Consider the following 139820-nt stretch of genomic DNA (forward strand, 5'->3'; position numbering starts at 1 on the left):
GTACCTACTGCATCACAGGGCATCACACGGGCTGAACTTGGCTACCTCCCCTACCAATTGTGAGCCTAGGGAGGGCAGAGTCCCAGCCTTTGCACATTTGTAACCCCAGTGCCTTTGCACAGGCTTGGTCAGAGTCAGTGCTTAATAACTGTTTATTGAATTAATGGATGTTTGGACAGTAGGGCGTGATTTGAGCAGCAATGAAAACTCCGGCTTCCTTCTAGCTCAGCAGCAGGCAAGAGCTCTGGGACTACCTTTCCAAATGCATTTCTTTCATTCAAGCCCTTCCATAGCTTTGCAGTGTTGCTGGGGGCAGTGGGGCCCCTCCCAAGAAAACCAAGTCTGTGGTTGTTTACCCAGGACATTATCACGCGTGCAAATTACAGATACCTCTATCACTTGGCCAACAATTTGGTGTTGTGGTGTGAGGTTATTTCTATGTCTGAAGAAAACAGCTCAGCTCTGACTAAAGAAATAAATGATATCATTTTTCGTTCAGGCAACCAGATTCCTTGGTACAAAAGGCTCCCTGGGGAGAAGCGCCGGGACAGCGTGGCTCCTCTGAGGCTATTTACATCTGTCAGCTTCTCTAATCTCTGGCCTGCCTTCCTTTGCCCGTTTCCTTCCCTTCACACAGAGGTCGGTGTCGAGCCCTGTCCTTGCAAAGAGGGTACTGGAGCCACCGTTCTCACGTATGCTCTGGGGGTGGGTGCGGGTGAGGTTTTAGCCTAGTGGCATTTGGGTTCCCCCCCCTTCTCTTTTTTCTTAGAAACCAGCCTCAATTTAAGATAATGACTCTCTTTGCTGGCTGGTGATCGCTATTTGTAGGGACTTATTTTTCCCTGGTCAATTTGGCTAAGAGAAGTTGGATCTAAAAGGGAGCATTTTCTAAAAATGTTGCTGGACAGTTCGTAGGGCACCAAGGGCGTCTTCCGGATCACCTTTACCATGAGAGCCTGGGTGCCCTTGTCTTAAAAGGAGAGTTGAAGATGGAAACAGACTCCCGAGCCTTTTATGACCAACCGGGTCAGGATGGCTCTTTAAAATGTCACTGAAACCTGGGGTAACAAAGGTCCTGAGAAGTCATTTGGTCTGGACTTAGCGGAAGTATTCCAATTACTGCACAGCCAGTCCCCACCTCCTCTCCAGCCCTGTCTGCTGTCGGTGTCCCTCACCCCTAACCGATCCTGGCTCCCCCCTCCACCCACGCTGCTCTCTGAGTTCCTCGAAAGCACCGGTTTGTAGCTTATGGCAATGCTGTTCCCTCCGCCTGGAATGCTCTTCCTGAATTCTCTGCCCTCCAATCTCAGCTCAAATATCACCTCCTCCAAGGCCTTCCCTGACCTCCCCATCTGAAACAGGGCTCTACCATTCTCTTTCCCAACGCTTGTCACAATTTGTCATTTTGCATTAGTGTCACGTCGTGTCTGCTTCTGCTGCCCAATCGTAAGTTCTATTAGGCAGGGGCTGAGCTGGCCTCCTCTCCACCCTGTGCCCTGTGCTGAGACCCAGGAGCGTGGCACACAGCAGGGCTCAGGAAATGTCTGTAAATGAATGAACTGGGAAGGAGCAAAGGGGCCACCAGCCCACGCCCTCTACTATTGATCTTAATAGGACCATTGCAGGTGTCATTTAAATACTGGATCACAAACACAGCAGAGCTGTGGTCAGCTCACACAGCCCTCCTCCTGGAGACGGGATAAGAGACTCCAGACCTGGAAAAATGTTTTGAGCTTTTCTATTTCTCATCCTTTGTTTCTTTAGCACAAGAAGCCTTCCTTTCCTTAATCACTGTTTTGCCCTGTCACGCCCCACCCTGCCCCTCCCCAGTACTCACACCTTCATCAGAGGCTTCATTTTGCTAACAATACCGTTTGTAGAATCCATTTCATGTTCTCCTGGTCCTGTCGCGCTGTCTGGGGAGACCCAGGCGCACCTCTGAAGTCACAGTGGGGCTCATCCACTCCGCAGCTTCTGCTTGGCTGACCAGCTGCGTGCCCCCAGCCCCTCGGGGGCTGCAGCCAGACACCTGGGATTCCCGATGTCTCCCGCGTCCCCTCATTCCCTACATTCAACCCACTGATCACCATGTATGTGATTTCTACCTTCTTCTATCTGCCTAATGTCCCTTGAATCCATTCATTTCTCTCCAGTGCCACCCGCTGGTTCAGCCACCCTCTCCCCTGTCCCTGCCTCCAAGGTTCTCCAGGCCTCTGGACTTACCTCCTCCAAGCCAGTCTTCCCAAAGGAGTGGAACCGGATCCTGCCCCTCCTCTGCTTAGCACTGTGGCCTCAGGATGGTGAACCCTCACCTCGACCGGGCCCTGGGCCAGACCTGATCAGACCTCCCAGTTCCAGCTCCTTCTCTTCCCAGTGCCTGGCAAACTCCCAGGTGCCTCGCTGGGCATCTCTCACTTCCCCCAAGACCCACGCTCTCTCACACCTCCAGCCTTTAGGCAGCTGATCCCTCACTTAAAAGCCTTTCCTACATCACCTGCTACTCTTGTCTCAGCTCACATCACTTCTCCCACTGAGCTTCCCGGCCTGGGCTAGGACCCTCCCCTGTATTCTCATGGCAGGTCATACCTTCCCTTCTTTTGCTCTTGGCATGGTGCCATTTCATCACCAATTTACAGTCTATTTTCTCTGTTAGACTGGAAGCTTCATGAGGACAGGGGCTGGCTGCCCTGCTCAGGGCTGCAGAGAAGACCCTGGTTTGAAAATTCTGTAACGTGGATGTGCAAGAGCAGCCAAACTTGAAGGAGATAAATTGACCCAACTTTGCCTCAGCAAAGGAACCCAGCCAGGAGGATTTGATCTCCCAGGATAGGAGTTTGGAGACCCGTGGGAAAGGAGGAGCCCCAGGCATGCTGTGGTCTGATCTTGTCTTCAAGCAGGCATAACTGCATTCCAGCAGTTATAAGACTTCTAGACGGAAGTCTGGACACACCTCCCCCTCCTCCTGGCAGGTGGCCTGAAAGAGGGCACAGCTCTCCTAACATTTGAGTGTAAGAGTGCCTGTTCCTCTCCAGCCCTGGCGCTTAAGAGGTCTACCAGATGCACCGTGTGTGTGGCGGGGGTGGAGGTGGGGTGGGGGGAGGCTTATGGAGTTTTTTTCCTCTTAAAAAGGGACTCATGATAAAAAACTGTATTGATCAGGATCCAGGCAGGGAAGCAGCGTATATGGGAATAAGGGATTTATTATAGACCTTAGACTTTACCCCACAGTGGGAGGAGCTGGGGAAGTGACGTCCTGAAAGGGGATTTGTACCATCAGAGAAAGTATCACTCACCAGTCTTGCCACGGGTGACAAGTTCCAGCTTGCAAGGAAATTTGAGAAACCAAGCATGTCCAGCTGCCCAAGGGGGGCCGTGAAGGGAGCTTGTGGAAACATCTGTAAGAGCCGTTGCTCCGCGAGCCCAGCAGGCAGGACAGGGAGCAGAGGATGCGAGGACAAGCTGGGGCAGGCAGGACACCGCTGCCCCTGTCCCTCATGGTACCTGACAGTCACGGTGCTGAGAGTCAGCGCGGCTTCACTTTACTTCTCCGAATCTCGCGGAAGTTCCTCTTTTGACCAACTCTACCCCAGACCCATGTGAAGAAAGGGATTCTGGGAAGTGTCATTCCCAGACTAACCAAGTTGGCGTAATACAAAACCAGCACGAGGACCTGCCCCTCACCTCCCCAACCTCCCTCTCCTCCACCTTCTCCTTCCCCATTATGCCCCGCCCACGCTCTGCCCTTTATCTGCAATGCCCTTGCTCCCTTCTTTAGCCGGTCAACTCTACTTCGACTTCAGGATCTGAAGTTCCCTGAGAAGTCTTTCCTCTCTGAGAGCCCTGCTCCCCTTGGGGCTCCCAGAGGACTTGGTACAAACCTACTTTGCAGCTGCCGTCGCCTGCCATGTCTTCCTCACCCCCAGGTCACGGAATATCTAAGGAACAAGGAGCCTACAGTGCCAGCCAGTGCCCAGCACGGGGTGGGGGGCTCCCCAGCACGGAAGCCACTCAACCACTGGTTTGGTTTGCTGTGCTTCAGAGTGACCTGGGGAGCTTGTTCAAAATTCAGGTTCCCCGTATTCACCTCCTTGAGTTCTGGCTGGGTAGCTCTGGAGCTGGGCCCAGGACCCTGCATTTTGTAGCAAACACGTTGAGTGATTCTGATGCAGGCAGACCCACCATGGGAGGTTGACTCTGACTGGGCTGAGCTTTTTTTTTTTTTTTTAAACAGTTTATGTCTGATTCTTTTATAGAGGAAAGTTCTGCCTCTTTTAACAGAAAAACAAATGACTTTTACATAGTTTATTAACAATACTTACTGTCAAAATATTTCTAAGTCCCTATAGGTCATATTCTGCTTTCATTGAAATCCCTGAAGCCCAGGCTATGGGATTTAAAAGTTCCCACAGGGCTTCCCTGGTGGCGCAGTGGTTAAGAATCCACCTGTCAATGCAGGGGACACAGGTTCGAGCCCTGGTCTGGGAAGATCCCACATGCCGCAGAGCAACTAAGCCCGCGCGCCACAACTACTGAGTCTGCACTATAGAGCCCGACAGCCGCAACTACTGAAGCCCACATGCCACAACTACTGAAGCCCACGCGCCTAGAGCCCATGCTCCGCAACAAGAGAAGCCACTACAATGAGAAGCCCACGCACTGCAACGAAGAGTAGCCCCCTCTCGTCACAACTAGAGAAAGCCCACGCACAGCAATGAAGACCCAACGCAGCCAAAAATAAATAAATAAAATTAATTAATTAAATAAATAAAAATAAAACTTCCCACATTTCCTAAAGGGTTGTGGGGGGCGCCAAGGAGAAGGCAATGGGGAAAAGTGTAGAGTATAGGTGTGGAGCCCTGCCAGGAGCCCGCCCTGGGCACAGAGGCCCAGCAATGCCTTGGCCCCAAGAAAATCTCCTTGATTTCTTGGGAACCCATGCTGAGACACCCGGAGAAGGCAGCCTTTAAGGATTGGCCGTTGTCCTCTGACTCACCCATTATCCACTATGTCCTATCTTGTTCAAGCCCCAAATCCTGGCCCTCTCAATCCAGTCCCTTACTCCCTGACCTCTTCCTGAATTCGTCTCCCAGTTGGTATGTCACACTCACCCCTCAGAACTGACAACTCAGAGAATGCCATCTCAAAGACTGGAAAAACCTGATTTCCCATCAATTTTTGAGGCTGCTAGTATATTATAAAGTACAGCTATGCCAAAAGGAGGTTATAAAGATTGCCAGCTATTTTAATGTTTACACTGAACAGATTAATACTCTTATCAGACAATAATATGGTGAAACATTGTCATGAAACTCACCAGAAAAGTATAAATTCATAAGGCATCACAGGTGGTACTGACTGTCCAGGGGTGGGAGACAAGATCAAGGCCAAGTGACAAATGTCCTCTTTTGGTCTTGTCACAGTTGCTCTCTGGGACTAAGCATGCAACTTCATTTGAAAATAACAGTCGAAGTCTAAGTTTGAGATCCACTGAGAGTATTAGACCCGCAACAATGGCTCTCCAGTCGGCCTCCAAGCTCACACCCAGTTAAAAAAAAAAACCCAAGGTAATTCAAAATGCTTCTCTAGAACTGGCCTTCATCCTACCTCCTCAGGCTGAGTATAGCACCCATCCTCAGATCTGATGCCTTTCTGCTTGGAGTACCTCCTCCACCAGGCCCAGCCCCCGGGTCATGCCTTTGGCTGTGCAAGCAGGCATTTGAAACAACTAATGATTTATAATCTTTTTATTATTGTAGATATGATGGATGGGGTTCTCTGGCCTTGTCAGCCTCTTTCCCCTCTCTGTCCTCATCCCTACTGGAGAGGGAGTCTTTTAAAATGATAAATCATTAGAGTGATACCTTGAGAATCCACCGTAACCAGAGAGGCGGATTATGTTGAGGGTCCTCCACTCAGAGGACAGAGGGGATGCAAGGCAGGTGGTTGTGTCCACCTTGGACATCGAACATCTTTGCCCAGATGGATTTTTCTCTATTTAGGATTATTTATTTTTCCAGAAAAGGGACATTCCTGTGGCTCCTGACATATATTGCCTGATTGCTTTCCAGTCAATAGGTACCAGTTTACAATCTCATGACCCAAACAGGCGGAGAAAAGGTCCCCTTTCTGGCGCATATTACTATGCAATAAATAAATGTTTAATAGCAAGTGGAACGGAAAATCCCGCAGGTGGTGGGGCAGTGGTGCTGTTGCTGGAGAGAGAACATCCAGACCTGTAACCCCTGGGGCCGCTTCAAATACATTTGCACAGGATTTAAGGGTCATTAGTAGATGTTGCTAAACTAAATCGATAAATGGATATAGCTCACTCTCTGCGGGTCTTGGAGCAGGGGCAGATGGGGTGTAATTCTCAGAAATCCCACAAGGCCTTGACACTGCAGTGAGATCCTCGTGGCAGGGATTCATTCAGGGCCCTGGCATCAGAAGTCTTCTGTGAGAGTCCACTGATGACTCCCTCCAGATTCAAATTCCTGGGGGACAAGTCTGATTGCTCTAGCTGGGGCAGCAGTGCCCCTGAAGTCACATCAGGATTGCATGGAACGGGAGCGAGGTAACTGCTCAAATTAAAAGAGGATGAAAGCAAATGCAATAGCTTGCCACTAGCCAAGCTACTAAAACATTGGAGGTTGCCATGTGCTAGGATGGGTTCGCAAAGTATGGTCACAGGCCAGATCTGAGCCTTTGCCTGTTTTTGTTTTTTTTTTTTTTAACAGCCTGCGAGCTAAGAATGGTTTTTCCAGATGAACATTTGGAATCGATTTGATGAATTCCAATTCAGTGAGACGTTATCCAAAAAAATCCATTCTTCTCATCAGTAAACCTGTATTACAAAAAATTTCCCTGAATATTATGATTATATTTAAAATTTTGTCAGTAAAAATTGGTGGAAATCTGTTTACTCTCTTGTTACAAAAGTGCATACCTAGCATTCTTGATTTTGCTTCTTGGCCCACAAAGCCCAAAGTATTTACTCTGACTCAATCAATGATCACTCTGACTCTTTACAGGAAAAATTTACTGCTCCTTGCTCTAGGGCAGTTCTTCTCAAATTCTGGTGATCATAGAATCACCTGGAGGGTTGGTGAAATAGGTTCCTGGACCCCAGCCCCAGAGATTCTGATTCAGTGGGTCAGGATTGGCGCCGAGGTTTTCTAACAAACTCCCAGGTAAGGCTGAGGCTGCCAGTCCAGAAATGACACTTTAAGCAATGAGGCTCCAACAGGCACACCTTGGGAAGGAGGCAAGAATGCAATCCTAAAAGTGAAGTTCTAGAAAGTACCACCACAGTTCTAGACCTTCACTTCAGATGTGTTCTTGTGACTCATTTTGAACTAAGGATAGCATTTTCTTTTGTGCATTTGAAAGAAGTACTTAAAAGTATTTTTTGAAAGCATCTATAAACCCATGCGAGTATGGCCACTTGATTTTTTAATGTTTTAATTGTAGTAAAATACCTATAACATAAACTTTACCATCTTAACCATTTTTAAGTGTACAGTTCTATGGCATTAAGTACATTCACATTGTTGTGCAACCGTAATCACCATCCATCTCCAGAACACTTTTCATCTGCAAACCTGAAACTCTACCCACTAAACAATAACTTCCCATTTCCCGCCTCCCCTGAGCCCCTAGTATCCATCTTTCTACTTTCTGTCGCTATGAATTTGACTACTCTAGGTACCTCATATAAGTGGAATCGTACAGTATTTGTTCTTCTGTGACTAGTTTATCTCACTTAACGTAATATCCTTAAGGTTCATTCATGTTGTAGCATGTGTGAGAACTTCCTTCCTTCTTAAGGCTGAATAATGTTCCATTGTATTCTGCATTTTGTCTATCCATTCACCGTTGTTCATTTTGTTCATCCATTTTTTTTTTTGCCCATTCTGTCTTGTCTTTTTACTCTGATTGTGTCCTTTGATTCACGTAAGTTTTAAATTTTGATGTAGTCCAGTTTATCTATTTTTCTTTGTTGTCTGTACTTTTGACGTCATATCCAAAAATATATATATATATCATTGCCAAATCCAATGTAATGAAGCTTTTCCCCTGTGTTTTCTTCTAAGAGTTTTATAGTTGTAATTCTTACGTTTAAGTCTTTGATCTGAGTTAATTTTTGTATATTGTGTAATGTAAGGGTCCAACTTCATTCTTTTGCATATGGATATCCAACTTTCCCAATACCATTTGTTGAAAAGATTGTTCTTCGCCACTGAATGGTCCTGGCTCCCTTGTTAAAACTCATTTGACCATATATACATAAGAATTTATTTCTGGGCTCTCTATTCTATTCCATCGGTCTAGATGTCTAGGCTATATGTCTTTATGCCACTGTTGGATTACTGTAGCAACTTTTGAAATCCGGAAGTGTGAGACCTCCAACTTTGTTCTTCTTTTTCAAAATTATTTTGGCTAATCAGGGTCCACTGAGATTCCATATGAATTTTAGGATGGATATTTCCATTTCTGAAAAAAAGAGCCGTAGGGATTTTGATAGAGATTGCATTCCATCTGTAGATTGCTTTCAGTAGTATTGACATCTTAATAATTCTAAGCTTTTCCATCTATGAACATGAGATTTTTTTTTAATTTATTGGTGTCTTCCTTAATTTCTTTCAGCAACGTTTTGTAGCTTTCAGTGTACAAGTCTCTCACCTCCTTGGTTAAGTTTATTCCTAAGTATTTTATTCTTTTCAATGCTATTGCATTAACTGATTGAGAAGAGTGTCAAGACCATTTCATGGGGGAAAATAGTCTTTTCAACAAACCGTGCTGGGACAACTAGATAGCCACATGCAAAAGAATAAATTTGGACCTGCACCCCATACCATATACAACAATTAACCTAAAAAATGGATCAAAGACCTAAATGTGAGAGCTCAAAGTATAAAATTCTTAGAAGAAAACATGGGTGTATATCTCTGTGACCTTGGATTAAATAATAGTTTCTTAGATATGACACCAAAAGCACAAGCAACAAAATTTAAAAAGATAAATTGTACTTCACCAAAATTAAAAGCTTCTGTGCATCAAAGAATACAATCAAGAAAGTGAAGAGACAAACCACAAAAAATATTTGCAAGTCATATATTTGATAAGGGTTAGTGTCAAGAATATATAAGAAACTCTTAAAATTCTACAATAAAAAGACAAATAACCCAATTTAAAAATGAGCAAAGGGTTTGAACAGACGTTTTTTCCAAAGATACACAAATGGTCGATAAGCACATGAAACGATGATCAACATCATTAGACATTAAGGGAATATAAATCAAAACCACAACGATATGCCATTTCACACATAGTAGGACGACTATAATCCAAAAAAGTGGCCAATAATAAATGTTGTCAAGGATGTGGAGAAATTAAAACTCTCATACGTTGCTGGTTGGAACGTAAAAGGATGTGTGCAGCCACTGTGGAAAGCAGTTTGGTAGCTCCTCAAACAGTTAAACATAGCGCTACCATAGGACCCATCAATTTCACCCCTAAGTATACACCCGAGAGAATTAAAAACATATGTTCATACAAACACTTGTGCACAGATATTCATGACCTCATTATACTTAATAGCCAAAAAGTAGAAACAACCCAGTGTCTATTCATCGATAAATGGATGTACAAATATGGTATATCCCCACAATGGAAAATTACTCGGCCATGAAATGAAGGACCGATGCATCCCACAATGTGGATGAAGCTTGAAAACATGATACTATGTGAAAGAAGCCAGACTCCAAAGGCCACGTATTGTATGATTCCGTTTATGTGAAAGGTCCCGAAGAGACAAATCCATAGAGACAAAAGGCAGGTTAGTTATTGACACTAATTAGTTGGGACAGGAGGATGGGGAGGGCTGTTGATGAGTACGGGGTGTCATTTTGGTGTGACGAAAATATTCTGGAATTAGATCATGGTGATGGTTGCACAAACTTGTGAGTATCCTAAAAAACACTGAATTGGGGCTTCCGTGGTGGCGCAGTGGTTGAGAGTCCGCCTGCCGGTGCAGGGGACACGGGTTCGTGCCCCGGTCCGGGAAGATCCCACATGCCGCGGAGCGGCTGGGCCCGTGAGCCATGGCCGCTGAGCCTGCGCGTCCGGAGCCTGTGCTCCGCAACGGGAGAGGCCACAACAGTGAGAGCCCCGCGTACCGCATAAAACAAAACAAAACAAACCAAACCACTGAATTGTACATTTAAAAATTTTATGGTATATGAATTACATCTCAGTAAAATAAATAAATGAAATACATAACACATGACATCTGACATAATCTAGAACTAGTTCTCAGAAAATGTTATTGACGATGTGGAATCTACATTATACATTGGATATGATAATGGATCGTCCAATATGATAATCCAACCAATTGGATATGACAGCGGTGTAGTTAGTGACTAGACAAGCAGTAAGGTGAGCCTTATGTTTCTGTGGAACTGTTTGTAAAGCTTCCTAAGCTTCTGTACTTTACCTTTTAGTTAATTTCTGCCCTTGTATCAATATTCTATTAAACTTCAATTATGTAAAAGAAAAAAAAGAATGTCTACAAATTTTGACAAGCTCCAGGTGTTGCCTCTGCTACTTGCTGGTGAAACCATATAATAGATAATCCCAGTTAAGTTCAAGCCTGTGTGGGTGCAGAGTAAAAAGACTGGGAGAAAACACACCAAAATGTTATGACATTAAGGGTACTTTGTGTTCTTTTCTCTAATGTCCATTATTTAATAAAAATATTAAATAAAAAAAGAAGAAAGACTGCTGCTTCTCTGAGTGGAGTGCAATTAAACTTTTTCATTAGTATCTCTCTCCACTTTTTTTCTCATCAAAGTCAATGAGAAAACAGAGTTTATGAAAAAAAACAAACTGTTGCTAACAATTAAGACCTAAACGCATCAGGACACCGTCAAGGACACCACGTTGGAGCTCTCGGGATCCGTGACAGACCTGTACTGGCTGTTTTGACTGGCTGACTTATCAAGAAGTGAATAATGCCAGAAACAATCAAATACCGCATGGAAAAGAATTTATAGCACTTTTTGTGTTTGTGGTTGGAATGACCGCGGATGTGGTGAAGTCAGAATGTGTATCGGCAGCCACAAAATAGATTTAGGTCTTTGTCTTGCAAAATCCATCTGAACTTCGTGGCTCCAGTCACTCGGCCCAGGGATTAAGTCATCATCCCGGGTAGGGTTTTGGTGAAGGCTAAATCAGATCCAGAGAGAGAGAGAGCAAGCAGCACAGTGCCGAGCCTGCAGGGGATGTTCAAGAAATGTCAAAATACACTTTCTCAGTGTTTAACTATTGCTGGAAAGAAGCAAGCTGGAGAGAACAGGAAGTTTTTTTTTTTAAAACTTTACTTATTTATTTAGGCTGCGTTGGGTCTTCGTTGTTGTGTGCGGGCTCTCTCTAGTTGCGATGAGCGGGGGCTACTCTTCCTTGCGGTGCGCGGGCTTCTCATTGCAGTAGCTTCTCCTGTTGCAGAGCACGGGCTCTAGGCATGCGGGCTTCAGTAGTTGTGGCACGTGGGCTCAGTAGTTGTGGCTCGTGGGTTCTAGAGCGCAGGCTCAGTAGTTGTGGTGTACAGGCTCAGTTGCTCCGTGACATGTGGGATCTTCCCGGACCAGGGCTCGAACCCGTGTCCCCTGCATTGGCAGGCGGATTCTTAACCACTGTGCCACCAGGGAAGTCCGAGCACAGGAGTTTAAGAAATCGGGCTCCAGGTCCCCCAGTGTCTGCAGAGGGTGAGCCAGGAAGAACAAATTGACTTCTTTTCCTGGGAGTGAATATTTTCTGCAGCTCCTTAGCTGCTTCCTTTCGGATGGCTCCAATCCTACGAACATATAAGGGATGCTTTACGGCTACTCTTTATCATCTTTGGTGCCTAGCACTACAGGTCAAGGTTGAAACCGCATGACCCCAGGGCCCTTGGACTCAGGGAGAACTCTGGCCAGCCTCCATCTCTACTGTATTATTCTTCCAGAATCCCAGTTAGTAATCCTGTCATTCATCTTCTCATAAACCTACGACATCCAGCCACCAACCAAATAAAGTCTAAGTCTTGAATCAGGCATTCATGAATCTAGCGCTCTAATGTTGCAATGAATTCGACACTACCTGGAGTTAGTGCAGACTCCACAAGTTAAGGGCACCATCCCCCGCAAGACTGCCCTCACTTCAAAACTGAAATGAGGGAATTCCCTGGTGGTCCAGTGGTTTGGACTCTGCCCGTTCACTGCCAAGGGCCCGGGTTTGATCCCTGTGTGGGGAACTAGGATCCCGTGAGTCTTGAGGTGTGGCCAAAAAAAAAAAATGAAATGAAACAAAACATGTGATGTGCCTAGTAGAGCGTCTGGCAAAGAGCAAGTACTCATTGCATGTTAGCAATTGATTGCTATTAACTGTCATGATGAAGTTTTCTTAGAAATTTTGTGTGCATTTTAGAGAGTGTGCCAGGTAAATCATGTCGGTTTTTAAATGAGATTTGAACTCCAGGCTTCCAACAGGTATTTGGAAGACTAGGAGAAGAAAGTATTCATAAAAAATACAAATGACTTATCATAAATCTTCCCCAACAAATATTCTATATGAAGACACAGCACAGAGATTGATTTATTTCTACTCTCCCTTGAAAGGCATTATAACATGAACTCCTGAGAGCTGTTTGGAAGCCCCACTCTTTTTCAGTCCTGGAGGAGACCGTCTCTCCCTCTTTCCACTCTGGGGCATCTTCTCCCTGTTTTCTCATCTATTTTCACCCACTGTTCAAAGCAAAGTGCAATATCTCTCTTAACAGCTCCTTTTCTTTCTGTTATTAGTTTCCCACAGCTGCTATAACAAAGTTAGTGGCGTAAAGCAACACACACCTTAGAGTTCTGGAGGTCAGAGGTCCAAAATGGGTCTCCCTGGGCTAATATTAAGACGCCAGCAGGGCTGTGTTCTTATCTGCAGAGAATACATTTTCTTGCCTCTTGCAGCTCCTACAGGCAGCCTGCATTCCTTGACTTGTAGCCCCTTCCCTCCTCAAAGCCGGGAACGACTGTCTGAGATTCCTTTGACTCTTACCCTTTCTGCTTCCCTCTTCCACATTTAAGGGCCCTTGTGATCACATTGGACCCACCTAGATAACCCAGGATACCCTCCCTGTTTCAAGATCCTTCCTCACATCTGCAAAGTCCCTTTGGCTATGTAAGGTGACATAGTCACAGGTTCCAGGGATCAGGCTGTGGACCTTTGAGGGAGGGGCATTATTCTGCCGATCACATCTCTTGATCTTGAGATGCTCCTAATTTCTCTCCAGCCTCACAGTCCTCCTCTTCATCTACCCGGACTCCGTAAGCCCTCACCCTCTCACCCTCCTGCAGAGTCCGAATGGCCTTTCCTGAAGTAGAGGCACTGACTCCTGAGTCTGTTTTGGAGCGTAGGAAAGAACAGGGATTCTGGGGCCAGATTGCTGGTGTCTCTCCCACAGGGTAACTGTGGGCCTTTGTATATACCACTCAACCTCTCTGTGTCTGTTTCCTCATATGTAAAACGAGGACATGAAGAGCACCTCCCTCGTGGGGCTATGGTTCATTAGCACGTAGAACAGTGCCCAGCGCTCAGTGCTGCTCTGAGTTAGCTGCTACTGTTCTTAATATGCTCAGAGGCCTGTCCTCCTTGGGAACGGGTCCTCTACCTCACAGTCTGCCTTCTTAAAGGATGCTTACTTGTTTTTTACTTTGAATAGTTCAAAGACACCCAGCAACCTGGAACAGCTTTCTAGCAACTTTATCAACCAGTGTTTCTCCAAATGTCTTCTTGCATCAGAATCCCCTGGGGTGCTTTGAAAAACACACTTCCGCTGGTGGTCCAGCGGTTAGGACTCAGCGCTTTCACTGCTATGGCCTGGGTTCAATCCCCTTAGTCAGGAAACTAAGATCCCACAAGCCATGTGGCACAGCCAAGAAAGAAAGAAAGATAGAGAGAGAGAGAAAGAAAGAAAGAAAGAAAGAAAGAAAGGAAGGAAGGAAGGAAGAAAGGAGGAAAGGAAGGAAGGAAGGAAGGGAGAAAGAAAGAAGGAAAGAAAAACACACTTGATTCTTCGGCATTCTTGATTCTTCTGAAGTTGGAGAACCCTAGTGTGGAACTCCAGAACAGGAGTTTACAACTTGTAATCAGAACAAGCAGGGAGAACCCCAGCATGCTGTCCCATTCCACCCTCCACTGCTAAGGACAGCACTGGCTACAGGGCCAGGAGCAAAAGTCCTCTGGGGAGGATGTTTAGCAAGTCTGGGACCTTCTCAGGGACCCGCCATTGAGTGTGAGGGATGGCCTTGTCCCAAGAACAGCACTTGAGGGCAGGAAATAGGTAGAGGGAGGTAGACACTGACCATCTGGCTGATGACATTTATCCTTCTGGAGGCTGGGCCCCTCTGAGAACCTGATAAGGGTCACAGGTCTTTTCTCACACGTGGGGGCCCAGCTGGGTCCTATGACCATCTCCAGAAAGGGAGGAAGCTAGAGTTTCCAGCCAAAGCAGAGGATGGTAAAGCCAGAAAGAAGCCCAGGTCATGTCAAAGGTTCAGGTCATGAGAAGTAGGGCTTGGTGTGAGCTCAGCCCCACGGCTGGGATCCCTCATCTGATGTCAGGGAAGCTTCCAGAACCTTCTAGAACCTGCAGAGACCCCCCCCCCCCCAGACCATGCTATTTAATGAATGGGAAGATTCTCCTTCTCACCTTTGAGACATTCCAGGCCTTTCTAGAGCCCACCCAGAACTTAAATAAGCATCCTACCAGGATGGCAAGACTCCAGAACTAAAATAAACTTAAATAATATCCCAGAAAATTGTGTATTTAGGAATTGGAATGTATGAGGCAGGGTTTTCTCTCCCTCTATTACAGCTTTCATGGAAGGGAAACAAATAATAACGCTCCCCCAGGCTAAAGTTAGAGTCGACATATAGTTTACACCAGAAAATATACAGTTAGCTGTCGGTTTGGAATGCATGTACTTCCAGTGCGAAGCCCTCTCCGTGACCACAGGCTCCTTAAAGCCAAAGCCAAAAGCAGGGGAGGCTTCTGTGTGGTCCGAATGGTCAGGAAGGGAGGGGAGTTGAATTTATTGAATGTTTACCATCTACCCGGCTCAGCTCCTGGCTCCCTCTGTCTTGCAATGCCCTTACAACAACACTGTGAAATCGGTTTTATTCACCTCATTGTACAGGTGGGGAACTGAGGTTTGGAATAGACACGTAACTTGCCCAATATCATGGATGGAGGGGGACCATTAGCCTGAAAACCAATTTGTCTAATGGTTTATCCGCCTAATCACCTGTTTGCACCTTTTAGTGTCCTAGTTTTCCCTGTTCTTTTGAATATTCTAAGCTGGCAGACCAAGACGGCACACTGTTCAGGTTATCTACAGCTACATAAAAAAACACCCACACTTGGTGGCATAAAACAATAGGCATTTTATTAGGCTCACAGATTCCGGATCGTTGCTTTTGTGAAGAATTGGCATCAGCACATCTCTGGCTGATCAGTCAACAAGTATTTATTGAACACCTACTACATGCCAGGCTCTGTTTAGGTGCTAGGGATACATCACTGAACAAACAATAGAAATATAAATAAACGGGCCTTGGAGGTCTCTTTTTATCTCTCTGCCCATCTCGGTCCTGGGGAAGCAGGTATTGGTGCTTCGAGCTGAACGATCAAATGATACACTTAATTATAAGGCATTCCCCGCCCCCCCCCCATATTTACGCCCTGAACTCCCATCCCCTTTTGATCCCCAGTCAAGGCCAACTTCAAAAATCTCTTGGCGATCAGCTGGGAGCTTGCAGGCCTCAAACAGTCCTTCAGTGGCCTGTGGGAATATCCCAAGAGAAACATTTTTTTTGGTCAAAAGAATGCCAGGAGTTTAATTACTGTGTGGCCTGTGTCACTGATTTCCATTTGACAGAGGGGAGCCCAGAGAGTTCCTAGAAAGGCCCGTTGTGAGAGGCTGCATCTGCTGGGCCCGCTCTAGCCAGGACAGGAACGAGCCTGCGCCCTGAGCCAGGGCAGCAGAAATACTTTGAATGCCTCCTCTGCATGCAGCCTTGGGTTTTACCACTGGCTACTGGGGGCAGTTTAATTAATAACGTCCACTGCTTGTCATTTATCATTAGCCAAACAGGAGGGGTTGAGGGTGGGGGCAGCCACGAGGGCAGGGGAGGCTCTCTCAAAAGAAGGTGCATCAATAAATTAAAGTTATAACCATCAGTCTCAGGGGGTGGCTGCTGCCGGGCAGCCCCACGTTGTTCTCCTCTTGTTCTGAGGCCAATCTCATCTTTGCAGCATCTCGTAGGGGGTTTGCATCAATGATTGTGTTTTTCCCTGTCAAATCTCAGTGAAGGACTGTGTTGTGTGATACCCATGGGAAGGAGAGAGAGTAGATGTGTCCTGGGGATTGGTTCCCATTGGGGCTGCAAACTGGAACTCTAGAGTGGATCTAGTCTGATGTTGGATATTGTTTGGCCTCAGTAGGGTTTGACAAATTGGAAAATTTCACATGAAAATCTGGGTTTCTGACTTGTCTTGAAAAAGCAAGATGGGGCAAAACCAAACTCTTTCCCAGCAGGGCAAGATGCGGCTGATGGCCAGTTTAGGGCAGCCATGTGAGGTTGTGAGGGTTGTGAACTGCACAAAGGCACCTAGCCGATGGGGCAAATGGAGGCTGAATGCAGCCTAGGCTGTCCGCCCAGCAGAGGCCGTGTAGGCAGGATGTGGGCCTTCCAGCTCACCACCTCCAACAACCCCTGCTGCCTTACTCCCACCTGCCCTGCTCCTGAGCTTGGTGAGCACTAGATGTTTTGATTCTCAGCATATTCAGGACGCTGTTCTGCCTTCTTTCTGGGAGGAACTCCTCTTCATCCTTCAAGGCCCAATTCAACTCTAACTTCTTCCAGGTGCCTTCCTGGACTTCCCATGAGAACTGGTGGTTCCCTCCTCTGTATTTTCTCAACAGCCTGTGGACGTGGCTGTTACAGCACTCAGCACAGCACTGTGCTCTAATTTGTTCACAGGTCTTTGTTCCCCATAGATTTTGAGCCCCTTGAAGACAGACCCTACTCATTTCTGCTTTCTCGCTGCCTGGGGCATAACACCTAACTGGTGAGGGCTTTGTGGATGACTAGTGGCCAAATTTATATCAGGCAAGGGAGGCCCCCAAGAGGCTGCCCAAATTCCCAAGCCGTGAAGGTCAGGAAGAGGTAAATGATTTTAGCTTTGGGGTTTTGAAATGACCTTGGACTCCTAATTCCGTCCCTTGGATTCTCTACAGGACATTTGAAATCTTAAAAAAATACATATACGTATATGTATTCAATCTTTTTTTCTCAGCATTTTTGAGATATAATTGACATATAACAACATGATGATTTGATACACAGACATATTACAAAAAGGTCACCACACAAAATTAGTTAACACCTATATCACCCCACATAATTACCATTGTGTGTGTGTGTGTGTGTATAATATATATATTTTATATATATATATATATAATACAGCATTGTTAACTGTAGTCACCATGCTTTACTTTAGACCTCCAGAACTTATTCATCTTATAATTGGAAGTTTGTACCCTTTGACCATCATCTCCCCATTTCCCCCAACCCCCAGCCCTTAACAACCACCATTCTCTTCTCTGTTTCTATGAGCTCGACATTTTTAGATTCCGCCTGCAGGAGATCATACAGTATTTTTTTTCTGACTTATTTCACTTAGCATAGTGCTTTCAAAGTCCATCCGTGTTGTTGCAAATGGCAGGATTTCTTTCTTTTTATTGCTAAATAGTATTCCATTGTGTACATATGTACCACATTTTCTTTACCCATTCACCCGGCAATGGACACTTAGGTTGTTTCCATGTCTTGTGAATAACTCTGCAATGAACATGGTGGTACAGATATCTCTTCAAGATAGTGACTTCATTTCCTTCAGATATATACCCAGAAGTAGGATTCCTGGATTATATGGTAGCTCTATGTTTAATTTTTTTTTTTTTTTTTTTTTTTGCGGTACGTGGGCCTCTCACTGTTGTGGCCTCTCCCGTTGAGGAGCACGGGCTCCGGACGCGCAGGCTCAGCGGCCATGGCTCCGAGGCCCAGCCGCTCCGCGGCATGTGGGATCTTCCCAGACCGGGGCACGAACCCGTGTCCCCTGCATTGGCAGGCGGACTCTCAACCACTGCGCCACCAGGGAAGCCCTATGTTTAATTTTTTGAGGAACTTCCATACTGTTTTCTGTCACAGCTGTGCCAATTTACATTCCCACCAACAGTTCACGAAGAAACCCTTCTCTCCACATCCTCACCAACACTTGTTATCTCTTGTCTTTTGGAAGAGCACTTTAAATCTTGAGCCATGCTGATTTGGGGCAGGGGGTGTTCCTCTGACTAAAATGCTGAGTGTCTGGGATTTTTTCACATTTTGCTTATTCTGTTGAAAGGAGCTGGTAAGCGCCCAGCCAGCCTCTGCTAAGACCACCTGTCAAGGAGCAGCAGAGATGGTGTGGCCAACAGAGCCTGCAGGGGAGAGCGACGGCTGCCTCTGCCTGCAAAGCAACTTCAGGGCCCTGAAATCACTGAAAATACATCCCCTCTTCAGACTAGCTGCAGCCTGAAATGTCTTTAGGAACAAAAGGTGAAACTTCCTCCTAATAATCAGAGAGAGGAATCAGAGAGAGGGCTGAAGGTGTTAACTGCTCTGAGAGAGGAGACAGAGTGATCTAAGTTTTTTCCCACTAGGGTGTAAATGACTGATAGAAGAGTCTTTCCTAAATGCTGGTTTGGTGAGAAGGTAAAAAGAGCTAGAAGAGAGAACCAAATGCTGGAAGGGAGCTCCATGAGGAGGAAAGAGGCACAGAAAGGGAAGTCTTGAGTTATAAAAAAAAACCAAAGTTGGCTCAGGATTTCACCTGTAGTCTGGTGGCTTGGGGGTGGGGGGCTGTCTGAGTCGTATTGAGATAAAGGAACATCAAGCCCCGTCCACCTGGAGCTGACACTGGCACCTCTGAGTTGCAATTTTAAATAGGAAGAGCAGGCAATACCCACTAGGGGCATCAGAAACAGCTAAATTGGGCGTGTAGATGTGGGGTCCGTGGCCTGGGTGAGAAAGCGGGTGATAAAGAGGAGTGTTTGATCCCACATACATTTGCTGTGGACTCACTGTGTGCAGGGGGCTGCACCAGGCCCAGTACAGAGACTTGTCACAAAGCTTCATCAGAGCCCCGCACCAGATTTCTGGAAGTCTGTCAACAATGTTTTAATGTGCAGCATCTTGGGCTCAAAGCTGCTTGCTTTGGGGTAATTAAGGAAGGACACCATATTTTTCTAGAAACTTCCAGGATCTGAGGAAGAATCTCTCCATGTCTTTTCCCTAAAGGTGGTCTCAGAAAGACTTTAAGCTGGGGGTGCAGTCCCCTGTGTGCAGGAGAACACCATGGCAGGGTGTAGCTTCCACGTCCTTCTCAGGGTGGCCTCCCTGGACCCCTTATTTTATTTTATTTTATTTTATCTATTTATTTAATTTTTGGCCACGTTGGGTCTTTGTTGCTGCACACAGGCTTTCTCTAGTTGCGGCGAGTGGGAGCTACTCTTCGTTGTGGTACACGTGCCTCTCATTACGGTGGCTTCTCTTGTTGCAGAGCATGGGCTCTAGGCGCATGGGCTTCAGTAGTTGTGGCACCTGGGCTCAGTAGTTATGGCTCGTGGGCTCTATAGTGCAGGCTCAGTAGTTGTGGTGCACGGGCTTAGTTGCTCCGCAGCATGTGGGATCGTCCCGGACCAGGGATCGAACCCGTGTCCCCTGCACTGGCAGGCGGATTCTTAACCACTGTGCCACCGGGGAAGTCCCGGACCCCTTATTTTAAATTGCAACCCCCAGTATTCCTGATCCCCCTGCCCTGCCTTATTTTTCTCAGCACCCCTTACCTCCTTCTGACATATGTTTTATCTGTGTGTTTATTGTCTACTTCCCCTAGTAGAGTGTTTCTCCATAAGAGCAAGGATTTTTTAAAAATCAACTTAATTGAGGTATCATTTACATGTAATAAATGGCGTCCATTTCAAGTGTACAATTCTGAGTCTTGTTGGACGTCTATACTTGTGAAACCACCATCACTACCGAGACACTAAATATTTTTTATCACCCTCAAAAGTTGCAGTCATCCCCCCATTTCCCACCCCGCTGCTGCTCCAGGAAACCACTGATCTGCCTTTTGTCACTAGAGGTTAGTTTAATAGCAGAGATTTTTAATCTGTTTTGTTTATTTCTGTGTCCCTAGCACGTAAGATGGTGGCTGGCACATAGTAGGCCCTCAATAAACCCCTGTCGAATGACTGAATGAATGAGTTCTCAGAGATGATTATGATCTCCCCTGTTGTCAAGCAGACATAGCCCCGTGGAAGAGACAGGTGGAAACACTAGTTACAACCTGCGCATTGTTTTCCGAACTCCAGAGTCCTCCTCAGGAAGATTTGGAGGAATGGCAGAAAGTTCAAGGTCTCTGGCTTCAGAGGGATTTGAACTCAAGAACCAGCTCTACCTCTCTCGACTTTAAGTTTTCCAGCAGGTTGTAGACTAGACTCCTAGACTCCACTGTGCCCCTTTTCTCTTCTGCAAATTCTATATACTGATAAGAGTAGTTTCCACCATACAGTGCTGTTGAAAGGATGAAATGGGGTGACACCTGGCAAGGGGAACAGCACAGTGGCGAGCACACGATCAGTGCTCAGTAAACCTTACCTATTAATATTATTAGCCATTCAAAGAACATGAGTTGAGGGTCTGCCCTGTAATATGAGTAAGATGAGATTCTTGATTTTGTGCTGGTAAAGCCGGGGAAGAGAGGCAGAGGTTGGAGAGGTCAAGATCAGCTGGTTTATGCTGCAGTCACACATGATTCCAAGGTCCCAGAGGCCTCAAGCATCACAGTCAAGTTCAGTTCTCTCTCACACTTCATGCGTGTCATGAGTCAGTTCCCAGCTCCCTGGACACTTTACTCCAGTGCCAGGCTGACAGCATGGTTTCTGGCCGGGGCATTGCCAATCCTTTGCAGCAGAGGGAAAAGAGAGCACGGTGAACCATACTTGGCTTTGGAAGCTTCTGGTCCTCACTGACTCATGAGTCCCACTTAACAGGCCAGTACAAGTCACGTGGCCAAGCCTGAGTGAGGCCAGTGAGTCAGGGAAGTAGTTTCCTTCTCCAGGGAGGAGGACGGAATATCTGAGAACAACGGACAGTGGAGCCCAGGCCAGCAAGCAAATAATTACAGGCTGGGAGAAGTAGCATATACTTCTGTAGAGTGCTAGCGAGGGAAAGGGGCTGACTCTGCCTGGAGGGCAAGGAAAGCTTCCTGGAGGAGGTGACATATGAGTTGCATCTTGAAGAATGTGCAAGAGTTCACCAGACAGAGAAAACAGGAAACAGGCAGAGTGAAAAGGCAAATGACAAGGCATGGAATTGTGAAAAAGACTGGTGTGGTTGGGGGGCGGGGAGTTTATTGCACAGGTGAACTGGGCCAGGACAGGGGTGCCCTTTGACCGTCAGGCTAGGGATTTGGGACTTTTCTCTAAGGTTGATAGAGAGGTACTGAGCAAGGAGATACGATTTTGAACCCTGGGGTGGCTGGATGGAGGGATGCTTTCATCCTAAGTGCAGAGAAACAACCAAATAAAAGGCGGCCCTAAATCATGGAGAACCCACCCCCACCCCCCATCCCCGAAGAGGCAAGGTTTTCTGCACTGGGGCCCAGACAAGAACCATCTCCCGGGGTGTCCTTTCCTGCTGCCAGAGATTGGGAACAGCCTCGCTGGCAAACGCTACAGGGGCGCAGCAGGGACAGAGGTCCCGGCCGGGCTGAGCCCCGCGGACCCGCCTGACCCCGCGCCGCCCCCAATCCCAGCCCCCGCGCTGGGAGAGAAGCCCCTCCCTCTGGAGGCCTGGCGTGGCGGATATTTGTCTGTGATACGATTGTAATTTGGGCCCCTTTTGGCCGCAGTAAATTGTCCTGTTTGCACAGCGCCAGGCTGAAATAGCCCGGCGCGCGCGCCCCAGGAAATGAGCTCAGGGCCGGGCCGCCGCGGAGAGCGCGCTGCAGCCGCCCCGGCGCTCCCGCGCCCCCGCCGGCCCCCGTGCAGGCGGAGCGGCTATTTTTTCATTTGACCGACTTAAACAGGTAATTTGAATTACGATCATGAACAAGTGGCCCGAGACTCTGTCTGCCATGGAAGGCTCACAGTAAAGTGGGAGACTCAACGATGGGGACTTTCCTTTGGGGGCAGGGGTAGGGATGGGGGTGAAGAAAGAAGAGCGGGGAACCAAGACTTGGTCTGAGATGGGCTTCGGCCACCTCCCACGAGGCAATGAAGAAAGCCCGGTGACAAATTACGATTTTACAAAAATGATTTCTCAGTAGGACTGTACATCCACGGAAGAGGACAACCGAAGTACCGTTACATCTACCTTCCCCATCCACTGTATGCAACACAACAACTATTTTAATTTCTCTAGCTTGGGGTAAATCTTCACCCCTACACGTACACTTGTCGGCGTTGTAATAATCGTGGGATGTATATAAGTTTGTGTTCCTTTTTCCACACGCTTTTAGTTTCTAGATGTTACACAATCTTCCAATTTACCATCCTTACTAGTAGCAGAGTAGTTCATTGGATGGATACGCCATCGTGTACAGGACCATCCCCCTATGTTGGCTCCAATTTTCCCTGTCATAAGTAACACTGCAGTAAATGTCTCTATAGATACAGAATTGTTCTCTCTTCCGGATGAATTATTTCCTTAGGCTTAATTCCCAGGAGGAAGATTATTGGGCCAAAGGCTATGAACACTTTTATGTCACTTGGTATTATTGCCAAATTGATTTCCAAAAGGGTTGTGTCTGATGACTTACGGTCTCAAAAGTAGGAGTTCACCAAATGCATACCCGGTGCTTTCCTATCCGCGCACAAAGGCCGTGACGTTGGGGTCAGTGAGCAGGTCCCAGGGGGCAGCTCCAGGTGGGGGTGGGGTACAGGTACAGGTGAAAAGGGACCCGGATGGGTGGGTGCTGGGAGAGTCCTCACCCCAGTGTTGGTAATTTCTGGAAGGCCAGGCTTCCTGGATTTTGGACCTCCTCTCCTGCCTTTCTGTTCCCTCTGTCAGATGTTCAGACCTGTCACTCCCAAGCCCCCGCCTCAGTGTCCACGCTCAGGGTTCCTCCTGCCAGGGCCACCTGGGAACTGGCCCAGCCTAGGCCCTGAAGTAGCACGATTGGCTGAGCCAGTGTTATTATGATACAGGAGCTATTCACACCTTTGGCTTCTTGTCATCTTTCGTTTTCTGTGCTGCAGAGCTAAGCCCTCAATGACAGGCAAGGGAGGGGTGCTGGAGTTGGCCGGTAGGAGAAGTCATCTACCTCACAGCCCATCCAGGTCCTTGCCAGGTTCGGTGATGGGAATCTTATTTATAAAGACCAAGACTGGGGGATGAAGACAAAGCATCTGCTGTCTGCACCCCGACTTTCTGATTTGCCGAAGTCATTTCTCCCACAGTCGTTTTTGGTATCACCCCAGCTGACATCCTGGTCTGTTTTGTTACTTTCCCGGCAACACTGTAAGAAGAAAGCACTTGTAGGGGACAATCGGGCAAAGGGAAATCAGACTTGATTTCTTCTCCTCTGTAGTAACCCATGTGTTCTTGGGATAAGCCACTCAGAGAATGTGGGTCCCAACTTTGCTGACAAGACCAAGTTCTGGATGGGTCGGCCGCGTCATTGCTGTCCCTAAGACCCAAAAGCCCTCGGCAAAGTATTGTTCATGCCCCCACGTCTTCCTCCCATGGCTGTTCACCATGGAGAAGTGGACAGAAGGTGGCCCTGGCAGGAGGGACTCTGAGGGGTACACAGTGAGGCGGAGGCTTGGGAGTGACACAGATCTGAACATCTGACAGGGGAGGGAGAGGGCAGGACAGAGAGTCAGAAAACTCCTGAGATACACTGTTACCCGCCAAGGAGAGCCCAGACCCAGGTAACACTGTGCTTTGCTCTGACCCCTCAGGTCCACAGCTCCTGTCTTCAGAGCCTGCTTCCGGAGGGACCTCTGGAAAGCCACCATGCTGTCCTGGAGGGTGTCACACTCAGAATCACTCCTCCACCCCAGCTCTCACCTAGGGTCACAGGATCCAGCTGTGCCTCTGACTCTCCACCTCCTCAGGTGAAGTTTATGGTCATTGGCTGCCCTGCCTGAGAGGACAGAGGGAAGCCATTGTTACTCCAGCTGTCTGGAGATCACGGTGTCGGCACCTCGTGAGATCCCACCACAGCTCCTTCTCTGACAGTCCTCAGCAAAGCAGAAGCCCACAGACAGGGGAACTCCACAGACTGGTAATGGGCGTACCCTTAACCCCTGCTGGGCAAAAAATGGGTGTAAACTGCAGGATCTGAGTGCTCACTCTTAGGTTGGTCCTTTCCTGCTCTGAGCTGTGTTTTCCTACAAGCACTGCCTGCTAGCAAGCATCCCTTCCCCTCCACCCGACTCAGCTGTTTTCAGCCCCTTCAGCTCAAGCCTCTCGTGTGGAATATTGTCCCAGTGCCTCCAGTTCTCACACTCTAGTTCGTTTTGTACTTTGGGATGGCATCACCCAATGAGGACTCAACGTCATTGCCTCCAAGTGTCGGCAAGGCCCAATGAAACCCAACTTCACTTCATTGTCTTGTTGATGGTCTCACACATTGTCTTGTTCAATGTCTCCCCAGGACGTCAGGACCCTTGGGGGCACTGCCCACGTCTTACGCATCACTTGAACATGGTGGTCCCCAGCCCAGGGCCTGGCACTCAGAGCATGCACAGAAACGCACGTCAGTCAATTTCAGTTGCGCATCCAACTCCTTCTGCATCTGACCAGCCTCCTGGTTGCAAGTGATAGAAACTGACGCTAGGCTAAGAAGCAGTAAAGGAATTGATCGCAAGGATATTAGTGAGCACGGGAGTCTGCAGGAAGGCTGAGCACCACGATGGACGGGGCAAGGGAGGCCAGGTGTCAGGAAACGAGCCAGCATCACACCTCTGGAACTTGGGTTAGGAAGATACCGCCCAGGTGCCACCCCTACTGGCCACTCCTGTCACCACTATGGAAATCACGGCCAAGTGTGAATTCTGGGCAAGATGGCGGGGGGTGGGGGTGGGGTATTGATTGGCCAAGCCTGGGTCACATGTCCAACCCCAGGCAGAAGTGGGAGGATGTGGCCTCCCCAGCTTCTGTGGAGGGATCCCTGACTTCCCCCACCAGGCCTACTCCATGGGAGATTCCACACCCCACTGTGGGATGCTGAGCAGCCCCCCAAATGACAAATGTCTAACAGTTACTGAGAATCTGCCAGGTGTTACCCTGGTGCTAGAATATGGACGTGAGGAAGGCAGGCGCCAGCCAGGCAGGGAGGCTGGTGGGACAGCGATCCCAGCCCTGTTTGTCATTTATGGGCACCCAGTCCATGCCTGGCACTGTCCACAGGCTTTCTCAGACATCATCCCACTTAATCCTCACCGTGTTCAGAGCTGAACTGAAGGCGCTAGGGGTCAAGGGAGCAGCAGGCCGGCCAAGTTGTTAGGACAGCATCCCAGAGAAGCTACCGTCTAGCTGGGTCTGCAAGACAGTAGATGGACTTGAGGGGGTAGAAAAAAGGGAAAGGCATTCCAGGTGGAAGGAACAGCATGTGTAAAAGCATGGAGGCACAACAAAGTCAGAGGGTGCTCAGTCTGTCATGGCCGCCTGGTATGGTGGGAATATAGGGCACACAGGTGGGCCGGAAGCTATTGCAGAGGTCTGTGTCAGAGATGAGGAAGCCTTGACTCACACAACAGTAAAAACAGCTAACATTTCTCAAACACTTAGTAAATGTCAACCCTTACAGGGCACCCTGCACATTTATTATCTCTTCGAATCTTCACAATTGCCGTATAAGGCAAGCACTCTTTTTATTTTGAGGATGAAGAAACTGAGGATCAGAGAAGTTAAGTGACTTGCTCAAGGTCACACAGCTAGTAAATTGGTAGAGCCAGGACTTGAACCAAAGCTCATGTGTCAACCACCGATGGTGCCAGAGGGAGCATGCCATGCCCTGCCTGTGATCCTTATCTTCCCCAAGGATTGCTTCTTCTTGCAGGATTTCCTATCTCCTCCATCTTCCCGCCATGGAGAATGACCTCCATAGTTCATGGGGTGTGGCTTGTCTTACCCTTTGCTCTATCAGGTCACATCAAGGAGGCCTCAGCAGAACTCGCTCCTTTGCACCATGGTATTAAAAAGCCAGTTTCCTATTACCATTTCTCGGTTCTATATTCAGGGGAGAGGAACTGCCCACAGAATCTTTTGTGGGGAGGGGGGATTCTTGAAATGAGAAAACACAGCCTTCTGCTGTGGTTGGGTCCTTTCAAGGCATTTCCAGACAGACGGACAGATGCAGAGGGCATCTATCATGGTGGTTTCGTGCTTCGGTTTGAATCCCAGCCACCTCATTTAATAGTAGTGTGACCGTGGGCAAGTGGACTTAACCTCTGTGTCCCAGTTTCCTCGTTTATAAAACAGAGAATAACCCCTCACAGGAGCTGGGAGGATTAGAGAAGATGGTTTATAAAGTATCTGGCATTTTTAGTAGTAAATACTGAAAAAAAATGCAGTTCATTTAGGGGAGAAAAGCAGTTTTGTACCATTTAACACACATCCAGTGATTGTCACCTGGATCCAACTTTGTGCAGAGCATGGCCAGAGCCATGAGAGCAAACGCTGTAAGGGCCAGAGGAAGGACAGCTCTGCCCTGGTTGAGGAATCAGGAAAGCTTCTTTGATAAAGTGGAATTTGGGTCCAGATTTCAAGAACGTGTAAGATTGTAAAACCGTGATGCGGAGACATCATTGCCGGTGGAGGAAACAGCAGAGCCCTTTTACTCATCAAAACTACCCCTGAACACCTGACAACCTTGAAATCTCTTCCTTCTCGATGCTTCCTGACAGCCATGTGTTTCGAGCACGGAAAGATCAGAGAGAAGTTCCCCACGTTGGCAGGCTGGTCCTGTGAGTTGGACGAGCGTAGCTGCCCCTCTATCCTGAGGCTTTTTCACCCTGGCTGGGCACCCCAGAGCCAGTCATCTGCATGAGACCTCAGAGTGCAGTACAAGGATGCTGATGTCTGGTCCTGACCTGGAAAAGTCCATACTGGGGGCTGAAGGAAGGAAGCTATTTTCTAGGAGAGCCGTGGATCTAAGTCCCAACTCTGTTACTCACCGTTTGTGGGAACTTAGGCAAGTGGCTTCACAGCTCTGACCCTTGGTTGCCTGATCTATAAAGCGGGGATGGTAAGAATTCCCCAGCACCCTAATGTGCCCTCACTACTCTTTGTATTTTCTTGAGGAATAGGAAACCCAGGTGCCTGCCCTTTGGGAACTTCTTCTTGCTGCCTCCCCTTGTAGGGCCAAGGGGCCTCTACAGCTCAGCCCGGGTCTTGAGTGGGAGCCTGGGATGCAAGAGGCGACTGGAACTTTCTGGTTCCACTGGGGCACCCAGGAGAACGTGATGAGCTGTTCCAGCTCCTGAGGCCTGCAGCACTCACTGGGTCCTGTCTGCTCGGAGCCTTTTTTTCCAGCTTTCCTCTCCATTCTCTGAGCTCCCCCTTGCCCTTCCAATAAGTTCCCAGGTTGCTTAAGTCCGCTGGAATTGAGGTGTATTGCTTGCAATCAAAGATCCTTCCAGTACAGCACTTCTATCCAACTCATAGGTTTGTCATAGAGGTGGAAGATGAATGCACGTGGCTGGCGCATCACAAGAGGAGCAGGGAGGGTTGTTGTCACCATGATATTCTCAGTTAATCCCCACAATAACCCATGCATGAAGCAGGTGGTATATCCATTTGACAGATGAAGAAACAGAGCCTCAAAGAGACGAAGTGGTCCTCCCGAGTTTCCTCCCTAAATGGCAGAGCAGAGCAGGGACTCAATCCCGGAGCGTCTGATTGCAATGTCCATAAGGCATTGAATCCTCAAAATAAAAAGAGTGCTTGCCTTATACGGCAATTGTGAAGATTCAAGGAGATAATAAACGTGCAGGGTGTTCTATAAGGTTTGGCCAAGTGTTTGAGAAATATTAGCTGTTTTTACTGTTGTATGATTCAAGGGCTTAGGCCATACGCTGTCCCCCACTGCCCCGGGGTTCCTTCTGTCCTGGTACACCTCACCAAAGTGTCACCCATCAGCTGAAACCACATTGCCTTTCAGAATGCCTACTGCAGCTCAGGTATTGGCCCCTCAAAGCAGGGTAGGATCCTAGAACGTCGCTCTGCCTTGAGGGGGGCGTGGGGGGTGGCCAAGCCCTTCACGTGAGCGGCCTGCAGCCCCGGGCTTGTCCCTGCTATCTCAGGTAAAACTCTGGAAACCTCAACGCCTAATTACCGCCTGGCACAGGGCACCCAGTGGTTTCCGGGAGGCTTGTATTGACTTGCGCAGTCTTCAGAGGACATGGGTCTGGGCTAAATTTAAGCACTGTCACAGACAATTTAACAGTTTTCTGTGGAGGGGTAATTTAATGGTAAACCATAATTACTGATACAGCTGATACCTTAATTCCCAAAACAATCTGTGGAGGTGTGTGGAATTCAAATCAGTCCAATTAGAATTCCATCTTCTCATAATAAAATACAGCATAATTGCTAATTGCGCCCCTGGCTCACAATATTTTAAGGCAGAAATTTGGGGGTTGTTTTTAATATGGCTTTTATTTTAAAGTATTTGTTTTCAATTTTGGACCATTGCCCACGAGAGGGAAAGGATCCAGGTCTCTGTACTCAGGGCTTCTGTGGGGCCTCAGTGCTTCTCTCTTTGGCAAGAGCAAGAGGCCTAGGAGAGGGCCAGCTGCACACAGGGCTCCACTGATATCAAAGGTCCAGGTCTAAGCAAGGCTGAGAGAAGCTCTGTTGATATAAGCCACTGAGTTTTAGGGCACTTTTGAGTTGACAAAGCATTCTGATGAGCAATAGAGTCACATATGCAGAGGTTTAAAGCCAGACCACAGGATGTGGGGCAAGGTATTCACCCTCTGTATGACTCAGTCTATGTATGACTCAGTCTCTTGAGCTGTAAAATGGGTATAATACTTAACCTTCCTCGTGGGGTTGTTGTGAAGATTGACATGGTGCCTGGCACATAGTAAACATTCCAAACATGGTAGCTGTACTGTTATTATCAATTCATTCATTTGTCCACTCGACAAATACATACTGAGCCCTGTAGGTGTCAGGCATGGTTTAGGTGCTGGGGATATAACAGTGAAAGTACCAGGTCAAGCACCCACCTTTGTGTAACTTCTATTCTAGTGGGGAGACAGCTGGTGGTGAGCAAATGAAGATGTAAAATGATCTGATTCCTGCAAGAATGATGGGCTTTGGCTCACGCAGTGTGGTCAGGGAAGACCTCGCTAAGGAGGTGGCATCTGAGTTTATCAACCCTCCCTAGGAAGCTGAGTTTACAGATCAGGAAACTGAGGCTCAAAGGTGAAACCTTGGGTGGCTTGCACATCCCCCCCAAATTTGGGAAAGATGAGATGGGAGGAGCACCCTCAGTGGAAAGGAGCTAGGTAGTCAGGCAGCGAAGGCCACAGGGAAGGTGGAGAAGCCGCGAGAACCCGAGGTGCTGAAATCTCAGCTGGAAGCCATCCTCAGGATCACCTGGAAGTCACCACAGAGGAGAAAGTGCTCAGGCAGTGGAGTTCGAGAGGCCTGGCTTCATATCCTGGCCCTGGACCCACTGGCTGTGCAGCCCGAGACAACTGCTTCACCTCTCCCAGGCGATATCCCCTCCCCTGTAAACTGAGGGCAAGACTGTGTCACAGGGTCACTGGCAAGGGTTTCTTTGGGCTCAGGCATGTCAAGAACATGGTACATACTGGGCACTCAAGAAGTTCCAAGTCTGTCCCCCTACTTTTAAAAACTCAGGCCCAGGGCTTCCCTGGTGGTGCAGTGGTCGAGAGTCCGCCTGCCAATGCAGGGGACACGGGTTCGTGCCCCAGTCCGGGAAGATCCCACATGCCGCAGAGCGGCTGGGCCCGTGAGCCGTGGCCGCTGAGCCTGTGCGTCCGGAGCCTGTGCTCCGCAACGGGAGAGGCCACAACAGTGAGAGGCCCGCGTACCGCAAAAAACAAAAAAAAACTCAGGCCCAGAGAGGGGAAGTGACTTGCCAAAGGTCACACAGCAAGTTGTGGCAGAGAGTAGGCGGGTTTTGGCCTGGTGTTCTTCTCACCCTTCCAGACAGCCAGGAGGCAGCTATCAGTGGCCAGGGAGAGGGTCTTCACAGGGCAGCTGCTGACGGGCAGCAGGCCAGAGAGACAGTTTCAAAAAAGGGAGGACGAGGATCTGGCCAAGAGGCACCGCAATCTGACACACACCTGAGTTAGTAGAAAATAAGCCATCCCGATTTCGAAGTCAGGCATTTGTTGACTTTCAGCTGCTGGGCGTGTTGGAGACACTGTGGAGGAGCAGAGCCGTCTTCTGGGGTTGGGGGAGGTTGGAGGGATGTGGGGGGACTGGTCTGGATTGGAGACATATCGCTCCAGGATGACCCCCTTCTGCTGAGAAGCCCTCTGGCACTCCCAGACAGGGCCTCCCCTCTGCATTTGACAAATCCACTTCCCAGCTGAGATCCAAGGGGCCTCCAAGATTAAAAATCTGGTCACCCACTGGTTATGGGGCAAATGGCTCCTCTTACGAGAGGGTTCCAGGGTCCTGGGAACCCAGCAAGGGGTGGACAGGCGCCTGCTGACACCATCTTATCCATGGCCAGGGCCATTCACTGCCCACATGGAGGTGGGGGCCTGGGGGACCCACCTTAGCTCCCCGTGCCTCAGCAGTAATTACCACTCTTGGGCTGGCCACTGCCCAGACCACCCCACGGATGGGAATCTGGGTCCAGGCTGAACCGGGGGTTGGCTTGTTGCTTAGGGGCTCCCCTTCCCACGATTGGGGCCTGGGGGAGGGGGGTTGGGGGACCGATTTGGGTTTCTAGCAGCCCATGGGAGAAGCAGCGAGATTCAAGGACGGGGTTCTTAGAAACAGGGGCCGACAGGCTGAGAAGGCTCTGGGGGTTTAATTCATACTTTTAGCCGAGGGACACCCCCCCTCCTCCCACTCCCATGCGCTCAGAGGCTTCTGGATATCATTTTATTTTATTTTTATTTTTAAAATTTTCTTCAGATTTTTTTGACGTTGACCATTTTTAAAGTCTTTATTGAATCTGTCACAATATTGCTTCTGTTTTATGTTTTGGTTTTTTTGGCCACAAGTCACGTGGGATCTTAGCTCCCCGACCAGGGATCAAACCCGCACCCCCTGCATTGGAAGGCAAAGTCTTAACCACTGGACCGCCAGGGAAGTACCCTGGATATAATTTTAGACTCCCAGGTTTTCTCATAACTTCTCTGATGGCAGGTGTAAATGGTACACTGAACAAGCACAACCTTATTTTTGTCCCCCACCTTCTTTTAAATTTTCTTCTGTGAGAGAATCTCCCCGTTTCTGAATGAAAACCCCCGCAGGCCCATGACTTTTCTGTCCCTTCTTACGTAAAAGAGAGTTCTGAGGTCACTTTAAGTCACTAACATGGTCTCAGTTCAGACACTGGAGTTTCTGGGTACCGTGCAATATTACTGTAGCAAGAATGGTCCCCGGGAGTAACAATAACTAAAATAAGACAATGTCTACATTTGTCTTCTGACACAATTCTCATTTATTCACTCATTCTGCAAACTCTGATCCAAGGTCCATATGTGGTTGATGCTGGCTGGGAATGCTCCAGAAACACAGAAGACAGCCTTGTCTGGGTGTTCAAAGACCTGCTCTCAGTCATGCATCTCACAATGACCAGAAGTTCAATGACACGCCGAGTGAGGGAGAACCCATTTCTATCCTGCTGAGGCAACAATCAGGAACCATGGTGCCCTACAGTCTAGAGAATACTTTGAAAGACCACATCTCCTTTAACCTTCAGCAGTACCCATTTTACTGATGGGGAAACTGAGCCTCAGAGAGATTAACTAATGTGCATGGTAATGCTCAGTTAGTAAATGGCAAAGTTTAGACTCTAACCAAAGTCTTCTAGTCCCAACTTTGGACCTCTCTGTGCTTCACCACCACCTCTGGAGCGTTTAGGGCCATGATCTGACTCTCTCATTTGTTACCTGTGTGGGAGAAGAGCGAGGCAGGGCATCTGCTGTCTGAGAACTAACCAGGGAGGAACGGCAGGCAGGCTAAATCCTTCCCCACCATCAGCAGAAAGCAAGCAGGGTTCAGATCGTCACTGCGGCCAGGGAAGCTAGAAGGTCAAAGTCAGCTTTTTTTTTTTTTTTTTTTTTTGCGGTACGCGGGCCTCTCACTGCTGTGGCCTCTCCCGTTGCGGAGCACAGGCTCCAGACGCGCAGGCCCAGCGGCCATGGCTCACGGGCCCAGCCGCTCCGCGGCACGTGGGATCCTCCCGGACCGGGGCACGAACCCGTGTCCCCTGCATCGGCACGCGGACTCCCAACCACTGCGCCACCAGGGAAGCCCCAAAGTCAGCTTTTAACTCCATAAATTTGAGAAACCACGTAAGCCCTTGAGTGCTGTAATATTACTGGTGAAAGGAAGAAAGCAGGGAAAAATTAAGATTTGGAATTGTTCAAAGGAGTGGAAACTCTCCAGAAGTTGAGGGGAACAGTGGCTGTGGGAAGCTCCTGGCTCACATTCATTCTCCCAGGCACCCCATCGTTAGGAGAGGTTTTCTTTTCCGAAGAGTTCAGAGACAGGTCCCAGAATAGATCCTCATTGGCTCTGGTGAGTTATGTGTCCCTCCCTACACTGACCGCTATGGCTGGAGGATTTGGTGACCTGATTGGCCAGGCCTGGTCACATGATTTGTCTGAGCCGTGGCCAGGTGGGGTCAGCTCCCGCTGAACTACCGGTAAGGCAAGTAGGGAAAGGGCTATTACCAGAAGAGGGAAAGAGGAAATGGGAAATTAGACAGGAAAGAGGACTTCGTGTGACAGATTAAGGATTTCTACTTTATAAGTTGGCAGTAAGAGCTAATGGATGGTATTACACAGGGAAAAGACCGTATCAACTTGGGGTTCAGGGAGGTGAGTCAGACAGCAGTGAAACTGTTGCCACTCATGACTTTTAACCATTAGGTGTCAATTTTAAAAACATAGTATCTATTAATGTAAATTACTTAGCAACATGGCATCCTGGGGAAGGGATTAAAACCTGGTTTTGTCACTTACCGATGACCTGGAGGAAGTTAAGTTCTCTATGCCTCAGTTTCCTCATTGGCAAAAGGGGTATAATAACAACAGCTCTCTAGGTTTGTTGTGCCGATTAAATGGATTTATACATGAAGCAGAGGAGTGTTTGCTGAAGTACCCAGGAGCCGGGACACCTCAGGTTCTGGGGGGGGCACCTCTGGCTCTGGCGGCACAGACCCGCCCAGGCTGGCCCGGCAGCACTTGCTCCCTGCCCTCCGCAGCCTCTCTTGGCTGACAAACAGGAAGGTGGCGGGGCTGCCTGGGTGCCCCACCGCCCCTCACAGCCCTGTGTCTGGCCCCAACCCTCCGCCTCTACCCGACGCTGCGGTGAACTTGGATGGTGCTACTCTCGCCACAAGCCACAGCCCATCGCAAATTGCCCTGTGGTGAGTTGCAAGCACATTTATAATTGATGAAGTCGGGGTGGCGGGGGGGCTCCTTGCTGAGGTGTTTAGTAAACGAAACTCTGGGCCCTTGGGTGGGGATGGGGATGCTTGAGAGAAAATGAGGGGACAGAAAAGGGGGGGCAGCTCCCTCCAAGAGCACTGGAAGGGCTCCACCTTTTGTTTTTATTATTAAACGTATTCTGAAATTGTTCAGTCCTACAGAAAAGGTGCAAGGATAGTATAAACTTCCGAACGCCTGTCACCTAAATTCACCCAGTCTTAGCATTTTGCCGTATTTGCTTTAGTTCTTTCTCGCGGTACATATGTATATCTAATATAACAAAATACACACTATTCTTCTTAGCCTTTTATCTTGCTAAACCATTTAAGAGTAAGTCGCAGAGATCACGACCTTCCCCGCTAAATATTTCAAGGACATTTTCCTACCTACCTGCAGGAAAATGATCAATCTCAGGAAATTGAATAGCAACACAACACTATGATCTAATTTCCAATCCATTTTCTAATTCCACTGACTGTCTAATACCCCTCCTTATAGCAACTTCCTGTTTCAGTCCAGCCCGACAAAGTCTTCGACAGTCAAGGTCCCAGGAAACAGACCCCCTTTGCCCCTCGCCCCATGGCTGGCCAGGACTCTGCAGTCAGATAGGAGGAATGAAGCTGTGATCAGGTCAGAACACGAGGCCAAGCCTGGGATGGCAAGTGGAGCCAGACATAAGATCTGGCTAAGCTTGGGGAGTCCTGGAAGCTTCCTCCAGAGGGTCCCACGGGATGGAGTCCAGGTGAGCAGGGGAAGGGGCACACTGGTTCTCAAAGGTACTTGGAGCCCAAGTGAGACAGGAGGCTCCCATGCCTCCTGTTAACAGCAGCCAATTCCTAGGCCCAGGTAGGTGGGGGCAGGAGAGCTGTGTCAGGGAGATGGGGAGACCACCAACCTTTCAGGCACAGGAGCTGGGAGGAGAGGGACAGCTTTGTCATCTGAATGCTAAGTGGCTAGTTTGTATATTCATTCAACAAACGTTTATTACACCCTTGCACTGTACTGAGAACTATTCTAGGTGCTGGGGATAAGGCTGGATAGGGCCCCAGCCCCAGCCCTGTAGTGTTTATGTTCGACTGGGGGATGCGATAGTTTGGATTGTGGTATGTCACTCGCCCACCCCCACATCCACATTCACACACCTGTTGTAAGAGGTGTATGTTTCCCCACTCTGCTTCTATTAGACTTGGCCGTGATGCTTCTTGTTTTTTTTTTAAAAATGGGTCTTTATTCGAATATAATTGCTTCACAATACTGTGTTAGTTTCTGTTGTACACCAAAGTGAATCAGCCATATGCATACATATGTCTCCATATCCCCTCCCTCTTGAGCCTCCCTCCCATCCTCCCTATCCCACCCCTGGAAAACAGTATGGAGGTTCCTCAAAAAAACTAAAAGTAGAACTACCATATGACCCAGCAGTCCCACTACTGGGCACATACCCTGCGAAAACCATCATTCAAAAAGAGACACGTGGCGCTTCTGTAGCCGGTAGAACGTTAGCGGTGTGTCATGAGCATCCTTAAATGTGCTGCGAGGTTCGGCTTGGCTTTTAAGTTCCTGCCATTCTCCATGGAAAGAATAAGTCCCACTAGTCCAAGAAAAATGAAGAAATACTTGGAACAGACCTACACTGAAGCCACTGCCTGGAGCTGCACTGCCTTGGCTCACCCACAAACTCATACATAAGAAAAAGAAATGCTGTTAAGCCCCTGAGTCCTGGGGTGGTTTGTTACACAGCGTTATTTCAGTAGTAGCTGACTAAGAAGGGCAGAGACAGAACATAAACAAGCCAACTAGCAAATGCATGACGTCAGGTGGTGAGAGAAACAGAAAGGCAAAGGAAGTTGGAGAAGAGGAAGAGAGCGGTGGGTGCCGCTGAGATAGGGCAGCCAGGGAAGGCTGTCTGATAAGGGAGCTGAGAGCTGAAGGAAATGGGGAATGAGTCATGTGGTTATCTAGGGGAGGGAATTTCAGGCAGCGGAAACAGCAAGTGCAAAGGTCCTGAGGCAGGAATGAGGTGTCTGGAGGAGCAGGACCCAGCGGAGGGGCAGGGTGGGCATGACGCGAGACGGCTCAGGGAGGGGGCTGGGGCCAGACCCTGTGAGAAGGATGTGGAATTTTATTCACATCATCTAGTATAACTTGTTTTCAGCTGTCTGATGAAAGAGCCTGAGAATGTGTGAAAAGGCAGAGGGGGTTGGGGAGGCCACTGGCTGAATCCCCTGCTTTGGGATCTGTAAGGAGAGGGCCAGTGGAAGCCACAGTCGGGCCAGTGGAAGCCACAGTCGGGCCAGTGTCCCGGCGCCTTTTTCCAGCTTCATCCTCCTGCTGGCGAGGCTTTCCCCACCCCTTGCCTCGGTGACCCCTCCCTACACTCACTCCCCTCTCACCTCTCCAACAGCCCCAGTGCCTTCTCTGCTCCCCGAGCCCCTCACTGGGCCTGCCCCACGCTCAGCCCTCAACTTCCTGGTCCTCTCAGTCAGCCCCATCTTGGCTCTCAAGGTGGGGGCGACTCCCAGCTCTCCAGCCCCACCCTGTCTCTGGGACCCTGGGCACTCTGTCAAGAGCTCCCTGCTTAGCTGTGGCCCCCGGGGTGGCCTCTCACACTGGACTTGTCTTACAGTGAGCCCATCACCGGGGAGGGGCTCTCCGTGGACGGTCTGAAACCCAGGAGCTCCGGAAAACCCCCTCCCCACCCCCAGAGTCCATTCAAGTTCACAGCTCAGCACCCCTGGGCCACTGGCTCCATTTCCTTCAAACACTGACCCCAAAGTGTCGCTCCTCAGCCGCTGTGTTGGGTGGCTGCCCTCCCCCTGCGATGGGGGAGCCCTTCAGGGCCGGCACTGAAAGGCTTCTCCGGTTGGGTCTCAGCTGGCCTTTGCTCCCAGAGTTGACCCTCCCCTCCAGCCCAGCAGGAACCCCCCGCACTCCGCCCCCTGCCCCGGCCTCCAGCTCACTTTGTACCCCGTCCACGCCCTGCCTCAGGTATTTACTGAGGGCCTACTGTGCACAAGGCACTGTCCGGAGTCCTGAGGGGCAGAGGGGCACCCGCGGAGCCTACAGCTCCTAGAGCCCCCCAGGGTGCCCCCGCCGCCCTCCCTGCCCTCCTTCCCGCCCCTCCCTCCATGCGGGGCCACTCAGGGCCTCAGTGACCAATGCCCCTCCTGCCACTTGGCCTCTTGGCACTTAAGCATATCTTGCCTTGGGTCTGATTGTTGTTTTAGATGAAGATTTCCTTAAAAAAAAAATTGTATAGCCAGGACATGGAAGCAACCTAAGTGTCCATCGACAGATGAATGGATAAAGAAGATGTGGCACATATATACAGTGGAATATTACTCAGCCGTAAAAAGGAACGAAATTGAGCTATTTGTAGTGAGGTGGATGGACCTAGAGTCTGTCATACAGAGTGAAGTAAGTCAGAAAGAGAAAAACAAATACCGTATGCTAACACATATATATGGAATCTAAAAAAAAAAAAAAAAATGGTCATGAAGAACCTAGGGGCAAGACGGGAGTAAAGATGCAAACCTACTAGAGAATGGACTTGAGGACATGGGGAGGGGGAAGGGTAAGCTGGGACGAAGTGAGAGAGTGGCATGGACATATATACACTACCAAATGTAAAATAGATAGCTAGTGGGAAGCAGCTGCATAGCACAAGGAGATCAGCTCGGTGCTTTGTGACCCCCTAGAGGGGTGGGATAGGGAGGGTGGGAGGGAGACGCAAGAGGGAGGAGATATGGGGATATATGTATAGTTGATTCACTTTGTTATAAAGCAGAAACTAACATGCCATTGTAAAGCAATTATACTCCAATAAAAACATTAAAAAATTGTAGAAGTAATGTATGCTTATTGTGGAAATATGGAAGATAGAAGAAAAAAATCGCATAATCTAAGAACAGTTAAGTCTTCCCTTAAAAAAAGGTGTCTTCAGCTGCTGGTCTTCCACACCCCTTCCTAGCAGAGAAGGGCAGCGTGGATTTCCCCAGCAGGAGATGGGACCGACACTGGAGACCCCACAGTAATTTGGGCGTGAGCAACGGTACGGTGCAAGCGACCAAATCAAATCCTTTTCTGGGAACGGGAAGAGTTTTCCAGGGGTGGAAAGAGATAAGAAAGAACGTTAAGAAAATTGAGTTCTTAATGGAAAGTTGGGGGGCCCCACAGAGGGGAGACCCAGAGTCCGGGAAGTCCAAGAGAGCATGGTAGGGGCTTCCCTGGTGGCACAGTGGTTGAGAGTCCGCCTGCCGATGCAGGGGACGCGGGTTCGTGCCCCGGTCCGGGAAGATCCCACGTGCCGCAGAGCGGCTGGGCCCGTGAGCCATGGCCGCTGAGCCTGCGCGTCCGGAGCCTGTGCTCCGCAACGGGAGAGACCACAGCAGTGAGAGGCCCGCGTACCGCAAAAGAAAAAAAAAAAACGAGAGAGCATGTTAAAATGGAGAACAGAGCCCCGAAAAACACCAGGAGGACCTGGCTCCTTCCCCACTTAACTGACCCTCAGCCTCTCTGAGATGCAGTGTTTCCCTTGAGAATGGGCATCACCACACTTCATAGGGAACGGCACGTGCCACAAAATCCCTTTGTAAACTGTAATGTCCAGCACAAATGGGAGGGTGTGCTGCTGTCCTGTGCATGTCCAGCTGGTCTGTGTCCCATATTTCAAGGACAAAACCCACATTTATTCATATTTCTCCTCTGTGTGCCTTCGTGCCCAGCACCGGGGAGGATGGGAACACGAACGTTTATTATGCACCTGCCGTGTACTAGACACCCTGCAGGGGTCTCACATGGATGGGTAGAAGGAACCTTGGGGCTCAGATCCACCCTCTGCACAGAAGGGGAAATCAAGGCTTACAGAGGTGACTCAGCACTCCCAGGTAGTGACAGAGCTGGCGCTCAGGCCCTGAGGAATGAGGGAGGGAGGGAGGGAATGGAGCATGAACAAGAGCGGATCCATGGTGAGTCTTAACCTTGCCTTTGCTCAGTGACCATAGCGCTACCGCTGTCTCTCCCGGGTGTGGACTTGCGTCAGTGGGCCTTGCCATGGGCTGCCCAGCTTTGTCATCCTGCTCCAGGAGCTCCAGCCTCTCCCTAGGGCGCAGGACACCACCCCCGGCCACCCTGGCCCAATTTCTTACAGGCTGCTCTGGGATGGCAGCGTCCCAGCACTGCTATAAATAGCATCTCTCCTGGGCCCCAGACGGCCAGTTGGCAAACACTGTAATTTGCTGAAAAGTTTGGAATGTGTCTAAAAATGAAGAAGGCAAATGAGACCAGCCTTGAGGGGGTGCAGCCAGCGTATCCATTTCAGAGAAGCGCTGAGCTCCTCTCCTGCCCCTCGCCGACGTCTTTGTGAGGACACTGAAGGCAAGGCTTCAGGGACGGGGGACGAATGTGAGTCTAGGAAGCAAGTATTATCGTTTCCACCGACAGCGGCCACCTCCTGTATTGGCCTCACCCCTGACCTTCCTGTCTGAAGAGGGAGAGGGGCTGCCACCACTGGAAGGCGGTTGCCACGGCTTAACCCTTTCTTGGACTGTGCGTGCTAAATCAAAGGGGATGTGGTGAGCACGTAAGGATTATGGGAGCCAGAAGGAAACCCCCCACGTAATTTTATCCAGCTCCCCCAGTTCGCAAATGAAGAAGTGATTGGACAAAAGCCGAACAGCAAATTGGAGCAGAACCAGATTTAGGCCGAGGTCTCTGGGATTCTGGTTTGGTGTCAAGTCTTGGACCCATGGCCTCCTGTGAGGGGCCACCTCTCTTAGGGAAGGGGGAGGGGTGCAGGGGAAGGGTCCGTGGCTCTCTGATCACGCTGAACATTGACGAGTCTTTCTGATGTTCCGGTCGGACTCTCACTGCCCTCCTGGAAGGCACAGCCCCTGTTCTTCTCATGGCCCCGGGGATGGAATTCATCCTCATCCACAAGCCAGAGAAAGGTCAAAGGGGAACTCACCCATCTGTCCTCAAGCCAGGATCAGGGTTTTTCCCAACTCTGCATAGAACTCACTGACTCAATAGCCATCTTTTATTGTTCTTTGTGCTGTCTTCTGGGGTTTTGATTTTCCCCTGAAGGAAGAATCAGAGCATTGAAAATAGTGGTAGAACAAGAAGCAGGAACTCTGAGCTGGAGCCCCAGATCCAGCACTGTCTCACTGTATCACCCTGCGCAAGTCACTTCGCTTCACAGAGCCTCAGTGAAACCATATGTAAAATTATAATGACAACAAAAGCTTCCGTTGATGGAGGCCATAACCATGCGCTTCACATGCATTCATTCTCTTTCTCCTCATAACAACCATACACACAAGATATATTCTTATCCCATTTTACAGATGGAGAAATTGAGGCCGAGAGAGTATATAACTTGTCCAAGACCACACCATTGATTTAAAAGTTTGAAACCCACTGCACTAGATGTTCTGAGGCCCCTTTCGACCCTCATAATTCTGCTTTTGGTGGCTCTAAACAAAATGGGAACTAGTAATAGCTCAGTTGGTAGCTCCCAGCTCTTGTCTGTGAGAGGCTTTGGGGCAGGGGCAGGCCAGGAGTTGGGACAGTTCACATCTGTGGAGAGGCTATACATAGCGAAGGAACCGGGATTACCGAGGCCTTGGACCTTCAGCAAAGGCCATGTCTCTGCAGGGTCACAGAGTGGGGAATTGTGGCTGAAAAGCTACATCTCGTGGCCAGTTTTAGAACTGCACCCCAGCAGAACTCCCTTCTTAATTTCCAGGGCGGGTCTAGAGGACAATGAAGAAGGGGGGGAAATAGTATATTATCAATATTATAGCCTAGGATGGTCATCTAAATTCTTCGTAGAGTTTTTAAAACACAGGCTTCAGGGCCTCACCCCAGACCTAGAGAACCAGAACCTCAAGATAAGGGAGGGGGGAGTCTGGTTTTTCGGCTCAGGTGATTCTGCTGCAGCCTAGCTGAGAACCCCAAGTACAGAGCAGTTAAGGGGGTACCAGAGTGCTGGTCAGAAGACCTTCTCAGTTGCAGTGGTCCAACCGGTATTTCACTCCTTTCTGAGCCACTGGAATTTTCTAGGCTGCTGACAAAACTAAATCCACTAGGTATTATTTACAAAAGGAAGTCTAGCTGCACCTTAAATGTGACTTGTGCTTTACTAGGAGATAAAATGGCAGCTAATAAAGAAAATGTTCATATGGAAATGGAATCGGTCATTTTAGATCAATTTCAATGAATTTAGTCCATAGGCAGCAGATACAGAAGTCTTTCTTTCTTTTTTAATGTAGTGGTTCTCAACTGGCAAGGGGTGGCTCGATGAGTCCTTCAAACACTAGCAACAACAGAACTCACATTGTGGTTTATACTTTTTTTTTTTTTTTTTTTTTTTGCGGTACACGGGCCTCTCACTGTTGTGGCCTCTCCCGTTGCAGAGCACAGGCTCCGGACGCGCAGGCTCAGCGGCCATGGCTCACGGGCCCAGCCGCTCCGTGGCGTGTGGGATCTTCCCGGACCGGGGCACGAACCCGTGTCCCCTGCATCGGCAGGCGGACTCTCGACCACTGCGCCACCAGGGAAGCCCTGTGGTTTATACTTTTCAAAGCACTTTTCATGTACTTTACCTAATTGATTCTTCCCAATCGTCATGACTTCCCGTTAAACGAATAAGCCTGAGTCTGAGGCTTGGGCAGTTATGACCACCTCAAGCCACAGAGTAAGTTAACAGGAGCATGTTTTCTCATGTGACCTGCTGCCTCTCAGTTCCTCCCTCAGCCCCTAGTTGGATTGTCATCCCGCCCTTCCCCTGCTCAGGAAGCTGCTCTGGCTCCCCAGCGATCAAGTCCTAGTGCATAGGCCTGCTTTCGAGGCCCACACAGCCTGGAACGACCTTCTCTCCACCTGTATTCCCTGACTTTTACCAGCTGGGCTCCTCCCCCTCCCCCTCCCCCTCCCCTCCCCCCTCCCCCCCACTGCTGGTATTCAAGCTGTTTCCTTGCAGAGCACCCCTTGGAGGGAAAAGATGACACGGAGAGGAGTAGAGGGAGTGCTCTGCGGGGTGGGGGTGGGGGATGCTGGCAGTGGGTCCCCTTCACAACACTCTCCAAATCCCCATGCATCACTTCTTCAGCCCCTACCAGTCCCTCCTCCTCCAGGAAGCCTTCCCGGCCTTGATTGAATAACCACTGCCCAGCACGGCATCACAGCTGCTCATGGCCTCCTTTCTGCTCTCCCCCACACGTATGTCACACATACACCTGCCATTTGCCCTTTCTGCCCAGCACCTTAATTTTTTTGAGTTACTTCTCTTCGTCCCCTCTGTCACCTGAGGGGGTGGGTGGATACGAGAGTGCCACCGTCCATGCTGGAACCCACTGTGGGTGGGTTCATGAACACCATGGGGGTGACTGACAGGGCCCCTCCCTCCTGCCACCCCGTATGGTGGGCATCGGCAGAAATCACTGCTGGCTACTGTGACCTCTAGGGCACTGGTCAGCACTACAGAATGATCCAGGGGTCTGCTCTCTGGCTCTGGTTGTGAAATAATCAGAGCCAGTCTGGGGTCAGGAGGGCCAACTGGGAGTGGGGGGCTGGCATGGGGGAGGGGACCGAGGGGCGTGGAGTACTTGCCACGTGCCACTCTCATGCCATCCTTGGGGGCACAGAGGCAAATATTTTTACCCAGTACAGGTGAGAAAACAGAGGCCGGTGAGGCAGCACTGAAATTCACAGGCAGCCCTTTCTGCCTTTAACGCCTGAGCTTGGCCCTGAGGCCAGAGCTTCTCAGCCCTTGCGGTGCGATAGAATCACCGGACGCCCTTTAAACACCCCAAGTCCCAGGCTGCACCCAGACCCTCTGTGGGTGGGACCCAGGTGACAATATTTTTCAGGTCCCCAGGGGATTCCGTGTGCGGCCAAGGGGAGAACGGACACTAAGGGCTGAGATAGCACTTTGCAAACTGTCCCTTCGGGTCACTGTGTGGCCCCTCGTCCATCTGAGCCTCTTCCCCGGCCTGTGAAATGGGGATAATTGCAGTCCCCTGAGTTGACGCGTTGAAGTGCTTCCTTAGTTAACATCACGACCTGCACGCTTGGCTCCCTTTACCCCGCTCCTCTTGCCAAAGCCCTTATCACATGCAATCATACTGTACTTTATATTTTCCAGAGTCATCGTGTTCACACGTTCAAGATGGACACGCCCCTACCTCTGCTAGGACACGGTCCGCGTCAGGGCCGGGATCTTCGTCTTTGCTTCATTTTATCTTCTGCTGGATCCCAATCACCAAGCAGCTCACACAGCACTCGGCACATGGTAAGGGCTCAATAAATATTTGTTGAATGAATGAATCACTGTGCCTGGCACCACAGCCGGCCTCTAATAAATGTCACTGGCATCACTGCTGCTGCCATGGTCATGGCCACACCCTTCCAGCCTGAACTGCTCACCTCCCGAGCTGTGCGCAACCCTAACGCCGCCCAAAGTCAAGCTGACTGTCCCCTCCCCTAGAAACTAGCCTCTGTGCCCTGCTCCTCAGGCCCCTCCTTTCTGGGCACCACCTGGGAGGAGCGACAAAGTTTCAAGATTTCATTTGTAATTCTTCGTAGATGAAATGTCAGAAATATTGGAAAGGCAGAGCCGTAAATCTATCCTAATATAGCATAGAGCTTATTAATGAAGAATAAATCACCGAGGGAAACCTCCCCAGAGTACGTTGCCAGGGCCTGCAGGGAGGATGGCACATTTATGTGCAAGTGTATCAGGTCTTTTACTTTCTCAGATATAGAGCCAAGGCAGATTTGTCAGGGCAGTAGCCTGAACATCCACCAATTATATTTTTTTTCTAGTAAAAATTAATCTATTCTATAGAAATCTCCTAAGCATTTATTGGACGAAGACCACATCCAAATGTAGAAAATTAAATATATACACACGGCACGACACACTGCACTGTAGGATTTTGGCAGGCCTGGAAATAGAACGACTATACGCCTGGCGCCAAGAGGCTCCCCCAGCAAAAAAATCAGGTTGAAGGAGCTGGAAGGGCCCATCCTCACTGCAGAGGTGGGGAAACCAAGGCCCAGACAGGGGACACGCCTTACTCATGGACATGGTCACCAACTTGATGTGATGTGAGATGAGAAACCCTGTTCCTTATTCCCACCCCCAAAAGATGTCCACATCCTAGGGAATTCCCTGGCGTTCCAGTGGTTAGGACTCTGAGCTTTCACTGCCAAGGACGTGGGCTCCATCCCTGGTCGGGGACCTGAGATCCCACAAGCCATGTGGCATGGCCAAAAAAAAAAAAAAAAGTTCAAAAGATGTCCACATCTGAATCCTCTCCATTGCCCTAGTGTGAATATGTTACTACAAGGGAAGATAGACTTTCCAGGTGTGATTAAACCAAGGATGGGGAGATTATCCTCGATGGGTCTAATATAATCAAAAGGGTTCTTGTAAAGGAGAGAGGGAAGCAGGAGAGTCAGAGAAGAAGTGAGAACAGAATAGAGGCCAGAATAATGTGGTGGCTTCTAGAAGCCGGAAAGGGCAAGGAAGTAGAATCTTTCTTGGAGCCGCCAGAAGGAATGCAGCCCAGCTGGCACCTTGGTTTTAGGACTGCTGACCTCCAGAACTGTAAGATATTAAACCTGTATTGTTTTAAGCCGCTAAACTTGTGATCATCTGTTACAGCAGCAAGAAGAAATTAACATGGTGTTAAAGAGAAACTCTGTCCCAGGAAACTGCACTGGGCAGTGTCTGCAGACAGTGCTAGACAGGGAACCCCATCCCTGAGGGTCACCCCACGTGATCCCCGGCAGCAGGTGGCTCCTCCTGTCCAGAGGCCACGGGCCACTGCCTCCCACCTGCTCTCTGTGACACTCTCACCCTTCCGTGCTGGGTTGCAATGGGCTCTTTTCCCATTTGCTTGGTCCCTTGTCTGCAACTTTTCTGCAGCCTGACCCACCCCAATCTTGGGAGAGGAAGTCACTCCCCTCCAAGGGTTATCACTACGCTCCCCTCCTTTTCTTACCTCTGAGAAGCTAAGGAAACAGCAAGATTGTCCAGGGCATCCTTCCCCCCAACCCCTGCAGCCTCTCCTGTTCTCAGCTACCAGCCCTGCCACCCCTCACGGCCTCGGGAGCCACAGAGCCAGGAGGCCCCTTCTCGATGCCTCTTTGGGGACCTGCTCCAGTCTGGCGATTGCTCTCTCCAACCCTGGGTCCTCAGGGACAGAGTTGCGGCTCAGGGCTCCCAGGGGGAGCACCTGGGGAACAGACCCAAATGGAGGGGAAGAGGGAAAGTGGAAATTTGTGAAAAAGAGGTTGGCAGTGGCTGTGGTAGTCGTTCTTGAAGTCTGGCCGGTGGCCTGCCTAGCCTGGCTGGTGGCTTATTGGAGTGCATATTCCTGGACACCACTCTTTTTTATTAATTATGGAAAGGGTGTGAGGTCAGCCACTCCGGGCTGAGCCCTCCCAGTGTGGGAAAGCTGGGCAAGCTCTCCAAGTCCCAGTGTCTCTTCCATAAAGTGGGGGTTCTGATTTGCACATGACAAGAATTATGAGGATTAACATAAATACGTAAAGCACAGAGGCAGAGGCTGTGGTTACCCTGCCTATATCCCCCAGGGCTCCATCATCTTTGAGCCCAAAGGACCTAACTTCTGACTGTCTGCGGGCCTGGAAGTACCACAGAATGAATGCCCCCGGCCCACTCACACAGGACAGAATGGACTTGGCGTATAAATACCCCAGCTCCCTCTTCCCTCGGGCAGATCACTCTGAGGTATGGCTCCCACACTGGCCCCCTAAGTCCCCCAGCGAGATTAAGCCCCAATCACTCACAGGGGTAACCTGCCTGGTAACACACCCCTTGTAAGCTGCCTTCCCTCCCCTGCCTCACCTCCCCATGCTCCTGCTGGAGCTGGCTGTGAGCGCCTCTCGGATAAACAACTTGCCCTTGATTCCTTGTCTCAGGTTGGTGTCTGGGGAACTCCAGGCTGAGATGAGCCCTAGCACAGTGTCTGGCAGCCAGGAAGTGAATTCTGTTTGGCTCTCAGTGTGGAGATCAGGTTAGTCCAGATCAGGGGAAGTCACTGCAGGGCCTTAGGTAGTGCTGTGGCCTGGAGAGGGGTGTGCAATCACTGCTGTGCAGGAATCCGCAAGGATGGGCCAAATGGAAGAAAGCCATTGTGGTCCCAGGGAAGTCACTTACCCTTTCCTTTCTTAGATCCCCAGTTTCTGCTAGCCGGAGAGCTGAGCTCTATTCCCAACTCCAATAAGCCCATCTCCCCGGATCCCAAACCCCTCCAACTGGATTCACCCCTAGCCACCACCGTCTCTTGCCTCATCTCTTTTCCCAGCTCCTCCAACGAAGCAAACACTCTTCAGAGACACCTTGCCTCTAAATCTTGAAAGCACCGTGTGAAGCCCCAGCTGCCTGGACCCCCAGCCACATGAATTCTAGTCCCTAGGGGCATTGAAGTCACCTCCCCGAGAAATCCCTATGATTTCATCTTCTATTTAATCTTTATTTCGCCTCATACTTTTTAGAACTTCAAATAATTTCTCATTTGTAGTAACTAGGAAGCCATAAATCGCCCCTTTATGTCTGAAGAAAATCAATCGTTATTTGACATTTTACCTTAATATTCCTGACTTCCTTCAACTGCAATAAAGCTTCCATCTGCCTTTTCTTTTACAGGCAATTAGTAAGTCACCTTTTAAAAATTTCTCCACACTTTCTATCAAATGAATGCCAGGATCGAAAGGCGAGAGCTGTTTTATGGGATTGAACTCACCGAGTAGAAGGGGTTTATCTGTAGCTTTCGAGGTACCAACACTCATTAATGGGTTTTATTGATTCGGGGGCTTTTTAACCCTTAGCAATAATACAGGTGTCACCTGCCTGTGGCACTTGAGAGGGGGCAGGGATGCTGGGAGGGGCAGGGAGAAGCCCACAGTGTCCAGAGAAACCCTTTGAAATGTGATCACTCCCGGCCCAACTATACTCTCAGAGGTAAATCACAGGCCAGACACCCTCTTTTTCCAAGAGAGAAAGTTTGGGGATTTTTTTTCTCAAATTACCCAGGGGAATGTGACACTGCTGCCCTCCCCCTGTGGGATCAAAGAAGGAGGCCTGTTCTTGGGGTCTGAGGAGGTGGGCGTGTTTCCCGGGGCTGCCTCGTTGAGCCTTGGGCAGGTCATTGAAGAAAAGGAAGGCTCAGTTTCCCCAGCTTCGAAGTGGGGAGAAGTCTCTCCTCCCTGCCCCCTCCCAGGGCTTCTGGGGTCTGCCTGCCAGACCACATTGTGAGAAACGCTTGGAAGAGCATGGAAGATGGAAGAAACTATACACGGAACTAACCAGAACTATGGCCAAGGGTAAAAATCTCAGTCCACAAACTCCAGAATGACACCTTCCTTGCTTTCCTAGAACTCACCCTAATTGGTTCTTCACCTCCTTTCCACAGGGCCTTTCCCCAGCATGTTCTCCAGAACCCCCAGCTTCCTTCCCCCTCATCCACAACGCCCTTTCCTGCAGGCCACTGTGTGACCCCAGAACACAGGAGGCCTTTCTTGGTCCAGACGGCAGGGCTGGAGGCTTTAGAGAGGTTAGCAAGAGATGACGAAGCAAATATAGGAAATGTTCTTGGTGGCAGGTATTCTAAAATTCTTTCAACATTGCTAGATGCTTGACACTTTTGCATTAAAATGTTGCAGAGGAAAAAGGGCCCAGTCTGGGGCAAATCTCCCCCAGGGGGAGGGCCTGCCTGTGATGGGAGAAGGGAACTGGTTTGAGCAGAGGAAGAGGAGGGCAAGGGCCTTCTGCGTCCAGAGGAATCCGCTTGCAGGAACTGCTGCATTATTTGCAGGCCCAATGCAAAACGAAAATGCAGGGTCCCTTCTTCATACACGACTAAGAATATCGAGACGGCAATAGCAGAGCATGAAGCTATAAGTGTGAGGCCCTTTTAAGGCCGGGCACACCAATGAAGCCCTGTCTGCTTGGATGAAAGTCTGTTTTGACCAACTCCTTCCCACGCATCTCTCTATGTCTGATCTTAAAAGATCAGTACTCTGAACCTCGCATCTGATGAAAGTGGGTAGGTCGGGGCCTCTTCTAATAATAATAAGAGCTAATACTTATGCAGGCCTTGCCGTGTGCCAGGCACTGTTTCAGCACTTGACATTGTATTAACTCATTTAATCCTCCCAACAACAGATGAGATTGGACTATTATGACTCCCATTTCACAGATGAGGAAACTGAGGCACAGAGAGGATAAGTCTTGCCACAGGTCTCAGAGCTGATAAGTGGTAGAGACAGGCTGACAGTCTGGTTCCAGAGTCTTGCTTTTAATCACTCCCCTCTGCTGCCTCTCTGAAAAGATAGCCAGGAAAAGCCAGAAGGTGACAGCCCCCTGGCTGGAGTTTTTGCTTGTCTTCGGAGGGCCACCTTCTCAGCATTTCTAGCTCAGTGCTTCTCAACTACAATGTTACCACACACCATCTTGAAGTATGTCAGAGGTGTCATATTCCTTGTTTTAAAGTACCAAAGTCTGAGAAGAACTGAACTTGCCCTTCATGATCCTTGAGGTAGATTCTCAGGGGAGTAGGGCACCAGCCAATATCATCACAAGGTGTGGCAGGGCAGGAGAAGCAAGAACTGCAGCTCTAACCTCATTAATGCAGGATTGGAGGAGTGCTGAGAGGGCCTCTCTCAACACAGCTGCCCTAGGGACACCACTGACACCTGGTGGCCACCAGTGGAATTGCAGGCCTAGTGTCTGGGAGAGACAGGGCAGGTTTGTCCTCCGTCTGCTAGCCAGGGAGAGGATCTATATTCCCAACTCAATAACCCCATCTCCCTTAATCCCAAATCCCTCAGTCTGAAATTGTCCCCAACCACTACCTTCTCTAACCCCATCCCCCTTTCCTAGTTCCTCAAATAGAAAGAAAATCCAGCTGTTTCCACTCTTCAGAGTCACCTTGCCTCTAAATCTTAAAGCCACCATGCCAAAGGGTAGTCAGTGCAGTCACAGAAGGGAACAGTGTATCAGCTGCGCTTGGGTGAGTCAGGAAGACCCCCTGGGGATGAGGCCCTTAAGGATGGGTAAGAATTAGCCAGGAAGACAACAGGGGAAGGACACTCCTGGAAGAGAGGACAGAACTGAGCCAGGCTTTGTAACAAAAGGATATAAGGCATGTTTTGTACCAAGGTGCATGCTATGGTTATTATTTCATTTCACCCTCACAAACAACCTTGCTCACCCTTTAATAGAGGAAATTAAGATTCAGAGAGATAAACTTACCTGCACAAAGTAATCAGATATCTAAGTGGCAGGGCCAGATTGTCTGATGTGAGTTGTGGAGGATTTGAGCTGGTACAGATGAGGAAGAACTCTAGATCACCCAGGAAAAATAATTAACATTCAGGGTGGCTTTCAAGCGCCTTCATAGTCCTTGGTTCTGAAGCCTGCCCGGTCCTCAGAGGCACTGCCAGGACGATGAGGATCCCACCAAGGCAGCTGGCACTGGCTGGGCTCGGCTTCCATGCAGGACAGAGAAGGCTGCAGACATTGAGATTTATGATGGTCGTGGCCTTCATGACTTAATGGTCAGGAGTTGAGCTATTTCATCTCATCACACAGTTTTGCCTAGAAATAGCTGCAAACCTGCATTCCGGGATGGCTTTCAGTCATGAGAGGGTGACCTGTGTCTCTCCTAAATCATATTAATGCTCAAGGCAGCAGGCCTGTGCTTCCTTCCCTCTGCAGTATCTTTAGCCTTCCACCAGCCATATTCTTCTCTGAAGGAAAGTCTCTCTGGACCAGCAATGCTGAGGAACACAGAGGAGGGGCAGGAAGGCCACTCTGGTGTGACCCATCCTTGGGTCTTCTGCCCCCAACACACACACAGACCCAGGCAAACCTTCGAGGAGCAGCAAATTGACTTGGCCTCCCCCAATCTCTCTCTCTGAGGTTTAACATAAATCCCCTCCCCCGCTTCCCTCCCTCTCTTCTTCCCTCTCCCCCTCCCCCAGCCTCACCAAGCTGCCCCGCCAACCCCGCTCCCGCCCTCCAGGACCTCCCTGGGGTGGGACCACTTGCTGAGCAGTTCAAATGAAGGCATGACCCCTTCCTCCCAGAGGACTCAGTCCTTGAATAAGACCCTCCAGAAGACCCTATGTGTAAGGGGGTTCCCTGTGTTCCCCTGAGCCCCCCTCCCAGGTACAGCTCCTCTCCCCACCTGCCTAGGAGTCCAGGGACTTGCTTTAGGGCTCTAGAGGTCCAGGTAATGGATAGAGAGAGAGAGAACTTCCCATCCTGGGTGCAGACTTGGGGATCCAACGGCAGGTCCCTGGGCACAGACAGTGGGGCCATCTCAGCCGTGGGCATTGGCTGGTGATGACTCTAGTAAACAGTGTCCTTGCTGCTCCTTTTCACTGTCCACTCACAAGCACTTCCTGACTCAGGAGGGTCCTAGTGAGCCACTTCCCCAGATCTGTCCCTAAGTCCATCCCCTTGCTTACTCCCCCTCCCCCCATCCTCCTCTGGGGTCCCACTCCACACCCTCTTGGACCTCCGTGGAAAAAAAGCTTCGCTTTTCTTTCACATATATCTTGATGGCCCATTAAAAGCCAAAGCCAAAGCCAAATCATTAGCGACAGACAGTTGCCCTTCTCTAAAAGCAGGCAGGGCTGGTCTTCAAACCCTCCCTGGGAGGTGAGATTCATTTGTATCCTACCCTGTTGGAGTCATGCCCTTCCTTCACCCTCAACCCCCAGAATAAGCAGTAAATAAAAGGAAGAAAATGAAAACAGACCCGTGTCCACAATGAGACACAGGATGACTCCCCTGGGACCGGTGGGCACATCCCTGCTGATTTCTGGGGGGTTGCACCAGGCAAGGCGGGGGTGTAGTTCTGGGATCGGCCAGCAGGGGGAGATGGGAGGCTGTGGGCGGCCGGCTGAGCTGCCGTGGGACCAGGAGTCCGCTTTCAGCGCCCAGAGCAGGGACAAATGGGACCCGTGGCTCCTCTCTCCAAGGCTCCCTGGAGCCAAAATCTGTGGGCAGGTAGGGGCCAAACACTGCCAGGGCGTTTCTCTTGCATCGGGAAACTGGGAGTCCCTGGACAGTGCCGCCGCGTTCCGGCCGGCTGCGGAAAACGGGACGTGCCTTCCCAGTGTTGCCTCCTGGGTTCTGGTCCCAGTCCGTGATGGAAAGGCTGAGGATTGCCCCATCTGTGAAATCTCAGGGTTAGCGCACCAAAGATCCCTGAAGCCCCGAAGGCAGTGTGTGTGGAGGGGAGGGCGCTTGTCCTCAGCTATTTCAGAAACCCAATGGAGGGCACCACAGCTACCTTCTAGACGGCTGCCCAGAGTGGCCCAGACAAACCCAGGTGCCAAGGGCTGACCGCCCTGCAGGCACTGGTGCTTTCTGTCATCCTGAACTAGGAAATGTCCCTGATGATCGATATGAGAGATGAAAATAAATGCAAGTACATGCAGCTTCTTTGGTAAATAAGAATACGAACTCACAGAGCCCATAGGAATTGCGGGTTGGTGTTGGTGGTCAGCCTTCCCTTCCAGCTCTCCCAACCCTGCCAGTCTTTCATGATTTCTCCTCTCTCCCTATGGAGAAATTGTCACAAATCTCCTTAGCCTGGATGTTCTGTGTGCTCCCCACTCCCCCTTGCCAAAGTCATCATTACCGGAAACAGGGCTTTATTCTAAGAGGAATAAAGTGGGGCTGGAGGCTGACTCCCCACAGGCTCTGTTTCCTCTGGAAAAAAAAAGTCGGAGTGCTTGGGACACGGTGGCGAGGGCCCCCGTGGCGGTGACTTTGCCCAGGCTCCTCTGGTCGAGGAGGGATTCACGGTGTAAACTCTTCTCCAGGGCAGGGACAGGTGACCCAGGCCTGGAAGAAGCCAACTGACTGCACAGCGGTGGGAGCCGGCAGGACTTTGTTGTGGTCTGGGATCTGGGAGCAACCACCACCATGCCTTGCTTTGGCAAGGAAAGAGGCACACACGTCCTCCACCCGACCCTGGGGCAGTGTCTGCGTGGCCTGCCTGGGGCCTCAGAGTCTCTGGAAGTGGAGCTGCCTGGGAATCTTGCTCACCCCAGGGCAGCGGCAGCAGCAGCAGGACTCATGACCTTTCACCTTGACCTTTCACCACAGCCTGACCCCTCTGAGGTGGGAGTGAGTGCAGGGTCACAAGGTGGGGGGGTGTCCATGTCAGAGGAGAAAGGGTTTTTAAACCAGAGAAGTTGGAACACTGAAGACAGTGTTAGCAGCCGCCTCCTGGATTCACGGGCTTACAGGAGTTAGGGGGCTCCAAGAAGTCATCAGGCATGACCCTGGTCCCAGAGCCGGTGAGGGGCAAAGCCAGGCCTCGAACCTTCTTTCTGATTCCCAAGTGAAGAAAGAAAAGCAGACGTGTTCGCAGCCAGAGGAGCACCAGGCCGTGCCCATCCTCGGGGTGGCAGTGGGGGGAGGGCCTGCTCTGTCCTCGGGCCCCTCCCGCCTGGGATCTGATTGCTCTGCAAGTTCAGTGACCTGTTCAGCGACAATAGGCAAGGCGGGCTGGACTGCTCCCGACAAATACAGGTGTGCCCCGCCCCTGAATTTATGCGACCCCCAGACCCGGGGGGCTTGTGGCAGTAATTCAAGGAGCAGCCCGAGGAGCATTCCAGAGACCTGTTGAATCCAGAGCTGCTTCCCCAGGGACCATTAATGGGCACAGATGCCTCCTGCAGAGTCCTCGGTGGCCCTGGCCTCCCTGCTGCCTTCCCCTCCCCCTCCTACAGCCTCCTTCCCCCTCCAGGTCCTGCCCCTAGCCCACCCTTGGGGCAGCTCCATGCCCTGTGCAAACACTCATCTCCCCCACCCCCCCACACACACAAACGACTTCAGCACCTTCCAGTGCCCTCTGACTCATCACCCCACATTCTCCATTCTGCATTCTGCCTCTCAGCGACCCTTCCAACATCCTCTCTCCTTGCTTTCCACCAGAACCGCTCCTTCTGGCTTGTTCCTGTTCCCCACTGCCCTGATGTTAGGATGCCCCGTGGGGCCCCCAAGGACCACCTGCAGGAGCTCCCAGGCCAGGGCCTCTTCTCTGATCTCCTAGGGAGGTGCTCAGTGCCTGTCTGTGGGTTGACAAGTGTTCTTACATTTACAGTCGTCTTCTCTGAGCAGCGCAGGGAGAATGAGATGGGTTCTCTGAAATTTCCACTCCTGTGTTTTGGAGGGACAAGCCTGCTTGGAAAGTGCATTGCGGGGGAGGCAGGTCAGGCCGCTTCATCCTGAGTGTGGACCCCAGCCCTGTCCTGCTGGGCCATTTGTCCTTCCACAAACCCCACTCTGCTCACCCATTCTCAGCCTCGAGTCCCAGTCTGTCTCTGGGGTTAATGGATCTGCCATCTTCCCTTCTCTGGACTGCGAGCTCCTGGGCAAGCCTCCTATCGCCACCACAGCACCCGGCCTGTCACTGTAGGCCCCGTGGGTGCACCGCCTTTGCTCGTGGTGTAGTTACCATGCTGCCTTAAGGTTCAGAGAGGTTTGTGGACTCAGCATGGGTCACCCCGCCGGGAAGGGGCTCAACTGGGGAACAGTGCCTGGCTCAGTAAATACATGTTCAATAAATGATCGAGACATTTTCTATTGTTCCTGAAACGTGGCAGATTTTATCCTCAAAGTGACACTCCCCATCCCCTGCCATCTTTTGCCCAGACTGTGCCCCCTCCTGACTGCCCTCTCCCCTCTCCTCCATGCTGCCATGCCAGGCTTACACCTTCGTGTCCTCCATGATGACTTCTGGGGCTACTCGGAGCCCAAGTGACCTTCCAGGCCTCCAGTGCCTACGGATGCCACACTGTTTGCTGTGTTTCTTATATGCTTGGGTCTCTTATATCCTTTGTTATTATTCATATGAATATGTCTCATCTCTGAAATCGGACTGTATGACAGGTGGAGGAAGGGACTCATCATTTTGTATCACCAAGTGTTCAGGGTGGTACTGAGTCCCTGGCAGTTTCTTCACGGAGAATGCCCAGAGCTGCCTTCATTTCCATTTTGGAACAAGATGGGTAGCAGTGTGTAGTAGTGCGCCCCTCCCCCCCCCAGCTATGTCTCTGACTACATTTCTGACCACTCTCCATCTCGCTCACTCTTTTCCAGCCTCCTTGCCATTCCTTGGGGTCTCCAAGTGCCCCTGTGCCTCAGGGCATTTGCACGTGCTGCTCTCTTGGCCCAGACTGTTTTCTGGATTTCAGCATGCTCCCTCCATCCCTCATTTCCATCAGGTCTCTGCTCAAATGTCACCTTTTCGGAGAGGCCATGCCTGAACTTAGTAAGACAGGAATTCTTTTCTCCATATTAGAGATTCTGCCTGTGGCAGGTACTGTGCCGGGTGATTTTTTTGGGCCCGGGCAGGTGAACAAGGCAGATGCAGGCCCTGATAGAATCTGCCTTCCAGTTCTGCCACTGGGTCTCACTGGAAGGGGACACTTCGGGCCTGTAGTGGGGACAGCTGTCCACCCCCCCCGGCTTTATCTTCCATTTAAAATCCAGAAAACAGAAGCTGGGGCCGACATAAGCCTGGGGTGCTTTGGAGGGGAGGGGTTCAGTAAACAGCAGGTAGCTCTCTTCCCACCCTCTGTGTCTGCATGCAGCTGTGGGGCCACAGACGCCACAGGGGCTTGATACCCCATCCTCCCCCCACCATTCTAAGGTCAAAAGCATGTCCTCACACTCTGGAAGAGGTCAAAGCTTAGACCTGGGTTCATTGTAGAATGCGCTGCAGTTCTTATTCCCACCACCAGATGGCGCCGTAGGGCCCAGGGCCAGTCCCTAGCTCCAAAATGTTTCCACTTTAAACCCTGAACCCGTTTTTCTTACTCTTCTTTTCCTTGTATAATAGGTGGAAGCTCCTCCAGAGATTATAAAGCAGGACCCTTTGACCAGGGTGTGAGATGCTTTGAAGGTCCAAGAACTGGGACATTAACTGTTTGTGTGCCGAACGTGGGAGTTGGGTTGTGGGTTAAGCTGACAGAGGAGATGAATGCTGTTATTGTTTGAAAATGGAACCAGCAAAACTAACCCAAAGGCTGAGGACACGCGTCAGTGTGCGCATGCGAGTGTGCGTGCACGTGTGTGAGAGACCAGAGCGCCCATGTACATCGGGGTTTCAGAGCTCATCTCTTGTGTCCAGCTGTCTGAGAACTTGGACTGATAAAACCGTTCCTTAGAGGGTTGGGGAGGGTGAACATTCCTATGTGTAGAGGGAGAGGGATGTGGGGACACTTCCGTCCTGACGTGCCTTCTAGTGTGTCTAGTGGTGTGTGTGTGCAGGTGGGAGTACCTAGATCAAGCATTTGTGGTTGTGCCGTGTGTGTCTGCCTCTGCTCTGGTATTTCTGCCCAGATGACGAGCGCTCTGCCCTAAGCGTGAGTAGGTCACCCAGTAGCTGCTCTGAGAGCATCCGCCACAGACACACATACAGCTTCTGGTGCGCTGAGCCGCTCTGTATTTGATTTTGCGTATGTGTGTGCTCTACGTAGGGACTCTCAGGGCCCAGGCAGGAGGTGTGCAGGTGTGTCCGCATGTTGATATGTGTGGCATACCCCTTGTGACCTGCCTCCCCTGGGGCTCAGGCCAGGCCAGCTAGCTCTTTGGCTATTGTACTTCTCCATGACCCAGTGTCCTCCCAGGCTGCCCCCTCCTCAGTCAACATTGCCCCTGCCTTTCCCCTTGGCCAAGGATACCTTAGGGGAGATTGTTTATTTCTTCAATTAAAAGAAGAAGGGCCCTGGGAGGCTGCACACTCAAAATTACCACATTTTAAAATGCTCTGACTTTCATGAAACCATAAATCTCACAGGGGTGTCTCAGCTACCCTACCCCCTAACCTGGGTTCCTCCCTGCACTGAACTAAGGGGTTCACAGCCTCCTCAGAATTGGCTGGGGAGATCTGAGCTTTTCCTCTCTGTGGCCAGAGAGACCCCGTGTGTCTCTGTTGGCACGTGTAATTGTGTGTTAATCTTTCAGTTCCTACAGGTCTTTTCTGCCTCAATGTGGTATTCAGGAAAGTCTAGAAAGCAGAAAAACCAGATTCCAACACCCCTTCCCTGGCTGTGTGATCTTGGACAAGGCCCCTAACTTCTCTGGGCCTCAGACTCCTCCCTGGTAAAATGAAGCTGATGTACCCTATGATCGGAAACTCCTTCCTGCTCTGATGCTGTGAGATCTGAGATCCTCTAAGTAGAACCTCATACAGTGAGTATAGAAGGAGTCAGCACTATCCCCATTTTACAGATGAAACGCAGCAAGATCTCTCCTGGGACACTGGTCTTTCCACAAGGCCACCCTGAAACAGGCAAAGATGGAAAGAGCATCAGGAACACAGACACACGCTCACCACTGTGGGCTACGATCTTTTAGAACACCCCCAAATAGCCAGGAGGAAATTGATGAGAACTTGTCTCACAGCCCTACACAGTAATTATTAGTGTTCGTAACGATACCCCAAGGCATTACATTCCCCTGAAATGCCTTCGGAATCATCAAAGAAAGATTAAACCATGCCTAGTATAATTGCTTTTTGAAATATCTTCTATTTTATTCTCTTGCTTGGAAAATTGATAACCTATGGATTTTCAATTAACTTTAAGTTACGAAGAACATTCAGTTTACCCAAGTATCCCATCCATTTTCTGTTCCCTTTTAGGAGGGGTTTACTATGCATCTCAGGCTGAATCCCCCAAAGATGACAGTATTTGGGGGCTGGAAAAATCATGGATCGGTCATTGGAGGCCCTAGCTGCAGCTCTTTCTAAGACTGTTGACCCTGCAAGTCACCTAGCCTCTCCCAGCCTCGGTTTCCCCACCTGTACAAAAATGGATTAATGCCAGCCCGGCTCCCTCAGGGTCATTGCTAGAATCGAGTAGGTTACGGATGTGTTTGTGAATGTCACGTCTGTGCAAATGAGAGATACATGGGAAGCACTTGAGAATTGCTTGGTAAGACCTCGGGCTCAGCCAACAAAACTGCTAGCTTGGGCAAGGAACACTGCACAGGCTTCCTGGACCCACGGTTTTCCCAACAGCAACCTGTGCAGCTCTGGGCAAGTCACTAGGCCACCCTGGGCCTCGGTTTCGTCATCTGTAAAATGGGAGCAGGCAGACTTGGAGGAGACCAGAAATTGCAAAGTGGCAGTTCAAGAACCAAATTCTGAGGGACAAAGTGAGAGAGTGGCATGGATATATATACACTGCCAAATGTAAAATCGATAGCTAGTGGGAAGCAGCCGCATAGCACAGGGAGATCAGCTCAGTGCTCTGTGACCACCTAAAGGGGTGGGATAGAGAGGGTGGAAGGGAGGGAGACGCCAGAGGGAAGAGATATGGGGATATATGTATATGTATATCTGATTCACTTTGTTATAAAGCAGAAACTAACACACCATTGTAAAGCAATTATACTCCAATAAAGATGTTAAAAAAAAAAAAAAGAACCAAATTGTGCCCACGGGCATTTTTTTTTTTTCTGCCGCACTGCACAGCTTACGGGATCTTAGTTCCCTGACCAGGGATTGAACCCAGGCCCTCAGCAGTGAAAACCCTGAGTCCTAACCACTGAACCTCCAGGGAATTCTCTGACTAGCAGTGTTTTAAATTCATTACCAATATTTAAAAACTGAGAGATCATACAATTACCACATCAGAAAAAACAAACAAACACAAGGAAAAAACCTGATTAAAAAATCGGCAGAGAGGCTTCCCTGGTGGCGCAGTGGTTGAGAGTCCGCCTGCTGATTTAGGGGACGCGGGTTTGTGCCCCGGTCCGGGAGGATCCCACATGCCGCGGAGCGGCTGGGCCCATGAGCCATGGCCGTTGAGCCTGCGCGTCCGGAGCCTGTGCTCCGCAATGGGAGAGGCCACAGCAGTGAGAGGCCTGCATACCGCCAAAAAAAAAAAAAAAAAAAAAATTGGCAGAAGATCTGAATAGACATTTTCCCAAAGAAGACATACAGATGGCCAACAGACACATGAAAAGATACTCAACATCATTAATCATCAGGGAAATGCAAATCAGAACCACAATGAGATACCACCTCACACCTGTCAGAATGACTATCAACAAAAAGACAAAAAATAACAAGTGCTGGTGAGGATATGGAGAAAAGGGAACACTCGTGCACTGTTGGTGGGATTGTAAATGGGAGCAGCCACTATGGAAAACTATGGAGGGTCCTCAAAAAAGTAAAAACAGAATTGCCATACAATCCAGGAACTTTACTTCTGGGTATTTACACAAAGAAAATGAAAACACCAATTCAAAAAGATATATGCACCCAATGTTCATTACAGAATTATTTACAATAGCCAAGCTATGGAAGCAACCAAAGTGTCGATTGACAGACGAATGGATAAAGATGTGAAATATATATATATATATGTCATAAAAAAATGAAATCTTGCTGTTTGTGACAACATAGATGGATCTAAAGGGTATTATGCTAAGTGAAATTAAGTCAGACAAAGACAAAACAAAATCTGTACAATCTCACTTATATGTAGAATCTAAAAATCAAAACAAACAAACAAAACAAAATGAAAAGAGACTCATAGGACTTCCCCGGTGGCACAGTGGTTAAGAATCCACCTGCCAATGCAGGGGACACAGGTTCAAGCCCTGGTCCGGGAAGATCCCACGTGCTGTGGAGCAACTAAGCCCATGTGCCACAACTACTGAACCTGCACTCGAGCTCACGAGCCACAACTACGAGCCCGTGTGCCACAAGTACTGAAGCCCACATGCCTAGAGCCCGTGCTCCACAACAAGAGAAGCCACTGCAATGAGAAACCCACGCACCGCAATGAAAAGTAGTCCCTGCTCACTGCAACTAGTGAAAGTCCATGCACAGCAACGAAGACCCAACGCAGCCATAAATAAATAAATAAATGTATCAAAAAAAAAAAAGAGAGAGAGAGAGACTCATAGATACAGAGAACAAATGGGTGGTTGCCAGAAATAGGTACAGGAGATTAAGAGGTACAAATCTCCAGTTATAAAATAAATAAGCATAAGGAATATATTCAATGATATTGTAATAACTTTGTATGCGGACAGATGGTTACTAGACTTATCGTGGTGATCATCTCAGAATGTATGCAAATGTCAAATCACTATGTAGTACACCTGAAACTAACATAATATTGTAGATCAACTAGATTTCCCTTTTAAAATAAATAAATATAAATAAATGAATAAAAATTGAGAGATTGCATTAAAAATCTAGAATCATGGTTTTGAAAAAAAAAAAAGAAAGAAAGAAAGAAAAGAAAAAGTCTGGTTAAACCAAGCCAAGATCTTGCAAGGCAAAACTGGCCAGTGTCAAGCAGCTGTTGGGCCCCCCCATCTCTCACTCTACCCCTGTGGCTCCCAGCTGGCTCTCCTAGCTTGTGTTTACTTGCCCACCCACCCCTCCCCGGCCCCTGTGGGTTCATGACCCCTAGACCTAGAGGTCTCGAAGCCTTTAGGCCTTGACAGTCACAGTTCCCTCAGGGATGCTGCCCTTTGTCCTAAGGAGAAAGAGTGACACAGGAGCTGCCCAGGGCCACTCTTTTCACCTGGCCCCGAGCACCTTCCAAGCCCACGCAGAGCAAAGCACCTTTGAGGAAACCACCCCCCCCCCCAGCCCTCACAGACCTCGCAGCCAGAGCCAGTAACTCACAGCTGTGGTTACCCGCGTGCTGATTTCTGTTTTAAAAAATACTGCTGGATAAACAGTGAGGGAAACCTGAGCTGTTCCCACACCACATAAATCCCCGGTTTGCTGTCCTATCTGGTTAGCTGGTTTTCCCCCAAATAATAGCACTGCTGCCTTGCATCAAGGGCTGGAAAAGTGCGCCCCGGGAAGTGGGCCTGGGAGTCTCCCAGGCTGGCGCCCGGCCCAGGCCTCCCTCCTTCTCTCTTTCAGCACTTCCTGCCCAGGGCACTCACCTTTGTCCTCACTCCCTTCACCTGCATGCCCTTCCTCCTCCCCCTCCTCCTGTCTGCTTTGTCTCACTCCAAAGGCCTCCATGGGAGACCTTCCTGGGGGACCCTGGGCTCCTCTTGCAACCAGAAAGCCCACAGCCAAAGTTAAACCTACCGGACCACCACCCCTCCCCCTGGAATGCCCCCTTGAGAGTTTCCTTCCAGAGCCTTCTGTCAAAGTGCAGATATCCCGACTCAGAAAGTAAGGTCAGAGCCTTCTCCATCTTGAAGATTAGTTTTGCCTTAGATTAGGGTTTCCAGACCTAGAGGGGAGAAAAAGACACCCAGTTAAATTTGAATTCCATATAAACAACAAATACTTTTTCAGCTTAAGTGTGTCCCCAGTATTGCATAGAATGTATTTAACTGGGCTCCCTGTATTTTTTCTGGCTGCCCTAACTTAGAGCCTTCCCTTGAGATCAACGTGCCTTTAACTCCTTCAGGCACAGAAGCTCTGGAAGGGGTGCATTTACTGAGCACCTACTGCACATCGTCTATACAGCCAGCTTCCACTTTTCAGTTGAGGAAACAGAGATCATGTGACCTCCGGGAGCTGGGGTCCAGATGCAGGCCACTGTGTGCATTACTGTGCCTTCCAGTCATCTGCCCACAATCTTGGTAGCAGACAAGTGACGTTTGCACCAAAGGTTTAAAAAATATATACACAAGAGAGAAGTTTCATCTGAGGGAACTGTCTCTATTATTAACGCAGTATTTTCTGGGATTTAGGGGAAGACCCTGTCATCAGGTCCCCCTGGGACATTCCCCTGAAATGTCTTGGAAGCTTCCTGGGAGCATCTGTGACCGTTGTGAGGACTGTATTCCGTGGTTTACTCAACTCCGACCTGTCCATCTCATTGGTTGAGCCTCACAAAAGTCCTATAGGCGAGTAGTAACCCTTCTGCCTCCAAGTTTTCTGAGACAAAAAGGATATATACATTCCAAATAATTCCCAGGTCCAGCAATAAACATTCTGGTCCAAAATGATTTCCATCATATTTAGAGCTTGTCTGTCTCCCCTCCCATCCCTCGTGGTCTTGCTCGGGATCAGGTGTCTTATCTGATTCACATGTTCTGCTACATGAGTGAATGTTAATGACCTCACCTTGTCCCTCTCAGGTGGCCTTCTGGAGTTGTCCTCAAGGCAAAAACCTCAGGTATTTTCATCATCATATCCAGACGTTATCACTAAACACTGTACACCAGGCTATGGCACAAGATTTCCTACATCACCTCACTCTCTTCTCAACAACCCAACGGGGAAAGAAGAAAAAATTTATTCCCACTGTACAGATGAAGAAACTGAGGCTCAGGAATTCCCTGGCGCTCCAGTGGTTAGGACTTGGTACTTTCACTGCCGGGGCCCAGGTTCAGTCCCTGGTCAGGGAACAAAGATCACACAAGCCACTCGGCACGGCCAAAAAAAAAAAAAAGAAAAAAGGAAACTGAGGTTCAAGTGATAGAGTTGCCCAAAACCATTCAGTTTATTAGTGGCAGAGGTAGGATTTGAACGCATGCTCTCCTGATTCCCAAGGCTATGATCTTGACCCTCTGTTACGTTACCATAGAAGAAAGTATGGGGTGAGGAGGCCACTAGGATGGGCTGTCTTCACCCTCCATGGAGCCGTGACCTGCCCCGTAGTCCAGCTGAGTAAGGAAGGGGAAGACATAATAATTCCCCAGGTACATCGCCCTTTACAGTCAGCCAGCTCTTTTCACAGACATCAGGTCATTTATCCTCATAACAGCCACAGGAGGCCGGTCCTGTCATCTCTACTTGGCCAGCGAGAAAACTGAGGCTCAGAAAAGGGGTGTGACTTGCCTGAGGCCACACAGCAGAAGAAGGGCAAGGCCACACCTTGAATCGGAGTCCCTGCCTCCAGGCCCTGGGTTCTCCCCTGACACCCCTTCAAGTCCAGGCACAGGTGGGAGGGGGGCAAGTGCGGAAGCAGGTCTGCAGGCGCCAAGGGCACGCCTGCCTGCCGAGCACAATGGGGGAAATTCCGAAAGTTCCTTGGGGTGGTTCAGGTCTGGCCAGGCCCAGCGTCCTCCTCGGGGACCCTCCTCCTGATGCAGCCTTTTCCTCTTCCTCCCCTGCCTCCCCCAACAACAAGCCGAAATGGGGTCCCCTCCCTTCCTGCAAGCCCTGCTCCCCTCGGCTGCGCAGGGGTCCTTTCTGCCACGTCCATCCACCTCTGTCTCGCAGGCCTCGGGGCCTTGGCGGGGACACGCTGACTTGGAGGAGGTTAAAGGTGCCGGTGCTCGGCCTTCATCTAACAAACGGGTCGCCGTGAGGGGAGGATCATTGTTGTTGTTTCCTGGCCTCAGAAGAGGGGCCTGTCAGGAAGATGTAGAGGCCGGCAGGCCCCCCGCTGCGCCCCGCAGGGAGGCTGACAGACGCCAGCAGCTGTGCGGGCGCCGGGGTGCCAGGGCCCTGCCTTCTCAGCACAGAGGGCCCCCTGTGCCCCTCCTGACCTCTCAGCGCCCCCCCACCCCCGCCACGACCCAGGGCCCACCCTTCCAGGGGCAAAGGGCCAGACTCTGGGCCTCCCTGGGATGGGGTCCCTGGCCAGATGCGGAGGCCAGAACAGGAATCCAATTACAGCATGCGGGCCAGGCCCCCGGGAAGGCTTTCCTCCCTCCCAGCCCCCTGTGGATTCCTTCCAGAGCCCTCACAGCCTGCAGCCCCTCGAGGGACCTCCCGAGGCTGTTTCTGTAGAATTTCCTCAGTGCCCCCCGCAGTCCCACACTCTCCCTTTGGAATCACTGAGGTTGAGAACTAGATGTACTAGGAAGGGAGCCACATGTATCTATTACCTACTTCGCACTTCACATAAACGATTTCATTTCAAATTCTCCAGCGTCTGTGGGGTGGGCATTCTGATGCCGTGGGGTCAGGCTGCCTGTGTTTGAATCCTGGATCCTCCACTTCCCAGCTGTGTGACCTTGTGCAGGTTACATAGTCTCTCTGTGCTTCAGAATCCTCTTCTGAAAGATGGAGAAGGTGAGAAAAGCTCTTGCCTCCGAGGGCTTCTGTGGGTGTCCACTGGGGAATGTGTGTGAGGTGCTAAGATCAGGGGATGAATGGCAGCTTTAACTACCATCCCAGGTGAGGAAATGGAAGCTCAGAGAGGTGAGGTGACTTGCCCCAGGGCACACAGTTGGGAAGTGGCAAACTTCAGATTTGAACTCAGACCTGTCTAACCCCAAAGTCCGCGCTCCTTCTTCCTTTGCATCAAACTGCTCCAGACTGGACAGCCAGACACCTAAGGGCAATTCCTGCTTCTGCCATTTCTTTCTTTTTTTTTTCTTTTTGCGGTACGCGGGTCTCTCACTGTCGTGGCCTCTCCCGTTGCGGAGCACAGGCTCCGGACGCGCAGGCTCAGAGGCCATGGCTCACGGACCCAGCCGCTCCGCGGCATGTGGGATATTCCCAGACTGGGGCACGAACCCGCGTCCCCTGCATCGGCAGGCGGACTCTCAACCACTGCGCCATCAGGGAAGCCCTGCGATTTCTTAACTGTGTGATTCTGAGCAGCTCGCATCATCTTTCTGAGCCTCAGTAAAATGTGGAGCATAATTCTTACTTTACCCACAATAGGAGAGTTGCGAGGTTCAGAGGAGAGATGTGTGTGCAACAGGTAAGTCCTGGACAAAGCGGAGAGGTGAGTGTGGTTTGTGGCTATGACCCCATCTCCTCTACCAGCTGGCAACACCCTGGCCACCTGTTCTGGAAGACAGGATGCCTATTTCATGAAGAACATGTGTGCAGCCTCCAGTCTGCAGAACTGAGACCTGTGGCCCCTTCTGGGGGAACCCTGGGCATCTTTGCAATAAGCCAGCGGGGACATTGTTTTTCTGGTCCATTCCCATTTCAATCCCAATCCTGCTGCACTGGGCCATGGAAATATTCAGTGGGAGAGGAGCTCTGGCCCCATGTGCTTAGAAAGTTTTCCTCCAAGAAATTATATTAACCCTCCAGAGAGGCCAGCAAGGTCATGGGGATTGAGTAGACTGATTGCCCAGTTGAAATGGCAATGGGTCCTCCTGTGATGGGCACCAGCCCGGAAGACCATGCAACCATTTGCTGAAGAGAACTCCTTTGGGAATGAGAATCCCCTAATTCCTATTTCCATGCCCAGATTCCATGGAAACCTTGGTCTCTGGGGGGTGGGGAAGGGGAAGCAGGTGGGTGAAGTTTAGGGGATCAGAGAGCAGGTGGGGGAGGCCTGGAGAAACTTCAAGGAACTTATCTAGGTGTCTTTCCTTTGCCGTGGAGAAAAATGACTTGAAACGCCTCTGGAGAAGAGTGTGGCTAATTGGCATGTAAGTTGGGGGTTAAAGAGCGGAAGGAAGAATCTGATTGTTTTTTTAAGTTACTGAGAAAGTGAGAATGTCACTTTGGGCCGAGAGAAATCATTTTTTTCTGGGGTGTGTCTTTCTACTACAGACCATAGTGGGCCGCTGAGACTTGCAAAAAAAGATTTCTTTTAATCCACCTTCCTTTTTGCAAGCAGCAGTAGAAGGGCCTTTAAATCAAATGCAATCAGCAAACTTGTCTCTTGCGCTCATTCCCCGCTTCACTCCCTGGAACTTGGCACTTGATGGATTCTGGATATGACTTAAGTCTTTTTCCAAATCCAAGACTTGGGGAATTTTGTTAACAGTGCAATAAAATAACTTCATAGTGTTACAGGAGAAACATTAAAGAAATTGTGTGTGTGCTGCTCTCTTTCCTTAAAAAAAAAAAAATACAGACAATGTTTCTTTAAAAGACTCCATCTGCAAATCCCATTAGATGTGCATATAAGGTTTCTGATGATTAATAGTTGCCTGCTCGGGTTTTGGTTGGAGGGGATCGTGTGTGTGCTGGTTAACCCCTCCCTCTCCTCTCTCACATTTCACTTCAGAAATCTGTCACTCTCTCCCCTACCGAAGGATTTAAAAGTGTGTCTCAGCAGCCCTGGACCAGCTCTTTGCAGGCATTTGCTGCGGGCTCCAAGACGAGCACTCATCAGCTGGTGCGTCTGGGCTGGGACAGTGAAAATGTTTAGTGTCATCGGCGACAAATACACGTACAGGGGACCCCACTAGGCAGGTTGGTGTGTCGGAGGGGGGGACCAGGAAGCCAGGAACGAAGTCCAACATAGGTGCGGGCACACGTATGTGTGGCCAGACACATGTGTGCGTAGCTGTAAGGAACAACGTTAGCTTTGGTTTTTGTTTTGGTTCCTGGGGTGAATTTTCTGTGGAAACTTTTTCCCTCCTGTTAAAAAAATTTTTTTTTTTTGCATTTTTAACACTTTGAATATAAAAAGTGTAAGACTCCAGCCTTTGAAAGGACTGAGGCGTGGACCAGACAGCAGATGGATCCAGTGGCCAGCAGCTGCATGAGGGGCCCCCATCCCCCGGCCCCGGTCTGGGGCTGCCTTCGAAACCCTCACTCAGAAGGCAGTGGGGCCTCAGGCCTCCCCCACTACCCGCCAACCCCGTTCTCCTTCCACCAGAAACCAGACTTCCCAGGGACGGCAACGGCAGCGTACCCTGACTTCTCAGCCTCCTGCCTAGCAGCCACCCCACACAGCCTGCCCCGGGAGGAGCGCGGCTTCACTGAGCAGCACCCCGCCTTCCCACAACCTCCCGACTGGCACTTTCCTGTCTCAGAGGCCCGGCATAGGCTCAACCCGGGCCCAGCAGGGGGCTCCAAGGAGATGGGGGCCAGCAGCCCAGGCCTGGTGGACACCACGGGAGGCCCAGGCGAGGACTACGAGGTCCTTGGGAGCACTGCCAATGGGACGGAGAAGAAGTCAACCAGGCGGAAAAAGGAGAGTTCGGGTAAGTGCCTGAGGAACAGCTGACCGTTCCTTTGCTGTGTGACCTTGAGGAGGTTGCTTGCCCTCTCTGAGCCTAGGTATCCTGACCATGAATGCAGAACAATATGATCTAATCCACCCAAAGGCAGGAGACTTAGAACAGTTACCTTTGGGGTTGCTTCTACTCAGAGTTCTAAGATTCTCTGGTGACGGGGGCTATGTCTGTGTCCTCAGCTCTCCTGGGCCTTGGGAAGGATGTGCTGGCAAGAGAACGAAACAGAATCCACAAAGATTTGAAGGACATGTGGGACAGAGCCTCTGGGTACAGGCTGTCAAGGGCTGGAGAGGGGCTTTCCTGAACCAGGCTGCCTCTGGGTCACACTTCTCCCCACCATGCCCCAGCCAGCTCCAGGTCCCAGAGCCCCAGGGCTTGCTCCCCAGAGGAGTCAGCTGAGACCAAGGCTCAGAGGGCTAGGACCAAGGCTGGGACCCCCGGCAGTCAAGTAGAACCAGGACTCCGTGTCTCCAGGAGTCTAGAGGGAGAGAAGCAGACATAGCGCAGGGACGCAAGAGGCAGGCAGTAAGAATTGGGGCAGACTGCCCATGAGGTATCGCCCTCTGCAGCTGGGCTGTGCCCAGGCCAAGGGGCAGCTCAGCGTGCTAAGGTCTGGGTGACCCCCCCAAAAGGCCACTCCTCTGAGGAGCCCTCCTGAGGGATCGCCAGTCTTGGAGAAAGTCAGGGAGGCAGGCAGCAAAGGGTAAGCTCTGGACCCCAGAGTGCAGGTAAAGCCCTGCTCGGCGCTGGAGCAGCAGAGGCCAGACGATGGAGCTGACCTGCTTGTTCAGGTCCCAGCTAAAGTCCATCTCCTCCTGGTTGGGAGGACCTGTTGTTTCCTCATTTCCCCGTGGGACTGCCCCCCCCCCCCAGCCTCTCTCACTACCCATTCACCTTTTGTCTGGTTTCCTGTCCCCACCTTGCCCGGAACAAGACAGTGCCCTTGCCTCCTGCCCCCACTGCCCCACTACGTCCTCCTGACGGCCACCCTTGGGGCACATCTGTCTGTCTGAACCTACAGAAGACCTTTCATGGGGCTAACAAGGGGCAGGCAGCAAATGAGAGGACCGACTAACCAACGAGAACACTCTCTGCTTTGCTTTACGAAGCACTTTCAAAGTAGCAGATTTCCCGAGCATCTTTTTTTTTGCCAAGCATTGGCAGAGGTCCTGGGACTGCAGGGATGAATAAGGTGGTCTTACCCCCAAAGAGTTCAGACTGAGAGGGAGGAGAAACCAGTAGATACCTTTCCGGCAGTGGATGTGCTGTGATCTAGGGGGTTCGAGGTGCTGCAGGAAACATACGATAAGTCTTTTGAGTCCCACAAGTTTTCGAGTTTGGTACAGCAGGTCTTGTCAGTGACTTGATTCTTTACACGTGGAAAAGGAAAGACTGAAAAGTCTGAGGGGATCTCTGCTAGCATGGAGTCAAAACAGAGTGACCCACTCATCTCGACGTTCCCAGGACTTTTCTGGTTTTAGCATTGAAAGTCCAGTGTCCCCGGGACAGCTGGTCACCCTAGAAGAAAGCTCAAACCCCAGACTTCAGACCCCGAATCCCACACCCTTCAGTAGATTTCAAGCAGAATCCTCATTTTGAAATATCTGGTCTCCATGCTTGAAGAAGCCCCTCACTGTGCTCACAGTGGATGATAAAAACCACAGCCTTCCTACTAAATACTAAATATTACTACTAAATACTACTAAATAATACTACTAAATAGAAGGGCCCTTTAAATCCCCAGCCAGTCAAACCCTGAACTATTCCTAAGCCTGGATGGAGATTTGCAGAGAATGGGGCGCTTTCTGCTTCTCCTCTCCAATGAGCTGTCAGCCACTTGGCTCTGCGCCTAGTTGAAGAGCTCTCCCCTCCTTGGCACCTGCCACTGTGTCCTCCATCTCTGCCCACATCCACCTTGGCCGCATCCAGCCACTTTCCAGGGGACTGTGAGCCAAGAGCATTGGGAAGGCATGGGCAAAGCCAAGGGCTGGGCTCAGGCAAAAGCTCGTTCCATGTTTCAACAAGACCCAAATGCACCATCTTTCCTTTTGGCGAGTGGCCCATGGATGGCGCTGCTCACTTACCAAGCAGCTGGCCACCCCAGAGCACCCTCTTCATAGGGTCAGCCTCTGGTGGGGGGAGCTTCCCACCCAGGAGGGAGCCTGGGCTCTCCCTCGGGGTCCCCTCAGAAGCAGCAGCAGGAGTAGCAGTCGCACAGGACAGGGCACAGCCAGCTGACTCTCATTCATTCTCTGGGGTCCCAGACCCTCTCTGGTCAGCATGGAAACCTTTATTGCACGGCTGCTTGCATCTTCCTTCAGAATGTAACCGAAGGGGAAGGAGGCAGGAAAGACCAGTGTTGTAAGAGCCTAAAGAAAAGGGAAAGCGATGGACAAGGCTCACAACCAACTCCAGGAGCCTGGAGTTCAGTTCACAAGAGACAAACCCACGAAGACCCCCGCCCCACCCTACCCGTCCTGAGCCACTGGTTGCATTCTCTATTTTCAATGTTGACATTCTGTTCATTGTGGATTTTTGTATTCATTTTGATTTTTTAAAACTTTGCGTTAAAATAGTCTTTCTCTTGATTACTGAGGTTTTGGGCACCCTTTGCCTTCTGCATTCATCGTGTCTCACGCACCGCACCCTGGCCCCTGCTAAGCCGTCTCTGGAAGGTTAAGCAGCATTGCTCAGGGGTGTGTTTTCCATCGTGCTTCACAGTCAGGCAGTCAGGTTGCAGGGTCGGCACTGCCACTTTTGGCTGCTTGACTCTGGGAAAGGTCTTAAATTCTTGGAGCCTCTGTTTCCCCAGCTGTAAAATGGGACTATAACAGTATCACTCTCCATGTGGAGTCACTGTGAAGGTTAAATTCCGTGATCTGTGAGATTAACACTGTGTCTGGCACATGAGTTCGATAACTAGCAGCTACGAATGGTCTTAGGCCCATATTTCCAGAACCAGTCTTCAGAACATAGAATCTGATAAATAGTCCTATGTTATGGGCGACAGTGGAATTGAATATTTCAAATACGCTGTCTCAGAAATTCCTGAGTCTGGGGTATAAGATGTGGGAATTTCTCGCAATCATTGTTGGTCCTGAAATCCAGTTGCCATTCATTAGGAGCCTGGAGCTCAGAGATCTGCCAGAGAGGCTGGGGTAGGGGGTGAGTCACGCCTGGTAAATGTGTCCCGTACTGGCTGGCCTGGCCAGGGGGGTCCGGTAACAGAAAGTTACTGGAAGTTTGTTTCAAAAGGAACGTTCTCTGCTCTCTCCTCTTCTTCCTCTGCCAGTCCCAGCTGCTCCCCCATCACTCCCCATTACTGGAAGTGGAGCTGATTTGCTCAGGGAAATGGTCAGGAAAGCAGGGGTCCTCGGCTCCTACCCTGAGACTTTCTGTTGGTTCACAGCACAAAACTGATTTAGGAGACAGCTGTGATATTAACTCATCCCAACGACTCCCGCCCTGGGGCCAGGGGGTGTTAAAGACCCCTGCTGGCAAGGACAGCTGCAAGGCCACTCTTGTTTGCCCCCAATCTGTCGTTGCTACCGTGGTCGTCTTTAATTTATGGGAATGAAGGATTTCTCGGTGATTTCCTGACGGGGTTCAAGGGAAGGTCGCGTGTGATCAGCCCAGCTACAGGTGAATCTGATCGCCCGCCTGGGAGAGTCGCGGTGCCCCGGATCAGCTCAGCGCCGCTCGCCGACACTCACTCTGCCTTCATCAGACTCGCTTTGCCCCATCCTCCTGCAGCTCCAACACGCGTGCCTCCCAGGGCTCCTCCTTCCCCGATTTCTCCCCTGCAAGATCTGATGTCCACCTCCCCGTGCCCAGCTTACGCGCACTCTCAATTTCCCCTGAGGTTGAAAAACCCTCCACAGATTGACCTCTTTCCCTGCTTATTTCCCGCTACAGGCCCCGCCTCCCACCTCCATCTCCACTCACCTTGCCACGAAACCATACCAGTTTACTTGTCTTGAAAAGGCACCCCACTTTTTCTCCCCATGCCCCCGCCCCCCGCATTTGCTCAGTTCTTCGCCTTGCCTCAAAGACCCTTCTCTTCCCGGGCTCTTCTGCCTACTTATTTTAACATCCAACTTGAAAACCACTTACTCCAAGGACCCTCCCTTCCTTCCTTCCTTCCTCCCTTCCTTCCTTCCATCCTTCTTTCCTTTATGACTCCACTTGTACCTAGCATCATTTCAGTGAAAGTTACAGTTTAGAAGTTTCAAACTATAGTATCGCTAGAACCTGTGCTGATTTTATAAATACAGCTTGTAACTTCATAAAGGAGCTCCCCTGAGACTTCTTACCTTGCATTTGAATCTGCTTTTTTAAAAATTGTGGTCAAGAACACATAATGTAAGATTTACCATCATAACCATTTTTGACTGTGCAGTTCGGAAGCATTAACTATAAGCATATTGTTGTGCAACAGATCTCTAGAACTTTTTCGTCTTATAAAAGGAAAACTCTGTATCCGTTGAAAAACAACTCCCCTTTGCCCTCTCCCCACGGGCCCTGGCAACCAGCATTCTACCCTCCGGTTTCTAAAAATTTGATTACTGTAGATACCTCATGTAAGTGGAATCAAGCAGTATCTGTCTTTTTGTGACTGGTTTAGCTCAGCACAATGTCCTCAAGGCTCATCCATGTTGTAGCACATGATAGGATTTCTTTATTTTTTTAAGGCTGAATAATATTCTATTGTATGTGTGTGCACATTTTCTTCATCCATTCATCTGTCATTGGACACTTGGGTTGCTTCCACCTCTTGGCTATTATGAACAATTCTGCAATGAACATGGGTGTGCAAATATCTCTTCGAGATCGTGCTTTGAATTCTTTTGGACATATACCCAGAAGTAGGACTGCTGGATCAGGTGGTAATTCCATTCTTAATTTTTTGAGGAACCTCCATACTGTTTTCCATAGCAGCTGTACTATTTTACAATCCCACCAACAGTGCACAGAGTTCCAATTTCTCCTTTCTCCACATCCTTGCCAACACTTGTTATTTTCTGGGGTTTTTTTGATAGTAGTCATGCTAGTAGGTATGAGGTGATACTTCATTGTGCTTTTGATTTGTATTTCCCTAATGACTGGTGATGTTGAGCATCTTTTCATATACTTATTGGCCATTTGTATATCTTCTTTGGAGAAATGTCTATTCAAGTCCTCTGTCCAGGTTTAAATTGGACTGTTTGATTTTTGTTGTTGACTTGCAGGAGTTCTTTGTATATTCTGGATATTAATCCCTCATCAGACGTATGGTCCACAAATATTTTCCCCATTCCTTAGGTTGCCTTTTTATTCTGTTGATTGTTTCCTTTGCTACACAGAAATTTTTAAGTTTGACGTAGTTTTGTCTATTTTTGCTTTTGTTGACTATGCTTTTGGTGTCATATCCAAGAAATCATCACCAAATCCAATGTCATGAAGATTTCCCTCCATGTTTTCTTCTAGGAGTTTTCTAGTTTTAGGTCTTACATTTTTAAGTCTTTAATGCATTTCGAGTTAATTTTTACATATGGTGTAAGGTAAGGATCCAACTTTATTCGTTTGCCTGTGGAGATCCAGTTTTCCCAGCACCGTTTGTTGAAGGCTGTGCCTTCCCCACTGTGTAGCCTTGGCACCATTGTTGAAGATCATTTGACCATCTATGTGAGGACTTACTTCTGGGCTCTCTATTCTGTTCCATCGATCTAAGTGTCTGTTTTTGTGCCAGTACCATAATGATTTGATTACTGTATCTTTGTAATATGTTTTGAAATCAGGAAGCCTGAGGCCTCCAGCTTTGTTTTTCTTTCTCAAGATTGTTTTGGCTATTCAGGGTTCTTTGAGATCTCATGTGAATTTTTGGATGATTTTTTTTTTCTATTCTTGCAAAGAAATGCCATTGGGATTTTGATAGGGATGGCATTGAATCTGAAGATCACTTTGAGTAGTATGGACATTTTAACAATATTAAGTCTTTCAATCCATGAACACAGGATGTCTTTCCATTTATTTGTGCCTTTAATTTCTTTCAGCAATGTTTTGTCATTTTCATTGTGCGAGTCTTTTGCCTCCTTAGTTCAGTTTATCCCTACGTATCTTATCCTTTTTGATGCTGTTATAAATGGGATTGTTTTCTTAATTTCCCTTTTGGATTGTTCAGTATAGAAACACAGATGATTGGTGCATTCTGATTCTGTAACCTGCAACCTTGCTGAATTTAGTTATTCGTTCTAAGAGGCTTTTGTGGAATCTTCAGGGTTTTCCACATACAAGATTATTTCATCTATAAACAGAGATTACTTTACTTCTTCCTTTCTGATGTAGGTTCCTTTTATTTCTTTTTCTTGCCTGAGTGCTCTGGCTAGGACTTGCAGTATTATATTGAATAGAAATGGTGCGAGTGGGCCTCCTTTCCCTAGTTTCTGATATTAGAGGAAACTATTTCCCTTTTTCACCACTGAGTATGATGTTAGCTATGGGCTTTTCATATATGGCCTTTATTATATTGAGATAATTTCCTTCTACTCTTAGTTTGTTGAGTGTCCAAGAATCCTTTCATGTCCTCTCTCCCCTCACACATGGAGCATACCTTGCTGACACCTCCATCTTAGAATCAAACCACAGTTGGCCCGTATCCAGAGCTCTAGATGCATATAGCTGCCTTTTTCCTTAAAATTGAAGTGTCTAGAGGGCTGGGATGCTATCTGATTCACCTGTGCAGTCTCCCTAGCACCTACTGAAACATGTGTACACAGGAGAAGCTCATTCAATGTCTGGCCAATAGCCTCTAGTGCAGCCTGGCACTCACTCATTCATTTTCTCACTTTCCCTCTGAGAGTGGCTCCACCGCCTGGCATGAGGGTTTTCACCATGCGTGATGTGCTTCTGGAAAATGCATCAGGATTTTTACAGTCTCACTCACAAAAAAGTGTGCAGAGAGCCAGACTTCGGTCATAAAACCAGCCCAGGGTCAGGGTGAGTGCTGGGTCAGAAAGACGTATCCACGTGCAGGTTGGACTTGCAGGAATCCGCTACAGGGTGCTGGGCTTGCCTCCCAAGCACTCCCATGGCTGGAGCTGCTGTGGCTGGGCAACAAAGGGGACCCACCACAGCCAGGCAGTTAGGGGGGCTCACAGCTGGGCAACGAGAGGGCCCAGCTGCCACATGGACAAGTGACTGTGCTCTCCAGTCTAGAGGAATTGCAGAGCCGTCCCTATGGCCTTGCATCAGCCTTGCCAAGTACCCCCCAGTGGCCTTGCTCCCTCTCTCTCCTCAGTGATAAGCACGGATATGGGGAGTTGGGGGCGTCTTAGTTTGCTTGGGCCGCCATAACAAATACCACAGACTGGGTAGCTTAAACAACAGACATTTATTTTCCCACAGTTCTGGAAGCTGGAAGTCAAAGATCAAGATGATGGCAGGTTTGGTTTCTGCCGAGGCGTTTCCCTTTGGCTGGCAGACAGCCGCCTTTTTGTCACGTCTTCACACGGCCTTTCCTCTGTGCGTGCGCATCCCTGGTGGCTCTCTGTGTGTCCTAATCTCTTCTTATGAAGACACTAGTCAGATTGGATTAGGGCTCACCCTAACTGCCTCATTTTAATTTAATCCCCTCTTGAAAGACCCTATCTCAAAATACAGTCACATTCAGAAGTACTGGGGGTTAGAATTTCAACATATTAACTGGTGGGGGGGACACAGTTCAGCCCATAAACAGAGGGTACAGGGACAAAGTTCTAGCAGCGGGACAAATGCTCCAGTCCCGGGTCCGCTGGCCACTAGTGTCTGTCCATTCAGACAGAGCGCTGCTTCTGACCACAAGCAGACCCCCGCATTCTTATCTTACTCCCATCAAGAGAGAAGAGAAAAAGTGGAGACTGTTTTACGAATGAATCTCTAAAAAAGCAGGCTGTTGGACAGAGGAAGAAGGAAAGGAGGTAATAACAAAATAAATGGACAACCTCAGCCGAGTGTCGCCTGGGTCACAAACGTGACACCGAGTATCAGGCTGAGCGATCTCAAATCCACACTCACCCCTTTCGGAGGGGCAGGACTCGAGGCCCCTGCAGACCCCTGGGGCCAGCTTCCCCAGTGCCCACTCCACTCACGGAATCAGGGTGCCCTGGCCTCTGGCCAGGATTCCTCTCGCAGTCCCCACCCCCATTCCAGACTCTTCTATGTCATGTTTTCCTTGAACTCAGTGGTGGAGAAGCAGTGTGAGCAGTGGGCCCTGGGTCTTGAAGCCCACGCTTCCTTCGGTGACAGCTGAGCATGACATCTGGAACTGATAAACACAAACAAAGCCCAGCGCTTCTCTCGCCTGCCCCAACCGTCTCAGAAACTTGCTGCTGTTCCAGCCTCTCCTTTCCACCGCCCCTGTACCCCCTCCACTTCTCTGCTCCCCTCTTTCATGGTCCCCACACCCCATCTCCTCACCCAGTCCATTCCACTATCCCTCATCACTGCCCACCCTCACCCACCCCCCGCCACCTGGGACTCTCAGCAAAGACGACTCTAGCCCCAGGTATTCCCCTCCCTGAATCCCCCAGCCCCACTGCTGGGCTCCTCAAAGAGGCTGGGAGCCTCACCAGGTCTCTTCAGGCCCCCATGGGAGACAGAAAGGGCCTGACATTGAGGTGGGTCGGGGCCCAGAGAGAAAGTCAAGCCAGTCCCAGGAAGCCAGGGAGGTGTGGATGCAAAGGCCCATCTGGTCTTGGGACTGGCTCCATCCAGGTCTTGTCTATTTTCAGGGCTTTGACTCTTCCCTCTGAAGTTGAAAGTATCAAAACTAACGAGCACATTAAAGGTCTGGTCTGTAGCCCAGGAAGCTGTAGACCCCATTTTCAGAGGATCTGCCAAGGGGAGTCCCAGGGAGGCAGACCTGGACCCAGACCCAGACGCCATCCCTGGAGCGAGCACAGCTCCATACTCATCACCCCTGCAGTGCAGTGTGACGTAGCCTGAACTGGTCCCAGGGGACTTCTGGCAAGCCATTTAGTCTCTGGGTCTTAATTTCCTCGTCTGTTCCATGGGCTAATGTGTACCTTACCTACCTCACAGGATAATTAAGAGGACCTGGTAGGAAGCAGCCTAACAGTCAGGAAATAGCTTCCTATAAAGGAAATCTGGGTTCTCAGCCCAATTCTGCTGCTAACTTGCTGTGTGTCTTTAGGCAAGTTTCTTACCTTCTCTAGGCTCACCTGTAAGATGTAAAGGCCACATCAGATCATCTCTAAGTCCCCTTCCAGGTCTACTATTCTATGATTCTGTAGTACAGAGGAAAGCCCCAAAGAAGTTTATCTCTGGGGGAAAGAAATCCATTGTCAATTGTCAACTGCAGAGTGCTACCCGAATATGGGGCTTGTGGCCGTTTATCTGGTCCTGGATAGAAATTTATGTTAACTGGCTGTGAGAGTTGGGGAGTAGGAATACAGGACTCCAGAAAGGCACGTTCCCCAAGGTCTATCAGAACCTCCCCGTAGTTCCGATAAAGCTGTCTGCTCACTTTAAGAAGGTCTGCCAAACGTGACAGCTACTTATGAAATAATTTACCTCGGGTGGTGTCAAAGCTCCTGGTGGAAACCGCAATCACACACACATCCTGTTTGCATTTCTCTGGGTGCTCCGGACCATTCCATCATGGCCCTGCTCCCTCTGAGGGTGTGCAGAGGGCGGGGCGGGGCCGGGGGCCTCCTCCTTAACCACAGAGGCAGCCAGCTGAGCACCGGCCTCCTCCCTCTGTGGTCCTGGAAGAGGTGCCCGCTGGCCCTGAGGAAGAATCAGGACCAGGAGGACTGACGTGGATGGTCACGCTGCTCAGTTCTAGTTACTGCTCCTGGAAGCAATAGAGACACGGATTCATGTGCAAAAGTAGTGGAGAAGGGAAAGCAGTTAAAAGGCCAGACGTTGAAAAGGCACCCCTTTCACACAGCTCTGGAGATGTGGTACCTTGAGATGCACCGTGTTTTATCTCCGCCTGTGTCATCTCTCCAGCATCATCTCCAGCAGAACCTCTTCCGGTGGTTCTCCAAAAGGAGCCTCAGCTGTGTGCCCGGCACTGTGCTAGGTGTTAACACACATTACCCATCTCGTTTTGCCTTCTCAGAAGCCTTCTGATCACAGTGGGTGAGGCTATTCTGTTTTACAAATGAGGAAACTGAAGCTCAGAGAACTTAAGGGACTTGCCCGAGGTCAGAGAGCCCTTTCTTAGAGCCAGCTAAGGCTCAGGCTCTCCAACAGGTCCTCAGAAATCTCTGCAAACACAACTCCCTTCCACGCAGCTCCAGGCTTGGGGTGCTGTGCATGTCAGAGGGAGAGAGAAATTCCCCAGCACAGCCCTGATCTTTGGGCTGAGGGCCTTGGGAAGGCTGCGGAGGGCCTTGGGACAGAACACACAACACACTGTTCCTTCCTGCTGACTGAAGGGTGTAACCTGGGGCCAAGACAAGAATCTTGGAAACTGGAAGGGACCTCGGATTCCAGGCCGGGGTTTCTCAACAGAAGAGGGAGTAGGGAGAGAAGAGAGTGCCAGGTGGCGTATTGGAAAAGAACTCTGACAACAGCTCGCCCAGGGAAAGAAGGCCCAGCCCAATCCCATACTTCTACCCGTGGGGAAGCTGAGGCCAGAGAGGGGAGGGAGGCTCTCCAACAAAGGGATCAAACCATCTTGGGGGTAGCATGCATAGGAACTGTGCACGTGATCCAGCAGAATGGACACCCCCTGGCCAGAAACCGTATAAAAGTATTTATCATTTTTCTTTGTCTTTTCCTATCTTGATGAAAAGATATACTATTTTTATACTATTGCAGAACAAAGAGAACCATAACTTCCACTTTCGTTTTCATAGCTAACTTGCCATACTTCTGACCCCTTTGTCATTTCTTTTTTTTTTTTTTTTTTTTTTGCGGTACGCGGGCCTCTCACTGTTGTGGCCTCTCGCGTTGCGGAGCAACAGGCTCCGGACGTGCAGGCTCAGTAGCCATGGCTCACGGGCCCAGCCGCTCCATGGCATGTGGGATCTTCCCGGACCAGGGCACAAACCCATGTCCCCTGCATCGGCAGGCGGACTCTCAACCACTGCGCCACCAGGGAAGCCCTGTCATTTCTAACAGTGATCAAAGTTCCTACCCCTCTGGGAAGCTGATGAGGGACAAAGGTTCTTCCAGTGCCAGTTGCCACCCCCTTTAGCGGGTGTTGCCCCGAGGTTCACACAGGGGCTCAGACACTCAGTTCCCAGCCCAGGCTCCTTTATCCTATTTCTTCTTTCCCATCCTGAGGCCCCAGCGCCTAAATCAGGATACTAAGAGGTGAGAGAGGACAGTGGATAGGGTGGGGTTTGGCCTTGCTGACAATGGTCAGCTGCCCCCATAACCAGTCCAAGACCAGCTCCAAAGGTCTCCTCCCTTTATCTCCCTTCTTCTCTCTAGGAAGGATTATGTGCAGAACTCTGTGTGTTGGGGGGAGGTATTTGGGGGGTTTCCATAGGGGACCTGTGCACACCTCAGCAGGCCTGAGAGAAGGGGAGGGTGGGTGTGGGCATCAACCCAGGGCCCACAGGAGCCCTGGAGGCGGAGACGGGCAGGGCTGCGATGGTCCAGGTCCAGCTGCCAGCCAGCCGACGCAAGATGGAGAACCTGACGCCAGGGTTGATGGCCAAGGCTCTAGTCAGGTGGATCTGGATTCGAATCTCGGTTCTGCCGCCCAAAAGCTGCCTGGCACACTGGGCAAGTTCCCGGGCCTCTCTGAGGCTGCTTCTGCCTCTATCTACTGAGAGGGATTTAGCAAACATTTAGCAAGAACCTCCTAAGTGCCAGGTACAGTAGCAAGTGAGAAAAAGCAGTTACATCCCTGGGGAGAGAGCGCTATTAATCAAATTATCCCACAAATCCACACGACAAAGCTAAAGGGATAATACTACTACCTACTCCTACGTGTGGTGTATGGGGAGGATTAAAGCAGTGACTGCACCTTAGCACGTGGAAGCCTTTAAGAAACGGTAGCTATTACCCCAGCCCCTCAGATGGCGTCTCAAGGAATTGAAGAATCGGAAGAATACTTTATATTTGTCCAGAGCTTTAGAGTTTTAAAAGCATTTTCCACACACAGCAGCTTGTCCAAGCTTCCCAAAACCTCTGGGAGGTAGATTTCTGGATGAGAAGCCCAGAGAGGTTAAGCGACTTCCCCAGAGGCTCCAGCAAGAAGATCCAGGATTCAAACGTCGGGGCAAGTCCTCTGGGTTTAACACCCGCGCTGCTGCGAAAGGTTAGAGCTGGGAAATACTGAGCTCCAGGACAGGAGCGGATGGGAAACAATCCAGGTTTCCCAGCCTCGCTCTGGGCGCGCAGACGAGGATGTGCTCCGGAATCGGCGTCCCTCCCCGGCGTGACCGTGACCGCCCCTCCCTCCCGGGCTCGCGCCAGCCAAGGCTGAAGACTCCTGGGGGACCCCAGCCAGGCGGCGCGTCCTTCCCCGCCAGCCCCGGCTCCGCTTCCGGAGGGGTCTGGGCAGACAGCCCGGCAGGAGAACTCGCCCCCGGGCGCGCCCGGCAGGCGGCCCACCCGGATCCGGCACGGGCAGCCCAGCATCGGGGTTGCGGGGACCCCCGGTGGCGGCACCCGGGCGGCGGCCCCTACTCCGCCTCCTCTGCTTCCCGGGGGACGTCGGGAGGAGACGGGCGGCTCCCCCTTCTATCCGGCTCCCGGAGGCGTGGCGCGGGGGCGGAGGACGCGCAGACAGAAATGCAAGGGGGACTGCGTGGAAAGCGCTAGAAAGCACCGGCGGGCTGACGTTCCCATCGGGAACGTGGGGTGGACGAGGGGGCTCCACATCCCCGTCCCGCTCGGCAATCTGGCCCCTTGGCCGGGCTCCCTGTATGTACAAGGGCAATGAAACGAAAGACTTCTAACTTTTAAGAGCGCTGCAGTAAAACGTGCTTCCTGGAGCCCTTCCCGGGCCACGTGGCACGCGTTGGTAGTTCATTGTGTAGGTGTGTCGGTCTCCTTCCTGTGTGCTTCTCCATCCACCACCGCCCCTTCCCCTGTTCAGATCACGATACAGTCCTTTTTGGGTGCACAGTACTTTACAGTTTGTAAAGCCTTCCTACATATATTTCATTGGAACACTGTGTGAATCAAACTGCCTGAGTTGGATTCCTGTCCCCACCACTCACTGGCCGGATGAACTGGATGAACTTGGACAACTTGCTTCACTTCTCTGTGCTTAGTTTTCTGGCCTATAAAATGGGTCTCATCCTAGGGCTCGCCAGGCTGAATTACTGTGAGGATTAAGTGGCTGGTGCCTGTAAGGTGCTTGATTCCTGTACCCGTTACCAGCTACGGTTGAGCCCCTGCCCTGTCGAACTCAGAGCCTCCTTCGTAAATGAACTTTCCAGACCTGGCCCCTCCTGGTGTCAGAGCATTGGGGGGGAGCGGGAGAAACTTAAGGCAGCGCTTCTCAATTTACACGTGTACACACCTCCCCTGGGAATCTGGCTGAAATGCGGACTCTGATTCAGTAGGTCTGAGGATGGAGTGAGGTGGAGATCCTGCAAGTCTGACAGCTCCCTGGCCACACGACTGCTGCCACCAGGCACCCTCTGAGTAGCCAGGTCTTAGAGCAGAGGTTTGTAACCATGACCATGTGTCAGACTCATCGAAGGCTTGTTAAAACAGATCACTGGGAAAAACAAAAAACAGATCGCTGGGCCCCGCTCCCGTAGTTTCTGATTCAGCAGGTGTGCGGGGAGGCCCAAGGATCTGCATCTCTAACAAGTTCCTAGGTGATGTTTCTGTCGTTGAGGACAGAGAACCTCAGTTTTAGAGCATCCTGCCCCACAAACTTACAGCCACTGCTAATGGAAAGCTGTGGGTAGGTGGGGACAGAGGTGGGGTGGAGATCATTAAACAGTCAAGGGCAGCTTCCTGTGCTTTGGGAATTAAAAACAGTTGTGGGGGAGGTGTGCCTGAGGTTGATATCCAAAAACCTTTCCAGTTCTCTGGGGGTGAAGACGCTAGAATGAATGATAAAGGGACACCGTGGGTTCTTTCTCAGCATCCTTTCAAAATAAGAGCAACAGGGAAAGGCTGCCCCGCTGCTTGAGGACAAAAAGAAAGGGAACCAAGGCCCTTGCGGCTCACTTCTTCCTGTTTGGGGCCCTCTCTCCCCAGACAACCAGGAGAACCGAGGGAAGCCGGAGGGCAGCAGCAAGGCCCGCAAGGAGCGGACGGCCTTCACCAAGGAGCAGCTGCGGGAGCTCGAGGCCGAGTTTGCTCATCACAACTACCTGACCCGGCTCCGGAGATACGAGATAGCCGTAAACCTGGACCTCTCCGAGCGGCAGGTGCCCCTCCTCTTCTGGCCATGCCTCCTTTCCTGTGCTCTGTCATACCCCTCTCTTCCCCCGCTTCTCCCAGAACCTTCTTCGTCTTCTCCCTCTGCCCCAGTCCAGTGGTCCTCAACTCTGGCTGTACCTGACAATCACCTGCGGAGATTCTAATAACACCAGTGCCTGGGCTCCACCCCCTAGAGATTGTTTTCATTGGTCTGAGGTGAAGTCCAGGCATCAGAATTCATCGAAGGTCCCCAAGGTGATTCTCACATGCAACCAGGGTTGAAACCTCTGATCTGGTTATCCCTAGACTTGAGTGTGCAGTGGAATCATCCAGGCCCTGTTTAAAATGCAGCTCCCGGAGCTCCATGGAGCGATTTTCCAGTCATAATGAGTGGGACCAGGAATCTGCATTTCTAGTAAGTTCTCCAGGTGATTTGGATTTGCAGCTGGTTCCTGGACACACTCGGAGAAAAGCTTCCTAGCCCTTTGTTTCGGGCTTTCTCTCAGAGCATTCCATCCATCCCCGTGCTCTGACGTGGAATAAAATATTATTATTATTATTATTGATTGCAGCTTTCAGTTGAGAAAGCATCTGCCAAAATGCTGGATTTAGAATCAGAGGACTTAGATTCAGATCCCGCCTCTACCCTTTCGTAGCCCTGAGACCTCTGGGACGTGTCTTCTCCTAACCTCTCTTGGTCTCCATCTGTAAGGCAGTGTCATAACCCCACCCTGCAGGTTTACCTGCAGGTAAATGCTGAAGCCCAGATGAGAAAATGTCCAGACCAGAGCTATCTAAGCCGAAAAGTGCTTTATAAATGTGCCTGAGGGTGAGGCTGGTGATCCTGTGTTCCCAGATGCTTGGGTAATAGAAGCTACAGGGAGAGGGCGTTGGCACAGGAGGGGAGGGGCTTGTGAAAGGGGGTGGGGCCAGTGTGACTTTTAGAACTGGTTCTTCTGTCAGGCTTTCTTTATCTGGAGACATAAGACAAGCCTCTGGGCCGATTGGTGGGTCTTCCCTTGGAGGCGTGGGGAGGGGCAAGCAGAATTTCGAGCTGGGGGGTCCCCAGAGCTGCACCCCAGGTAGCTTCAGCATCCATATGAGGAGACGGTCACACCTGCCGTGAAGTGACCAGGCTCCTCTGCTTCCTTCATCAGGTCAAAGTGTGGTTCCAGAACAGAAGGATGAAGTGGAAGCGCGTGAAGGGGGGTCAGCCCATCTCCCCACACGGGCAGGACCCCGAGGACGGGGACTCTGCCACCTCTCCAAGTTCAGAGTGAAATTCTCCAGGGAGAAAGAAAAGACTGAGGACTGAGCCCCGTACCAGCTGCCCCCACCCCAATCCTACCCTCACCTTCTCCCACCCACCCAGGGCAGCCTCTTCACATCGCGCAGTGACTCTTGGATAGGCAGCTGCCCAGGGTTCCCGGGAGCCTTGAAGTTTCCCAGAAAGCTCTGTCCAGCGTTGCTCTGTCTTAGCAGCCCCTTCCCCAGGGCCTTTGCTTCTCACATTTCTCATGGAGCCAGTCATACAGCAGCCAGAATGGACCCTAGTGAATCCCGGGAAGAGCTCCAGGGACACTGTTTCTCGGATTCTCAGCTGCCACTCATGAACACAGATGCCCCCAAAGAAAGGAAAGGAGACACACACACCCTAGACCACCCTTCCTTTCTGGGCTCTATATCTGAGGCTTTGGGGGACCTCAAAGGTCCCAAAACCCGAGGGGAAATCAAAGTGAGGAAGTTGAGGTCAGAAACTTAGCTGCTACAAATCAGAAGCCATCCCTGGATCCAAATTTGCTGGTGAAATGGGCAAGTTCATGATCACTAGCTAGAAGCAGACAGTCAGCAGAACAGCCTGGTGTAGGTCTCTGTGGTCCCCACACAGGCCTTTCACGCTGGCTTGACTGGGTTAGGAGAATGGACCCAGGACAGCACCTGCTTCTTCAAAATCAATTCAGGGATACACGCAGGACTGTTGAGCAGGACTCCCAGAACACCGGAACAGCTATTCCTTTTAAATCTATAATTTCTGGATTGAAAACCTATCCAGATGCTCACATTATTGGGGTGAGGGCTGGAGAGGGTCCCCCATATTCTACGAATGAAGTGATCGCTTCATGAAGCAATTGAGGTAAAGGCTGCTGCGTGAGGACCTAGAAACGTGGAACCCTGTTAAGAAAGTTTCTCCAGCTGCAATGTCCTGTGCTTTCAAAGAACTCTGACCGCAAATAAGGACCAAAAAAAGTCCCCCTATCTCCATGGGATGCATCTGAGGCCATCCAATGTGTTCCACAAATGTTATTATGACTGGAAGAGCTGCCACGTTTATGTGTGTGGACTGCCCAGATGCCCTGGGACTGTTGGCCAAACAACCTGGGGTGACTGACGCCTTGAGAGAGACCCCCTGCCTGCCTCAGTGCTCTGTCCCCCAACACCACCTGGTGTTGCAGAGGGAGGTCAGTAAGAGTTTGGAGCTCTTGTATGTAGATGTAATCATTCACGTGTAAAAAAAAAAAAAACCCACCTCCCCATCCCCGAAAGGACAGACGCTGTGGAAAATGATTGCCAAATGGCTGGTTAGAGCATGTGTAATTTTTTCTAAAGCATACTTCATCTATTTTCTTTAGATTACATCAAGTTAACTGTGTAAGGTCAATTCACTTAGTAAGAAAACTCTTCGAGAAATAAAATCAATAAGAAAAAGCCAGGCTCCTCGCAGAGCTTTTTCCTGGCAGAGCTAAGAACCACAGCTCTGTGCACAGTCCTCTGATGCTCATGTGATGATTGGCCAGACAAGGTCTAGAAGCAACGAAGAAATGGAAGAAATCCTCTGGACCAAGGTTTCTCCAAAGGTGGCGGTGCAAATGTAATTGATGTAAAAGAAAAAAGCATCTTGTCTTCCTTGCAACTGTACAGTCTGCATTTCCCATTGAAAAATTTTAGCTTTCAGTTTCTCTAACCCATGGCTTATCAAATAGACAATGTTCGTAAACAAAAGATGAACTCTTTTGTTAATAAAGGAATCTTGACCATAAACTAACCAACCCTAATTTTTAAATTCAAAGTTTGAAGCTTTTTGTTTTTCAGGGTACAACCATATATACCAACGGTAATAAAAAAATGACACAAGAAAGGATGTCCTCAATTCTGTGTCTTTTTAATGAAAAGAGATTTGTCTCACCAAGATGTCAGCAATGGACGAAAGAGGACTGGCTAGAGGGGAGGGGAGGGAGGGACCTCGGAGAAGAGACCTGGCCAGGATTTGGCATTGAGGCAGTCTGGGCCTGGTGTTGGCGGTGACCAGAAATGATATCATCAGGAGCTGGCAGAGGAAAGCAGACCTACCAAAATCAAGGTGCCAAAGGGAAGGTTCAGGTTCAAAGCCAAGCAGAGCAGACATCCTCAGGCACTCCAACACTCCCTCCTAACTCAATTCCTGTGGCTTCGGAGGACATCAACCTCTCTTGGTTTTCTTGTGTGTCTAGAATGTTCCTTCTCTGTCTCCCAAGCAGACAATCTCCCTTTCGCAATGCTTTCGCCCCCACTGCTGGTTCCCAAGTTTTCCATTTTCTGCCCACCGCCCTCTTCTCCTCTTCTTGCCCTCCCCAGACAATCCCATCTACCTACATTTTTTTTTATTGTAGTAAAATATACCCAACATAAAATTTTAACCATTGTTAGGTGTACAGTTCTGTGGCATTAAGTACTTTCACATTGTTGTGCAACCACTGCCACTTTCCGTCTCCAGAACTTTTTCATCTTCCCAAACTGAACCGCAGTCCCCCTTAGATAATATCCCCACCTTCCCTCTTCCTTCCATCCACCTACATTTATAAAGTGTTTACTCTGTGTCGGACACTGTTCTAAGCGCTTTACATGGACGAACTGTGTTACTTCTCTTAACAATCCTAAGAGGCAGTACTGCCATTCCTGTCTTACAGAGAAGGTAAGCAAAACAGAGAGAAGTTGAGTAAATCCCCAAGGTTTTATAGCCCATTAGTGGTTGTCATAAGTCATATGGTTGGGCCCAACGATTTTCTTTTCTCCCCACTAGATGAATACTGCTCCCTGACTGTTGTCATATGCTGTACCTCCGGTGAGAGGAGTGTATGTCCCCACCTGGCTGACTTCAGACTTGTCCACGTGACCTGCTTCGGCCAATAGAATGTGAGCAAATGCACTGAGTGCCCTGTCTGTGCAGAAGTTTTAGAGTCATCTCATGGCTCTGCCATTGCTCTCTTCCTTCTGCACGAGGCTGGGCTGAGACGGGGGTTCCACCATTACCCTGGGTTCCAGAATGAGAAAGGCGTGGAGCAAAGCCAAAGCTAGCTCCCAATTTTCATCTGTGTCAGTGAGGATATAACAGTTCACTGTTGTAAGCCACTGGGATTTGGGGGTCATTTGTCACTGCTGCACCACTTTGTGGAAACTGACCACTCCAGTGATGACACTGGGATTTGCATCCCAGCATTCTGGTACCAGACCAACATTCCCCTACCCCTGATGTGGGAGCTTAAAGTTTCATACTCTGCTGCCTACTGCCCTTTGCCACCTAAATGGCTACAGGCACGTCAAACTCAAAATATCTGAAGGGGAAACCTCCATTCCCCAGCTTAGGCTAGCTCCTCCGCCTGCATTCTGAATCATCTATTTTAGTTGGCGACACCACAACCTACCCGTTCACTCATGCTAGAAACCTCATTCACTCATGCTAGAAACCTCATTCACTCATGCTAGAAACCTGGGACACGTCCCTGATACTACCTAGCTGCTTTGCAGAACCAATCGGTTACCTGGTCCTGTTCATTTCACTTAACTCGTAGGTGTCTCTCACGCCCATGCATGCTTTGTCTTCCAACCACCATTGCCCTTGCTCAGGCTGTCGATATCTCACAGTTGAATTAGAACCTCTAACAGCTCTCAAAGTCCATCCCCTACAGCAATCACACACACACAAATTCAACCTTGTCACCCGATTTAAAACCTATCAGGCTTCCTATCACCTACAACATAAAGTTCGAAACCCTTTATATGCCTCCAGGTTCCCCGTGCTCTGGCCCTTGCCTAACTCTACAACCTCGTTACATCACCCCCTGCCACAAAACCCAGCAATACCAAGCCACTGGCCCTTCCATATACAGATACCATGTGATTTCTTACCTACATTCCCTTGCTCATTCCCTTCTGTTTGGAAAGATCTCCCAGACCTGGACCCGCCCCCCAAAGACTTAGGCATTCTACTGGCACTTAAAGGGACAACTTGAAAGGCACACAGAGGAAGCTTTAATGGGTCAGTATGGCCCAGTTTTCAACAGGAGGCCCACGCCTGACATCAGGCAGCAACATTATCCACTTTCTAAAGTCAAAAGAAGAAAATCTCTTTCAATATGAGAATTTTAATTTCTCCAACAATAGTTAATAAATCCATGGAGGAGGGTCTGATAATGAAATTAAAGGTGCACGCACACATCAGTCACGTTCTCTGGTTTCCTTTGAAGACTCCCTGACTCTTCCCACTCTTCAGTGTTGGCATTTGACTGAACGGTGCTAGGTGAACAGTAGCTGGGACCAACTGCTCCTCAAGCTGGTAAAAATCTTCTGCTTTTTCTCGGGTGCAAAGCTGTGCGAGGGAAGCAAGCCCACCCACTGGCGACTCCCTGATGGGAACCGGTGACTGTGACCAGAGAAGGAGGCTCGGTAGGAATCCAAACAGCCAAGGATTCGCCGACAGTAACTCTTGAGTCATGGGTTTCTCCATCCTTCAGAGAGCATTGAGGACAAGCAAGTATGCGGCTGCCCTTTGGAGAGAGGGAGAGAGAGGAAAGTAAGACGAAGTATGCAGAGAACCCATTTCCAAATGAAAGCGCCTGGAAGGACTCAGGTCTTCAGAAGTCTACCCCCCTGCCTGGGCCAAACCCTGTGACGGATGCATTTCTAACAGCTCTTCTATTCAAAAAGGAGAACCAGTGTCAGGCAGGAGGAATCCACTCTTTCCTGTCTGGACCCCCAAAGTGCCACAGCTCCAATAACCAAGAAAACCCACGGTGGATGGCTTTCTCTCCTTCCATTGAGTAGAAATGTTTTCCACTGAGAGCTATATATTCTTCAGCCAAGTAGAAGGGCCTGTGCCAGGTAATCCCATACAACTACCAACATAGCAATTGCAAGTGGTGTCCTCTCTTAGCCACCATCGCATTAGGCTCTCACCACGTTCCTTCTCTCACTGGTTGTGCCTTCTCAGTCCCATTTGCTACAAACCATGAATAAACCTTCAAAAAGTATCTCATATCCATGCCCTTCTCTGATGCCACCATCAACCCTGGCCACTACTATCCTTTGATCTTTGTCTTCTCACCTTATGTGTGTTCCTTTATGGCTGTTACCACAATTTATAGTTCTTTTATTTGTTGTTTGCTTATTCATTTGTGGTCTGTGTTCCAAGCTGGAGGGAAGAAAATGAATTATGGTTCTCTGACCATTTTATTCCCAGCTACTAGCATGATGCCTGGAATATAATAAATGTTCAATAGATAGTTATTGCAGGGATGGATGGATAGATGGATGGATGGACAGATGGATAGATGGATGTATGCATGTACGGATGGATGGATAGATGGATGGATGGACAGATGGATGGATGGATGGACAGATGGTTAGATGGATGGATGATGGATGGATGGATAGATGGATGGATGGACAGATGGATAGATGGATGGATGATGGATGGAGAGATAGATGGATGGCCAGATGGATGGATGGATGGGGGAATTGTTAAATTAGTGGTGTCAACTGGCTTCTCAGCTCACAATTGCCCATTGCTGGCCACACAGACCACATAGGGGAATCTCTGGCCAAGATGCTGGTTAAACTGGCTGGCTTGATGCAGTCCAGGCCTTTACTGCCCACCAAGTTTGGCAGGCCATGCCCTTGCCAAAAAAGAGGGCATTGGACACCCACCCTGTTTCTGTGGCTCAGGGAAACTGTCTCTGATTCTAGCCACAGGACCAAACCAAGATTCTCTGTCACTCCCCACCTCACAGCCCTGAGCCCTGAGGTCTAAAAGAGCCACTTCCTTTGACCTGCAGTGGACAAAAAATTAGTGTCCAGGGTCGACCACTGACAACAGCAAGACTCAGAGGTATACCTGATAAAAGCTTTGTGAGATCCTCGTTCAAGCCTCTGACGGTGATGCTTAATAGCTTGAAGGTGACATCAGGGTCAGTACTAATATGCGACTGAACAGAAAGAAACATGACCTAACTCGTCTCTCACCATGGGCCTGGCTGCGAGAGCTTCTCTTTCTTTATTAATATCCTAATTGGAGCTGCTGGCTCAGGACTCCACCCTGTCCCCAGGGCTAGGGCCCATGGCTGGGCTGAACTCCAGCGTTACTGGGAAGGGCACAGGCTTAGCCAGGTCTGAGAGCCCCTGTGAAGGGCGTCTACTATCCAGCCTGTGCTCATCTTGGCCAGAGCCCGATGCTTGATTTCCTCTCTGATCCAGCAGATTTACCATACTTTGAGAAAATCCAGTAGGACAATTTTAAATCTCTAAAGAATTCTTGATGGTACCAAAGGAAAAATGGCTGCAGCCTTTCCCAGCACCTGTAAAGGATGGTTTTGTTTGTGTTTTTTTAAAAGGATTTAAAACCAGTTTTCCAGGAACACAAATCCTTTCTAAGGCACCCAGCACACCTGACTAGGGAGCTGCAGGTCTGTGTCTGAGCTGGCCAGCCGCCTGTATGGTGGGACCAGGCTTTCTTCGGGTTGTTTTCTTCTAATATGCTCTGCATTGCAAGAGGAGAAATCCCTTATTCCTTATAACCTTCCTTCCCCCAGCTCCACCTCCCCCCACCCAACACACACACACACACACACACACACACACACACACACACACACACACACCATGTTCTAGACAGAGTTTTCTTCTCCTTCTACAGGGAGGCTGCAGTGTAGCAACAACAAAAGCACAGAGCAAGAAGGAGGCCTGGGTTTTAGGATCTGCTGTCCTACTCATTTGCTGTGTGACTTTAAGCAAGGCACTTACGCTCTCTGGGCCAATTTCCAGGTGTGAAAATAAAAAAGCAACCTTATACCTTGCTCTGCTTTGAGTATAAAAGATACGCAGATACCCTGGGCAGAATGTTTTCAAAGCACCAAGCTGTCCAGATAAGAAGCACTGCTGTGGGGCAGTAGGGGATAGTGATCAAGGTCAAGTGTTTTCAGGATGCTGGGGCTAGATCTGCTTCTGATACGTTAGCCCAGAACCGAACCCCTGCCCACTGCCACACTATAGCCTCACACCACAGCCCCCAAGAGAACCCCCTATGATAGCGATTCAGTTATGAAAGCTTCCTTATCCCTATACCGCCCCCAACACATACCCTCCACGGGAGGCATCTCTCAGACCTTGACCCAGTGACCTGGCACCTGGGGTGGAGCAGCCTCTTCAGAGGTGTCCCTGGAGGGAATTAGAAAGTGGATGCCCAGGTCCCTGCTGAACGATGTTCTCCTGGGAAGTTTTGTGATGGCTCTCGGCCCCATAAGTCCTCTCTCGGGACTGTCTCTCCCTTCCTTCTGTCTTCCTTGGCACTGCCCCCCAGGACCCCACTTGCCCTCCCCAGAATGTCCAACCCATAGAAACTCTAGAGCAGGAAAAACCAGACACAACTGCCTCTTCCCAGCAGCCTGCCTGGCCTTCTCCCCTCCATAAAGGAGACCAAGGGCTAAGGGCTTTTCTTGTGGGAGAGGGTGGGAGGGCTCCTGTCCCCTTAAAATGCCTTTTCATCCTCAGTCACCACCTCTTCAATGGTTTCCTCACCCATCTTGTCCCTGAAAGGCCTGAGGAGAAACTTCTCCAGAGCCCTGGGGCGCCTGGGAGGACTGGCGGGAGGGTGGGAGTGCTGCGGACGCTGAGGCCTGCGAGGCTGGGGGACCCTTCAGCCAGACCCAGGTTCTTTCTGCTCAAGAATCTGTGGCCCTTCTGTGCGCTGCAGCTCAGGACGCAGCGCCTTCGTCCCCCAGATCCCCTCTGAGCGTGCCCCCCGTCGGATCTCTGTGGAGCAGGTGCCAGGGGTGTGGAGGCGGACACAATGGCCCTCTTTGTGGGGGGATCTGAGCCGGCAGGCAGGGGAGGAAATCAGACAGCGCTCCTGACAGCGGGCTCTGTCTGGGGTGTCTGTGAAATATGGGCCAGAGGGGATCCTTCCCGAGACCAGTTCAAGGCTGCCGAACACCCCCAAGCCCGCTTTCGGCGAGGCCACTGCCTGTTTGGAGAGAAATGATATACGACACCCAACTTCCTTCCCTCCTCCCCTGAGGGGCTTAAGGGAGCTCACGGTCTCTCCTGGGAGGTGTGGATGGACATGCCTGTGTGTACACACACGTGCACGGGTGTGTGTATATGTGTGTATACGTGTGTGTGCGGCTGCATAAGTGTGCATTGTGTGTATGTTTTCTCTGTGAGTGCGTGTATGTGTCTGCTCATTCCATGGCCAGAGGAGAGAGTTCAAAATGCTGGGCCTCCACAAAAAACCAGCCAAAAAAAGTGCTGGCCAAGATGGCCCCCTTTAGCCGGCCTGCTTTCGCCCAGACCAGGAGGAGGGCCCTTAGGACCCAGAGCCTAAGCGAGCTTAAAGAGAGTCGTGCTGTGAGGAGAAGGGCAGGCATCTTGCTGAGCCCCTGCTCCCTGATTTCATCCTCCAAGTAACCACCTCCGTATAGGAACTGTTTTCAAGATGAGCACAGCACCCGCCTCACGGAGGCTCCGGGAAGGCTCCCAAGCCAGCCACAGCCTGCAGGGTCTCCAGTGGCCCCTGAACCATTTGTCTTCAGGGGAGGAAATGGGAGGATGTCCCCACCCACCCACCTCCTCCATGGCCAGCCAGGCCTCCACATCTGGGCTGCAGCTGGCTGCTGAGCTGCCCTTACAGGCTAGCTCTCTGTAAATGACAAGAAGACAGAGAGCTGTCAGCAGAGGGCTCTGAAAGTCACCACAACTCCTCAGCCAGCTGGGAGCCATAAAAAAGCAGCCTCAGGGGCTTCCCTGGTGGCACGGCGGTTAAGAAGCCGCCTGCCAATGCAGGGGACACGGGTTCGAGCCCTGCTCCAGGAAGATCCCACATGCTGCGGAGCAACCAAGCCCGTGCGCCACAACTACTGAAGCCCACACGTTCTAGGACCCACGTGCCGCAACTACTAAGCCCACGTACTGCATCTACTGAAGCCCGTGTGCCTAGAGCCCGTGCTCTGCAACAAGAGAAGCCGCCACTCGCTGCAACTAGAGAAAACCTGCGCGCAGCAACGAAAACCCGACGCAGCCATAGATAAATAAATAAATAAGTTCATTACAAAAAAAAAAAGAGCAGCCTCAGTTTCCCCATCCTGTAAACTGGGGCCAAGGGCAAAGGGCAACCCTGCCCTCTGAAAGGTCTGCTGGGAGAATTAAAGAATATAAGGTGTGGAAATATTCAGTAAATTACAAAGGTCTGTCCAAATGATGGTGACTAATTTATACCCAACAAATGTCTACCAGCTGTGGGCTACAGGTGTCCCTGGGATGGGGGCTGTGAGACAATAAGAAAGATGGTATATTTTACATCAGAGCCAATGAAGTCTCTTCACTGTTGCTGCCTGTTGAGGTAGGTGGGGGACCTTATGCCCATCGTGCAGATGAGCAAACCGAAGTTCTGCTTGTTGGAGGAACTCGCCCAAGGTCACAGATCTACTCTGTGTTGGAAAAGATGGCACCTGGCCTTGTGTCATTTGGGCTGTTGTGTGGGACTCATTCTAGAGGCTTCTCTGGTAAGCCAACCTGGTCAGTGAAGCTGGCCATGACCTGAGATGGGGAATGCCACAGGCGTGAAATCATATGCAGGGAGCCCAGGGCTCAAATTCATTACTGTCATGTCCCAGTCGATTTCTGAGACTTGAGAACTTCCCTTCCCCGTCTGCCAAGGAGTTAGGTCTTCAAAGCAAGACCCCACGTTTGCCTACTCTGCCATTCTGCCCCTTCTGTCCTCAGGTTGCCTGGAGCCTCACCCAGGAAGAACCCAGATGGCTAGGTGACACAGAAAGGACATGTAGTGAAGAGAATCTGACCTAGAGTCAAACCCACCTGGTCTGAATCCTGGCTCCGCCTCTTCCTGGTGTGGGAGCTTGGCCAAGCCATGGTTTCTAAGCCTCAGTTTCCCCATCTGAGATGAGACTTATCCATGGCTCTGAGCTGCTGAGAAAATTAAATGAGCTAATATGTGGAAAAGGGCCAGCTTAGTCAGTGCTTAGGGGCAATGGATTGCCTTTCTCTTTCCCCAGGGAAAAAGCGACAAAAGAGAGACAAGATGGAGTGAGTCCAGGGTAGGGGAAAGGTGAGACCTCATGGGCTCTGCCAACCAAGGGGAGAGGGCTAGAGAAAGGAAAAGGAGTGAGGCTTCAGTGAGATGAGCCTAGGAAAGACGGCAGAGAAGACTTCTGGCTGGGGCTGTGAGTCACCGGGAGAAACAGAGACTGTGTGTTTCCTCCCTATTGGAGGAATCCTATGAACAAACACCACCATAGGGCAGAGTTGACAAGACCTTGGAGACCAGTTCATCCAGTTCCTTTGATCCACAGGGAAACTGAGACCCAGAGAGAAGGGACTGGTTCAGGGTCATACAAGGCATTCCTGACAGACTCCTGACTCCCTCCAGGGCTCAGCTAACCTCCCAGGAGGCCTTGTGGGGGGTGGCGGGTCTGGGGAGATAACGCGCTCCTGTGAGTCGACAGTCGAGAGGGACAGGAGGAAGACCTGGGCCAGAGACAAGAGCCAAAGACTGGGCTCCTGCCTTTCTGTCCAGGGCCTGATGTCCTCTTGACAGGTCAGATCTGCCCGCGGAAGCTGGCTGGCCAGCTCTGGAGGTCCCTATCTGTCTAGACTGCTTGCTGGCCCATCCCACCGAGAAACTCGACTCAAGGCAGGCTGGGGCAGGCGGGATGGCCTTGGAGGTCCCCGACAGCTCCGGAAGTCTGCACACAGAATCTCTGGAAGACTGAGAGGTGTTGTCTCTGCAGAAAAGCCGTCGGACATTTCTGTGTGGCGGTGACACAAACCATTCCTTCCTCCATAATCACCCTCGCTGCAGCGCTGGCTCAGGGCAGACAGCCTGCCGTGCATGGGCTTTATTTTCAAATCCCTCTTGCTTTTTAAAAAATCCCTGTGAATGCCTGAACGCCCAGGGCAGAGGAAAACACTCAAATCTGTCCTTGAGTGTGCTGGTGGTGATGTGATGGCTCAGACGGGACCCTCCGAGCTCTGCGGCAAGAACAAACCCCCTGCTGATGTAATTTAAAAGAATAACCTCCCAATTTTCTCATCTCCCTTGGCTTGGTACACCTTATCAAATGACAAGAGAAGCCAATGTTTGGTTAAATGGTTCAGAGGTTAATACTCAACAGATGGAAGATTTTTTCTTTTTCCTTTCTTTTCCCCCCTTCCAGGAGATCTGGTCTTCTCCTCTTGCTGGATATATGAGGCTGGGGGGACCCAGGGGCATTTCTCCCATCATGCCCTTCGAGGGAGCCCATCTCCCACCAGCCGCCGCTGGTCCTCAGGGTGTCTCAGGCTGTGTCCACAGCCTCCACGGGGTCTCACCCCAAGGCAGGGCCAGCCCGGGCTGGCTGAACTCGGGAAGCAGAACGGTCTACGCTGCGAGGTAGCTAGGTGGGACACAGGGCAGGAAACAAACCAAGTTCCCCACCACCAGGGGAATGCTGTTTCACTGGTTTAAAATAAATAAATAAATTTTAAAAGTTCAGGGGGTTGGAAGCAGGTGGGAGAGAACATTTACCTCCTGCACCTGGTTCTGTTCCAGGCCTGCTGGGGGACTGTCAGCAAACCTCAGGCCAGCTCTGAACCCCAGCATCCTTTCTACGGAATGGGAAAAAAAAACCTTCTTTTCTTCCTGGCTTCACTGAAGTGGAGAATGAAAGAAGCCCCTTTCTGGGTCCTCGTTCTCGTAGAAGCTGACCCTGGAACGCGGCTTTGAGGGCAAATGGTTTATTTGGGAGTGAGGCCAGGAAGTACCAGTAGGGAAGGGGGACTGAGGCAGGAAGAGAAAGGGGTTCCTGAAGAGTGTGTCAGCATGTTGCCCACGGTGGGCAATTGGGGCCCAATCACATGGGCGCACAGGGAGACTGGTATGTATCTCAGCGTCCAAGGCAGTACCACTGGCCACTTGTGACAAATGGGCACTTGAAACATGGCTAGTCTGAATCGAGAGGTGTTGTGTGAGATACGCACCAATTCAAAGACTGAGGACAGAAAAAGGATGCCTGATAGCTCATTAATAATTTGTTTTAGGGCTTCCCTGGTGGCGCAGTGGTTGAGAGTCCGCCTGCCGATGCAGGGGACACGGGTTCGTGCCCCGGTCTGGGAAGATCCCACATGCCGCAGAGCGGCTGGGCCCGTGAGCCATGGCCGCTGAGCCTGCGCGTCCGGAGCCTGTGCTCCTCAACGGGAAAGGCCACAACAGTGAGAGGCCCGCGTACCACAAAAAAAAAAAAAAAAAAAAAACTCATAGAACTGTACACCCAAAGAGCCAACTTTAATGTATGATTTTTAAAAACCTATCTACCTATCTAGAAAGAGAGGGAGAAAGTGAATGTGACAAAATGCTGACTGCTGTCAGGTCCAAGTGGCGGGATACTAGTTGTGTTGTACTAGTCTTTCTGTTTCTCTGTACATTTGTTATTTTTCTTAATACAGAGGAAGAAGAGGTGGAAGATTCTCTCTAAAGAGCCTGCCTGGGTCTGTCCCTCTGAAGCACTGGTTCCCTCTCCCCCGGAAGCACAGGGGAGGCAGCCACTCTGCTCGAGGCCTGAGTAGGTATGATGTTTCACCCACACCTCCTCGGCCCCCAAGAACTGACAAAGTGCTTTCCACGTCAGCCCCCAGCCAGGCTGCTCAGTGTTTGATCAGAATCTTCTTCTGTGGCCGACGCCTGCCTGGTACAGGCTTCAGGAGAATGAGTATATCTGGCCCTTTACTCTTTTTTTTCTATTTATTTGTTTTTAATTTTATTGAAGTATAGTCGATTTACAATGTTGGGTTAATTTCTGCTGTACAGGAAAGTGCTTCAGTTATACATATGTATTTGCTCTTTTTCATATTCTTTTCCATTTTGGTTTATCACAGGATATTGACTATAGTTCCCTGTGTTATACAGCAGGACCTTGTTATTTATTCATCCTATATATAATAGTTTGCTTCTGCTAATCCCAAACTCCCAATCTTCCCTCTCCCAACCCCTCCCCTATGGCAACCACAAGTCAGTTCTCTATATCTGTGAGTCTGTTTTTGTTTCATAGATACGATGATTTGTGTCATATTTTAGATTCCACATATGAGTGATATCGTATGGTATTGGTCTTTCTCTTTCTGAGTTACTTCACTTAGTTACTTTTTACATGCTCATTCCAGAGACCAGATAGAAAAGTTCAGGACCCCTGCTCGGGGGCGGTGCTCCCTCAGGACCCCCCTCCTCCAGGTTCCTGTTTCACTGCACACATAGGCGCCTATGGCATTTCTCACACCTCAAGGTCACTGCCTCTGGAACAGGAAGGAAACATCCTTGTTCCATGAGAGGGGCTGCCATCTGAGTGTGCACTCACAAGGACCGGGCTTCCCAGTGTGCCCTGGGGCCCACCTGCCTCAGAATCATCAGATGCTGATGAAAAGGCAGCTTCCTTGTCCCTGCCCTGGACCCATCTGGAATAAGGCCCAGGAGTCAGCATTGGAACCAAAGTCCCCTCACAGAAATCTAAGAACCACTGGCCCAGGAGAGCAGTTCAGTTCCTCTACAGATGAGAAATGCTCTTCTAATGGGTGCATTAGGCTGGGGAAAAAAGCTTCCCCCTCCCTCCTCCCTAACCCCCACCCAAGTCCTAGCCCACATTAGAGGTCAGAACACTTTTCTCTCAAGGACCATATAGTAAATACTGTAGGCTTGAGGGCCACAGAGTCGCTGGTGCAACTATTCAACTCTGCCCTCCTAGCACAGAAAGCAACCCTGGACAATTACCTAAACAAATGGGTGTGGCTGTGTGCCAATAAAACTTTACAAACATTGACATTTGAATTCCATGTAATTTTCACATGTCACGAAATCTTCTTTTTTGATTTTTTAAAAACCACTTTAGGGGGCTTCCCTGGTGGTGCAGTGGTTAAGAATCTGCCTGCCAATGCAGGGGACACAGGTTCGATCCCTAGTCTGGGAAGATCTCACATGCCGCGGAGCAACTAAGCCCATGCGCCACAACTACTGAAGTCTGCACGCCTAAACCACATGCTCCGCAACTAGAGAAAGCCCGCACGCAGCAACGAAGACCCAACGCAGCCAAAAAAACAAAAAACAAAAAAACCCAAATAACACCTTAGGGACTTCCCTGGTGGTCCAGTAGTAAAGAATCCGCCTCCCAATGCAGGGGACATGGGTTTGATCCCTGGTCAGGGAACTAAGATCCCACATGCCGCGGGGCAACTAAGCCCACACGCCCCAACTACTGAGCTTACGTGCCTCAGCTAGAACCCACGCGCCACGACTACAGAGCCCACGCGCCCTGGAGCCTGCACACCACAACTAGAGAAGAGAAAATCCACACGCCACAACTAGAGAGAAGCCCACACACCGCAACGAAGAGCCCACATGCCTCAGCAAAGATCCCACGTGCCACAACTAAGACCTGACGCAGCCAAAAATAAATAAATGAATAATAAATGTCTTTAAAAAGGTAAATAAATAAAATAAAATAAAAACCACTTTAAAATGTAAAAAGTATTCTTAATAGAGATAGAAAGTAAATTAGTGATGGCTTAGGACAAGGAGGATGGGGGAGTGGGGGGCGGGGACCGTGAAAGGGTATGGGGTTTCTTATCGGAGTGATGAAAATATTCTAAAATTGACTGTGGGGATGGTTGCACGTATCTGGGACTATACTAAAAACCACTGACATACACACTTTCAATGGGTGAATTACATGGTATGTGATATATGTATATATATATATTTTTTATATATATGTGTATATATATATATATTCTTAGCTCCTAGACTGTGCACTAACAGACAGCAGGCTGGACTGGGCTCCTGATGTAGCTTGCTGATAGATAGGAAAGATTTAGCCTAACAAGATTTAAATGCTCTGCATAATAAGAAAACACACTGTGGGATGGGGACCTGAGGGTAGGTGGAGAGGGGATGGGAGGAAAGGTCTGGAGGAGACAACTTGAAGACAGAGCAATGCCTACACCTGAAAGCTAGTTATAGAGGCAGGGAATGGCTGATGGACGTCTAGCCCTCGGGTCACAACCTACGGCCCATGGGCCAAATCCACCTGCCACCTGTCTTTGTAAGGCCCGTGAGCTAAAACTGCTTTCTACAGATGATCATGTCAGTTTGATGATGGGGAACACTAACTTTGAACCAACTAAGCAAAATGTTATATCCCCCCCACAAATAATTCCATTCTTCTCCTTAGTAGACCTGTGTTACAAAGAAGTGTACTCAATTATTACTATACATTGAATTTCATTAATAAAAAATTTATGGAAATTTGCTTTCTCTGTTGTTATATAAGCATACTGTACATAATATGCTTGATTTTGCTTGTTGGTCCATGAGCCTAAAATATTTATTATTTGGCCCTTAACAGAAAAAGTTTACTGACACCCGGTCTAGCAATAGATGATTTTCAATTTCAAGTGGCTTCCTGTCTGGAAACCCCATATTATCTTAAACCTGGAGTGAAATTCTATAAAACACACACCAGCCTATGTTAGGGGAGCTCTGATGACCAGCAGCAAGTTGAACGAGGCCCCAGAGAAAACTGGGCGGGTTCAGAGAGGTGGAGCCAGGTGAGAGCTGAGAGAGAAGATACACAGAGAACTGGATGACCCAGGAGCCCAAGGGAGAATATTCTCCCTGAATATTCTAGAGGAAGTTGGTTCTGGAGAGAGGAAGGGAAAGGGCTCGGTCCTTCTGTTACCTAAATGGGAACAGACAGTTGATTACCTCCCCACCAGGAGGTCAGTCCCCCAAAAGTGGGAACTGTGTCTTATTGATCTTTGTTTTCACCCTATGCCCAGACTGGCATTTAATAAACATTTGATGAATGAATGAATGATCAGACTCAATTGGCCTGAGTGAAGAGCTTGCTCTAAGGGTGACTTGGACTAACCTCTGATATGTGCTCCTGTTACTGGTCAGGGTTCTTGGCCTTTCCCCAATCAATACAATGACTAGAGGCCAGACAAGAAATTCAGGCAAGGCTTTACTGGGGCCCCTGCTGCAGCAGGGGGGAGTGAAAACAAGTAGCAGGTTCCCTTGCTTGTAAGGAACAAGGAACCAGGAAGCTGGTTCCTTACATGAGGTGAGGGTAGGGGTGTGTCCAGGGGTCAGGCCAGAGGGGTGGCTCAGGGGGTCTGCCCACCCCTTTGGTGGTGTTGAGTGCAGGGGGCATGTGCAGTACCCTGCTTTTGCTCCCGACTCTTCAGAAGTGGCAGCTGGGTTTTTTTTGGTCTTTTTGTATCTTGTTGTCCAGAATTTGCCCTGACCAAGCACACACACAGTTATTTTTAGTCCCTTATTGTCTCTTTGTATTTTATTGCTTTGGTCCAGGTGCAGAGGGTCCTGCAGCAGAGGGGTCTGCACTGCAGACTGCAGCAGAGGGTCCCAAGTCCCAGCCTGTCTCACTCCCACCCCACCTCCCAGCTGCTGGCAAGTTTTAACAGCATTGCCCAAGCTATGTTGCCTCAAGCTGTTTAAAAGTGAGAGGGAAAAAAATGTCTCAGAGATAAATCTGTTTATAAAATGCTGCCTAATGAATCCCATTTGTGGACGGTCTCAATATAACTGCACATCAGCTTCTTAAAGACCCTGAGAAGTCCTGCACCACCAGCTGTTCAGAGTGTGGGAGGGACCTGGGACTGTTTCTCAGACTTCCAACCCATCCGCCTGAGTTGAGCACTCACCCATCTCCCCAGAGGATCCAGAGGTTCCCCAAGGCCACCATTCCTGAAATTCAGGGCATGAAAGTCAGATGGGTTCTCAGCTTTCCCCAGGGCTGGTGTAAGATTAAGTTTTCTTCTGTTGCATATTGCGTTCCTCTCCTGGTCTTCTTGTTCTTGTGGATTTATGCCTTTAACAAAAACCCAAATCCGTTGTTTCCATGGGATTTGGGTTTGGGAGGGAGCAAAAGTGGATATGCATGTTCATTTGCCATCTTTTTTTTTTTTTTTTTTTTTGGCCACACAGCAAGTCTTGCGGGCATCTATAGTTCCCCAACCAGGGATCGAACCCGGGCCCTGGCAGTGAAAGCACCGAGTCCTAACCACTGGACTGCCAGGGAATTCCGTCACTTGCCATCTTTCAACACAAGAAAAGAAAGGCTCTGCAGTGGGGTCACGTCGGGCAGCAGAAAAAGAAGGGGAGCAGGTAAATGAGAGATGGGGTTTGGGGGTAGAGGGCTTGCCTGGCTTCCCCGAATGGGACAGTAAGGCTGATTGGCCAAGAGCTTTGCCAGGGCCTGGAAAAGCAAAAATGTAAAACTGTAGAGAAGATTCCTCCTTCAAGGGGCTTAGTGGGTGAGAAGTAAGTAGATGATTAGGAAAACAAAATGTGGTAGGACACTGTGACCACGGAGTTTGGAGAGGAGGCAGGGGGAGGACAGCAGGGCTTTGAGTACCACCTAGGAGCTCGGGCTTTATCCTGTGGGTGATGTGGAGCCTCTGAGGCTCTCTGGGGCAGCTGAGCGGAGGATGGGCCCAAGGTAGACGGCACCGGAGTCTGGGAGGCCACTTAGGCAGCTGTTGCAAAATCCGGTGAGGAATGAACGATGAGGCTTACGCGCAGGCAGCGAACGTGTTCGTGATGGAGCGTTGGGGACAGAGTCAAGGAGGTGAAATCAGTGGAGCGTGGGCTGGGGCGGAGGGAAGGGGAGGGTGGCCTCCTGGAAGTCTCCCAGGTTTCCAGCTCTGGTTGGCGGCTGGGGGAGGGGATGGATGAGCCCTTCCGCTCCCCTCCCTCCTGCCCAAAGCCCAGAATGTTCCCCCACCACCACCGTGAAAAAAGTGTTGGCTCCCCTCCCTGCCCCACCTTCCCTCCTCCAACTGTTTGCCTGGAGCCCCCAGGGAGGAGAGAGAGAAGGAGATGAAATCATGGAACAAAGAGGATTAGGGACGCATTTCTTCCCTCCTCTACAATGGAAAACTCTCAGTTTGCTGAGAGAGGGGAGGCTTTAGGGGGGCGGAGGGGGAGCGTGATGAGGTTATGGTTTTGAAATAGGAGCTGTGGGGACCTGCCAATCTGACAGGAGACAAGGTTCTCATTTTTCTTTCTTCTAAGTGGGAGCTCTACTTGGTTGACCCCAGTTTAGAGCCTCCTCTGCTGGGGTGAGTCTGTCCAGTATATTCCCAGCCTGTGTGTGCCCCCTTCCACCTGGCTCACCACTCAGCCTGGGCCCCCACAGAGGAGCAAGACACCACGTCCCAAAACAGAAGCGGCTCCCCATGGCAGGAAGGAGGTCCAGGCAGTAGGAAGAGCCAGCAGTGGAGTTGGAGGGTTTGATTTCACCTTGAAGTTCTGCCATTTTCCAGTTATGCAGACTCAGGCCAGTGTCTTAACCTCCCTGAGCCTCAGAGTCTTCCTTTGGAAGTGAAAATGATCAGACCCAGCTCACAGGCTTAGAGGAGACCAGAGGTGTTTTGGAAACCAGGCCCGCCCCTAACGGTGGCAGAGCCTGGGGCCACAGTACAGATAGGGGCTCCTCTGCGTGTGTCTAAATTCTTGGGTTAAAAATCAAGTCTAGGGCTTCCCTGGTGGCGCAGTGGTTGAGAGTCCGCCTGCCGATGCAGGGGACGCGGGTTCGTGCCCTGGTCCGGGAAGATCCCGCATGCCGCGGAGCGGCTGGGCCCGTGAGCCATGGCCGCTGAGCCTGCGCGTCCGGAGCCTGTGCTCCGCAACGGGAGAGGCCACAGCAGTGAGAGGCCCGCGTACCGCAAAAAAAAAAAATCAAGTCTAACAAACTCGTAGATGAAATATGTGTTATCCTCCAAACTTGACAAATATTCTATGATAATATTTAAGAAAATATCATAATCTGGAAGGCCAGGTCTGAATTCAGAGTTCCTGGACTCCTTGGAGTAGAACTTGGAACACCACGGCATGGGGAAGCCCGTCACAGCCCACAGCCCGTTCCCCATTCCCTTCCCTTCCCAGTGCGGCTCCATCCTGCAGAGCGAGGGCTTCGTGCAGATGCAGGAGGACGCCCAGCCCTGACCTCTAACCTACACGTACATACACACATTGCAAACAGATATGGACCTAGAGGTCCACACTCTGAGGGCGTCTGGGGAGGATGGATCTGGGGAAGAAGCCCATGCAGATCCTGGGAGAGGCTCAGACATTCCTGGGTCCCAGGTACACTCAGCATGGTGTAGAAGGGGGGCATTGGTGCTAGTGGGTGCATCCCCTTGGCCTTGCACACTGCTCGGCCCATGGAGAGGGATGTGGCTGGGGGAGGCTGAGCACACAAATCAGGGGCCCCTTTTGCCTGGTCTAAGGTGCTAGGTACCGCTCGAAACTCTAAAGTGATCACAGGTAGGAGGGATTATAATTCGCTCCCCCAGGTTTTGGTATTTCCTCCCTCTCTCTCTCTCCCTCTGATTCCCCACTCCTCTCTTTTCTATTTTCCTTGGGAAGAATTGGGAGATAATTTACACGCCAGCTGGTCAGAGAAGTGGGAGAGCAGATGCCTTAGGGGACAGATGAACCAGGATGCCAGGAACTCTTGGGTCAGGTCCAAATCTTCCTCGGGCCTCGGTGTTGCTGAGTTTCTTCCTCCCCAGATCTCTGGGATACTTAGAGGCTTGTAATTTATTGTCTGAAAACAGAGAATCTTTAGAGCCTTAGACATGAGCATGGCCAAGAACCTGGGGGGAGGAGAAATGCTCCCAGCACTCACCAAGCACCATGAAGTATGTAGTGCTGAATGAGGACATTTGGAGAGACTCAGTGACACCCACCTGGACAGCAGATCCAGGGGGAAGGCTGAGCTCAAAGCCTTCCTCTCCCTGCCTCCACATCGGGTGAGCCAGCGCACCCAGGCCCACATGAGCCTGGAATCGAGAGGAAGAAGCCACAGGAAGCAACGCAGGAAGGATGGAGTCTGGACCAAGAATCAAGAACCAAGTGCCTGGGCCTGGATGAAGGGCTGATGGGCATTCTGGGGAAGAAGAACATGGACTCCAAGACCCCAGACCTACGACCAGTGCAGCTAATCCCACCTACCAGCAAAGTCCCTTCCCTCTCTGAGCCTCAAGTTCCTCATCTGTAAAATGGGGTTCAGGGTGTTTTCATCACAGAGTGGCAGTGAGGATTTAATTAAAGCATGAGATACGCTTAGCTCTGTGCCTGGAATGGAGAAAAGGATCAATACATGTTAACCACGTGATTGTTACTATGATCTCGGCGCCTGGATAATATCAATCAAATGCAAGTTGAACTCGTGTGACCTTCAGCAGATCATGTCCCATTTACAGACCTCGGTTTCCTCATCTGAAGAATTTCTGTTCTTCTCTAGACACATTTCACTGTCAATGCCCAAGGAGCTCCCTTGACACAAAGAATAGCTGACACTTGCAGAGCACTTGCTGGGGGCCGGGCGCTATCCAAAGCTCTTCACACATATGACATCATTTCATCCTCACAATCCCCTTTGAGGGGTCTTCTATTATTTTCCATGTGGCAAATGAGGAACCTGAGACATAGGACGATTAGGGAATTTGCCCCACGTCACCCAGCAAGACGCAGGCAGGCTGGCCGCGCGGTCCATCCTTCCGATGGCTAAGCCATCCTCCTTCTATGGCCAGATGTGGGCCCTGCCTCCGCTGGAGCCACCAGGCAGTGCGTTTTGACTGATCCCACCTGTCGGTTCAGCCAGCTCACTGGTTTGGCCGGTATTCCTCACACTGAGCTAGTTATGGGGTCAAATTAGTCATTTTGACCCTTGAGTCAACGATCCTGCTTCGGGACTTCCCTGGTGGCGCAGTGGTTGAGAATCCGCCTGCCAATGCAGGGGACACGGGTTCGAGCCCTGGTCCGGGAAGATCCCACATGCCGTGGAGCAACTAAGCCCGTGCGCCACAACTACTGAGCCTGCGCTCTAGAGCCCTCAAGCCACAACTACTGAGCCCACGTGCTGCAACTACTGAGCCTGCACGCCTAGAGCCCGTGCTCTGCAACAAGAGAAGCCACTGCAATGAGAAGCCCGCACACAGCAACGAAGACTAGCTCCTGCTCTCCACAACTAGAGAAAGCCCACACAACGAAGACCCAAAGCAGCCAAAAAAATAAATTAATAATTAATTTTTAAAAAAATGATCCTGCTTCAATGTGTTTAGACTTTCTGACAGTGACACGTCCCTCCGCCTCTGGGTCTGAGAGAATCGGTGGTAAGAAATACTGATTTTGAATAAAAATGGGGAAATGGCCATTCCTAAGATCACTTACATCCTAACCAAGGATGCTGACCCACTTTGTCTCCTGGGGGACCCGCCATCATGCAATGAGATACACAGGCTGGGACTGTCACCTCATCCCACTGACGAGGAAACCCAGCTGGGGCAGAGGGGTACAGTCAGTTGCCTGGGATAGCACAGCCTGCTGGCAGTGGAGGGCAGAGGTGGGATTTGAATCCATGTCTCCTGATGCACCAGCCAGCATATACCCAGCTGCCTGGTCAATTCGGTGGTAACACCCTCTTCGGGCCCTGGAGCCCCCAGCCACTTGTGGCATCACCCTGAAGGGTGGGAATGGCTGCAGACCATTTGGCCAGGCCTCTCCCATTTGCTCTGCCTTTTGGCAGTGATCTGCAAGGCTACATTAAGCGTTCTTTTCTGCGTTGTTTGTGGGCAGGAGAAGCCTGGAAATTACAAGGAACGAAGGCACCTGGCTCCCCGGGGAAAATTTCGGAGTCCATCTCCTCACCTTGTTTATTTGTAAGATGGGGACACAGACACAAACGGTGTATGTTTCACATTAAACCAAAGAAGAGATTGTGGTACTTCTGTCTGCACTTGAGATGTGTTTATACTGCTGGGTCCATTATGAATCTGTTTAATATCCTCCAAATCCTCCGAGTCCTTCCATCCCTGCAGCCAGGAAGTGGGTAATGTGCACACAGGGAAGAAATTTCCAGGCACTCAAGCCTTTAGGTAAATGAGTTTCTCTCTCTCTCTCTCTCTTTTAAGAAGGAAAAAGCCTGGTACAGAAAAATTAAATTCTTCCTGTTCAAAATGACTTTTCCAATGATCTTTTCCTTGTAGGAAATCGCTTAGGTCCTAAAGAGATGCCAGGGCAGCCATCAGCTAGGGGAGCCTGTGGTCTATGCTGGTGAGAGCAGCATCCCTTTGCCCTGGAGAGCCAGGGATGGGGACATGGAAATGAATGACCCTCCAGGGCTGAGAAAGACAGCAGGGATCCACAGCCAGAGGCTCGAGGTTGCCTGAGGGCTGCCTTGCCTGCTGGGGGGCTCCTGGGAAGCCAGCATCAGACTAATCCTGCAGGATTGGGAACAGGCTTCCCACAGGACTGCTGGCAGGCGCAGCTCTCTGCTCGCTGGCAGAACAGAGAGGTATTATTTTAAGGAGAAAAATGAGAATCCTGTTATTGCTTTATTCCTCCTGCAGAAATGTTGGTGTGGCCCATCCAGGGCCAAGATGGGATGCGAGTCGGTGCCAAGAGAAGAATGAGCTCATCGCATGTGGGGATGTGAGGTGTTTCCAGCAAGGCGCAGTGTGGAAAAAAACTCCCTGCCTGGAATCCAAAATCCCTTGTCAAAGCAGAACCCTTTGACCCTCCCCTCACCTCCCTCTTCCATCAGCTAGTCTGTCTGTCACCTTCCCTCTCCATCATTTCCCACCTCCATTATCTGAGTCCACTGTCATTCAATCCCTCTATCTTCCTGTATCTGTGACCAAACACCCCCTCAACACCCTTGAGCATCTGTGCATGTTCTTGTTTGGGGAAGAAGAGCCCAGGCTTTGAAATCCGAGAGACCTCAGTTCAAATCCCAGCCCTGCCACTTACTGGCTGTGTGGTGTTGGACAAGGGCCTTCACCTCTCTGGGCCTCTGCTGTCTCATCTGTTACCATGTAAGATGGGAAAGCAAATGGGAAAATACCTAGCACACAGTAGATATTCATTTAGTGTTTCCTCCCTCCCTTCCTACCTGTGGAAGAAAATGATATTGTATAATTAAAGAATTGTAAGACTTTGGGGTTTACAAATGTCAAATTCCCACAACTCTGGGAAATATGGGGTCACAGGTTATTTGCTGTTTTCATCACCAGATTCCTGGCATGGCCTAAGGTTGACACAAGTCACTCTGAACTAAACCCAGAATTAAGAAGAGGGGTTCCAGGTCTTCCCTGGTGGCGCAGTGGTTGAGAGTCCGCCTGCCGATGCAGGGGACACGGGTTCGTGCCCCGGTCCGGGAAGATCCCACATGCCGCGGAGCGGCTGGGCCCGTGAGCCATGGCCGCTGAGCCTGCGCGTCCGGAGCCTGTGCTCCGCAACGGGAGAGGCCACAACAGTGAGAGGCCCGCGTACCGCAAAAAAAAAAGGGGGTGTTCCAAATGTTCATAACAGCACTATTTACAGTAGCCAAGACATGGACGCAACCTCAGTGTCCATCAACAGAGGAATGGATAAAGAAGATGTGGTACATCTATACAATGGAATATTACTCAGCCATAAAAGAGAATGAAATAATACCATTTGCAGCAACATGGATGAACCTAGATATTCTCATATTATGTGAAGTAAGCCAGACAGAGAAAGACAAATATCATATGATATCACTTATATGTGGGATCTAAAAAAGTGATATAAATGAACTTATTCACAAAACAGAAATAGACTCACAGACATAGAAAACAAACTTATGGTTACCAAAGGGGATGGGGGGAGACAAATTAGGAGGTTGGTATTAACATGTACACACTACTTTATATAAAATAGATCACCAACAAGGACCTACTGTATAGCACAGGGAACTCTACTCAATATTCTGTAATAACCTATCTGGGGAAAAGAATCTGAAAAAGAAAGGATATATGTATATGTATAACTGAATCACTTTGCCGTACACCTGAAACTAACACATTGTAAATTAACTATCCTTCAATTTTTAAAAAATGGTAAAAAAAAAAAAAAAAAAAAATGAACAGGGATTCCAAGGAGCTAAAGGGAGCTTTCCTGGTCTTGGCCACGAAAGAAATGATGTGGCCAGGAGCCCAGGCCAAAGGAGGCAGGAAAGAAGATGATGCTGGTTGGATAGAAGCAGACTGAATGTTCAGGAACAAGAGACTCCATAAAGTGGCCACAAAGTTGTACCAGGTGGAAATTCTGAAAGGCAAGGGTGAAAAGGTGCAGGGCCCATGGAGTGAGTCACCTCTGGTAGGACACAGAGCTCTAACTGGCATTTTAGCTGCCTCAGGCAAGGCCTAAAACACATCCTCAAGCCAGCTTTGATTTTCCATCTGTGAATCACGAAGCGGGCGTTATTAACAATGGGCTTCTAGAAGCTTCCTATAGAGAAGCCAAATCCCTTTGTTTCAGTGTCACTGAAGGAGCACATGTGCTAACGGTATGTATATTTCACAACATTTAAAATTTTATCACCTTCTGTAATTATAGTTTTAAATTTCACATCCACTAAATTTCCAGCCCCATGGGCAAAAACCACCGTCAGCCTGCCCTGGTCATGGCTGCAGTTGGGTAAGGTATCTCTTAGGATAGAAACTGGATTGGTTTATGGTTAGCTTCCTGGATTTTGTTTCTCCTTTGATTTCTCTTTATTTCATGAAATCCCTTTTTTTAAAGAAATCTATCCTGTCTCACTTTTGCTAAGGAAAATTAAGAAAAGGGATTTGAGTTCACTTTTTTTTTTTTTTTGCAGTATGCGGGCCCCTCACTGCTGCGACCTCTCCCATTGCAGAGCACAGGCTCCGGACACGCAGGCTCGGCGGCCATGGCTCACGGGCCCAGCCGCTCCGCGGCATGTGGGATCTTCCCGGACCGGGGCACGAACCCGTGTCCCCTGCATCGGCAGGCGGACTCTCAACCACTGCGCCACCAGGGAAGACCCTGAGTTCACATTTTGGTGAATGAAAGACAAAGAGTGGACCAGTGGCCTTCAGACACCAAGTGGCGGGGTGGGGGGGCGATGAGATGGCAAGCAAGTGACCTCGTGCGGACTAATGTACAAACTCAGATTCTGGAGCAAACAGAAATACGGCATTTCATTCTTCTCCCATGCTGTGGCAGGCAAACTGGGCCAACTCCAAGAGCTTGTCTGGACGCCCAGATTCCTTCTACTGTGGTGCCCTGTCATTCCCTAGAGTGTTGTTGTTCAGGTGAGCCCACGTTCCAGCTCAAGGCAAGGGGGAGAGAGAAGGAGAAGGCAAGCATCGTTCTCATACAGCTGACATCAGAAGATGCCTGTAGCTTGTCTGCTTCATCCCATTGGCCACAGCTTAGTCACATGACCATGTCTAGCTGCAAAGGCGGCTGAGAAGTGTGGCCTCCTGTGGGCACCACGTGCCCAAACTAAAACCTGGGGTGTTCTATTACTAAAAAAGAAGGGCTGGGCTTCCCTGGTGGCGCAGTGGTTGAGAGTCCGCCTGCCGGGTTCGTGCCCCGGATCGGGAGGATCCCACATGACGCGGAGCGGCTGGGCCCGTGAGCCATGGCCGCTGAGCCTGCGCGTCCGGAGCCTGTGCTCCGCAACAGGAGAGGCCACAACAGTGAGAGGCCCGCGTATCGCAAAAAAAAAAAAACAAGAAGGGGGCAGTGAATAATGGGGACAGTCATCACTTTCTGCCATAAACCCCAAGAGGAAAGTCATATCAGGGCCACAGGCAGAACTCTGGGACCAGCCTGTGGGGCTCTTCTAGAGATTCTCCCCAAGGAATAAAGGAGGTTCAGGGCTTTTTCTTAAGGGAGGCTGCGGTAGATTGTCCTTCAGCTCTTCGTTCTCACCTACCTTGTGACCTTGGGGCGGGAGAATAGGCAGAATATATTTCTCCACCTTAATAATGTTGGGCTTGGCCATTTGACTAGTTTTAGCCAATGGGATGTGAGCAGAAATGGCAACATGCCAGTTCCAAGCCAGAGCCTGGAGGGGCACCGTAAGTTTCTGCTCCTGCCGTTCACCACAAGAAGGATGTGTCCCAAACAGCAGCTACCCAGGAAGATGAAGAAACACATGGAGCGCACCTGAGCGTAAGCCTGGAGCCAGGAGTGCTGAGCCCAGCCGAGACAGCCCACCCCAGGACTCACGAGTACGGAAACAGATGAACATTGGTGTTGTAAGCCAGTGTTTGGGGAAGCCTCATCATGGAGCATTATTGCAGCAAAACTGACCGGCACAGAGGCTATGGCGCCTCTAATCCCTGGTCCTGTCCCCATCTTTCCTCCTACCCACACTTCTCCAGTTCATTAACTTGCTTAGTCAACAGTCATTTATAGGATGCCTGTCCTGTGCCAGGCACTGGTCCAGGGGCTGCGGCTACAGAAACCTTAAGGCACTTCCCGGCTAAGGAGAGGGACAGATGTATAAATAAATGATGACACTCTCACATGGTATGATATTGTGATTTATAATAAGAAATATCTATTTGGTCTTTATCCCCTTCTCTGCCAGGAGCTCTTAAAACCCTTGGAATTTCCTAAGTGAGGAGAGTGACCAATGTATCTTTTGTTACATTAATGAAGTGATTTTTGAAAAGCCCCTGGGTCACCTAAGGATGAGGGCTGGTCCCCAGCGGAAGCAGCCTTGTGATTGGAGGGCTGGAACCTTCATCCCACTTCCCCTGACCTCTGGAACGGGGAGAGGGGCTGGAGGTTGAGTTCAATCGCCAATGGCCAATGATTTAACCGATCGTGCTTATGTAATGAAGCCACCATAAAATCCCCAAAGGTCAGGGTTTGGAGAGTTTCTGGGTTGGTGAATGCATGGAGATGCAGGGAGAGTGGGGCACACTCAGAGAGCATGGAAGCTCCATGCCCTTTCCCCAGACCTTGCCCTATGCATCTCTTCCATCTAACTGTTCCTGAGTTATATCCTCTTATAACAAAGCAGTCATTTAGTAAGAGAAATGTTTCTCTGAGTTCTGTGAGCCACTCTAGCAAATTAATTAAACCCACGGAGGGGGTGGTTGGAACCGCCAATCTATGGCAAGTCAGCCATGTACCAGTGACAGCCAGGACTTATGATTGGCATCTGGAGTTGGAGAGGTAGGCAGCCGTGTAGGACTAAGCCCTTATCTAGGGGGTCTGATGCTATCTCCAGGCAGATAGCTTCAGAATTAAGTCAAATTTGTAGGACATCTGGTCAATGTCCTCCGAGAATTGAGTTATTTAACGGTATGGAAAAACAACAACAGGTATTTCATAATGGTAAGTGCTATGGTTGGAGTCTATACAAGCTGCTGGGTAAGGCGGAAGCTCAGCACAGGGCTCAGAATGGGAGAGCCAGATAGCTCTGTTTTGCTGCCTTTTGCTCCCACCCCCTGCCCACAGCCCTCCCAACCATCCAGAAACTTGAGGCCTGGTCCGGAGCGAGTACAAGACTCCAGGATGTGCTACAGAAACAGCTGTGAATCACAGATGGTTACTGTTCTTTCACAACAGCCAATATTTATTGGATACTTACTAAGTGCTACGGTGCCAGAGGAGAGTCACATGCCCTGCTGTCAAGTTCATCCATTCCCCTGGGGATGACATTCAGGAGACAAGTGCTAATAATCAGACGCAACCTAAAAGCACATCTGTGACTCTGGGGAAATAACTGACCCACTCTGAGCCTGTTTCCTCATCTTTAAAAGAACATCCAGGGCTTCCCTGGTGGCGCAGTGGTTGAGAGTCCGCCTGCCGATGCAGGGGACGCGGGTTCGTGCCCCGGTCCGGGAAGATCCCACATGCCGCGGAGCGGCTGGGCCCGTGAGCCATGGCCGCTGAGCCTGCGCGTCCGGAGCCTGTGCTCCGCAATGGGAGAGGCCACAGCAGTGAGAGGCCCGCGTACCACAAAAACAAAAAACAAACCTAAAAGAACATCCATCTCACAGGGCTTGGTGAGGATTTGGGAGCACACACATAGCTTGTCTGGCACAGTTTCCAGCACAAAGCGAACCAGCAATCAACAGAAGGCATTCTTACTTCCTGACTTACTTCACTTACTGTGAGAATCTCTAGGTCCATCATGTTCCTGCAAATGGCATTATTTCATTCTTTTTTTATGGCTGAGTCATATTCCATCGCATACATGTACCACATCTTCTTTATCCATTCCTCTGTCAATGGACATTTAGGTTAAGTCAGTCAGACAGAGAAAGACAAATGTCATATGATGTGGAATCTAAAACGATGATACAAATGAGCTTATTTACAAAACAGAAAGAGACTTGGACTTCAAAAACAAGCTTAGGGGAAAGGTGGGGGGAAGGGATAAATTAAGAGTTTGGGATTAACATATACACACTACTATCTATAAAATAGATCATCAACAAGGACCATAGCACAGGGAACCCTACTCAATCTTCTGTAATAACCTATATGGGAAAAGAATCTGAGAAAGACTGGATATATGTGTATGTATAACTGAATCACTTTGCTGTACACCTGAAGCTAACAAAACATTATAAATCAACTATACCCCAATATAAAATAAAAAGTAAATTTTTAAATAAATAACTAAATAGAAGGCGTTCTTAGCTAACCTGTGTAAGGCAAGTGGTAAAACCAAGCGTGTACCTCGAGCATGAGGCAATCATGAGGTGCATTTGGAGTCACGTGATCCACAGGGCAAATGTTAGCTCTTCCCATCGCTGGACTTTTAGGATGTTGCTGGTTGAGGTCACTGCCATACCAACGGACACCTTCCTGCCTGAGCGTTTTTCTTCTTTTGAATTATTTCCCTGGGACAAATTCAAAATCCTTTCTCCAGCCCTTTCTGCATCTGTCAGATCCAAAAAAAGCGGGTAGCAGTAAATCCTGCAGCAGCTGAGGCCCAGGACCAAGTCGTGGCAGCTCCCCTGCTATGAGCTGCCTGCAGCGGGTGACCCAGAGCTGCTCATTCTAGCTGAAGCCCGTGTGCCAGAGATGGCATCATCAAGGAAGATCAGTTCTCAGCAGTGGAGACGGGAGAGGAGAGGGGAGCAGGACTTTTTGTCTCTTGGGATTGCTACCTCATCCTGAGGGGGGAGGAAAACAGTACAAATGCAGAAGACAGGCTTGCCTAGTAGTCCTTTGAGAACAGTCCAGAAAATTCCCATGGGAGCGTAGGTGTCACGTCGGAGCGGAGTTAGGTGGGGCTGAATGTTGGGATTGAGGCCTCAGCCTTGGAATCTTCTGCACGAGAGGAAACGCATGACTAAGTGTGGAGGAAGGAAGGAAACTCTGAAAGAGGAGGCAGGGTCCGAGATGGGGGCTCTCCACTCAGGGGATCCTGAGTCCTCAGAATCGTATGCAATATTTTGCGTGTGTGTGATCCGGATGTCAGCTAAGACACCCGATCCTTTGAGCTCTAATAAAATCAGTGCCTACTCCATCCCACGTGCACCCCTCCCAGCCCCTCCAAGGATTCTGGCATCTCGATAATGAAGTTCCTGTTTATCACTGGCTCTATGGTCTTCCAAATTAGTTGTCTGTGGAGCGTCTCACCACCTTGCAGGTACTGCCCTTGTTCCACTCTGGATTGACCTGGACATGGAAATCAGCCCCTCTCTGTGCCTTCAGTGCACACACAGAATCACTCACACACAAGTATATTGCAGACTGGCCTAAAGACTCAAGGGCCGGTCAGGTAGAGAGCAGACATTCGTTTTGTTTCCATACTATTTGTGCGTGTGTTGTGTCTTTGTTTTTTATCTGCCCCGTGTCTCTTTCACCATCGGGTGAAAACAGAGGACTCTTTTCCCCAGTTCCATGATTCTGAAAGTGTTGCCATATACAGTATCCAGGCTCACCCGCCACCGGGCTAAGCACCTGACCCGGGCCTGGTCCAATCCGACTAAGGTACCCCGTCCCCCAGAGACTGGGGATGACTGAGCTGCTTCAAGGTAGGCCTGGGGCTGCTGGGGCCACATCTTCCCAACTGTGTGGAATAGGCCTCTCTGCAGGAAAGAGAATGAAGACCAAAAGATGCGAAGCCAAGAGAGACAGGGGGACAAGAAGGGAGTGTCCTTTGAGTCCCTGGATTCTCTTGAGCTACCACAATGTGAACAGCGCCCCCTTGAGTTGTACATCTCAGTGGGACCATGGCTCGATCATGAACTTCCCAGCTAGGTGGGTCGACACATTTCATTTTTCCTGGGTTTTTTCTTAAGAAATTTGAATTGCGGTTTAATCACTTGCTACCAGAAGTCTGAACACAGCAAGGGTTTCCGTCTACTTTACCTTGCTGGTCCTCAAAGTTTGGCCAAGTCTGCAACACATTTTTTGGTATAGAAGTCGTGGAGAGGGGCTGATTTCCAGTCTGGCTCAACCCAGAGCAAAAGGAAGGCAGTACCTGCAGGGCGGCGAGACTCTGCAAACAGAACTATTTTCTTTTACAGCGCGGTTAGTCATCACTTTGTTAAGCTCGGGCCTTTCATGCCCTGCTCTGGGGCCTGAGGTCCCATCAAGTCATTTTTGCAAAGGAAAACATTTTCTTTCCCAAAAGGATCTGAAGGCTAAAACAGTTATATTTTCATAGTGTGTGTATTTTTTTCTATGTGAATTTTTCTGGAGAGAAGATTGGTCATCTTCATCCAATTCAAAGAGTTCCGTGACTCAGAAAACAAAATACAGGAAGTCCCCTACACACAAACGAGTTCCGTTCCGAGAGCGCGTTCGTAATTCCACTTTGTTCGTAAGTCCAACAAAGTTAGCCTAGGTACCCAACTAACACAATCACTGTATAGTACCGTACCGTAATAGGTTGATAATACTTTTCACACAAATAATACATAAAAAACAAACAAACACAAAAAATAAAGAAAACATTTTTAATACAGTACCTTGAAAAGTACAGTAGTACAGTACAACAGCTGGTGCTTCTTAGCAGTACCAGCTACATCACCGCTGATTTTACGCTTGCTTCTGGACATCCTGGGCTTGAAATAAAGATACTGTACTACTGTACTCTATATCAGGGGTCCCCAACCCCCGGGCCACAGACCGGTACTGGTCCGCGGCCTATTAGGAACCGGGCTGCACAGCAGGAGGTGAGCGAGCGAAGCTTCATCTGCCGCTCCCCATCGCTCGCGTTACCGCCTGAACCATCCCCCACCCCCCGCCCCAGGTCTGTGCAAAAACTGTCTTCCATGAAACCGTTCCCTGGTGCGGGAAAGGTTGGGGACTGCTGCTCTATACGATACTGTAAGTAAAGTACACAAAAGCACAACCACTGCAGAGGATGCATGCACGTGACAACGTACGCCAGACGCGTAAACTAATTTACGTGATTGGACATGTGAACTCACGTTTGCATCTTTGAAAGTTCACAGTTTGGAGGTTCATATGTAGGGGACTTACTGTAGAAGAAAGGAAGGTGATGGGGGGGAGGGCAAGGGGTCCTCATACACTAGAGCAGGACGGAGGACCTCGCTGCCAGAAGGAAGGCAGAGTCAGACACTACAGGGCAGATCGCACACTGTTCCAACCAGAGGAGTCCTGAGCAGTTTTCAAACATTTTCAGCCTCAGGACCCTTTGTTTCAAACAAAATCTTACCAGAAAACCCAATCTGTAAAACAGACAAAAGGAGTCAGGGAAGGTGGTAAGGGGGAGAGGAAGCCTTGAGCACCAAAGCCCCCAGAGAGGCCCTGAGGAAGGTTCTGTGAGATCTTTAAGTCTCCTCAGTGGGCACTTTGCAAAATCCCTGGATCTAATCGACTCATTTTACAGATGGGGAAACAGGCCCACCAAAAAGAGAGTTGCTTGAGTGATCCAGCTCGTTGTAACATCATCGAAACTAGAAAAGAAGACTCCCAGTCTCCAGTGGTCAGGTCTGTGCTCTTTTTTTTTCTTTTTTTTGTGGTACGCGGGCCTCTCACCGCTGTGGCCCCTCCCGTTGCGGAGCACAGGCTCCGGAGGCTCAGGCCCAGCGGCCATAGCTCACGGGCCCAGCCGCTCCGCGGCATGTGGGATCCTCCCGGACCGGGGCACGGACTCGTGTCCCCTGCATCGGCAGGCGGACTCTCAACCACTGCGCCACCAGGGAAGCCTATGCTCTTCTTGCTGCCTGGGAAAATGTGAAAAATGCACTCTCTGCCCCCGAAGCTCAGGGTGCTCTGTCTCTTCCAAAGCCCACACACGGGGCCTGCCTCCAGTCCTATAAAACGCCCCCACTCCAGCCCGGTGGCCCTCCCGGCCTTTCTGGGCAGGACACTGGAGAGAGCTGTGGAGGAGGGCCCAGAGACGCCTCCTCACTCAGCTGGCAACACGAGGGTCCAGGCTGAGTGTCAGCTATCACGGCCCCCCGAGGAGGAGCCCGTGTGAACCCGGGGCCTCAGGGAGCAAGATCTGCTTGGGGCAGAGTCCCAAGACATCTCACTTTACAAGGATGGAATTTCATGACTTGTGTACTTTAATTAAAGTTTTATTTTTATGGAATTTTAGCTAAAGTTCCCCCACTCCTGCAGCTCGCTCATTGTTATTAAAAACCATGACAAGAGGAGGGAAAAACAAAACACAAACAAACAAAAAACACTGTCCGAGCGGTGAAAATGAAGCCACCTTTTAGAAAATATCTAACAGCACTGTATACCTCAAACCCACTCCCAACCTTCCGACGCTGATTCTGCCCCCATAACTTCACAGATCAGACTTTAAGTCTGTGGCTTATTGCCTTCTGAGCCTCCTGGGGCTTATAGGATTATTCTGGATTTAATCCTTTAATAATTTTTCCTCCCTCCTGTCTAAGGGCCTGGTTTTCCAGCTGAAATCGGCAGGGGTGAAACAGCTTGTTCCCAGCCCTGATGGATTCCCCTCTGAGACTGCTCTTCTCTGTTACTGTTAGAAAATTACGGAGGGGAGCAGGGACTTACAAAGAAAAAGTTTAAGGTCTCTGTTCTGAAGCTCTGGTGGAGAAGAAGAGGCAGCCATGCCAAGGCCTGTGCCTGAAGCCTGCAAGACATTATCCTCTTTATTCCTTACCACAGCCTGGCAAGGGAGGGTTATACTCCCCATTTTACAGAAGAAGAAACTGAGGCTCAATGACAAAAATAACTTGCTCAAGTTGACCCAGGTGGGAAGAAGCAGAACCGGGCTTTGAACTCTCTGCAGCTGGACTTGGGAATCTCTGGGCACTACCCCCCTCCACACCAACCTGTTGTCCCATTCAGCTGAGTGTGTGGCTAGACAGGGACCACCCTGGAATGGGGAGCTGGGGGGAGAAGACCCCTTACTCAGCCAATAAGCCCTGGCACTTAAAGAGTCAGTGATGGGGCTTCCCTGGTGGCGCAGTGGTTGAGAGTCCGCCTGCCGATGCAGGGGACGCGGGTTCATGCCCCGGTCCGGGAAGATCCCACAGGCCGCGGAGCGGCTGGGCCCACGAGCCATGGCCGCTGAGCCTGCGCATCCGGAGCCTGTGCTCCACAACGGGAGAGGTCCGCGTACCGCAAAAAAAAAAAAAAAGAGTCAGTGATGCCCCAAGCTGATCCCTCTCACCAACACGTTCCCCGAGATGAGCAGGTACAACCCCGTTCAAAGGGCCCCGACTGAGCAACCCACTGTAAACCAGGAAGGGTGCTAGAGGCGGGAGAACAGAGGAGGAGGAACAAATACCCCATCTGGGGCGGAAACCAAACCCATTCGAACAAATATAACAGACCGTGATGTTGCTACCGGGTGGGACCCCAGGGGAGCCAATGAGGCTCTGACCTGCACGGAGCGGAGGTGGCACATCTGGACTCAGCCTAGAATGGATGTGTTGGATTTCGACCAGCAAAGAAGGAACGAGGGGATTGTTGAGCAGGGGCGACAGCATGAGCAAAGGTGTGAGCTGTGGAAGAAACGGTACATTGAAGAAACCATAGGAAACACAGTTCAAAGTGTGGAAGGGGAAGGGGCAGCTGCAAAGATGATTAAGGCATAGGATGTGTCCTCATAGTTTGGGGCAGGGGCTGAGATCTCACCTGGCCCTGTGGCTGGAGCATGAGGTGGCAGAAGCTGACATTCAGATGGTGCTCAAGAAAAGGGACAGGGTCCCCATGTCCTTTCATCATCTGGGTGTTCCCGAGTCTCAAAGGGAGAAAAGCAACTTGAAACCCTGACTCCCATTCCTCCTCTGGCATCTCTGCCCAGCAGCTGAATCAGTGACCCTCCTATTTCAGGCTTTCTGGGAGACCTGCAGAAAGTGGGGCTGACCCCCACTCATGCTCCAGAGATCCCCCACGAACCAGTCCTCTTGCCCGGGCGCCCCCCTCTGCGCAACAGCGGCCAGGTCCTTAAAGGGCAGGTTCCTCCCCTCCACTGAGCTCTGTGACCAAGTCGGTTCTGTGTCCACAATTCAATCAACAAACCTCCAGTGGGCAACTTCACTGTGTATTGGGCTACAGAGCTGAAAAAGACTGTCCCAGCCCTCCCAGTAGATGAAAACTACAAACAGGTCATAGGAACACAGCAGAGTAAGTTCTATCACTGGAGGTGCTCACGTGGGGCTAGAGCAGCATCAATATCTCCTGCGATCTTGTTAGAAATACAAATTCACAGGTCTTTCTCCAGACCTGTTGATTCAGAAACTGGGGATGGGCCTAGCAATCTGTATTTTAACAAACCCTCCAGGTGACTCTGACGCAGGCTCATGTTTGAGAATCTGTGAGCTATAGGAATACGGAGGAGAGAGTGGTACTTAACTCTGAATGGAGTGATGGGGAAGGCTTCCTGGAGGAAGAAACTCTTCCAAGAAATCTTCAAGAACAAGGAGCCATATGAAGGGGCAAAAACATGCCCCGCGTGGATGAAGCTGTTTGAGCAAAAGTACAGAGGGTGAGGGGCTCTGGGTGTTTTCAGAGAACTGCAGGGACAGTGGGTTATCAATGGCGTGGTTGTGATGAAGCTGGAGGGACTAGGAAAAGAAAGAATAAAAGATTTCAGAGTTTCTGAGAAAAGGATGGTGAGAAAGAGAGTTCGGGTGCACAGGTGGACCCCCTGCAGTAAACAGCCCAGCCTGAGCCATGCAGGACAGATCCCCCAGGGACTTGGAAGCCCCCCCCCCACCTCGCCCCAAAACTCCTCCGGTTAACCAAAGCAGCATGACCTCATGTGTTATGGCTGCAAAGGCGCAGGAGAGGCCAGATCCGGTGTTTGTATTGAAATTAATTGGGGACTCCGTGTATGATGGAGGCTCTGAGGAATGTACAGCACACCCCCCCCCACAAGTGACCCCACGAACAATGGTGTCGCTTACGACCACCGCGGCCCCCAGCAGTTCACATCTGCACGTCCACAGCCCTTCTCGATGAAATCATAATCACAGACAGATATGAATACTTAAAATCCAAAGCAGATACCTACAGGGATTTGGGATGCGGAGGACTCAGGACAGCACCCCCAGAGCTATTTTCAGCCTAGGAAACGGAACCCCCATTTTATCAGGGTAGCGGCTTGTCAATCAGGAAAATCCCATCACTCGCCCCCAGCCCTGATTTATGGTGATTCAGAGGGGAGATGCTGCCAGGAGCAGGGCTGGGGCCAGGAAAATTTCATCTGTCTGGAATCCGACAGGAAAAAAGAGGCCTGGAAATTTCAGAGGAAGCTGGGATCGGTGCCGGCACAGCACCTCTGTTTGTGTTCGCTCAGCTGGTTCCTGTTAGCGAGTTAAGGGTCCGCTGAGGAAAAGCGTCAGGCCAGGTTTTTCCATCACTCCAGAACCTTGAGCTGGATCCCCAGGCAGCGCTGCTCCCGCGACCTCCGACCCCAAACAACAGGAGCCTTCACCAGGTTTCCCCTGGGCCCCCAGCCCTGGGCCGCATCTTAAATCAACATTTTGTTTTCTTCTCTTTTCTCTTACCAAAAAAAAAAAAAAGTAACTAAGCGATTTTATCTTTTTTGTTGTTTGTTTAATCAGACTTCAGCACATTCAAGAAGCAGGGTTCAATACGACCCCTAATTAATTCAATTTAGTTTTCATTTCCTCCCCTGGAGTGGCCCAGCTCTCCTGAAGTGTCTTCTCATTTGACCTCCCTACTGCTGGGGCACCAGGAACCCCTGACTTCCAAATCTGATGCTGTGAGCTCTAGAATGAAGCCAGGGCTGAGGGCTCTGCTCAAAACCTTGCTGCGAGCGTGGCAAATCCTAGAGGGGCAAACAAGACTATGTCCTCTCCATTCACGCATTCGTTCATTCACTCAGAGCCTATTTTCTGCCAGGCCTTGTACTGCGGGTGTGGGGCTGGGGCGCTGCAGGAGGGGAGGGGATACAAAATGGTCATGACCTGACCTCCAAGAGCTCACAGGTTGGTGGGGGTGGGTGGGGGAGGGGTGTGGGCACAGCCCTATAAATAAATAACCACATTGCAGAGGAATGAATGGGATAACTGAGGTAAACAGAGGAGAATCACAGAGCACAATAGGAGAAGACCCTTGGGCTGGTTCAGGGGACAAGACATCCAAGGGGAAGGAACCATATGTGCAAAGACAGAGGAGCAAGAAAGAAGGAAAGACACATACAGCAACATCCCCAGGAGTCTGGTGAGCCTGGAACATAGATGGGATTCAAGGGCTGGGCTGGCCCAGGAGCAGGGTTTGTTTAGGGTGTTGGGACTTATGCCCAGGGCACTGGAGCGTTTATCCGGGGAACACTGAGGTCAGATGTGCACCTTGTCCGGGTGACCCTGGTGGTGCTGTGGAAGCTAGGGTGCAAAGTGGTGAGGTTAGAGGAGAGGGACCAGTCAGAAGAGAGGACAGGGGTGGATCAGGCAGGGCAAAGGGGCTGGAGGGCAGGGTTTAAAAGGCATTTAGAATCTCAGTTCTGTTACCCCCAGTGGCTGGCAGATAGGAGCTGTTCAATAATCAAATGTCAGTGGGCCAGGGGAGACCTAACTTCCTAAGGAATCCAAAGAAAAACCTCATCACAATCCCCAAAGGACAGAAGGTGTCCAGGCCCTCAGCTCCTTCATACAGGCTGGCTGGGGCTGTGGTCAGCCAGGGACCCAGGGGAAGTGAGCCCTGGGGGCCTGACAGTGACCTACAGCTGCCCGTCTTGGGACCCAGCGTCTTCAGGACACTGGGGGAAACTCTGGAAGATCAGTGAAGCACTTCCTGGGGCACAGAAGGTAAGGGGGGTGCCCCAAACCTCAGAAATCAAGATAGATAATATTTGAATGCAGTATTTTAATCAAAATTAATGCAAAAATTCATGATGAACAAAATACAAATTTTTCGAATAAAGACAAGATCCAAACTTGTTCTCAGTCCCCCACCTCATCCTCCTTAGCCCAGCCCTGGTTCCAATAAAACTTTATTTTAAAAAGCAGGCAGGCATCATCAAAAAATCCACAAACAAGGCTTCCCTGGTGGTGCAGTGGTTGGGAGTCCGCCTGCCAATGCAGGGGACACGGGTTCATGCTACGGTCCGGGAAGATCCCACGTGCCGCAGAGCGGCTGGGCCCGTGAGCCATGGCCGCTGAGCCTGCGCGTCCGGAGCCTGTGCTCCGCAACGGGAGAGGCCACAGCAGTGAGAGGCCCGCGTACCACACACACAAAAAAAAAGTCATGTACCACAATGTTCATTGCAGCTCTATTTATAATAACCAGGTCATGGAAGCAACCTAAGTGTCCATCGACAGATGAATGGATAAAGAAGATGTGATACATATGTACAATGGAATATTACTCAGCCATAAAAAGACACGAAATTGAGTTATTTGTAGTGAGGTGGATGGACCTAGAGTCTGTCATACAGAGTGAAGTAAGTCAGAAAGAGAAAAACAAATACCGTATGCTAACACATATATATGGAATCTAAAAAAAAAAAAAAATGGTTCTGAAGAACCTAGGGGCAGGACAGGAATAAAGATGGAGACGTAGAGAATGGACTTGAGGACACAGGGAGGGGGAAGGGTAAGCTGGGACGAAGTGAGAGAGTGGCATGGACATATATACACTACCAAATGTAAAATAGATAGCTAGTGGGAAGCAGCTGCATCACACAGGGAGATCAGCTCGGTGCTTTGTGACCCCCTAGAGGGGTGGGACAAGGAGGATGGGAGGGAGACGCAAGAGGGAGGGGATATGGGAATATATGTATATGTATAGCTGATTCACTTTGCTATAAAGCAGAAACTAACACAACATTGTAAAGCAATTATACTCCAATAAAGATGTTTAAAAAAAAAAAAAAAAGCAGGCAAGGACTTAAGGACTTCCCTGGTGGTCCAGTGGGTAAGACTCCACTCTCCCAGTGCAGCGGGCCAGGGTTCGATCCCTGGTTGGAAAACTAGATCCCGCATGTCACAACTAAGACCCAGAGCAGCCAAAAATAATAGATAAATAATTTAAGTCTTTACCAAAATCATAAGTGAAAAAAAAGAACAACATGTTTAAAAACTTAATAAATAAAATAAAATAAAAAGCAGGCAGCCAGCCCATGGGCTGTAGTTTACTGATTTTTTTTTGAATATTGTGTTAAATTTCATTTCTCTTGATTACTGGGTTTTTTGGGCCTATAGCAAGTGCCTACTCCCCTCATCCTAGACCTGGGCCTGTCACAGAGGGTCCCTTTCTGGACTACAAACCCCAGGGAGAAGAGGTCAGGCCTGCAGAGATCAACATACCCATGTGAATCTGGCTTGAGATCACTCTCATACCACATGTGCTGAGAGCTCCATGCTGGTCAGCAACTCAGAACCAAGGGACTCCACAGATCCTGGTTCCCTGTCTCTTGGAAAATCTGATGCTACCGTATACCTGGGAAGAGTTTAGCAAGCTTTTTTTTTTTTTTAATCTATTTTTTGGGGTGGGACCAAAGTGAGGCAGCAGGGCAGAGGCTGGCACCTCCCACAGAAATCGTGCCATATACTGGCCTCACCGTGCCTCTCATCGTGATGAGCATGTTCTGGGGCTTCGCCGGCTTCCTGATGCCCTGGTTCATCCCAAAGGGTCTCAGCCGGGGAGTTAGCATCACCATGTTGGTGACCTGTTCCGTTTGCTGCTATCTCTTTTGGCTGATTGCAATTCTGGCCCAACTCAACCATCTCTTTGGACCACAGTTGAAAAATGAAACCATCTGGTACCTCAAGCATCATTGGCCTTGAGGAAGAAGCCCTGCTCGCCAGTGCTCAGTCGCTGAGGTCACGAAGAGAACTCCTCTGGATGCAAAATCACCTCCATACGCAGACCACCTTCCTTGACTCGCCCACTTTGGCCACCAGCTGCCTTAAACGTTCCCACCACATTTGAATATCTTATTCTACAAGGCAGTATTTTTTCCTATCACATTTTTCACGCTGTGATGAATGATGTATCTATTGAATCTAAACTGTGCTGCCTCTATAAAATGTTTATGTACTCTTCCAAGCTAGAAAGTGCTGTTCTTCTGAGAAATAACGTTACTCTCTCCTTGGAAAGTGTGGATGTGAAGATGGTTCCTGCCTGCTCACAACACGAGAATCAGAGAAGTGTTTAAAAACTGTTACATGACAATAAGACTCCAGTGGGGCCGTCAGTAAGAGAACATGCTCAGAGGGAAAATCTGTCCCACCAGAATTATACCAAAGTATATTTTCAGGATGAATGTCTTATTCCTGCCCTCTTTTGGAATGAATTCTTTTTCTGCTTTCTATGGAAAAAAATCTATTTTTTATTGAAGTATAGTTGAATTACAGTGTTGTGTTAATTACTGCTGTGCAGCAAAGTGACCCAGTTATACACACACACACATATATATATATATGTATATATTCTTTATCATATTCTTTTCCATTATGGTTTATCACAGGATATTGAATATAGTTCCCTGTGCTTTCCAGTAGGACCTTGTTGTTGATCCATTCTATATACACCAGTTTGCATCGATCCTTGGCCTCAAGATCCGGTAGACTCAGACAGACATAGAAAAATAAATGCAAAATGAAGTGAGATGTGCTCTTTAGAGACAGAGGAATGTGGGAATTTCGAGGGGACAACTATTGATATTTAGCTGACGGTTAGGGGAGGTTTTGCAGAGCAGGGCCTTGAATTCTATCCAAGTAGAATCGTGCCAGACGGACTAAGACTTTTCAGACAAGGACCTTGTCTTAGTTTGTTCAGCCTCTGCTATAACGAAAATAGAGCAGGTGGGTGGGTTTATAAACAGAAATGTGTTTCTCATGGTTCTGGAGGCTGGGAAGTCCAACATTAGGGTGCTGGCAGATTTGGTGTCTGCCGAGGGCCCACTTCCTGGTTCATAAATGTCTCTTATCACCATGTCCTTCCATGGCAGGAGGGGCGAGGGAGCTCTATGGGGTCTCTATGGGGTCTCATTTTATAAGAGCACTAATCTGATCATAAGGGCTCTGTCCTCATGACCTAATCACCTCCCAATGGCCCCAACTCTAAACACCATCAGATTGGGGATTCAGATTTCAATATGAATTTGGGGGGGACACAAGCATTCCGTCCCTAGCAAATCTGTACGTGCAAAGGCAGAGTGTGAAAAAAGGCAGCATGATTGGAGATGGGGAGAGGCATGGATGGCGGGGCAAAGCGTGCAGGAGGGTCAGTGATGGGAGAGGTAGATGGTAAGATAAACTCGACGTAGACCACGAAAGGCCCTGTGTGCTAAGATAAAAATCTGGATCTTATTCTCTTGGCAGTGGGAAACCATTGGAAGCTTTTAGGCAGAAAATGGCATTTTGGATCTGTTTTTAGAAAGAGAATGCTGGCAGCTAAGGAGAGGAGGGACTGAAGTTGGAAGTATCTGGAGGTAGAAAAGTCAGTTGGGATGTTGTGCAATAATCCAAGGGAGAAATGATAAAGGCGTGAACCAAGACAGCGATGGCGGGGAGGGAGAGCAGGGACGGAGTTAAAGAGATTTCTGATGAGAAGCTACACCACTTGGTGACTAAGGAGACATGAAGGATGAGGGAGAGGGAGGAGTCTCTGTTGATTTCCAGGTTTCTGTTTTAGGTGATTATGTACAGCAAACAAAACAGGGGAATATGGGAGGAGGGGCAAATCGGGGAACAGAGGATGTGCTCCGTTTAGGACTTGTTGACTCTGAGTAGATGGAAGATATGCAGATGAAATAACCAAATGAGATGTGATGGGCTCAAGGGGAAGTTTAGGCTGGAGATATGCTGTGTGGAGATCTCAGGTGAGCTGAGCCAGAGGGAGGGTCTAGGGAAAAAGAGAGCTGAAGATGAGAGGCTGGCAGAGGACGAGTGGAAAGAGATGAGGGAGACCAGGGACCAGCGAGGAGATCCGGGAGCTGGAAAGAGTGATATCCAGGGGACCAGGAGAGCTGATAGACAAAAGGAAGAGAAACGGTTCTGTGCAGCAGAGCGGTGAGGACATGAAGACGAGAACCAAACCGTAGCCTGAAGACGAGGAGGTCATTGGCGTCTCTAGTAAGAGCAACTTCAAAATCTGCATCTCCACCAAATCCACGGACTATCACGTCTGTTTCCATGGGCTGGTGGGAAGAGGCCTGAGGAGTTCATGAGACGTGAGGAGGTGGATGGTGCCTTGAGAAGTTCTGGGAAGCTAATGACTCGAACAGGATGTTTGCCTCCAGCAAGCGTTCACGTGAATGAACGCCCCTTCCACTTACAAAGCCAGCACTTCCTACAGAGTCTGCAGTGAGATGGGCAGGCAAGCACCCCGAAACACACCTAGCACAGTAAACCTGTGTTCCTTTCTAAACCGGCTGACATGGTCTGAAATGGGGGGACAACTGGAGGTGGGAAATGATGAGGTTTCAACAATTCAAGGGTTCTTAAGGCACTGACCACCTACCATGGACCTTTGAGATGATCACATACGGACCCGGAAGTGGATTCATGGCAGAGAATGATGGAGATGGTGGGAAATTCTCCCTGTTCCCCAACACGCATCCTGGCTCCCTCCACACAGAGATGAGAAGAGTTGACCCCTTAATGCACTGGTGTCTGCAGGCTCCGGGGAGACCTGTACCCAGGGCTCTCCTTCCAAAAAGTACGAGGCCTTGGGAGCCATGGGGTGGAAGCCTGAGGGTGTGGACTGGCCCTCTGGCCTCAGGCCCACCCAGCCAGGGAGGGGTTTTCCATCCACTACCCCTCCTCCCACCTCCACCCAGGCCCTGACCGGAACAGCCAGCCTGCAGAGGGCTCTCCCGGAAGTCACTGGCTATTCTTTCAAAAAGAGCCAGAGTTCCAAAACCAAACTTCAAATGCCTTCCCTCCCACATCCTCCCACAGCCCCACCAGCCTGTCTATCACTTGAAGCAGTGAGACTTAGAAACAAGAAGCATGGAAATGACATCAGCAGACACTGGACAGAGACCTGCAGCAGAAGGAGAGTGGGTCGGGGGGGGGGGGCGGGGGGGGCGAAGAGCAGGGGCCTTAACTGACCCATCACCCCGCCTGCATTCTGCTCCCCCCTACCCAGTCCTTCGGGCCTCCAAACAGGAAGATCCTGTCTTCCTCAAAGCGAGAGTAATGTTCGCCTCTTAACTCTAATTATTCCAGCTGACCAGGAATGCAAGTAAAACCAAGACAAACTGTGATGCTGCAAATAGATACCCATGTGAAAAGATAGAAAAGAGAGAGAGACACAGGCGGAGGACCAATGAGCCAGGGGAACCCAGGACACATCTACTCACAGATCAAACATCATGTCCCTGCCTCTCAGGAAACGCCGGGCTACCACCCCAAGATCCCTCTTCTCCCCAAACCTCCCCCAAATACCCTCACATCCATCCTTTCTCACCCACCTCTCTGCTGTCCCCAGCCCTAGATCAGCCCAATGATCCCTGTTTCTTGTTCATATCAGAACTGCAGTCAGCAGATTTTAATATTGTGTATCCAGAAGACGCCGTGAGACTGTCCTCTTGGGATCATGCTTCACTCCCCAAAGACCCACGACAGTGTGCAGAATCGCCAGGGAAGCCACGAGAAACAACACAGTGACAATTGTTTACCGGAAAATTTGGCTGGGAGAAGCTTTATTCTCACGTAAAATCAACCCAGATGGATTATGAAGAAGAGAGCGACACGCATGAATTTTTAAATAAAACATCATCTTCCAAATCATGTGGGCTAAATACAACGTGAGATCCAGGATTAGAGCCTGGAACAGAAAAAGGACATTGATGGAAAAACCGGTGAAATACAAATAAAGACGGGAGTTTAATTACTAGTAAGGTACCCATGTGAATCTCTCAGTTTTAATTAAAGTACCTTGGTTAAATAAGATGTTAACATGAGGGGAAACTGGGCTAAAGGGTGTACGGGACTCTGTACTATCGTTGCAACTTTTCTATTAATCTACAATTATTCCAAGAGACTTCCCTGGTGGCCCAGGGGTTAAGAATCTGCCTGCCAATGCAGGGGACACGGGTTTGATCCCTGGTCCAGGAAGATTCCACATGCTGCAGAGCAAGTAAGCCCGTGCGCCATAACTGCTGAGCCCACGTGCCATAACTACTGAAGCCCACACGCCTAGAGCCCGTGCTCCGCAACAAGAGAAGCTGCTGCAATGAGAAGCCCACGCACCGCAACGAAGCATAACCCCAGCTCACCACAACTAGAGAAAGCCCGCGTGCAGCAATGAAGACCCAACACAGCCAAAAAATAATAATGATGATAAATTTTTAAAAAATAAAATTATTCCAAAATTTCAGGTTTATTTTTTCTTTTTTTTTTTTTTTGCAGTACACAGGCCTCTCACTGTTGTGGCTTCCCCCGTTGTGGAGCACAGGCTCCAGACGCGCAGGCTCAGCGGCCATGGCTCACGGGCCCAGCCGCTCCGTGGCATGTGGGATCTTCCTGGACCGGGGCATGAACCCCGTGTCTCCTGCATCGACAGACGGACTCTCAACCACTGCGCCACCAGGGAAGCCCTAGGTTTACTTTTTTTAAAATCATATGACTCTTTCTAGCTTCCTGACCTCCCCACTCCAACCTCACAACTCCCCCACCCCCCCACCCCACCCCCACAACACAAGTTCACGATCTGCTGCTCTATCAGAGTTCCTTGGGTGGCAACCACTAAGAGCCCCATGAGGACAAGCTGGGGCCAGAGGCAGGATGTGTGGTCATAGGCGGATCTGAACCAGCTCGAACACAAGGAAATCAGAACCACAGACAGACCAAAGCCCTGGAATTTCAAATCTTTCCAGATCTAAAGGTCATTTGTTCATTCAATAAGTATTTATCCTAGCACATGCCAAGCGTTGTGCTAGGCTGCTGTGAAAATGGGGATGTGGGGGAAGAGGGCTGCAGGTACAAAATGAATAAGACCCAGAAAAACACACAGTCTCCTCCCTTAAGGAAGCAGTGAGGGAAACAGATGTGCTCCCCATGCAGTGAAAACACCGGGCAGTGACTGGAGGATGGGGATATGCACAAAGCCTGCCAGGGTGATCAAGGAAGGCTTCACAGAGGAGGTGGCATAAGCTCCGGCAGCTATAGTTCAATTGCTCCCTGTGACCCAAACGTAGTCACACACAAGCCACTGGCTCTGGCAGCTGGAAAGAGGAGCTGAGGAAAAGTAGGGCCATGCCTTCTGCAAATATCAAGTGCTGTAGCATCATAAAATCATCATCATCATCATCACCACCACCATCAGGACTCTGATGGCCCAGTGGGAGGCCCAGGGCCCTAAAGGGAGCCCCTGGTGAGGGGAGAACAGGCGTAAAGGAGGCCTGGGGCTGCTTCCCATACCTGCAGCTAACAGGGCCACTTCCAGGCGGCCTGGGGCGTGTTGACACAGCTGGGGAAGAAAGACTTGTCTGCCTCATTAATCAGTTCTGCACAGGAGCTCCAGGGGCCTGAGCTAGCTCTCCCCGGGCTCCTGAGGGTGGAGGGGGGTGCCTGGCCTCAAGCTAGGAGCCAGGGGAAGGTCTGCCGAGGCCAGGATGGCATGGAGCAAGGCTGCCAGGCCCCAGGGACCCACCCAGGCCAGGGGATTTCCCAGCCAGGATGTTTGTCCGAAGAGCAGCAGCCTTCCTGCCCAGAGGTTAAAACTGCTTCCAGTCCGTTGCTGGTAACCCCCTAACAGGCAAGTCCCAGGAGAGGATTTTTTTTTTTTTTTTTGTCTCTTGTGGCCAAGCCAGTGTCAGTGGCTTACCATGTGATTCGTGACCTTCCCTAAACCCAGAATCCCGTGTGTGTGTGTGTGTGTGTGTGTGTGTGTGTGTGTGTGTGTGATCACTGCCTTTGCTGAGAACAGGGAGAAGATCCATTCGAACCGGAAGGCTGTTTTAAGCTCTACGAGGGAGAGGATAGGAATCTGTGGAATTATTTCTTCATCCATTGTTCATTATTCATCCCACAAACATTTAGCAAACACCTACTATGTGCCTGGCACTGCTCTAGGATCCCAGAAGACAGCCAAGAGCAGAGAGAAGGTCCTGCTTTTCTCAAGCTTGCTTTCTAGAGAGAAGGGCAGAGAATAGGAAAAGTGTGTTCACCGGAGTCATCAGGAAGGCCAACGCCCTGAGCCCAGACACAGTTTCCAGAAGTACCTTCCCTGGGCATCTTCTTCCTCTCTCCCTCACAGAGGGTCCCCACCCCAAGTCTGAACCTGGATCCCTGAGGCGGGACTGGCAGCTGGAAGACAGGAAGGCCTGTGTTGTCTGCTCCAAAGGGTGAAAGAAGGAGGGGTGGGCATCTCCCCTCCAGTTTAATCTTCAACCCTCTGAACTAGCACGTGGCCCAGAGGTCCAGGGTCTCTGCCCTCTCCCCACACCTCAGGGAGCAAAGGGCGCGCATGCCCTTGCATGTCTCTCTCAGTCCTCACTCCTGCCTTAATTCACTCTTTCGCCTCCTTTCTTCCTTCTCCTCCAGCCCCTCCACATCCCCTGTTCTCTCTCCCCCTCCTGCCTCCCCTTCTTCCTGTCTTGCATTTTCCTGCCCAGGAATCAGACCCCAGACAGTACCTAGGAAGTCTGCGGCCTTGCCTAATAGAACCCTAATAGTCCTCGGGGAGGCGTGATAATGACATCCTCCTTAAATAAAAGAACTTAATGGAGATTTCCCAAATTTGAAAACCACATTTCCACTAGCAACCTATTCAGCCAGTGAGTGCTCTGGAAAGGAACCAGTGAGAAGCTGCAGTAGGGAGGGGGCGAGATGGGAGGAGGGAAGGAGTCTGCGCACAGAACCTACCGCTCAGGGATCTTCCATGGCAGGACAAAGCACCTGGTATGAGGACGCAAATCCCAAAGGTGGGCCATCTCCATCCACCACCACCCCGCCCCTGCTGGACCAGCCTAGAAAGAGCAGAAGCTCAGAACCTGCAAATCCTGCGTGACCCTGGGTGAGTTACTTCTCCTCTCTGAGCCTCTGCTTCCTTAGCTGTGAGTTGGGAGACGTGACCATCATCTACCAGCATCACCCAGTGAGGGTGGGGCCGTCAGCACTCACCTGGTTCCTAGCACAGAGCAGAAGCCAAATAAACTGCATGTCGAGCTGTGACAAATACAGCTAGACTGGGGTTCTTCCTGTGAAAGAGCGGGAAACCAGAGCTGGGCCATCCATTCACCCTGGATTTAAAAAAAGACCAAACTATCGCAGGGGGAGGGGAGGAGAAATGGTTTTCTGATTGCCTCTGTCACTAGGATACTAACTAACGGTAAGTGAGGTGAGGGATATGCAGTTAAGATCTTGGGGACTCTGGGATCTCTCGGTTTACTTCCAGTGATTATATAAATCTTTGGGGGGGCTCCTGTTGGTGCCTCTGAAACAGAGATGCTAAGACCGAAACAAGGGCTCTGAAGCCCTCGTAATTCCCCCGCCGCACCGACCCCTCACCCTGAGGCAAAGAACGTGATGGGAAAGAGCAGGATGGCAAAGGTGTGTCGAATGAATCAAGTCAGGAATCCTAGATCAATTGTGAACCCAGCTCTACCACTGACTTGCTCTGTGATCTTGGGGATAGCTCTTCCTCTCTCTGGGCCTTCGTTTCCCAAGGTGTCAATCATGGGATTAGGTGATCTCTAAAAGCACTCCCATTCTTAAAATAATTTAAATTGGAGGTAAAATTCTTCTGGCTTGGGCCTCTCTGCAACGCATGGGATGTTGTGCGTTTGCCAACACTGCCACCTTGTGGCAGAAACACATAACTCCCAGCGGAGGCCTCAATTTGGCGCCCTTGTGGTCAAAGCTTGAACCCCACCCCACCCTCCTCCTGTAACAGAGACATATTCTTATCAACGGGGCTCTGTTTCCAAAAATGTCTCTTACAGTTTGTAACATGGGACACTCATTGTAAATATGATCCTGTCTTAGATAAGGAAAGGAATTACCATTTCCAAGCTCCTACTATGTGCCAGTTACTGTGGTAAATACTATGTCCTACAAACATCGTCTTGTTTGATCCTGAAAATAACGCTGTGAGGAAGATATAATTGGCTTTCATTTTACAGATGAGGAGACTGGGGCTCAGAGAGGTGAAGTGACTTGACCAAAGTCACACAGTTAGAAAGAGATTACCCTGAAAGTCAAAGACCACCGGACTCCAAAGCTCAGGCAATGTGGGTAGCTAATTTGTCTCAGATATTTCAGACTCCATAGTCACAGGCCTCTTAAGATGGGGAGTCACTGAGTTGAAGGGGAGGAGGGAGCAAGGTATCTAAGGAACAGCCCTGCCCTGCTCCAAGAATGGGAATAGATGAAACCTCACCCAAGGCTCTGGGCTCACCAAGCAAATGGGGCACATCAGAAGCTTCCAGAATGTTCCCTTAAGTGCCAAAGAAAACCTCCAGATCGTAACAAAGGCATGAACCCATGACTCAGAGGAACCAATAACTCAAATCATGTGTCCGCAACAGTTTGTCAATTTATTCTGTCACCACTAGTGGAAACCTCACCACCACCTCCCAGAGGCCGTGACCAACCTGAGGTGGCAAATGAAGACAGAGACCCATCTGGTTCTCATATTCTCAGGAAAAGTGATTCCCTTCCTGACATTCCTGCACCCTAGGAGTAAAATAAGCCCAGATCCAAAAATTTTATCCTCATAGAGTTGCTAACCAGTTACCTCCTCAAACACATTAGAACATCTTTCACAGGGGACTTCCCTGGTGGTCCAGTGGTTAAGAATCTGTCTTCCAATACAGAGGAGGACATGGGTTCAACCCCTGGTCCGGGAATGAAGATCCCACATGACCCGGGGCAACTAAGCCCATGCGCCTCCACTACTGAGCCCACATGCTCTGATGCACGCCGCAAAGAAGAGCCCGTGCACGCAAGGGAAAAAGAAAAATCCCGCATGCTACAACGCGGATCCCACGTGCTGCAACTAAGACCCAGCAGCCAAATAAATAAATATTAAAAAAAAAATCTTTCACAATCCCCACCAAACGTAACCACCATGACAGCTGACACCTCTCAAGCAATGTGATTATCATCAGGAAAGATGGAAGGAGAGAGCTACGCGGCTGTGTTCCAACAAAACTTGATTCACAAAAACAACAGGCCACATTTGGCCTAAAGGTTGTACTTTGTTGACCCCTGTTTTAAATTATCTTTAAAAAAAGAAACCTCCAGATCCTTTTTTTTTTAATTGCAATATTCACTGTATTGCAGTGGTCTGGAACTAAACCTGAAATATCTCTGAGGTATGCCTATAATCGAAAATGTGGATGTACATGCACTCCCTAACTCTCCCCACTGAGAGGGCTGGGAGCAGTGACACCCCAATAGCCATGAGCACCCCTAGCACCCAGATCATGGTTTCTAAATACTATATTTAATAAAATAAATAACCAACAAGGACCTACTGTATAGCACAGGGAACTATACTCAATATCTTGTAATAATCTGTAAGGAAATAGAATCTGAAAAAGAATATTTTTTATATATATATATATATATATATATATATAACTGAATCACTTTGCTGTACACCTGAAATTAACACAACATTGTAAACCAACTATACTTAAATTTAAAAAAAAAGAAGTTATATTTAGAATGACCTTTAACCCCAATCTGGAGATATTTGTCTGTAATTGTCTCATCCAGTAATCTTATCTTATTCTTGTGGGCTTTTTGGCCCCTTGGGGTATAAAAACCCACCCATGGACATGTCCCAGATGGACCAAGCCACTGCCAATATCTCCCCTAGAGCCCGCTAACACCGGGATGGCATAAATACTATGGCTGTATGACTCTACTTCCAAAAGAAGACTATAAGGGCTTCCCTGGTGGTCCAGTCATCCGTTAAGGCTCCGCGCTTCCACTGCCCACATGCCACGCGGCATGGCCACAAAAAAAACAAAGAAGAAGACTGTAAAACTCAAAGATTAAACAACAGCAATAACAATCATAATAACATAAAGGATGCGGTGTAGTGACTGGACACAAATTTAACCAGCAAAAGTCTCTGTCCCAAGGCAAATGAGAGGAGGAAGAGTACAGCCAAGGTCTTACTCCCATAACTCTCTGTCCCTAAGCTGGCCCCCTCTAGTTCCTCCCAATTCCACATCAACAAACCCCCCTTTAAACTAACTCCAACACTTTCCTATTTATTCACAGTAGAGCAGCATATCCAAATGTCCTTCATCTTAGACATCGTCACTGCCTGTTGAGAGTGATACAATGGTGATTTTCCTTAACAGCAGCCTTCATTCCAAGACACCTGTACAGCACCTGCACACACAGACACAGTTCGCACAGCTCAGCGCCAGTGGTCATGATGCTCACAGGACAAGGGCCAGGGGTGGGCTATCCAGCAATCCCGGAACATGTACGCCCCATTCTGAGAGCTACCCACCTGCCCATGTGCTCCCACAATTTTCTGGATTCAACACAGCTTTACCCTGAAACCCACCACGAGTCCCTCATCCCCTGCCCTACTTGATCACGGGGAGCTTGAAGAGTCGCTGACGCCGTGTGCAGGCCAGGAGAACACTTGACCTTATCGCGGAACGGTTTCTCGGGGACAGCTTGCGTTTCCTGGTAAACTCCAGAGGAGAGAAGCTTTGTTAATTGGCAGGGTGGCGGCAGCACATCCGACCCAGGGTGAGGCATCTGGTTCCACACACCCAGGTCAGAACAGCCGTTATAACTGAAGGAGCAGAGACCCCCAGCTCCTTTCCCTGTGGGCCAGAGAGGGATCGTCTCTAGGGCAGCCCCCCAGACAGACCCTCGAACCAGCCCCACCTGCCGACCATCTAGGAGGGAACACTGAATGGCCAAGCAGCACACAGCACTCATCACATCATGGGCTCCTCCATACCATTTGGGGAGATGCAGGGCCGAGCAAAGCACCGGAAGCTGAGTTGGGGCAGAGACAACTCCGGCCTCGAGAGGGTTAAAAACCCACTCTCTGTCTGTGGCTCCGTTCCAAAGGGTCTCCGTTAACACCAGAGGTCTCCTGATATCTCACTCTCTTTAATAGATTTTTCCCATCGACGTCTCAGTTTATTGACTATCATTTCCTTTTCTGCAGGGGAGCTATTTTCTGGGTCACTGATCCAACCAACTTAAAAGGGGTTGCATTGATTAGGTTTTATTGGTGGTGACTTGCACGGAGACTGAGCCGGCTTGCTCCTACCTGCTAAGGGCTCCTTTGTTTCCCCATCCCCACTGGTTCTGTTGACTTATGGGGGGAACAAAGTTGCAGCACTTAGTTGCTGGGCTTTAAGGAGGATGGAGAACTTCTGGCTGTGCTGCTTCAAGCTCCCGGCAGCATGGGGGTTAAGGCCCTTAAACACACACACACACACACACATAGCAGAGCTTGACTAAAGATAGAGGCAAATCCAGAAACTCCTTCATTTTGTGAGCGTCTACTGAGACCCCACCGTGTGGGATCATCATAAAGAACGCCACCTTAGTAACACGGACAGGTTGCAAAACCCTTTTGAATATATTATCTCGCTTCATGCTCACATCTCTGAGAGATCAGTAGACTATGTAGTATCCCTACTTCAAGGAGGAACCAGCAGCTTCTAAAAGAACCTGCCCTAAATCACACAACTAGCTAGTGGCCAACTCAAAAATTGAAACCTTCCCTTGTCTGCCTCCAGGGTCTCCATCCTCCTGTGCTGAGAGCCCAAGAGGGTACCGAGAGGGAGAAGGCAACATTAATATTTAATGTCAGTATATGATTATTTATGTCTGTGCAGTGCATGGGCCACTAATCAACACAGAGGAGAGTGAGGCAAGAGCAGAGCTGGAAAGGCTCCCGTAGTTCCACACCCTCAATTTCCAGGTGAGAAAACATGGGTCCCAAGGAAGTAAAATCTCGTGCCCACTTCAGACAATGAATTCTTTCATTCATTCGTTTTCCGTGCCAGGTGCTCGTACGTGTTCTCACTAGAGCTTCCGTGGCGAGCAAGCACCTGAGTGCAGAGAAGCAGCCAGTGCCTGCGGGGACACTCATCCATGGAGAGATAGCATCTGTCCAGGCAGCCTTTGATCCTTCTCTATTCTGGGTCACTGATCTAACCCTTTCCCCCACAAACCTTCCCACCCCAGCCTGTGACTGCGAGCAGAGCGGCCCAGTTCCGGCCAGGCTCCCAGGGCAACAAGTCTCCCGACTTGGTCTTGCCCCACATCGGAATGCCCCTCCAGTCCCACCTTTCACCCTCATCTTGTGCTGTTTTAGACTCAGGTAGACCTTGTCTGAAAGGATAGCCGCTACTACCCAGAACCCTTCTGAAAGCCAAGTGCCGTGTGCAAAACAAAAATTGACTGACACGGGACTTCCCTGGCGGTCCAGTGGTTAAGACTCTGCACTTCCAATGCAGGGAGCGCGGGTTTGATCCCTGGTCGGAGAACTAAGATCCCACATGCCATGTGACGAGGCCAAAAAAAATATAGAATTGACTGATACAATTCAACTCAGCGAGTGAGGGGCGGGGAGTGTGCCTTTGCCCAGCCATGTACATGTCTGTGTGTTTGCATTTGAGACCTGTGGACTTCGTTCAGTGCCCCACCCCCCACTTGTGTGCCTATTCATTCATTCAGGAAGCTTCTATTCACCCAGCATCTCCTCTGAGGCAAGCATTGCCCTGGCATCCGGTGGTTCAGAGATGAACAAGACAGGGTCTCTACTCAGGAGTAACTTGTGGCCCAATGTGGGAGAAAAACACATGTGCAAAGAATTACAGCTATGTGTGGTAAGCACCAGAGTCGAGATATTTGCAAGGGAGAGGAGATGGAAAAGCATCTCATAAAACACCACATCTGAGCTGAGTTAGGGACAAATTAGGGTTCACCAAGTGGGCTGAGGGTGAAGGAGGATGTTCCAGGCAGTAGAGAGAAACATGCAGGGGCATGGCGTGCCCTTGGAACTAGAAAAGTCAAGTTCAAGGGGGGGAAAGGGAGTTAAGCAGGGGTGGAGTTATGGTCTGCAGCTGAAGGCAGGGACTAGGGGACGTCGGTCCGGAGGAGTCCTAAAGGGTGGTATTGGTGGGAGGACAGGAATGTTCTTCCTCAAATCTGGTCAACGACATCAGCTCTTTTTCACAGAAAGGCCCCAAAGACCAATCCTTTTGGTACAAATGTGAAGCTCCTTCCAACGGAGAGAAGTTCTCTTCCAGCTCTAGCTGGAATCACCATGTTTCAATCTTCTCCATCCCTCCCTCTCTCCTTCAGGCTCCTGTAATGCAAAATCTGTGTTTTGCTCCCTGTGAATGAGAGAATTTAATCATCTGAATTAAATAAATTAAATCAATTTCTTCTCCTGGGCAGGAAGCTCAGCACATCTCAGAGAGAATTCCAGCAAACCCTCCAGAAACAAACAGAGGGCCTGAGATCCACCCACATGAACAATGGCTAAAAGGGTCAGCCAGTTACCAGAAGCCGTTTTCTCTGCATAAACCTGCAGCATTACAAAATCTGTGCATTATAAAAAATACGTAACGGCTATCCACAGGAGGAATAGCAGCGGTATGGGCCAAGCACTCACACCAGGGAGATGAGTCCCAGAACCTCCACGCGCGGCACAGTATGTGTATACACACCCCTGCCCAGGTCCCACATCCAAACTCCAAAGGGAGAGGAAAACTTCTGGGGCCCATGTTTAAGTGGTGCTCACACACACATGTCTCACATACTCACACTCACAAGCACACCCACCCACACTTGCACGCACACTACACACTCTCACATATATACTCACACATTTTCTGTGCTCCAGGGAACCAAGACCAGCACCTTATATGTTAAGGTGAAAGGTGCGTATGGGCTGGTGAACTTCCGGTCTCATCAGTAGTGTCCTTCTCTGCCCCAGCAGAGCAAGAAGGCTTGGGTGACATCAGCAATGCCCTCCCGTTCCCGCAACTAGACTTACCGAAATTTCGCTGTTTTTCCCAAGATGCTTTTGGAGCTATTTTCTGAACAGTTTATTGGAGTAGAACATCTGCCCAGAAACGTGCCCAGGTCATAAGTATAGGTTCGATGGCTTTTCACAAAGATCATCCTCAGATCAAGAGGCAGAACATTTCCTGAACCCCAGAGGCCCCCACGTGCCTGCTGCCCAGGGTAACCACTCTCCTGGCTTCTAACAGCACAGATTCGCTTTGCCTGCTTTTGAACTTCATGTAAATGGAATCAGAAGTTCACTTTGATGCCCCCTAATGGCATATCCACATCAACAAATTCATCACACTGACGCCATAGGACAAAAGAAGCCTAGGAAACAGGAGCGCAGAGTAGCGTTTGTCACTTCGTTTAGACTAAGGATGGCCAAGGGCTTTGAAGGGTAAAAATGCACTCCATGGATGCGAGGCGTTCTCTGATTCAGCAGAAAAACTAGCCACCCAGACTGAAGCCAGACTTCTTGCTGCAAGTAGCGGGCCCTGGAAAAGGGGACGTAGATACCACCAGACTCTTCCCTCCTTGAGCATTTTTCTAAGTGGGTTGAAACCACCACCCTGAATGGGGACTCAGGAGATCTGGGTCGGTGTCCCAGCTCTGCCACTAACTCCGCAGTGACCCTGGGAAGCCACTTTGCCTCTCCACATCTCTGCTTTCTCGCCGTACAGTGGGGGTAAGAATGGTAATAGCTAAACTTTCTTGAGCATTTGCTATGTGCCAAGCCCTGCTCCAGCTCACTCACTGCTCTAGTCCAGGGCTCAGTAAACTACCGCCCGTGGGCCAAATCCGCCCTCGCTCCCCACACCTGTTTGTGTACAGCCTGCGAGCTAAGAATCATTCTCACCTTTTTAAATGGTTTGGAAAAAAAAGCAAAAGAATGATATTTTGTGACACATGAAAATCATGTGATACTTCAATTTAAGTGTCCATAAATAAAGTTTTATTTGAACACAGCCATGCACATTCATTTATATCTGTGACTGCTTCTGGAGTAGCTGTGATCAAGACATTATGGGCTACAAAGCAGAAAGTATTTACTATCTGCCTTTTTACATAAAAAGTTTGCTGAGGGAATTCCCTGGCGGTCTAGTGGTTAGGACTCAGTGCTTTCACTACTGGGGCCCAGGTTCAATCCCTGGTCCGGGAACTAAGATCCCACAAGCCACATGGCCCTGACAAAAAAAAAAAACAAATGAAAAATGTTTGCTGAGCCCTGCTCCACACCCTCACCTTGGACCTTCTTTTTATCATCCATGTAACAGATAAGGAAGTTGAGATCCAGAGAGGTTAAGAAACCTGCTGGGGGGCTCAGCTGGGAGTGGGAGGTCTGGGCCAAGTGCAGATGGGCTGGCCCCAGTCAACCCACCCCGGGGATCTGCCCACCATATGAGGTCCTCTCAGGCAGTGGGCATGATGGTGTCACTTGGCAAACAGCAGAGACGGATAGAAACATGAGACAGGTGCCTCCCTGAGCCCCTGGCAGGCGTCGGTGACTGATTCTACACTCACCCCTCAGATCAAAATGCCCCGACACCCCACACATCCCACATCCAGCCCAAAGACCTCCTGATTAATTAACTAGTGATTTTCTACAAACTTCTACCTCAGAGGCAGAGAGTTAAGTTAACCATACTCTCCATTCATGACCTATTTTCGTAATTAGCCTTTTCAGGACCCTATTCTTGGTTTCATTCATTCATTCATTCATTCATTCTCTTTTATCCCCATTGCCTATGTCCAAATGATAGTGGCTATCTTTCTGTTTGCTGAGTTCTTGCAGGATGGGCAGTGTTGTTTCACGTGCATGCAGGGTTTTATTTACATAAATGGTATTGTGTCATAGCTCCATGTTTCCTGCTTTTTTCCCTGGGCAACATTTTTTGCTCTGTACTCCTTGTTGAGGGATAACATGTATACAGCAAAGTATGTGTGCTTAAGTCTAAAACTCAGTTTTTTATCTATGAATACAACCTGTGTAATCACCACCTAGATCAAAAGATAACACATTTCCAGTACCCTAGAAAGCTTCCCCTGTGCCTCTTCCCCGTTAATAAACTCTTCCCTTCCCCCTTCTGCTGCCAGGGGTAACCACTACTCCAGCTTCTGTCAACACCCAGTTAGTTAGCTTGTTCTTTTTTTTTTTTTTTTTTTTTTTTGCGGTACGCGGGCCTCTCGCTGCTGTGGCCTCTCCCGTTGCGGAGCACAGGCTCAGCGGCCATGGCTCACAGGCCCAGCCGCTCCACGGCATGTGGGATCTTCCCGGACCGGGGCACGAACCCGTGTCGCCTGCATCGGCAGGCGGACTCTCAACCACTGCGCCACCAGGGAAGCCCCATAGTTAGCTTGTTCTTGAACTTCATCTAAATTGAATCATACAGCGGGGCCTCTTTCACGTCTTTCATGTCTTGCTTCTTTTGTTCAACTTGTCTGGGAGCTCCCTCCACGTGATGCGGGTAGCAGTCATGTGTTTTTTTTTTACTCCTAAGTTTTCAAGATCTAGCCACGTGGTTCTGGGTGCATGCGGTCTGTTCCTTCTTGCTGCTGCTCCGTGGCACATCCAGCCCTTTTTACCTTTCCACTGTTCCAACAAAGGACACACAGGGTGCCTCAGGGATCATCCTCACGGATGTCCCCTTATGGAGCTGTGTGAACATTTCGCTGGGATGAATATCTAGGAGCAAAATTGCTGGCACAGGGTCTGGGCAGGCTGAATGTGGCAAGTTCTACCAAAGCAGAAGGAGCCGGGAGAAGCAAGAGCTGCTCTGGTGATCCTCCCCTGACCCCATTCTCCCCTCCCCCATTCCTCTCCAGGAAAAGCTTTCAGCCCCTCCTCTGTGTCTTCTTGCAGGACCCAGCTAAGCATCTCGCTTCCTGAGTACTGCTGCCTCCGTAGCAGCCTGCACCATCCTGCTACATTATAACAAGACGCTAATCAATGAACTGCTAACTCTATTGCAATAAAGGAGGGAGCCTAACCTTATATAATTCTTTTTAATTGTTTTCTCACATTACAAGGGTTTTTTTTTTTTTTTTTTTTTGCTAAACTTATTCTGCCATAAGTTATGTCGTTTAATTTCTCAAAGTGCTAATAATTTAATTGCTTCCTTCCTGCACACAAAGTGCCTATACTGTTCTCCCTCCCCGGCACGGAGATTATAAAACGGAGTTGGCAGGAATACCTAAGAGGGGAGTCTTTTTGGTGGTAGGATTTGATGAGAAGCAGCTTTCTCAGAAGTTAGTGTGTGGGGCTGGGAACCTGGCTGCAGACGGGGCCCAGCCAAGCCTGCTGGCTAGCTAGCTCCGGGGAGTTTATGATAATCCCAAGGGAGGGGAGAAAGGGAAGGAGCTGAGATTAGAGGGGCAGCGTGAGGTGAGGGAGCACTGAGCACAGAGTGCGTCCCTGTCCCGGAAGGCTGTCAAGGAAGCTGTCCATCTACAGCAGGAAGGATTTAGATCAGACTCAGGGATGGTCCTGACAATCAGAACCCTTGAGATACTAGCTGGACCCAGGGCAGGTGCCGAGGTGACATCTGGTAGCAAGAACGAGCATTTATTGAATCCTTAAGGACAGTCTGACACTGTGCTCCCCTCTATTGACGCATTCTATCATCACACCAGCTCCCTGGAGTAGGTACTCTTATTGCCTCTGATTTACTGATGAGGAAACCAAGGGAAAGAGAGATTCACTTGCTCAAGTCCTATAACTTATTGGTAGCAGAGAAAATGAGTAAGGCTCCCTGGCCTGTGCTTTCATCTGCCCTGCAGTAATGCCTCTGCCATCTGTCTGGGTTGGATGGCATTGCATCTTATGTGGCAAGAAGTGGGGGGTATAGGCCTTGGGACAGAATCACAGATGAGCTACTCCTGAGGGTCCCTCCCTCCTTCTGTCCAAGGTCTGATCGGTCAGAACTGCTTTAACGCCCCTCCCCCTCCACAAGCCCCTTCTAAGAAACTCTAAGGTTGTGCCCAAGTCAGCTGGCACATTCCTTGGGAAATGTCTTTCTGGGGTCTGGGGAGCTGGATAAAATAGAGAAAACAATCCAATTTATTGGGTCCAATTTCCATCAGAAATCTTTTTCATCCTCTCCCCAACCCCAACTTCAGTTCAATCTTAGCAAGCATTTACCAAAATAAACTTTGTGCCAAAAAAAAAAAACATGTTCTTGGGGTTCCAGAGGCTCAGAAATGAGTCAGGCCCCTGCCCCTGCCCTGAGGAGCCCACCGTCCAGTAATGGCATTACGGGGCGGGGCATGGAGAGCACCTATGTGTCCTCAGTGTTTTCATGCAAAAGTCAGAAGGCTTCCTTTCACCAGAGGGAGACTAGGGGTGAAGGTCAGTCCTGGAGTTCTGATTTCTTCAAGTCTGTCTCTAATGCCATTTCCTCCATGAAATCTTTCCTGCCACATTTGTTCTCCCAGGGAGCCCATTACTCTCCTTCAACTTTCTCAACTCAAGTTGCAGAGAACTCTTTTTTTTATTACTGGAGTAGAGTTGACTTACAATGTTGTGTTAGTTTCAGGTGTACAGCAAAGTGATTCAGTTATACACATACATATATCTGTTCTTTTTCAGATTCTTTTTGCGTATACAAACTATTGAGTAGAGTTCCCTGTGCTATACAATAGGTCCTTACTGATTATTTTATATAAAATAGTGTGTACAATGTTCATTACAGCACTATTTACAATAGCCAAGACATGGAAGCAACCTAAATGTCCATCGACAGATGAATGGATGAAGAAGATGTGGCACATATACACAATGGAATATTACCCAGGCATAAAAAGGAACGAAATTGAGTTATTTGTAGTAAGGTGGATGGACCTAGAGTCTGTCATGCAGAGTGAAGTAAGTCAAAAAAAGAAAAACAAATACCATATGCTAACGCATATATATGGAATCTAAAAAAAATGGTACTGATGAATATAGTGACAGGGCAGGGATAAAGACTCAGACGTAGAGAACAGACTTGAGGACACGGGGGGGAAGGGGAAGCTGGGACGAAGTGAAAGAGTAGTATTGACATATATACACTACCAAATGTAAAATAGATAGCTAGTGGGAAGCAGCTTCATAGCACAGGGAGATCAGCTCGGTGCTTTGTGACCCCCTAGAAGGGTGGGATAAGGAGGGTGGGAGGGAGACGCAAGAGGGAGGGGATATGGGGATATATGTATATGTATAGCAGATTCACTTTGTTATAAAGCAGAAACTAACACAACATTGTAAAGCAATTATACTCCAATAAAGATGTAAAAAAAAT

The 139820-nt window shown here is 49.8% G+C and overlaps 1 protein-coding gene and 1 pseudogene across 1 annotated transcript; both read left to right on the forward strand.

Moving 5' to 3' along the window:
- The first annotated feature begins 65195 nt into the window (after positions 1–65195).
- MEOX1 (mesenchyme homeobox 1) lies at positions 65196–81313 on the forward strand. The gene is made up of 3 exons (XM_030848955.2): positions 65196–65664; positions 79861–80033; positions 81183–81313. Exons 1-3 carry the CDS (start codon positions 65196–65198, stop codon positions 81303–81305), a joined length of 765 nt encoding a protein of 254 aa, XP_030704815.1. The 3' UTR covers positions 81306–81313.
- Positions 81314–111164: 29851 nt separating this feature from the next.
- Positions 111165–120381, forward strand: LOC115848324 (V-type proton ATPase subunit e 1 pseudogene; annotated as a pseudogene).
- Positions 120382–139820: the final 19439 nt, after the last annotated feature.

The sequence above is a fragment of the Globicephala melas genome, chromosome 20 (assembly GCF_963455315.2).
Source record: "Globicephala melas chromosome 20, mGloMel1.2, whole genome shotgun sequence".
NCBI lineage: Eukaryota > Metazoa > Chordata > Mammalia > Artiodactyla > Delphinidae > Globicephala > Globicephala melas.

Coding starts and splice junctions, on each gene's coding strand:
- MEOX1 (XM_030848955.2), top strand. CDS start 65,196: ATGGATCCAGTGGCCAGCAGCTGCATGAGGGGCCCCCATCCCCCGGCC. Junction 65,665..79,860: donor GCGGAAAAAGGAGAGTTCGG/GTAAGTGCCTGA, acceptor CTCTCTCCCCAG/ACAACCAGGAGAACCGAGGG. Junction 80,034..81,182: donor TGGACCTCTCCGAGCGGCAG/GTGCCCCTCCTC, acceptor TTCCTTCATCAG/GTCAAAGTGTGGTTCCAGAA.